This window comes from Ziziphus jujuba, chromosome 12 (genome assembly GCF_031755915.1).
Source record: "Ziziphus jujuba cultivar Dongzao chromosome 12, ASM3175591v1".
Classification (NCBI taxonomy): Eukaryota; Viridiplantae; Streptophyta; class Magnoliopsida; order Rosales; family Rhamnaceae; genus Ziziphus; species Ziziphus jujuba.
The window spans coordinates 19,544,403-19,687,367 of record NC_083390.1 but is presented as its reverse complement, the minus strand read 5'-3'; the positions used below and the strand labels follow the sequence as shown (position 1 = coordinate 19,687,367).

General features: G+C 31.7%; 14 protein-coding genes and 2 long non-coding RNA genes across 19 annotated transcripts in view; 10 read left to right on the top strand and 6 right to left on the bottom strand.

Annotated features, from left to right (window-relative positions):
• Nucleotides 1–1,870: 1,870 nt before the first annotated feature.
• LOC107429325 (uncharacterized) lies at nt 1,871–5,515 on the bottom strand. Its single transcript, XM_016039992.4, has 7 exons — nt 4,866–5,515; nt 4,341–4,604; nt 3,143–3,659; nt 2,842–3,041; nt 2,640–2,752; nt 2,401–2,541; nt 1,871–2,297 (listed from the first exon to the last, which is right to left on the bottom strand). Exons 1-7 carry the CDS (start codon nt 5,409–5,411, stop codon nt 2,216–2,218), a joined length of 1,863 nt encoding a protein of 620 aa, XP_015895478.3. The 5' UTR covers nt 5,412–5,515; the 3' UTR covers nt 1,871–2,215.
• A 967-nt stretch (nt 5,516–6,482) lies between these two features.
• LOC107429323 (protein C2-DOMAIN ABA-RELATED 7) lies at nt 6,483–8,783 on the bottom strand. Its single transcript, XM_016039990.4, has 4 exons — nt 8,640–8,783; nt 8,328–8,475; nt 7,218–7,313; nt 6,483–6,964 (listed from the first exon to the last, which is right to left on the bottom strand). Exons 1-4 carry the CDS (start codon nt 8,717–8,719, stop codon nt 6,656–6,658), a joined length of 633 nt encoding a protein of 210 aa, XP_015895476.4. The 5' UTR covers nt 8,720–8,783; the 3' UTR covers nt 6,483–6,655.
• Nucleotides 8,784–14,594: 5,811 nt separating this feature from the next.
• LOC107429341 (uncharacterized protein At4g22758) lies at nt 14,595–16,290 on the top strand. The gene is made up of 2 exons (XM_016040016.4): nt 14,595–15,632; nt 15,889–16,290. The coding sequence occupies exons 1-2, from the start codon at nt 15,401–15,403 to the stop codon at nt 16,074–16,076; spliced, it is 420 nt and encodes a 139-aa protein (XP_015895502.2). The 5' UTR covers nt 14,595–15,400; the 3' UTR covers nt 16,077–16,290.
• A 5,243-nt stretch (nt 16,291–21,533) lies between these two features.
• On the bottom strand, nt 21,534–22,327 carry LOC125418694 (uncharacterized). The gene is made up of 2 exons (XR_007237699.2): nt 22,079–22,327; nt 21,534–21,671 (listed from the first exon to the last, which is right to left on the bottom strand). It is a non-coding gene; the product is annotated as an uncharacterized LOC125418694 (long non-coding RNA).
• A 2,763-nt stretch (nt 22,328–25,090) lies between these two features.
• Nucleotides 25,091–29,856, bottom strand: LOC107429297 (DELLA protein GAIP-B). Its single transcript, XM_048462434.2, has one exon. The coding sequence runs from the start codon at nt 29,564–29,566 to the stop codon at nt 27,602–27,604; it is 1,965 nt and encodes a 654-aa protein (XP_048318391.1). The 5' UTR covers nt 29,567–29,856; the 3' UTR covers nt 25,091–27,601.
• A 9,165-nt stretch (nt 29,857–39,021) lies between these two features.
• LOC112493069 (uncharacterized) lies at nt 39,022–39,612 on the top strand. The gene is made up of 2 exons (XR_003057435.3): nt 39,022–39,100; nt 39,249–39,612. It is a non-coding gene; the product is annotated as an uncharacterized LOC112493069 (long non-coding RNA).
• A 28,428-nt stretch (nt 39,613–68,040) lies between these two features.
• LOC107429327 (protein BCCIP homolog) lies at nt 68,041–71,046 on the bottom strand. The gene is made up of 7 exons (XM_016039996.4): nt 70,757–71,046; nt 70,414–70,638; nt 69,741–69,950; nt 69,567–69,632; nt 69,328–69,417; nt 69,166–69,219; nt 68,041–68,353 (listed from the first exon to the last, which is right to left on the bottom strand). Exons 1-7 carry the CDS (start codon nt 70,958–70,960, stop codon nt 68,234–68,236), a joined length of 969 nt encoding a protein of 322 aa, XP_015895482.3. The 5' UTR covers nt 70,961–71,046; the 3' UTR covers nt 68,041–68,233.
• A 2,493-nt stretch (nt 71,047–73,539) lies between these two features.
• On the top strand, nt 73,540–78,482 carry LOC107429292 (uncharacterized). Its single transcript, XM_016039952.4, has 10 exons — nt 73,540–74,216; nt 74,357–74,494; nt 75,485–75,673; nt 76,321–76,458; nt 76,592–76,710; nt 76,803–76,935; nt 77,016–77,145; nt 77,255–77,334; nt 77,467–77,601; nt 77,837–78,482. The coding sequence occupies exons 1-10, from the start codon at nt 73,677–73,679 to the stop codon at nt 78,077–78,079; spliced, it is 1,845 nt and encodes a 614-aa protein (XP_015895438.3). The 5' UTR covers nt 73,540–73,676; the 3' UTR covers nt 78,080–78,482.
• Nucleotides 78,236–80,578, bottom strand: LOC107429293 (NAD(P)H-quinone oxidoreductase subunit L, chloroplastic). The gene is made up of 5 exons (XM_048462787.2): nt 80,373–80,578; nt 80,158–80,247; nt 79,944–80,051; nt 79,722–79,816; nt 78,236–79,482 (listed from the first exon to the last, which is right to left on the bottom strand). Exons 1-5 carry the CDS (start codon nt 80,496–80,498, stop codon nt 79,335–79,337), a joined length of 567 nt encoding a protein of 188 aa, XP_048318744.2. The 5' UTR covers nt 80,499–80,578; the 3' UTR covers nt 78,236–79,334.
• A 1,789-nt stretch (nt 80,579–82,367) lies between these two features.
• LOC107429296 (uncharacterized) lies at nt 82,368–88,665 on the top strand. The gene is made up of 9 exons (XM_016039959.4): nt 82,368–82,818; nt 83,846–84,187; nt 84,284–84,499; nt 84,727–85,373; nt 86,063–86,159; nt 86,258–86,311; nt 86,390–86,487; nt 86,604–86,794; nt 87,854–88,665. Exons 1-9 carry the CDS (start codon nt 82,567–82,569, stop codon nt 88,489–88,491), a joined length of 2,535 nt encoding a protein of 844 aa, XP_015895445.3. The 5' UTR covers nt 82,368–82,566; the 3' UTR covers nt 88,492–88,665.
• A 378-nt stretch (nt 88,666–89,043) lies between these two features.
• LOC107429285 (probable NAD(P)H dehydrogenase subunit CRR3, chloroplastic) lies at nt 89,044–91,007 on the top strand. Its single transcript, XM_016039944.4, has 3 exons — nt 89,044–89,391; nt 89,642–89,784; nt 90,560–91,007. Exons 1-3 carry the CDS (start codon nt 89,129–89,131, stop codon nt 90,682–90,684), a joined length of 531 nt encoding a protein of 176 aa, XP_015895430.1. The 5' UTR covers nt 89,044–89,128; the 3' UTR covers nt 90,685–91,007.
• Nucleotides 91,008–93,949: 2,942 nt separating this feature from the next.
• Nucleotides 93,950–100,582, top strand: LOC107429280 (putative clathrin assembly protein At2g01600). The gene is made up of 15 exons (XM_048462591.2): nt 93,950–94,363; nt 94,516–94,585; nt 94,717–94,814; nt 95,783–95,921; nt 96,040–96,167; nt 96,846–96,938; nt 97,081–97,131; nt 98,073–98,138; nt 98,241–98,306; nt 98,459–98,539; nt 98,652–98,732; nt 98,947–99,111; nt 99,241–99,322; nt 99,417–99,538; nt 100,031–100,582. Exons 1-15 carry the CDS (start codon nt 94,274–94,276, stop codon nt 100,388–100,390), a joined length of 1,692 nt encoding a protein of 563 aa, XP_048318548.2. The 5' UTR covers nt 93,950–94,273; the 3' UTR covers nt 100,391–100,582.
• Nucleotides 100,583–110,406: 9,824 nt separating this feature from the next.
• LOC107429295 (probable myosin-binding protein 4) lies at nt 110,407–115,272 on the top strand. 3 transcript variants are annotated; one of them, XM_016039957.4, is made up of 4 exons: nt 110,407–112,239; nt 112,391–112,573; nt 112,670–114,078; nt 114,882–115,272. In XM_016039957.4, exons 1-3 carry the CDS (start codon nt 110,709–110,711, stop codon nt 114,028–114,030), a joined length of 3,075 nt encoding a protein of 1,024 aa, XP_015895443.3. In that variant the 5' UTR covers nt 110,407–110,708; the 3' UTR covers nt 114,031–114,078; nt 114,882–115,272. The 3 variants fall into 3 exon arrangements, with proteins under 3 accessions (XP_015895443.3, XP_015895442.3, XP_048318348.2); XM_016039956.4 differs by lacking the exon at nt 114,882–115,272 and adding an exon at nt 114,190–114,843; XM_048462391.2 differs by lacking the exon at nt 114,882–115,272 and having other exon boundaries at nt 112,670–114,843.
• Nucleotides 115,273–125,462: 10,190 nt separating this feature from the next.
• On the top strand, nt 125,463–130,000 carry LOC107429294 (cysteine-rich receptor-like protein kinase 43). The gene is made up of 6 exons (XM_016039955.4): nt 125,463–125,726; nt 125,873–126,012; nt 126,807–127,017; nt 128,433–128,667; nt 128,767–128,917; nt 129,430–130,000. The coding sequence occupies exons 1-6, from the start codon at nt 125,663–125,665 to the stop codon at nt 129,823–129,825; spliced, it is 1,197 nt and encodes a 398-aa protein (XP_015895441.1). The 5' UTR covers nt 125,463–125,662; the 3' UTR covers nt 129,826–130,000.
• Nucleotides 130,001–131,310: 1,310 nt separating this feature from the next.
• On the top strand, nt 131,311–133,317 carry LOC107429283 (HMG-Y-related protein A). Its single transcript, XM_016039942.4, has 2 exons — nt 131,311–132,364; nt 132,497–133,317. The coding sequence occupies exons 1-2, from the start codon at nt 132,293–132,295 to the stop codon at nt 132,983–132,985; spliced, it is 561 nt and encodes a 186-aa protein (XP_015895428.1). The 5' UTR covers nt 131,311–132,292; the 3' UTR covers nt 132,986–133,317.
• A 4,375-nt stretch (nt 133,318–137,692) lies between these two features.
• The window catches only part of LOC107429289 (phosphoglucomutase, cytoplasmic), an 8,015-nt gene continuing 2,742 nt past the window's right edge, over nt 137,693–142,965 (top strand). Inside the window, exons 1-12 of one of the 2 annotated variants that reach the window (XM_060813551.1) lie at nt 137,693–137,852; nt 137,943–138,072; nt 139,142–139,223; nt 139,795–139,850; nt 140,119–140,232; nt 140,332–140,394; nt 140,980–141,096; nt 141,222–141,322; nt 141,614–141,673; nt 141,773–141,872; nt 142,006–142,163; nt 142,240–142,335. In XM_060813551.1, coding sequence (XP_060669534.1) covers nt 137,992–138,072; nt 139,142–139,223; nt 139,795–139,850; nt 140,119–140,232; nt 140,332–140,394; nt 140,980–141,096; nt 141,222–141,322; nt 141,614–141,673; nt 141,773–141,872; nt 142,006–142,163; nt 142,240–142,335 — 1,028 coding nt within the window. In that variant the 5' untranslated portion in view covers nt 137,693–137,852; nt 137,943–137,991. The remainder of the gene's footprint in view (nt 137,853–137,942; nt 138,073–139,141; nt 139,224–139,794; nt 139,851–140,118; nt 140,233–140,331; nt 140,395–140,979; nt 141,097–141,221; nt 141,323–141,613; nt 141,674–141,772; nt 141,873–142,005; nt 142,164–142,239; nt 142,336–142,965) is intronic. The other variant, XM_060813552.1, reaches the window with a different exon arrangement.

Here is a 142,965-nt window from a genome sequence, read left to right as displayed (position 1 = left end):
AGGCTATTTTTTTATAAGCTTATACTGTATTCCTATTCCCATAATATATGGTAAAAAAGTTCAACGAAAGTCAACAAGATTCTTTTTACATTTGTCTCTAATGTGATCATGATGCTTGCTTGATTGCCAAACAATTAGTCTTGAAGGGCAATAATTCCGTATTCATCTTCCTGCAACTATGATAATATGTAACAGAGTTCATAAAAAATTAACGATATATAATTTGTTTGCATTTATTCCTGGTGGAAACAAAACTCACTTTATTTTTCATAGCCAATGAAACCTGGTTCTATATATGACTGTATTAACACAGCATATTAGACCTTAATTATCAATTTTCACAGCTTGTTAACGTATACAAGCACTATCGCTTGCTAACTATGTAGCTAGATATGGAGAAAGCTATTGCCTAATAATCTACATACTTGGTTTCCAATTCCAAGCAGGCCATATACAGTATCCGATTCATACCTTGTACAAATAAAGGGTTAGTTTCTTAGTGTTTCTTTCTTCTAGTTACTTCATTGATGCAAAAGTTAGTGAATCTTACTGCTTTTTTTGTAACTAAGTTTGTGTTATTTATGTGGGTCATATGAATAACTTGGCAATAGCTTGCAAGTTGAGCTAAACCACTTTTTGTTATATCACAAGGTGGTCAGGCAAAGCAATCTAGCTTTTAAGACTTTTTCACAATGTCAATAATCCAGTCGTCGTGCTCATGCAGCACTGATTCAGAGCCACCAGAAATTCAGGACGATGAAGCTCCTGCACAAGCTCCAGACGCATGTCCTGCTATCACTTCACTTCCCGAAACCAATAACCCTCCAGCACAGCAAAATCCTAGCTGCAGCACCAACAGCAAACATGAAAACTGCAATCAACGAAAGCAGAAGAATGTGGAAACTCGAACCGGCTATAATGGAGTTGTAATCATCGAATGCAGTGATGACGATCAAGATATTCATGATATTTCAAACCAAACTGGGAATAGCATAGGCAACAGAAATGGAGTCATCGAGGTAAGAAATGGCAATCAGAAAGAGATCTATGACATCGAAAACCAGACTGGAAATAATGTTGGCAATAATAATGGAGTTGTCAAAATAGGCAATTTTCGCAGCGCATGAGCTTGTGTGTTGCACATCCATACACATAGCCTTCAGCAGTTCATGGAGATAAGATATAAATAATGAACTGTATTCTCAACCTTGTTGCAAATGCACTTCAATGTACTTTTGAAATATATACTAGTCTGTTTACTCTTTAATTAGAAAGACTTGGCATGATGAATTGCTTTCTTATTTGAAAAAGATATTCGCTTGGACAAAGAAACATTGGTCTTCCATGTTCCTCTTCCTTCAAATGCATTGCACAAAAATTGAGGAAAAAAAAAACAAAAAACAAAAAAAGGTGCTTAAAACTTCTCTGTTCTTCTTTTTTATATATTCCTATTGCAAAATAATAGCTTTGCCTTTAGATTCTATTTTTATTTTATTTTTTTATAGGGAATGGGGGAATTTGAAATCGGTAATTGCTCGTGGAAATAGTGGCATATTTCTCCTCCTCGAACCACACAAGATTGAAGATCTTGTCCAAGAAAGGCCTCACCGAACAGCATTTTTAGGCCTCAAATGCATGAATATCGAATTAATTATAGTGGATTTTAAACACTTATGAGCAATGATGGAAAAACACAACAGAGCATTTAAACAAATTTTAGATACGAAACGATAATCCATTAATTTAGAGATAGTTCATTCTATTATAATCCATTAACTTTGACATCTCAATGTTCATTAGATTTAGTTAGATGAAGTTTTTCCTTTAGGTGGGTTAAGTTTTTCACCAGAAATTATGCTTCTCAATCGGATGAATAACACATCTTTTATGAGAATCCACGAGGATTATATGTTAAAAGGAAACCATGAAAACCATGAAAATGCCGTAGTTCCAATCAGGACTCTAGCAGAGGAACTACCTGCCATAACTAAACTACTTCATTTTCTTCTTTCATTGTTTTCAATGGTATCTGAAACCTCGGAATATGGTATACAGTGGTTTCATTTTATTTTAATTACATCTCCTCAATGAGTAGGAAAATAAGTTTTATACGTGGCTGTACACTATACGTGGAATTCTATGAATTATATGAAATATGATAATCTATATCTACATGCATATAAAGGTTCATATCTACTCCCCATTGATTTGTAGTTCAGGCTAGTCGTCCACTTTTTCCATACTTATCGATCTGGCTAATGTCAAGAATTCTATCCACACCACTAGGCAATAGAAATCTGCATAAGTTTCAGAAGCACTTAGTTGATCATAAAAGAACACCAGTATTAATTCTATGAAATGCCAATTTGTCCAAGCAATTTTTGTGTCAGTATAACATACTTGTCCCTGAGAGCTCTTGTCATTGTTAGGCAACCGCCAGGCACAGATGACTGCATATTTACCGCTATATTTGGGTTGTGAATGCTCTGCCTGATGTGTACCCAACCATGTTGTCCGTGTTCCTCATCCGAAACCTTTGCTCTAAAATTACAGCTACATTAATTAATTTTTAACTACCAAATGACGAAAAACGTAGAATTTCATAAATTTCTTACAAAATTATGTTCTGGATTGCTTACCTATACATGTGAGCATCAATGGTAGCCGGGGTATCATCTAAATCAACAAGGCAGCCTTCACTCACCCAACAATCTCCACAGGTGTCCAGTTCCCACCCTTCAAGTTTCCCTTCCTACAGGCAAGTAAATGTGTCTTGTCTTTAAAAAACCCAAACTTTGTTCATTTGTTCAGAGGATCAATATGGTTCGACTATAAGCTTACCTCAACGTAGTTACGAAATGTTTCGATTGCCTCAACTCCTCTTGCCTTGGCATGTCTCGGTTCGGAGACTATGTTCATCCTTAGCTCAATAGATTCTATTGGTTCTTCAAGATCATTTATGAGGCTACCAATACCTTCATCTGATCCTGAAAGCTTCATCCTTACCATTTCAATGATGATTTTTACCACCATGTAAGCTCCTATAAAACAATCATACAAACACATTAAAAACATGAAGCCAAATTCCCAATACAAAAGGCTAATTAAAAATACATAAGGCTTTTTTAAATTTCTATAATACCATCATCAAGGAAATAATTCTCTTTGAGAGCACCATGCCCTGTTGTTTCCATCATGAGGGGAGCTTCAATGCCATTTTCATTCAGCTTGACACCTTTATCAATGACATTCCGATACCCAACACGATACAAGCAATGGTGACCTCCTCTGCTAGTGATGAATCTTGTGAGTGCCATACTAGTTCTAGCATCAGTGACAATAGTTGTTCCAGGGTGTTCCCTCAACACAATAGCAGACATAAGAGCAATGAGTTTATCACCATTAATGGGTTTTCCTTTGTTATCTACGACACCACTTCGATCAACGTCGGTATCAAAAACAATTCCGAGATCAGCAGAGTTTTCTAGCACGGCAGCTCTGGTGAGTGCCATGGCAGTTTTGTCCTCTGGGTTGGGAATGTGGTTGGGGAACATGCCATCTGGGTTGAGATGCAGAGACCCAAATGTGTCTGCTCCAAGCTTGTCTAAGACATCCCATGTGAAGAAGCCTCCAGATCCATTTCCAGCATTTACTACTATCTGCATCATTTCAGGGTCAATGTTGTTTATCATGCCATTGCAGGCTTCATTAATAGCACAGAGAATCTAATCGAGCTAAAAGTTTTATATACATGATATATTTTGGATTTACTCCATTATTTAAAAAAGCTTATGTTTTTGGTTTGTGTATATGATGACCTATTTAGGTGGACTCAATTAATCTCCCAAATGAAGTATTGGACCTGATGGAATAGGGGAATAACAAGATGATTTTGGGCCAAGGCTACTCTAACCCAAACATTTAACAGATGGAATTGGGTCACCATTTGAGGATGAAATTAGAGCATTTCTGTTTGGTTAGGCATGGTGAGTTAGGCCTCTCTCGGGCCAAGCCAGGACCCACTATCAGTTATTATTTATTATTATTATTATTATTTCGATATGAAGGGTTTGGAGAATTCAGATTCAGAACATTTGCTCCAAAAAATAATAGCTTTTTGAGATGTCCCCACAAAAACCTCACTATTCATTATTGAACAATGAAATATTAATGTTTTTACATAAATTCGTCCATTTTGTACAAAAAAACTGTAGTTTTGTCACTGTATCATTACCGCAAAGTTTTTCTCTCTCTAGATTGGAATCATTAAAAACTCTTATTATAAAGCTGTAGAGATTTTAGATAAGCAAAAGCAAAGATATATGTTTGGGAGGGGAAACCTGAAATCCTTGGAGAGGAGTATCATAATGTGATGGATGGTTGACCCTCTTCTTGATTATGTCCCGGAGGTGGTTTGCATAAGTGCTCATGAAATCAACTTTTGTTGGAAGAGCAGAGAGCATGGTTGACACTTTTGCAAGCCGGTTTGCATACTTTCTGGCTGCTTTATCACAAATCTCCTCCACATCCGGTGAAGTAAGTCCTCCTTTCTTAGTAAAAAATTTCAGACCATTTCTTGTATAGGGCAAGTGAGATGCTGTCATCTGCATCATAAACACATAACATTCTCAGTTCACTACTTCAATTTTATTAAATACATTATACTTAAAAGAGTTTGTATATGTAACAAGATTTTAATGAATTGGTTAACATAATTCTGTTCTACCAAACTTTTTTTTTTTTTTTACTTGAAAAGCTTATTAAAATTATCGAAACCAACATTAAAATTTTTGCAAGTTTTTAGTGCAAAAACAAGAAAGGAGAGCAAAGACAGAGGCGATTTTGGTCTTTATAACATGGTCTACCATAATAGAAGCATCATAGGCAAATGGAGGCAATATTGTGCTCATGAAACAAGCTGGTGTGGTTGCAAGTCCCATGTCAAAGGCCAAACAACCGGCACGAGCAAGACCAGCAAACACTGCTACACTCAAAGATGCTCCAGAAATCCGAGGGTCTTTGCCAAGGGATACCCTGACATTCTCCACAGGATGTCCTTTCTCCTTCTCCAAGCCATGGATAACCCACTCACCGAAACTCTCAGCGATAGCATCCACAGCAGGCGGTGTTAGATCAACCGTCCTGCCCTTTTCGCCTTTCAACGCCACCCCACGAACATCCGAACCATTCTGGAGTCTCCTGATTCTGTCCATATCTTCATCCACCACAACTTCATTGTACTTGGCAGTGCTTGAAGATTTTACAATGATGGTTTTAGATAAAGGAGATGAAAAGGAAGACAACTTTATTAAGTTGTTTAGGAATACTTTCGTAGTTGTGTTTGATGGGAAGCTCGGGTTTTGCGCATTGCTTTGCAGACTTATTGAAGAGGAAACTGAAGTGGAAGCCATAACTGGTTCTGTATAAGTTGGCGCCCTCTTGTTGATTCAAAAGCTTAAAGAGAAAGGATATTTTTTGGCCAAGCAAAAAGATAAGGTATCCCTATATAAATTAACCATAACCTTACAATTTTCAGTGTCTATAACACAGAAAAAGAGAAAAAAGAAGAAAATATCTCTGAAGAAACTTCCAAACGCTCAGATTTTTTTCTTGTTTTATCTAAGAAATGCCTCTCTTTGGGTCTCTAGTATGATAAGTGATATTTCTCTTCTGGAATAAGGAAGAATGGCATATTCAGATATTCTTTTGTGGTACTATAATACACAACTATATAAAGCATCCGGCAGCAAAATAATAAATGTTAATTACACAAACTCACTATAACCCATCCAGTTCCAATTTTCTAAACTATCTTATGACCGGTATTAGACCGCCTTAAGAAAGGTCAAGCATTATTCAGGCTTCGAATTGCCCTTTGTTTTCCCATGTTTCTTAAGGGCCAATATTAATAGCAGTACCAGAAGAATTGTAACTTGGAAAATGAATGTTTCTCACAATTAACATATCAATAAGAAACACAGAAAACATGGGGCAATTAGACCGAGTTCATAATTCATATTTAGACAGAACCCTGAAATATTTTTGACATTACATTTTTCCTTTACTGAAATCACCAGATAACTTGGTCTTTCCCCTAAAGATAACATATTGTGATTCTGGCAACTCTCCGAAAACGTTTCAAACTTAAGAGTTAAAACCTTAAACTGTTTCTTTTTCTTCTTTTCAGCAGCTGTTTTCGGATCTCCTTTTAGAATAGGGAAAGAAAATAACATTCCCTATACATCAGCAGGAAATTTCAGTTTGTCATTTTCCTCTGCAATTTCAGAACCTAAACATATTGAATAGTCCTCATTAACAATATTTATGGGCCCCTCGCACTGAGAGGAAGTGATAAAACAGCAGAAGTTGGAAAAACCATCATCTCAAAACTCGACTCTTTACATGGCTCTTTACGCGGCATAAAATTAGAGGTGATATTTAGCTCTGACATAAACCGCAAAATCTATAAAGCTCCACTGGCCTTACAAAAGTTATACATAATTTTTATTCAGAAAGTTCAACCAGATTTACAAAAAAGTCCACATAGATGATACCTACACGTTGGATGTACATATTACAACAGATCTGATACAGAAAACGCGTCAAACTTATTTCAAGCGCAAAGACAGTAAGCTTGTAAGCTAGAACTACATATTTAGACCATAGGGTCAACTCCTAGACCTTTACAACCTGGAAGATCAATCCACTCAAGCTGAAGCACAACTTCCCCACACTCCACATTTTTCAACCTGAGAGACATGTTTTGAACGATTTTGCCGTTGTTCCAGACACAACTGCTCTCATCAGCAAGGCAATTTGTCCTGTTCGGCTGAACCCTCTTCACTACACAGCCATTTGGGAGTTTTTCCAAACCCATTCTAAGACATTCGATTAAGGGTTTAATATCAATCTCTGCCTCACCCATCTTATCATCCACAGTTAATGTGTCTTTGTCGTACACTGTCTGCAGAAACAAGAAATTCAATGACATTATTAACAGTCAACTTGTCGCAAGCATATTTTCGATGCCATTTCATTCCTTATACCATTACCAATGGACATCAAGAAAATGGTGGTAGCAATGCTCAATCATCATATTCGCACTACAATGTTCTACTATGATAACAATTTGTCTGCACATATATTCCCCATAGCCTTCTAGTGATCAGCAATCCGTCTTATCATTAACATACAAGTAAAAGTCCAAAATTACTTACTAGAGTGATTGGAGTGTCAAGATCCGAAATAGAAAGAGTCAATTCGTCATTCCACTCTGGATTACAGTTTTTCTTTATCACACGAGACTTCAATCTCTGCATCAAAATATCAGAGAAAAGAAAAACATTAACAAGTAACAACCAAAAGTTTTTTTCAAAACCTCTAAACTAGAAACACAATGTAAGTTCTGTGCATATACAACTCCAAACCACAATACTGCTTGATCATTAAAATGGAAAGCAAAAAAAGTTATGGGAAAGATGGCCAAAAACCCAAATTATATGCTTTAGGAAAGGAAGGATATATTGCAGTTTTTCAGATTTTTATGTCATAACTATGAAGGGTATAAAAGAGTTCTGTTTTGAGTACTACATCAAACGCAACGGCAAGAAGTTTAGATTAGTATTTGTTTTCTTTTATCATTCTATTTGATAAGAATTCTTGACTAGATAGGAAAACAGAAACCTTTCCTGAACTCAACCTATAACCTTTGATAGAATTTTTAAATACTAAGTGAACCAGTTAATGATATGTATTATGTCCCTTATCTTAGAAAGTAACAGTTTTGAATTATTATAAAATCAGTTTTCAATCGTCCAAAAGTACCAATTGCCGTTCGTTCCCTCTGATTGATACTTCATGGGCAGTTTTTCTTTAACACGTAATGATTGAATCGAAACAGACAGTGCAAATTAGTTTAGTAAATTTCACAATCAGGAAAACAGAATTCCCCACATGGGTTTTCATTTCTGTAGGGGGGAAAAAAAAAAAAATTGAAAGAGCAACTCAACGTGCAGCTTTCAAATCCCACACAAATTAACCACTTCTCACACCATCAAACAAGCAACTATTTTCTCAAACCCATTTAATAGTTTTTAGACAGCTAAAAAGTAGTAAAAATAAGAAGAAAACAAGAAACAAAAAGCCCTGATTACAGAGCACAATTCACTAGAAGGAAAACCCAAAAACTACAAAACACAATTGGGTATTCATAACATGTAAACGGGATATAAAAAAAGAAAGTACAGCAAAACCACATAAAATAGTGCATGCAAAATTTCCCAAACAAAAACACTAATCATTTTCATCAATAATAAAGAAGCGTATACCTGATTACCCATGGTGATAACCACATAAGGGTCACTGCTTCGAGTATCACGAACTGCAAGATTGATACCCCTCTGCACACGAATCCTGAGAAGTCCCAGCGTATTTTCCATATGGCCAAAATTTTCCAAGAAAATTTCTGGGTTCAGCCTGGAAAAGAAAAAGAAAATTCTATCTAGCTAAGCTACAGAAATTTACCTTTAAAAATTGAGACTAATATTATGTATGTTTCAGAAACATTAATTGGAAAAACAGAACAAAGATACCAAGCGGGTCCCTCCAAAAGGAATCTCTTCAGAACTTAATTATCGTACCATTTAGAAAAATGATGGGTCACAATTTTTGCGGGCCTTTGTGTGGCACTGTGGTTCATCGATCTTCTCGCTCTACCCATGTTTTTCCCACGTGGTTGGGGTTTGTCTTTGCTTTTATTTTCCTTTCCATTTTCACTTTTTTTTTCTTTTTTTTTTTATTTATTTTTGTCTGTTTTTCATTAGTGGTTTGCAGGAACCAGTAATATTGAGTGAAATTCTTCTTTTTTTTTTTTTTTAGTCGCGAATTATTATGGGTTTTGACAGTTTGAATTGATGGTAGAACATGGTTTACAGTTGGTCCATCCACTTGTAACCCAAATCCTGTAATCAAACAAAATTAGATTCCTTTTCTTTGTTTCTATTTTCTTATATATATCAAATTTTCTTTGAGAGGAAGGAAAAACGAACGGCTTAAGTTTATTGAAACAATAAAAAATAGATTTCAATCCCAGCCAGCCAGAGTTTTCTAGGACAATAGATTGCTTTCATCAACATAGATATACAGATTTTTCTAGATATAATAAACAATACCCAGTTTCTGCTTAACCAATTGGAAAATATGTTTTATTAAAAATTTAAAAAAATAAAAACTGTGATTGTTGTAGTTACCAAATCAACAATTAAAATATATTTAAAATATCCAAAAAAAATTTTAAAATTTTTTATTTTTGCAATTTTTTTTATCTATTTAATTATATATTTAACAAATTCTAAATATCATAACTAACAATTAAAATAAATATATAAAAACCTATACATAACAAACGGCACCGAAAGGCTATGTTAAAAAATATTTTAAAAAAACAGGAGGTTTCAGAAATTTCAATGAAGCTGCTCAATCATCCTTTAGTGAGCTACATTAAATTAAGAATGATACACATAAATTTGAAAGGGAAGGATGGGTTTCACAGCCGATTTACCTCGAAAAAGTTGCTTCTCTTTCGAGGAAGCACCGAGAAAGCTACAATTTTTTTTTTTTTTCATATTATGATGTTGGAAAAAGTTGAACCTTGGCTATTTACTACGGTAACTTTTATACATTTCTTAAACACGTGAATGAAACACAAAAACCACTAAATTTTACTCGCAAATATATTATAATATATATTACATATTTCTTTATGTGATTATTTACTCCAAAAATATATATATTTTAGAAAACATTTCATCCCGATCTTTTAAGATTCACGGTAATTTCAATTTAGTTCTTTTCGATTTTAAAATTGTAACTATAATTTTTATAAGAATATAGATAAACTTATTTTAAAATGTATAAATAAAATAACCAAAAAAAAAGATATTTTTAATATTAAAAAAATTAAATTAAAATTAATACAAATTTTAAAAAGTTTAGATTAAATATTCCTTATATTTCATATTTCATAAGAATGGCATATAATTGCATGAATATTGAATTGTATTTGTTTAAATTTTTATTTTTATTACAGAAACCCACCATTATTATGCAGACAACCATCATCACCAACATGGATTTAATAATAATAAAAAAAAGGGGGTATTTTTTGACAGTGAGCATGTTATAGAAACATCAGTAAACTTCTATTTCTCTTGTCAAAACATTCTAAAACTTCCAATTTCCAAAAGAAACTACTTTAACTACTCACTGTCTTCGAATCTTTATATAACCATCTCAGTTCCCAATCGTCCGATGTGCATGTTTATGCTTTAAAAAATTGGGACCCACCAATTAAGTCCCACAATTTCCTATCCCAGTTCTGCAAATCCTGTTCAAATAATATCTAAGAAAATTCACAAAGAAAACATGAATGGCACATTCAATCCAAAAATGATGGGATTGAGATTGAATGAAAATAAAATACTCCTTGAAGATTGACAATATTGCTCCATCCACCGGCTAGCCTTACACTGTTAACCAAAAAAGCAGGCATACAAATCAAACAAAAAAGTATGCTGCTACTGAATCAGGCTATGGTAGCTAAGCCACTTTCCTAATTCATCATATCAATAAAATTCTGAGAGATTAAAAAAGGAGAAACTATACCAGAGAAATCATTTAAAAGATCCCAACGATCTGCTAAATGAGCTAATTTATTGTTATGTCTTGGGGTCCAGACAAAAAAAATAGAGCGAAAGAAGGGACAAAGTTCTAAAACCTTTTTGACAATTCCTGCAGTAGCCCAATGTCTGTTGTGGTTTCCTGTATCATTAAAGTTTTGAATAAAAGCTGTGGCATCGCTTTCACAGCAAAGATCGAGATGGCCATCTTCTAAAGCAAGAGAAATGGCTTCAAGATCGCCATCGTCAGGCTGATGATGCGGTCCAACAGTCCATCCCTTTCATGAGAGAAAATTAATTGTATTTAAGAGGTTGGTATATATTTCACTATTCTGAATATATTATTTTTCCCACATAAATTTGGGCTATATTAGGCTACATTAGATCCAATAGAACATCGTATAAAAGTGTGATTGCTATACATATATAGAAGTTATTTATCTTTTTAACTATGTTGTAATGTATTTCCCATACATTACTAGAAACATTGTATATGTCTCTATTTGAGAGATTGGAGTAGAGAGGAAAAAGAATGGAATTCATGTGAATGAAAGAGACTGTGATGAAGAATTAATTAATGCCCTCCCGATTGATAATATAAGCAAATATAGTACCTTTCCAAAGGATGATGACGATGATGGCAAATGTTACATAATTAATTAAGGGATCTCATGTGTGAATGAAGATTCTATGCCTACATCGATAATTTCTTTTTCACATAATCATTATAAATTATTCATAATTCAACTTTGCATATGCATCAGGATCACTAGCAAAGGACAACTTAATGTACGAAAATTATACTCAATAAAAATAATATCAAATTTGTTTGTATTCCATTAGCTAAACATGTGAATAAAGTCAAAGCAAAATTTATAAAGCCACTTGTAGTTGAAACTAAATTTGGAATTTAATGAAATGCTTTGGAGATCTCTGCTTGAGATCTCTGCTTGTTTGTTGCAAAATTAAATTATTGATCATCACAGAGAATTCTCTTCTTTGTGCTGCTAAACATCTGAGGGCATGTGCATTGTATGTGATCATTTTTTAAAAGGGGTATTTTCCATAATAATTGAGAGACTGATCAAGCACACCTTTTTTGTCTCCACTTTCTTTGGCTAAAATTTCAAAGTGTTTCTGCTCATATAATAAGGATTTCTTTTTTAAAAATTATTTTTACAGCTAATTTCTTGGTGCAAAATTAATTTGAACCAGTAGGCATTCAGGAAGTGTAGCTGGCAAATTAGTGTCCAGTGTATTATATCACACAAAGGTTATTAATTCAGGTAGGGAAGTTATATGGCGTACACGAAGGATCTAATATTATTTTGGGAATAAATTAAATTTAGGTATATCAAATAATAATTGCGCATCAAACTCATGGTCATTGAAATAAAATCAAATACATCTAAAATAGCTAGCTACCTTAAAAATATTCCACTCGATTCAAAGCACAAAAGTGAACGGTTACATGAGTAATATAGTATAGAAATCATTTATAATCCAGCAGTAACAAGTCATTTATGGTCCAACATATATTTAATAATTATTTTATAGAATCTATCTGTTTTGGTTTTGATGGTATATAAATAAGGTCGCTTCTAAAAGCATACAAGATGTGCGATTGTATAAAGTCTCACAAGGTCCCACAGTCATGAGGCACCATAGCTATATATATATATATATATATATATATTTATATTATATATATAGAGTGAGATTACGGATCTGTATTAAAGTCGATGTTTTTTAAAAGCATCGTTTTTACTATTACATACACACAGAAAAAACTCATTTTTTTTTTTAAAAAACATCGATTTTGATGCAAATCCGCATACGGACCGAATTATCCTCTATATATATGTATATATGTTTTTTTTATTTAAAAAGTTTTCTATAAAGTGTTTCTTTTGCCAAGATTAAAGGACATGATAAAATGATTTAAAATAATATAAATATTAAATATATATATATATATATATATATTTGAAAAGAATAAAGCATATTAATTAAGAATTTTTTTAAACCCAAATCACAATTAAATATGGTTGAATATGACTAAGAACAACTTATATAATAGCTATGTGAGAAATAAAAATAGATGACGATATATAAAAAAAACTTTTTGGAAGAGACATATATATATGTGTGTGTATAAATATATATATATATATATATAAAAGACAGTCTTTTAAGTGTTGTATATGGCACTTTGAATTTGAAGACCAATCCTGAATACAAAGTTATAAAATTATTCAATTTATGACGTCCCGCTATACCAATATAAAACGTAACTATTACATCTATTACTTTCTTCTTTTAGAGACATATTCTGACACGTAATTATAATTTAATTTCCTTAATTCTATCCCATGTAATTCCAAAACCCAAAAGCTCAACACTAGTGTTCATGATATGAAATGGGAAACTTGGTTAGCCTCTTCTTTTAGCTGACTCGACAAGACCCTCAAATTCAATGGTTAGCTTTAACTTAGGCTTGTATTCATATATCTTGAGTGGATATATAGCTTGATGACCAAACCAAATTGTAACATCTACACATATACATATATATATATATATATATATATATATTTGAAGACGAGGAAAAAAAAAAAAAAAAAAAAAGAGGGGGCTTTGACTAATTGACGACCCAGGTTATAAATTGATTTTAGTTAGGCAATGAGTATGCTACTTAGCAGTCAAGTCTAAGCCAGCTAAACAAAATTAATATGCTTAATGAACCTGTCTTGCCCACCAAGGCAAGTAGGTCTAATATTCGTCATGTTCTAAGGGGTGAAGATATATATAACAGCTTTATCGGCAAACACTTTATTATAGATTGGTATAATTCTTTTATTCTTTTTGGGTATCATTTTTATAACGTTCAGTGAACATGGGCTTACTACTGCATATCTTTCACCAATAATATATTATTTTATCAGTCAATAAATTAAATTTTATTCTATATTCTTCCAATTGGTTTATGCCTTACGTAATTTCTTGAAAGAAAGGAGAGCAAAGAATTCTGCTTTTCTTACAATATAAAAATAAGAGTTGACTTGTGTAAACCTTCAACCAGTAGACTCTAATTACCAATATTAACTAACATAATAAATATTTAAAAATGACAAATTGCTTGCAATTAGATTATAAAAAAACAACATGCTAGCAGGCGAGATGAGACGATGACAATCAAGATGATAACAGTGTATGTTTATTTACTTTATATTAGGGAGGTGGCCACTGCCAATTATGCCACTAAATTGAATTTAGAAAGTATTTTTCTAAATTATTAATAACATAAAAGAGCTGGGCCTAAGGGAAGAGCTCCTAAGACCCATATCTAAAATGAAATTGAAAACTAATTTGGTTTGTACCTTTCAAAGCTTTACTTAATAAGAATATCAGTTAAAATACGAGAGGTTCAGTTGTCATATAACTCTTTTTCAGTTTATAATTTAAAAAAAAAAAAGAAAAAAAAAAGTGGGTGGTTTAATTAGAATTATATAAGAATACGTGTTCTTTTTTTTTTTTTTTCACAAAAAGGAAAATAGATAGGGGGATTGACTCCGGTTCAAGGAATATTTAGACCGGGCGGTGAAAATTTGGTAGAGGGGACTGATTTTGATTGGGATATAGAAATTACAATCGGAATTGGTTTTTGGATAAAAAGGCTCTAAAAATTTTGAAGAACAAGAAGTCGGCGCAAACCAAAAAATTTACCCAACCGACTTTTTCATACCCCATTCAAACAAACACCATCAATTTTTATATAGTTATATACACAGCTTCCACTTCATCAAATATATATATTTATATATAATATATACAGCTTCCATAGCCCTTCCTTACCAGCAAATTCAAGTAAAAAAAAAAAAAAAAAAAAGAAAAAGAAAAAAGTAGAGAGAGAGAATATAGCCACTAAATCCCTCCAAACCCTAACCCTAATTAATCTCAATAACCGAATCTCCTAGAGATTTCAGTTTTACCAGTTGGGGTTTTATTTTTTAATAATATAATATAATATATTATAAATATACGCCGAACGCTTTCTTTCAGGTTCTACAAACAAATCCTCCCCAAACAAAATCCTTCCATTGCGCTCTCTCTCTCTCTCTCTCTCTCTTTTTATCTCTCTATATCTTTCTCTCTCTCTCTCTCTCTGTTTCTTCTTCCTCCATTGATCTCGAACCCACCGAGCGATTTGTTGCTTTTCTTTTCTCCTTTTTATTCTCTGATTCTTCTTCATCTTTTTGGAAAAAATAGAGATCGAAATCCCAGCTTGTTGTGAATGGTAGAAATCTTAAGCGGTGACCGTTTGATGCGCTCCCTTTCCCAATTGAAGGCGAGCGCTCTTCTTCCTGTTTCTGCTGCTTCGGCTTTCGCTTTCGGGTCTTGCAAAGAAGGCTGGTACTACCGCTGCATCGGCCTTGACCCGTGAGCCACCGGATTTCCCTGGGTTTTTGTATTTTTTTTCTTTTTTTTCTTTTAGCTTTTTCGTCGAACACCTCTTGCGCATCTTTCTCTTCCCTGCCGCCTTTTTTTGTTTCTTAAATTTTTAATCCCTGTTTCTTCCGGTTTCAATTTTTTTGTTGAATTTGTTGAATTGCTGATTCTTTCAGCCGAGAAAGGGATTTGGATTTTCGATCTTTTTGTTTGTTCTGCTTTGAATCTTTTCTGGGGGAAAAAAAAAAAAAAGGTAAACAAAAAAAAAAAGAAAGATGTTGTTGTCGAAGCATAAGAAGAATCAGAACGCGAAGGGCAACAGGCTCTTGATCAGCATCAATGTGCTGGGAAGCGCCGGTCCGATCCGCTTTGTCGTCAACGAAGAAGAGCTCGTCGCGACCGTCATTGATACCGCCTTGAAATCTTATGCGCGTGAAGGCCGCCTTCCCGTTCTCGGCTCTGATCTCAATGATTTCATGCTCTATTGCCCATATGTCGGAACAGATGGTAATCAAGCACGAAAACCCATCTCAATTTTTATTTTTTTCCCCAATTTTGAATTTTGCACCCTCTTTTTGATTTATACGAGCATTAATTTCGAAACCCATTATTGTTTTCTCCTTATATTGAAAGCCCAAAACCCAGATAAAGTTTGTACAAATATTATTGAAATTGGTGCTCAATTGGATTAGAGTATTAATGGTGGTTTTTCCTTTTTTTCTTTTTTTTTCTTTTTTTTTTTTATTTGGGGATTTCTGTGCAGCTCTGAGTCCGTTGGAGGCAATTGGTTCGCATGGAGCTCGCAATTTTATGCTGTGCAAGAAGCCACAACCTGAGAAATTGGAGAACAATGGAGGACCAACAGCAGGGGTGATTTCTCGCAAGGGAAGCGGTGGAAGCTGGAAGGCATGGATCAATAAGTCTCTTAACCTGAAGATTTCTTCTCATTGATTTAGATTTCTTTCATCAATGGTCCATGTATTTGTCCGGTTTTAATTTAAAGTTAATTTTTGTTCTTTGGAGTGCTTTTTTTTTAATTCTGGGTATTATCTTTGAACGAGTTTATCTCGGCTGCTCTGTTCTGATCTCTCAGTCGAAAGAACAAAATTCGAACTGCTTTTTTTGAGAAATAAATTTGAGTCTTATGAGTTTGCTCTGAAAATAAGTCCTGGTTGGTATGTTGTTTCCTTCTTTACGCTTTTTAAGGGCAATAATTTTCCTTCTTTAATTAATGGTTTAATTTTTCTCTGAATTCCTGCTTCGGGCAAATGAAATTATGAATTAAGCTTCTCAAATATGTTAATTTGGTGTTGAATTTGTGAAATTGTGGTTTGAGTTTTTTTCTTTTTTTTTTTTTTTTTAATGTTCAATTTTACATGCAACAAATTGGATTATATGGTAATGTGATGTGGACTATTTTATGGTAATGCGTTTTTCATGTGGAAAATTTGATTATATTTTTAGCAATCGGTAGACTATTGGTCAATTTCGTTGTGGTTGGGTGAGTCAAGCTGTGAGTTAAACGTTTGACTCAAACAAGTTGTATTTATTTATTCTTTCATTTTTTCCAAGCTAGTTATTTTTGACAATTTTGGGGCTGCTTATAATTTGGTTGGAAACTTTTTGCTCGTTGCTTTTTCAATTATCTTGAATAATGATTATCTGGGCTGGTAGGCTCCCCTCAAGAAAACTGTGAAAGTTCTTAACCAAAGGGCTTGGGAGACTCTAAATTATTTAAAGGTTAGGTCCAATGAGGTTCTTGCTTTTTCGAACCATGCCTTAAAAAAGTATTTAATTTTGATTTGTCAAATCTACAATTGAGATTCTTATATAAACCCAATTCGATTGAAGGTTTTTGAAGTAGAAAAGTAAAAATGATCTGCCTCAATTTTCCTGGTTGGAAGGTAGGAATATCGTTCATACCATGTAATGTTGGATTTTGATTTGTGAGTTTTGAAAATAATCGAACCTTTCAAAATCCGTTTTGTAGATTCAAGGGTTTTGGGCACCAATTATGGTATGAACATGTTTGTACTTTACCCCTGTAGTTTAGCATCAATGCTCATTTTCATCTTAATTATACCATGCTTAAAATGGAAAAATCAATTATACCCTGCTTAAAAAAAGAAAAATCTTCTTACAGTATATGTTTACTTCAATAGTTAAAAAAGTTAATAGCATAAAGGTTGTGGAGCATTATTTACAAGACGTTAGTGCTAATTCGATATTGCAGAGAGTAAAGACAAAGGAGGTTTAGAAAACAACGGCAGGCCATGAGGTTGAGTAAAGGGAATCTAATGGGAATTCACATTGGAAACCACTTTTTTTTTTAATGAAGATAATTGAAAATGACAATCAGTTATGATTTTGGCACCGGCCACACCTTTTTCCCACCACAACGTGAAACTTGGCATTGCTTTGGGGTATATTGCTGGAATATGCGGTTTACCAACCAAAAATTAGGAAATTACTGAAAATTTAGAATTTGTCAAGACAAATGATTAAAAATAGGAGTTGTCACATCTTATTTCAAAAAATATATATACGCCTAAGACGTTAGTTTAAGTAAAAAGGAAAAAATTAATTCTTTTATTACTTTTTCGAATTTAGATTCCTTTATGGATTAGTGTTCTTAGATAGAAATTTAGTTTATCAATTAAAATGGCCATTGGTAGGTTTGGAGTGCATTACATGGAAGCATACTAGTGAGTATGACCCCCCATCAATAATTGAGAAATTGACACCAAAAATAACTTTATTTAAAAATAAAAAATAAAAATGAGAGAGTTGGGTATTCTAAATCAAAGCGGTAGGTTGAGTATGTTGTAATGAGACATTGACAAGGCCTATTTTTAGGGGCATGTGAGAGGAAAAGGAGACTCAAGCTAGTTGATGTTTGTAGTGTGGATGTTTACAAACCTAGTTCCAATGGATTTTGATATGTTATTTAATTTATGTTTGTGAGGTTCCAAATTAACTTCTAAAAATGGTTAGAACTTGAAAACAAAGCCAGTTTGGTGTTGTTTCTATTTAAAAAAATAAAAAAAGAAAACTTCTAAACATCATTAGAAGTTATCCCAAATAAACCTTAGTAGCTACCATATAAAGAGTATTCTAGTTGGAAAGGCAACATCTTATAATATAATACTGAAATGAGTAATATTCAAAAACTTTGCATTGGTCTACTTCTTTTATTTTTATTTTTGTTTTTAATGTTTTCGATTGTCACCACTTAGTTACAATTTAATTGATAATGTTTTTAAATGAAATATCACATCAGAATCATTACAAATAGATTTTACTTTTTAACATCATTAATTTACATATCGTATTGTTTAGCATTAAAAAAATCACTCTAATGCTGGAGGATTTTCACCCATTGAACCTTAGATATTTATGACTAAATCGTTAAAAAAATAATATAAAAAAAAAAAAAAAAAAACATGGTTGGCAATTATAATTCAGGTAAGCAATTGGTATCCCAGAAAGCCAATCTTGTGTCTTCAAACGGGTGAGAGGCTTACCAACTTGCCCACTTGGATTATCCTAGCCGGCCCAAAAGTTTTTGACCCTCTAATTAGTGCCGCTTTCTCTCTTCTTTTCTTTTTCCTTTTCACATTGCTTTTCTGGCTATTATTTTCACTTTTTTGTAATGTTTCTTTTACATTTTGATAATCTTACTAGTCAAATATTGGTACTATACAATCATTCGGGTTTTATATATTCAGTTGCTATTTCTTCAAATTTTACTAACATTATGAATCAGAGATGTGGTATGTTTACCGCATCTTGATTTATCAGCAACATAACTATATATTTATATATTTGCCTTTTTAATTAATACAACTTTTTTTTTCCAAAAGAAAAAAAAAATGAAGAAGAAGAAGGGTTAGTTCATATTCAAAAAAATTAAATGAAAAAAAGAAACTCATTTGTAGGTGGGTCTCGTCATTTTCAATGAACGTTAAGTTTGAGTGACGTGGCTGAATTGGCACGTGTCTAACAATTTTTAGGCATTATTTAGAGAGAGAAGTAATTGTGCCAACAATATTTAGGTATTTATACAGAGAAATAATTTTTATTTTTATTATTATTATGACTTTAAAAAAAGAGGGAGAAGTATATCTTGAAACATCTATAAATATGTGTATGCCATGAGATATCAATCATTTTCCATCTGACATAACATTGAAACTCTTTTTAATCATACGTCTATTTCATACTATTATCGAAATACTACTTCTTTAAGATGACGCAAAAAAAAAAAAAATTATAATTATTATTTCTTTTTCTGCTAAGACTTTATTATAATTACCTCATTCTTACAAATTGTTCACAAGAAAGAAATTGGTCATAGATTTCATGTCCCACATAAGAGAATAAAAATTTGATTAAAATTTACCTACCTATGGAGCAGTTTAATGAAAATATTCACACTTTCTTATAACTTTAGTGATAAAAAAGAAAATAGTAATTAATTTTTTAAAATATTAATAATCACTTTCATTTATAAAAATTTGTCATATTTAAATGCTATAACATAAAATTGGAAATAAATAAAAACCATATAATAAATTAATAATTGCAATATTGAAGAGCCGTGGAAGAATAGACAAACTCATGTGTAGTACAAAATGTGGTACCACGACCGTGACAAAGATGTATGTGGTTCCCCACCCACGTGTCATATCTGTACGGCTACCACTGAATGATTCCCTCTTCTGCTTACGAATCTTTTCCCTATTTCCCTATTCTGCTTACTCTCACTCCTTGTGAATTTTCAACTCTAAACAGTAACTCCATTGATATCCATTTTGAATATTACATACAATTTTTTTTAATAATAATAATAATAATATCGACCGACAAACAAATAGTAAGCTCACTGTTTTCTTACATAATATGTTCGAATAATCCATTTTCAACATAAAAATAATATTAATAATAATAATATAATTCTACAGTAATTTGAAATTGGATAAGATATCAAAAACTCAATTTTCATTTTGGGATTCAAATTCATAATAATAATAACAATAATAATAATAATAAGAGTGCGAACATTTAATATAGTAAGTTTTCTAAGTCAGCAAAAGTGAAGTTGGCAACAAACATGTGGAAAATGAAGAGTATACAGAGGCCGATACACTAAAAAGCAATATTGGATCTGGTGCTTTACATGTAGAGAGGCTGGTGATATAAATGGGTTCTGTATAGAATCTTGATCTTCCACCCAGAAACCAAAGCAAAAATTTTGGTATTATTGCTGACATGGTTTTTGATACAGAGACTCTGTGCCTCTTTATATATATATATATATATATATGCTGTCCCTAAATGACTCATAAATAGAGATCAGATAGAAAGAACAAGGAAGGCTTCCCCCAATGTCAGAATTATTCATCACAAGATTCTCTTTATATCTACAACCAAAACTGATTTTTTTTTTTTTTTTTTAAATTATCTACCAAATCGAGCTCAAAATCTTGCATTAAATATCAGCAGTCAATGTCATATAAATTGTCCACGAACTACAAAACATAACAGTTTTTTTGGCTGTGAAAGCTTGGAGAACAACCCTGTTTCCATTTCGTTTGGAAAAAGAATTTCATTTTCTTTCTTTTTTTCCCCCACTTATAAATTCCAAACATAAGGCAACTCATTCACAATAATATTTAATATTTATAAGTGAGCTCTATGTATCTTAATTTACTTCCCTTTAGAAGTGAGAAATACGATATTTTCACTTCAATGTTAGTGATAAACCTAAGATTATTCTTTTTTTCCTTAGGGAATTTGAGGATGGAACTTCATTACTTGATTCTTGTACGTCTTTAATTGTGGTATAGAACAAAAATTTACACGTAACTTATTGTTTCCAAAATTATTAAACTTTAAGCATTTTTTTTTCCCCCCTACAAAATTTATGCCATAGCAACAAAACATACTCAGAAAAAAAGCCCAAAGGCTGAAAAACAGACATATATGTAATTAGACAATTAGACTAGAAAGGTGGTTGCATTTAGTGTATACTAACACAGGCAGAATTGCATTAATTCTTCTTAAGCCCATGAAGTTTGGGTTTTGGGCCAGAATTTATGGCGTTGAGGGTGGGGTCTACAATAGGACAGGATGTGTTTTAAGCGTTTCTTAGAGGGTGCTTCTTTTCACACGATTCAAAGTTCTTCTTGCACTGCATTTTACACAAAATGACCAAAAGCCCTTTTTCTTTTTTTCCAATTTTTTCTTCAAATTTTATTTTTTTCTTTATTTTTTTCATCTTTAACGCCAGCCAAAATCACTTTTAGGTTTCCATATGAGCAGCCACCACCATTTAAAAAAAAAAAGAAAAAAAAAAAGAAAAAGAAAAAGATTGCATACAAACAAAGGATTGGTGGAAAACACACATAGCAAAAAATTATGATTAATAAATATTCAGCTGTAGCTGGTGGCCGAAAACTCAATGGAGATTGCCGGAGATTTACAAACCGAACTTTGTTGCAGGGTGCTAGTGTTTAACGCAAGCCGCTGGCAATCCCTGTAAATCTTTGGTGAAGAGACCAAAGTTTAAAGGAAAAAACAAATCGCAAACTTTTAAAAGAAAAATGAAAAAATGAGGATGTTTTGTAATTTCACTTATAAACACATTGTGGGCATGAATTTTGAGTCATGTAAGAAGAAGCAGTCTTAAATGATCTTTTAACTCTCCCAACTTTCCTAGCTGTGCTCAACTTCTGATATACAATTGGGCCAATGCCCGATAATATGAAGGATAAAGATTAAACAGGCAAAGCTTTAATGATAATAATAATAATTAATAATTAAATAAAAATAAATAGATAAATAGATAAACAGGTATATTCAGTCTGTATTATGCATAAAAATCTTGATGACAAATAAATGTAAGTTAAAAATGGCATATATTATTGAAAAGTAGGTGAGGAAACCCTGACCTTGAAAGAATTATATTGGAGCTTTAAACTAGTTATAATGTAGTGTTGAATAGTGGGCACATCAAGACTTGTAATGCTTTAATCTTTTACCAACCGAATTGTCACGCCTTCTAATATCTTTAAGAACCTTGGGAATCATCCCTTATCTCAAATTAGTCAATTTCTCTATAGTTTTAATGGGAAAATTTACATATTAATGTGACTGATAACAAGAAACATCACCTTCAATATTAAAGTGGAATAGAATCCAATTTGATGTGTTATACATATGAAATCCATATTAACATTCAATGGATTGTAAGTAAGGTGGTGATGTTTTTAGCAATAACCACAATTGAAATAAGGAAATCACTTTCAAGAAAATAATTGTAAGTAATATATACTCTGACATATTTATGTAGCATATAAAAAGAAGGAAAAAGAAAGAAACAAATTTGTGGAAGTGGTAAAGCAAGGAAGATTTTGAACAAGACCAAGAGGCCAAAAAACTCATTGAAAGAGATATTATAAGATTGTGGTCCATCACCATGAGTATCCCACAAGGCATATACCCACTACTGGACCACAATTTTTTTTTTTTTTCCCCTAAAAAAAAGTCTGACCTACTAGTCTCAGTTGATAACAACCCAACCTCATGTCTATCCATTATTTATTATTATTATTATTATTCTTTATTCCAATTATAATATTCATTATTAAATACTATATCACACAGGATTAATAGAGGAACCTATGATTAGCTTCCTTGTAATGATTCTCAGTTTCCAATCTCCTTTACTTGTGCTTTTGGAATTTTGAACTTCTCACAATTTTTATTGTTATAAAATTAAATCCATGCAACTTTCAATCTCAATGAGAATTTAGCATGCACGTTTCGGTGAATAATTTAAGATAAGTTGACCAACAATTTCTTTTAAAGATTGGGTGGTTTTTTTTTATATATTTTAATATCAAAATTGGAGTATTCGAACTTAAAATGTTTGCTAGTTAGAGTAATTACAAATTAACTTTAAGGAGGGTCCATAGGAAAAATCTATATTTCCCCATCAATTTTTTTAAAATTTTTTTATCTTTTTTTATACTTGTAGTTAGATATGGATGGAATTCTAAATATGCTTATAGAATGAGATGAATTCTGTCCCTCCAAGGGTTTGTGTTCACTATTCCAACTTAACTATAAAAGTTGGTTAGGGTACCTTTTCTGTTTGTTCATAAAGTAATAATTCTAATTATAGTAGGGAGATTGCATTAGTTGGAAAAACACTTGTGGTTGTAAATTCAATGTCCAAATTCCACATTTGACTGAAAATAGTGGAAATTAACCCCAGTTCCATAATAAATCCAGTTTCAAACTTTCTAGCCTATTACATGATTTTCTAACCTTAATAGCTTGTGAGATTAAAGCTTTCCATAATAGGTTTAAAAATATATAATACAAAACTAATGTGTGTTTACTTGTAAGTAAAAAAAATTGCATTAAATGTTATTAGACCTACCATATAAGCTAAAATAAAATAAAATAAAATTAGAAAAATTCAACATTTTAATTTCTCTAAAATAATTTTTAAAAAATGCTTATTAACTGTTATCAAATATTTTAATTTTTTGAAAAAAAAACTTTTAACTATAAAAATAAAAAGTGCTTATGGAACAAAATATATATATATATATATATATATCAAAACAAATCCAAAATTTTGGTTTAGTAATATACCTTTCACACCCTTACTATGAGATATGATACCCATATCGTTGGTATCGAAACCTAATCAATAAACTGTTACTGTCGGAATTAACAAACTTACACCAACCATACCACGTTTCTACATGTATAGACCATATCGGTACGTATTAATATCATTGACTTGAAGATGGATCCACGTATAAGTTACGTTGCTATTAATTCCAATACGTAACAACAATTTATATATTTTACAATATACTTTGTTTGCATAAAATAATAACTAAAATTTGAAACTAATTAAAATACCACTCTCCTTTCGTCATGCATAACACTTTTCAATTACCATTTTATAAAGTTATAAATTCGATATATATTACAAAATTCGTTTATTTAATTCTCTATATCCATTGTCCTTGCCAATGCTCTTAGTGATAGGAAACTAGACAAACTGTTATTCAAACCTACATTAAATGAAAACTTAAGAAATATATGTATTTGAAATTGACAAAATTGGAAAATGATCATTCATATATAGATTTATATAATTAACGAAACGGCTAGCTGATTAGGCCAACAATATGGCAGATTGACCCTATAATATAGCCGAAGAAAAGAACCGATCAAGCATGGCCAATAATTAAAGTGGGCTTGAAAGCAAATGAGGAAATCAATATCAGATAGAATTTTCCGGGAAAATGAAAAATGGAAGGAAAAAACGTGGAGAATTGGGCAAGTAGCTTAGGGGGAGTTAAAGGATGGAAGCAAAGATGGTCAAAGTAGAGAAAGGCAGGAAATGAGACAGTATGTCATATTCAGGTCCCCGACATGCAAAAATACCATATGCTAGCAGTGCTCTCTCCATACCTCACACGAGTGTTTCTGATTCTGACTCTCTGTTTGCCTTTTTAATTAAACGCTCACTACTAAAACTCTCTTTTTTATCCCTATGCCCCCAAAAAAATTTAAAAAAAAAAAAAATCTCTTTTCCTTTCTTTCTCAATTATATCCATATAGAATGTTGGACTTTTTTAACTTTGAAAATTTTGCACCACTTTGATTTTCTACTGCCCTCTCTATCAACTAATTAACACAGATTTGACTCCCTCTCTCTCTCTCTCTCTCTCTCTCTCCCCCTTTCAATTCAACATAACTTCTCAAGCCCAAATTCTTCGGCTTTACCTATTTTACTTTGACTTGGCTTCCTTTATAGCTATAAACCCCACAAACCCATTACTTGAAAACAAACCCAAATCAAAAGTCTACCCATTATGCTTTTCTTTGTTATTTTTCACTCTCCCTTCTTTTAAACACCTTTATTACTATGAAAGCCTTTTTTTTTTCAGGGGATGATAGAGGAGGGAAAAAAAGGTAATGTAAGAATTTGGTTTTGTGGGGATTGAATTGGGTGGCTTGTGATGTGGATATCCAAGTTCGACTAGTGAGAATGGGAGCGGTGGGTCAGGCAATAATTTTTCAGACTTGTTCCAAGGTAGGAGCAAGTGGGTATTAAAGAATTCCATGGTCTTAATTTTGTTGGTGCATAAAACATAGTGTAACATGCATTATTTTTCATAATCCAATGCTTCAACTTATATATGTGTAGTTGAGCATTAGTTTTGATGAGGTAGCTAGTCCAATGCTTAAAGATTAACATGATGCTTTTTTTTTTTTTTTCTCACTCTTCAATTAAATGATAATTCCATGCTACTCTTCTATTATGTATTAAACAAGGTCGACTAATTGCCAAGATTATATGTCTTTGTTTAGTCTACTTTGCATGAGGTCTAGATGATTGGGCAATACCTAAAGCATCCACCTCAATTATCATGCTGCATTATGTTCCAATTTATATAAAAAATAATAAAAAAAAAAACTAAATCTTGCAATAATTGAATTATGAACATAATGTAGGTGGCCACCACCTTATTTACACACACACACACACACACACACATATATATATATATATATATATGTATACACATATGTATATTTATTTATTGATTCGTACCTTCCAAAAAAAACTTGCTGTTGATTATATATTTTTAAGTACCTGGCCCTATTAAGAAAGAATTCTGATAAATTGATCAATAATAATGCTGATTAATGCGCAAATGCGGCGTATTAAATACAGTTTGCATGGATCTATACCTATTTATCAGATAGCGATGATGACATCGTGCATGTTAGACTCAGTTTGTTGCTTAATTTACCCGAGCTACTAGCTATAACAATAAATGAACCTAGCATTTAAATCGTGCTCCACAACATATAATTAAATGCCATTAAAATCATGGATTCTTACCTTGCACTCACCTACAAATCACAAATTTATTAGCTTTTTTAATTTCTATGGCCCAAAAAAAGAAAAAGAAAAACACTTCATTTTGACCATAAGTGTCAAAACCTCCTTTTTCATGGGTTTACTTTAAAATTTTAAATTACTATCAATTTTATTTTGGTATATACTTTTAATCGCTCATTAATAAATTTGAAGATTTGAATTAGCAACATAGATGTATATAAATTATATGGTTTATTCGGATGGGTCTACAATTCGACATATCAGAGATAAGCCCAAAAAAAAAAAACAAGAAACTCAATCTTCAATGGTCATTGAATACATAAAATTAACCTGTTATAAAATTTTATTGTTATTAACCAATTGGGTCTTCAATTTGGGGGCGAAATTTTATACGCTCACAAAATTTTTTGACACCTTGTAAAATCATTAAATGCATAACAATTTTAGATTTTTTGTGCGTGCGCGTGTGTGTGTGTGTGTGTGTGAAAAATTCTTACTGTACAACATTTCGTGGAATGAACTGGAGAACGAAAAACAAGAAAGTAAAAGAACAGCTTTGGTTAAAAAAATATATATACATACATATAACAATCCAGAGCTAGAGAAAGAGTCAGAGAAAAAGTAATGTACATGAACATGACCATCATAATAAAGAAGTGGTAAAAATAATAATAAATAAAAGCGAAAGCTTGTTCCAGGAAAGTTGAGGGTATATCACAATAAAGAATTTGACATGAGTGAAGGCTTTTTCACTTTCTTATGATTGTGCCTCCCTGACATAAAAGAGGATTCTGTAATCTCTATTATTAGTTTTCTGGAAATTGGAAATGCAATTACTTCTCATCAATGAATTTTGAGTTGATGCTTCAATATATATTTATATATATATATATGTTACATCCTTTATTGTTTTTTTTTTCTTTTCTTTTCCATGTATTTTATTGTTTGTAGTAAAAGCATATTCGCATTTTTAGCAAAATTTCAGGTCCTCCTGAACCAAGACTAGATTTTCAGATTGGTAAAATAGGTTTTTCAATCCCAAATTTTCTACTTTGCCAACTCACTCCCATCATCATTACAAATATGACTAAAGCCATTTTGCTACTTCCCACTTTTACTTAATCACCAAACCAATCTTGGAAAAAGTTCTAATTTTTTTTTATTACCTAAAAAAGATATATAATTTATAGACATCAATGCACATTGAGCTTTTTTTTTTTTTTCTTTTTTTTCCACCCGGAAATTACAAAAGATTCCAACCCAAAAACAGAAAAAACCTAAAGAAAAATAACTAAAAATAAAATAAAATTAGAAACAAAAGAGAAAAGGGCAAAGAAAAGGTAGAAATTTTGAGACACAATAGAAAAATGGTGGGTCATTGTGGGTCTGAAAACCGAGTAAGAAACCCAGCTCACCTAAGCACATTAACAACCCCACCACCGCAGGGTTAGAAAAATTGAAAATGGGTATAGAGAGAGAGAGAGAGAGAGAGGGGGGGGGGAACGGGTTGACCCGACTCGTGAGCTTTTTCGACTCAGTGAGTTGTAACTGGTTTGGCGGCGAGTTGCCAAGCCGAAGTGGCAATGAGAGGACGAGTATGCCAACTCAGCATCAGACACCCATTGTTCTCTTCCACCCTGTACCCATCACCGCTGGCGAACAGCGCCAGCAACATGCTCGCTTGCTTGTACGCGTTGGACCCGAGACTCACCGACGAAAACCCGGCCGATCCCAACCGATTCCGCCACTGATTCAGCTTTTCATGTCGCTCCACTCGTTCAAGTCCTTCGCAGGCCACGATGTTCAAAATTTGCTTACCCAAATACACCTCCGACATGACCTTGTCCTGGTTGCTCACCGAGCCTTCCAATGAGTCGAACAGGGACGAGTAATAGTGCAGCGACTCGTTGAACCGGTCCAAAAAAACAGGTCCGTTATGGTTCGCTTCTTGTTCTACCATGGTCACGATCTCAGGCTTAATCTGCCTAACGACCGATAAGACCTTCTCGATCGCTCCGGGTCGAGCCAAGAGCTTATGCAACTCGAAGACCGAGTTGACAGCCACCGACTCAACCTCACTCGGTCTGAGTTCGAGCATGGAAGCGTCGAGATCAGCTAAGCTGTTGGCGACGAAGCCTCTGTATTCGAAAGCGACGTGAATGCTTTCGGCCAATTGGGCGAGCTTCCAACCCACTTCTTGAAGGTGATCGGAGTTGTCCGGAGCAGGAGGTCCGATTCCGGTTAACCGGAAAGCCGGTGGACCGCCGGGACGGAGAGCCAGAGCTTGCATAAGAGCCGGCCACTGCATACCTTGGTTCATGGAGAAATCGATAACGTGTACTCGGCTTTTGCCTTGGAAAGCTTCGAGAATGGCTTGGTTGGCGGTGAAATGAGCGAATTTGAGGTAAGGACAGGTTTCGTAGAAATGCATCTGAAGGATATCTGAGAAGGAATGGTCGAGAGGGTTTTCGGGATAAATCCTGTAGATTCTCCGAGCCAAAGCTTCGGCAAAATACATCGCCACTTTACGCATAGCACCCGCCTGAGACATCGCCAAGTAGCCGATCTGTTTCACCAGCGCTTCTGCAATGTTGAGATTGTTCTGCTGAACGGCTTCCGCGCAGGCCATCAGTGCGTGGACGAGTCGTACTCCGTTTTCCTGTGAGTCGACCAGGACAACCGGGCGAGTCGATGGAGAGTCGCCGTTGACGGTGGTGCTGTTGTTGTTATAAGTTGGCGGCAGCGATGGCGGCGGTGCGGCAATCGAAGATGACGTGGTGGTGGCGAAGAGTTCCGATGAGGTCGAACCTGATGAGGTTTTGAGGCGCTTGGTTTCTCTGGAAGAAGAAGACGAGGAATCGAGCTGTGTGGCGGTGGTGGTTTTTTGACCGTAAATGGCTTTTCCGGGAATAGCTTTGAGATCGTAATCGGAAGAGGAAGCATCTTCGAAAACACAAGTACTGCTGCTCTGGTTTCTCTGATTCCGATCTGGGAAATCAATGGAGGTGATGGTGGACGACTCTGCAGGAGCCAAGAACGACGAATCGTCGAGCGGCGGCTGAGGTGGTGGTGGTTGCAACTGTGGTTGTAGGGGTGGCACTGCCATTACCGAGTCGAAATTGGGAGGTGGATTCAGCTCCGTGAGCATGCTCTCCAACCACGTGGATAGATCGGAAGGGTTATAATGAACGGTTTCGTTTGCAAGATGAGAAAGACCATCACCACTACTACCCATAACTTCTTCAAGCTGTTCGAGCTTCTGAGCTACCTCAACCATGTCCGACGACTTCACTTTGTAACCCAAAACAGCCAAAAGCTCATCCATGCCACCATCTTGCTCCTCTTCCCACATCTTGCAAGCTTTTCCGGCTGCAACTCCGGTGGTATAATCGTATCCTCCACCACTTGGACTCGTACCCATAGAAGTATCTGACAGGGGAGGATTAAGATTTTGATGATGATGGTGATATAGAAGATGATTATGATGCTCTCTTTTCATTTTTTTCTTTTCTTTTTCCTCTCTTAATTCTGGAATTTTAGGATATGGATTTCAGGTATTTTCAATCTGGGTTTTGTTATTTTGGATTTGTTGTTGGTGGGTTTTTTTTTTTTTTTTTTTTTTTTTCGTTTTTCGGTTTCAGAAAACCAAAAGGTGAAGAAGAAGGAGCTAGGAATAGGTGAAGAGTCTGAACATTGGGGATTGGGGGGTTTTGCTTGGTTTTTCACTACCACTGCTACTTCATCATCAGAGAGCGAAAAATAATAACAATTTTGACCCCCCACTTTCTTTTTTTTCTGAAAATAAATAAATAAATTTTAATAAATTTTGTACTATAAAAATAAAAGGGTCCTTGCGATGGGCTCGACCTCCAATGAACTACCAGGCAAGCAACAACAACTACTACTACAGCTCAAACAGATAAAGATGAAATTTTATTTTTTATTTTTACCTTCTTTTTTATTTTTATTTTTTTTGTGGAATTTGATTTATGACAGAAAATAAGGTACAAAATGACCAATCTCATGGTTTTCTTATGATTTATTATGAAACCTGTCTTCTTCATTTGAATTTTTTTTAATTACTGTAAATTGATTCAGGGTTTAATCTGTTAAAAGCATATTATTTGCTTATATAGTAAGAGGATAAGATCAAAACCAACCATTAATAATAGCAACACCCATTTCACTTACCAAACAAAACAATCAGTTTTTTTCTTTTTTCTTTTTCTTTTTCCTTTTCTTTTTGGTTGCTTAATGTTTACTTTAGGGCAATTTTTTTTTTTTTCCCAAGTGATTTGGGATGACGATAATGGTAGAGTATTAAGGAATTTAGACATGCCATTTGAAATGCACGGGATTATAGATATATTATCATCAATGCATTCCACCAGATAATTTGCTTCCATAAATTGATATAATCCCAAATTAATAAATTAAAACAAGATGATTATATAGAAATATGATTTGATTGACAATATATTAGTTGGGGAGCACAGAATCTGAAATTTAGGACTATAAAAAGAAATTCTTATGCCTTAAAATTAAAGGTAGCCAAGTGTTTTTTTTTTTTTTTTTTTTTTTTGTGTACATTAGTTTTTCAAAGATAATTGGGCAGTAAAGTTCACCGTCTTCTAAATAAAAAGTTAAATTTCAGTCTCGCCACCTTCAATTTCATTAAAAAAAATTTTTTTTTAAAGTTTTGTTTAGTTTTCGCAATTTTTTTAACTTTGTTTTCATTTTTATATTTTTATATTATTTATTATATTTTTGGCTTAAAAGCAAGCGAGTTCACCTTCACTTGAGTCCTTCCTTTGACATGACACAATTGCAAATGGAAACACATACAAATACAATGCACAAAGGCATATAAAAGCATCAATTGAGTTGTGGGATCAAACCAAATTGGAAAAGTCTCGTTTCTCTTCAAAAGCATCTATTTTTATTCTTAAAATTTAAAATTTTAATACCTTTTTTTTTTTTGATAAAAAAAATTTTAATACCTATTATCCATGTCTAGGACAAAAAAAAAAAAAGTGAATTAAAAAATTGTTGAATTGTTGTCAGAAAACACAAAAGTTATGTTATGACTACGAGATGAAGACACCAATCAAGCTTTGATCAAATTAAAAATTAAAAAAACTTGTAAATAACAAAAATATTTATTACCGTAAAAAAATAATAACACCTAGGGGTAAAAAATTAAAAAGAAAAAAAAAATTTGACTGCAATTCCTTTATGGTGAAATTGGAGGCATTTACACGACTATCAAGCGCCTATACCTAGCGCGTAGAACAAACATCCTCCGTAATGATTAATCAAAATGTCAGGTCTGCCCCACATGAGGGAGACCAATTGACCAAAACGGCCCCGCCCTCAACGTCTGGCAGTGCTACCTTCCGTTACGAAAAACACATAAATTTCCCACATAAAACTTAACGGCGTTAAGATACAGCGTTTGCCTTGTAATCCTCAATGGTAAAAAATTTGGTCCTCGAGATTTTAAATATTACATGCACGTGATGTTGTTTTATTGGGCCACGTTTTCGTTTTTATTTTTTTAATTTTTTTTTTAACCCCCTCATGCATATGAAACAGGCAAAAGGCCCAAAAACTGAACTGACAAACTCACAAGTCCCAAGCGTTCTTCATGCACACGACTCTACCCCATCTGTCCTAGACCCCTTCTCAGCTTACTATTACCCTTCTGCTGCTAAGTACTAGCTGTAATGGACCCCACACACCATCTGATGCGGACACGTATTCAGATTCCTTTTTTTTTTTTTAAGTGGGGCTCTTTGAAAAAAAAAACCCGCCATTTGTGGGGCCCAGTCCCACATTGGAGGCCGTTGGTCTGTGCTATTTTTAGTACTCCCCAGAACCCTTTCAAGAAATTTTATACGGTATTTTAATAAATTTTTTTGATATGGATTAAAAATATAATAAAAAATAAAAATATGATTTCAAATTTTTTTTTTTAACCATATATTAACGATTTATTGAAAGAGCTTATAAAATTAGGTGGATCACGTGAATTTTTCTCCCCTTTCATTAGTGTTCCTTTACCGACACCTGTTTTCAATCTCAATTGTTTTTGTTTTCCTGTTTTTCTAAATTTTTTTTAAAAGAATCATTTTTTAAAAAACAAAAATCAGCACCGTGAAACAACCTTATCAAAAACAAAACACCCACAGAAAACTTTTATTTTTTTGAAATACATGTTGGTAATTTCAAGAGCTTATAATAATATTACCATTACTAAAAATAAGAGGTCCTATCTTTTGCATACTGTGCGTATCTTTTTTTATGCACAAAAATTGATGGCGGTCTAATTAAATTTTTGAAAATATAAATACAATATCTGGGTATGATAAAAATTAATTTGATATTGTTTAGATATTTATGTAAACTTAGATATTTATGTAAACTTTGTTCTTCTTCTTCTTCTTCTTCTTCTTCTTTTCTTCTTTTTTCAGTTTATAGATGAAGGATTAATTTGGTTGAATAAAGAAAAAAAAAATGCATTAGTCTTAGATATTACCCTTATTACAGTTTAAAAAGAAAAGGTTGACTAGATTTGAGTTTTGGCCAAAAAGTGGAAGAGAACTTCTAGAATACTTTGAAGGTTGGATAATGACCAATTGACAGGAAGAAGAATATCCAGTCAATTTTTCTCCATAAGATTCATTATAATTTAATTACTGCATTGAAATGAATAATATGGTTGTATAGCATTTATTTTTAAAAACAAAAATGTGGTTGTCAAGTGGGTCATTGTTTTACTGATAGATTGATGTTTGTGAAGCAAATATAAGGATTACGGGATTAAGGATTTTTTCTCTTATTAGCCAAAAAAAAAAAAAAATTATGATTAAAAATGAGAATGACATTTATTTATGCACAGTTTCACATTTAACATTTCTTATGTTCATTTACGAATCACCAACACATTTTTTTACTGTACTAAAAATTAACACCAAAATGTACGGTTTGCCAAAAATTCCACTTAACCAATAAAAAATTTTAAAAAATCAAAAAGCAATTAATTTCAAAGTATCACTTCAAGCTTTTTGCAGTGGCAGAAATGAAGATAAAAAGATCAAAGATTTTTTATAAGTTGGGTTTGGGAACTGAAGATTGCTTTTTATTATTATTATTTTTATTTTATACAAGCTGAAACTGCTTTTGAAAGAGTGCCATAGTTGCAAATTAACAGTGATTAAGAATTTACAAGTCGCAGCGGAGGACAACTGCTGCTTCAGTTAGCTTTTTCCCTTATCAGGGTGTGTACCTTTTTCTTTTTCCACTTACAAATCCAAGAAAGTTTCTTCAGGAGTATGACCGCTACCTTTCCACATTTGAAAAAGAAATATATATATATATATATATATAATATTAATAATAAAAACCCTAGAAATAATCAGAAATTTGGAAGAAAACAGACTGGGAAAGGGTTTAATTTAATTTAAATTTTTAATTGAAAATCATGAATATATATTTCATGCATCGGGTTATATGAAATCATCTATGAAAACATCTAATGAATATTAATTTCATGTTGGTTCAAAAGAAAATAAAAATAAAAAAAGAACTCAACCAGATTTTCTTTCATTTTTTTGTAATGACTCTTGCCAGCTTTTATTATTCCATTTGTACTAGAATAATTAATATCATGTTTAATATATTATCCCTTTTTTTGCATAAAGTTGTTCAGGTTGCTATTTTGAATTGCTTCTGTCAGCATTCCTTAATTTTTTATTATTGTTTTTCCTTTAACTAAAAAAGTCACAATTTTGGGGTATGCAACAAAAAATATAAAGTTCCCAAATTACACATAGATAATTGTTATCATACCGCTACACCCATGAGATTTGCTCTTATTTCAATGAAACTCCACTTTTAGTTTTGAAAACATCAATTATATTCTTATGAAATAATTAATTGTAAAAATCAATGAAAAATTCCAAGATAGATAATGGTTTTGAAACCATAAATATGGAAGAAAAATGATATTGACCAAAAGTACTATGGTATTTTTTTTAATTAATGTATAAACGTCTTAGGTTATGATTTTAATTTAATTACTTCATTAAATAATCAACTCATTAACTATCACTTTCAATGACAAACAGATACTATGCAAATGACATACACTAAAAGACTTGTCAAGCTCACTTTTTTCACCTTATGGCTTTAGGCAAAAAGCCATAAGCCAAAACCAAGAAGCATCAATTCAACCTTGAAATCAAATAAGATTGAAGTTTCTACCAAGTCCACCAATATCTTTGATAAATAAAACTCAGACTAAGCCCTACCATCTTTTCAAGTATTCTTGGTGATCTCCGCCCAAAAACTTTTTGTAGAATCCAAATATATTGCATTGGGAATCTTCCCATAGCCTCTTGTTGAACTAAGACTCTTGGTTTTAAAATTAAATATATATAAACTATAGCCCTACTGATTAAATCAATATTACAAATCACAAGCTATAAAAATACCCACGATCGGCTATATATAAATATTATTTAATGAAAACAAAAGCTGGTATTGGTGCATGATGGGTGTTGAAATATGATTAGAAAATTGTGATCTGTAATTGACTTAATAAAATAAATTAATATAAGTTTGATTCTATTTGATTACTGTTGCATGGAGACTTGCGCCGGCTGTATAGGAGATAAGATATAAATAGACAAGTGAATGCTACCAAACAATCATTAAAAAAAAAAAAAAAAGGAAAAACAATGAATAAAATAATAAAAAATAAAAAAAGATATTCAATGAAGTTCATTGATGTAAGTATATCTGCAAACAGTCCCATATTATGTTAGAATTATTTAGTACTATATAAAAAAGAAATACAGATCCAGTTTTGGATCAAACTAACATGGTTGGTGATGGATGGACTAGCATGTTAGCCTAGGTTGGCATCTTTTTCTTTTCCTTTTTTTTTTTCGCAATTTTGTTTATTTCATTCAAATTGGATCGTTTCAATGAATGTCTCACAAAACAAGAATAAAAATAAGGTGATTTTTTTTTTATTTTTTGGGTAAGAATAAATAAAGTGATTTAAAAGATTTTAAGTAATCTACTTTTTTAAGACCTTTTTTTTTTTTTTTTTTGGTTGGGGGGGGGGGGGGGGGGAATGAATTGAGTTTTGAAATCCTCCCTCAATGAGTTTCTTGAAACAAGATGGGAAATCCCATTGAAGAACTTAGATTATACTTATTTGATGATATTTAATCAGTTTAATGACAAAATCAAACCAATATTCAGTATTAGTTTCAATATGTTGATATATATATATATATATATATATTTATTTGCTGATTTGGTCACTTTTTCATTTCTAAATTGTACAAAATATGCTCCAATTTGCCAGAGTTTGCTGCTGAGCAGAGGAACAGAGGAAAAGAAGGAAATCACATGAGGTGGGTTAGAAAAGGTAGAGAATATTTGTGTAAGGAATCTGCATGCTAACTGCACTTAATTGGTTCATAAGTTTTAAAAAGACAATGTATTGTTTTATAATGACCAGGGAAACAAACAAAAGGGGTTAAATACAGAAATATATATATATATATATATATATATATATATATATATATATATATATATATGTATATATTGATCAGGAAATGAGAGATTCAAACTTGAGAATTCAATGATATTATATATATATAAAAACTAATATAGTTCCGCTAACCCAACCCATCTCTTTCAAAACATAAATGGTTCTGTGTAAAAGATTTCAAAATCTAATTGAACTGTATGAATCTGTAGGCAGGCAGAGTTTAAAAGACCGATATGTCTGGGAATTTTTATTTATTTTTTTATTTTTTGGGGTGGTGAATGTCAGCTCGAGGAATGGCAAAGAAGACCCACAATGACAATGGGGATAGTGGGTTAGATTGAGACCGCTTATGGACAACAACGATGATGACATACTTTGGTTAAATTGGTTGAATCTATATCCATTGAAGGCTTTGGGGTACAGACATTCACACCACAAAAATGGTTATATGTCTCCGACTGATAACTCTCTCTCCTGTTGGGGTTACACTTTTGGTGGTGTTCCTCTCTTGGTGGGTGAAATTGGGGATGTTAATTATATATATATATATATATTTATTCTTATGATGTCAAATCATATATATATATATATATATTGTGGAAAGAAAATTGAATTTCCATTTACCAAATTTAAAGCCTTAAGTTGTAAGAGAACCTGAATAGGATTTACCAAAAAAAAAAAAAACAAAAAAAACTAAAAAGAGAACCTGAATAGGTGTAATAATGCAAAAATCAAAAGTCTTAAAAGTACTTATTCTGTAACAGATAATAATAATTATTATAAAAAAAAAAGAAAAGAAGAAGAAGCCCCAGGGTACTGCTTATGTGGTGTTGGTCCACAATCATACGGGTACATATATCAAAGTTCAAAAAATATGTTTAAAAATGAAAATCAATTACCTATTTATATATATATATATATATATATGTGATTATGCAGAAAGAAGATCCACTTCCATTTTTGTTGGTGGAATTAGTAAGTTAGTACAGAGATTGAGCATGGTTCTTCTAGAGGGCGTTTCATTGCAAACATTGCCGCAATTTTTCAAATAATAGTTTGATCTCTAAATAATTTAATACCCAAATTACTATTTTAATAAAAAAAAAATCCAGCTCCCTTCATTTGACGTAACAAAAAATAAACATATATATATATATTATTGTTTTAATATTGCAAACCAATAAAATAAAAATAAAAATTCCAATTACCGTGCATAGAGGCGTTTGAATCGCACGCACCACTTATAAGCTGTGGGCATAACAGGCCAGCCTAGCGTTGAAGCATGGAAGTGAGAGTCTTGTTGTTCATGGTGTTCCATAGGCTGAAGACTTTTTAAAAAGTATTGAAACCACGCTCTATGTGATTGGTAGATCATCGTGTTGAACTGGTTTTGTGGTCTGTGATTGGCTTGAGATGATGGAGCATGTACAACTGCAAAAAAAGATTTTATTTATATTTTTCCCAAACCTCAAAAATACAATTGAAAGCGACCACATAATGAGCCAAAAAAGATGATCCAAAATCTTGGTCTTAACAAATATAAGTACATTAACATATAAGAGGCCATTAAGCTTTTACGAACCAACATAACTGTTCATTTTTAATGACATAATTCCATTCTGAGTTTCAATGTCAAAATCTGATGGACATTCTACTTCTAACCTTTTCTTTCAGGTAACCTTATTAATTTGTTGTAAGCAATTAAATAATAAGTTAGATTAATAAGTCTATGTTATTATTTATCTCTACATATAATTTGGTGATCAAATTTTCCTTTTTTTTTTTTTGGATAAATTGGAAAAGAAAGAGATTAGCATTTATAGAATCTGAAATTTTCAAGTTATTATTAAATATTATTGTCATTTGGATTGTGTTAAATAAAAAATATATTTGGTGTTTATAACATTACTTTTTTAATATTATAATTTTGTTTCACCTAACAAACTATTTATGAATATTATATTTACCATTTATTTTGGGTATAAATTTTTCTTTTTGCTTTCCTAGTTTCTTTTTATACAAAGAATATTTGTGGATTACGACCCAAGAAGGCTTGGGTTCAATAAGCATGAAAGAACCCTGTATGAAGGGTTTCTTATCCTTGTCATGATCAGTATTACTTTTTAGTTTCAAATAATTGCAGGTAAAATGTATTTCTTTTTTTTTCTTTTTTTTTTTCGATAACTATTTCTTTTTTTCAAAACCTTGATAATATAGATTCGGATATGGGTAAGTCGGAAAAAGTATATAACTTTTGGGTATGCAATGATTTTCAATGTAGCTCTTCTCAGAGAAAAGCTATATAAATTGTTTTATTACCCAAAAAAAGAAAAAAAAAAAGAAAAAGAAAAAGCAGCATAAATTGTGTTTTATCAGCTTTACTAACATAACGTAGTAGTCTTTCCTTGATTACCCATTTTTCACTTTCTTGAGTGGACATTTAACTTTCAAACCGTTAACAATTTTGCGGAATTTTAACCCCACTAGCATAGACTGGCATGCATATAAAAATTAATAAATGTATTAGATTTGGTAAGCATTTCACCACATTAGAAGGAAAAAAAAAAAAAAAAACTTTTTAGCCCCTAAAATTCTATGTGATCTTTAATTTATAGACCTAAAGTTGATATGTTCTTATGTGATAATTAAAATCTAAAAGATGGTCTAGATTTTGACCAGAATGGCCATATCCTGTCTAAGCGAGCCACATCGAGTGGCTAGAGAACCAAAACCCTATCTGGTCTGGCTGTATTATCTCACCCACAAAATGGGATCCATATGTTGAATTGATTGGACAACACTAGTAAAAGGCAGACCTTTCTTTCATCATTTTCCTGAGAAAGCAATGAACTTGAAGGTTTTTTTCTTTCCTTTTTTTTTTTTTTTTTTTTCACTCAAAGCAGATTAATAGAAGTTAGAAAGTTATAAAGGCTCAATGAATTCATTAATATCAAAAAAAAAAAAAAATCAATCAATTAATGCACTCCAAACATTATGGCATGCACATTGCAAAAATAATAATAATAATAATAATTATTATTATGTCATGCATATATATATATATATATATATATGTACATATATATATTCCCTCTATCTCTCAACTTAAATTCTCTGTCTCTTTTGGATAAAACCAAACTGTAGATGATCATAATTATTCAATTGGATTGTACATGGTAACCACCAGTTTGAGGATTTTTTTTCTTCCTTTCTTTTTCCAATTTGAATTGTAAGTATTGGAATTTCAATTACGTAACTATAGTTGCTCTACTTAATAAGGAAATGATCAGTTATAGATTGTGATCGATTTTTATGATAATGCATGAACCGCCCTCTTTTTTTTTTTAATTTTTATTTTATGTTTTCATTGCCTTTCTTTATAAATGAAAATGATAATCATCTGCTTCAATTTATCAACCAACCAATCTTTCGGCTTACTCAAAGATTTTTAACTTTTTTTAGGTAAAGCCCTTCCTCGCCACATCTTTCATTTTTACACAGGAAAACAAATTATCTTCTTTCTTTTTTTTTTTTTCTTTTTTAAATTTTGAATTTATTGGATTGATCTCATTACTTACTTTTTGTTCTGGATAATGAGTGATTTTATCAGGTTAACATGCTTTGCAGTATGTTTTGCGGTGGGAGTAAGAGTTGATCCAGACAACCTAACCAATTTCATCATGAAGGCTGTCTTACATGCATTGATCTAATTAAGTTTTAGATTCAACCGTGGTAAAGTTCAGCAGATTAGTGCGCATGTACATACGTGTTATATATATATATACATATATATAGACACACATGTATACATACATATATATGGCTATGTTGCAAAGTCTGCCGCTAAATGATGGACAATGTACATCCCATCAAATTCTAGTGGAGGATGCATATGTGTCATCAAAGTTTATGGTTGTCTATCAGTCCACCACTCAATGTATAACTTAATTATCTACAGCAGCAAAATTATCTCTCTCTCTCTCTCTCTCTCTCTCTCTCTCTATATATATATATATATATATATATATGACAGATGAAGGCTACGGATTTAAAAGGCGAGGGTGCATGAAAGATAATATAAGTATTTTCTTCTTCTAGTTACAACTTAGTCGTCCTAATTTTTAGCCAAAAAAAAAAAAAAAAACGTAGTCATCTTAATTAATTAATTACTTAACTATATCAATATAAAAGAAAACAAATTGAAAATCAAGAAATAATTTATCTATATATATACACAATGCATACGCAACCTGCAAATATGAATTAAAATGCTATTCTATCAAATATGTAATAGTAATAATAATAAAAAAGAAGCTGTCAACAGGATAAATGGAAATAGACTCAAAAGGATAAATTTTTATATTTGTTTGGCGATCATGCATGTACTAAAAGGACTGTCATTTGATTACAAGAACAAAAATTGTTGCATTGATTAATGATTTTGGTAGTACATGACCAGACTTGTAAATGGTTTGCCTTCTAAGGTACATTTTTCCACTGTATTAAAAAAAAAAAAGAAAAAAAAAGGTACATTTTTCCACAGCAAATTAAAGACGTCTTGGAAAAAAAATAATAATAATAATAAGCAATGCTTTCCAAAAACGTTTTTTTGCTTTACAATTACAATTAACTTCTAAGAAATAGATTGAGTGTTTTACCAAAAGGGGAGTTTGCAATAATTAGCTTCCTGATCCAAATTCAACAAAGTCTAACATTATAGGTCATATAACACGTTCCCAAATTTATCCTCAGTTGAATTATTTATAAACAATTCTAATACAAAAAATTCTTAAATCTCAAACTCTACACCTCAAATAGTCTTTCTTTTTTCATTTCGTTATTGTGTCGATAATCGAGTATCAAACCCATCTTAGGACAAACGACAAAGCTATGAAAATAAATATTTATTTTCATACATACATACATAGAAATATATAATCCTTTAACCTTGGGAAGCTCATACATATATAATATAATTAAATGAACCATGCGTTTTTTTGTTTTCCTTTTTATTCTGTTTATCTTTAGGTTCACATGAAGGAAGTAAACAGATGGTCCATAACATGTTGCTGAGCACATGGTTGTAGCTTTCCGAAATTCACTTCATTGACACATTATCTATTGAGGGGCCATGCAAATGGAAATTGTTTCAATTAATTAATTCCCTTGCCATGTGAATGATGTGTCCTATTTGCAACTTGCCTCTACCATTCTCTCTCTCTCTCTCTCTATATATATATATATATGTGACACGTGTACCATGTATGTATTATTTTGACTAATCATCCCGATCATATGAATGGTTTTATTCAATGGTGTGTAAATGGAAATTCTAAACATCTTATCACTAATCAATTATGTATATGAAATTCTTAACTTCTCATTATGTAGAATTAGATAGACTTAGTTGGGTCCACATGGAAAAAATTAATGGTAAAAATTATTATTTTTTAAATAATTTAAATTCGAATTTCTTTATTTTCAATACTAATATGTATACAGACTTTGTCAGAAAAAATAATAAGAAAACCATTGGTACGTTGAAATAATATTATTCACCTATACTTTTGTGCAGGCAAGAAACAAAGCCATAAATAGGAGAAATCAATGAAAATCTCAAAGGTCTCTTTGAGTTTTATGGGGGTCCCTATTTTTATGTCCAAGCATGGGTGTATCATCTATATATGTCAATTAAAGGCTACAGCTTTGCCCTAAGGGCATGTGAGAAGAGTTGGTAATGGTGGGCTCAAATCATTCATAGCCTTAACGAGCCCCACGTGTCGATGTTCTAATACATGTGATTATCGGACCCGTTTGCTCCAGCTCAATGTAATGGCTATATATATGGGTCAAAACAACAGTGACCCGCAAATGACTACATTTGAATATGATAAAGAAGAAGAAGAAGAAGAGGTGGTGGGGGCAAAACATGGGTTTTGATGGATGAAACCAAAAGAGAAAATGGGCAAAATAGGATTTCTCATCATGGATCTCACTTCAAGACCCCACATGTGTAATGGCTGTAAACATGCTCTCATCTGATGTGCACTTTTCCTATTAGAAGGATGATGTGGTGATTAGTTGGATTATACCTTGATTTGATTGAATGGTTAAAAAATTAACTTTATCTTATTAAATTTAATTAAGATTAACATTGTAATCATCTTCCACAAACAAAAAGGAAAATGATGTAAATATCAAGATTTCAAAATTTCAATTTAATAATGTTACGATTATTACGTTGTTTATCAACTGTACAGCAAAATGATGTGGAGTTTGCTTTTAATATCATCATCTTTTACAGGTTTACTAATGTATCGTTTATATAAAATTTCAACCAATTAAACTAATGACATTATGAAACCCCGTTTTACTATTTTACCATATCAATTGGTAAACAACTGGTTTCCGTAGCACTATTAATTTGTATTAAAAGAAGAAAGAAATCAAAATGGAAAATAACAAGGAACCAACGGGACTTGTTAGTTCCCGCGTCACATTCTACCCTGAATACAACAAAAACAATGGGCCAAATCCCGGGAGATTTGAAGGTGGTCAAGCAAGCTGAAAAGGCAAACCTAAATAAATGCTACACGAACAAATATTTTATTCTTCTGTGTTAACCAACAACAAAGACTACTTTGATATAAAAGAGCATATCAAAGACCTAACTTTAGAGGAATCACATATATGGTGAAAGTGTGTATAGTATGGCATACTAGAAGTAGACAGAGAAGTGACCATGATAAAAAAGCCATTTTGGAAAGATCCAAATCCCTACTTAGAAATTACTTTTGAAAACAAAAATCTAATGGTTGAGTGACCACAATTAATGTTCTGTTTTCAAATTTTTTTTTTTTAATTTTTTTTTTAAAAAAATAATCGAACAAAATTTTCAAGCTATCCCAGGAAGACTGGCCAATGGAGATGAGCTATGCTGCAAGAGTAAGACAAATTAAAGAACAAGTATATAGTGTTATATAGCTATGGCGCAATTTGGCTGCAACGTCCAACAAGGTGAGAGTGGAGTGTACAGTAGAAGATGGGTATAGAGCTTGGACGTTGTAATTAAATATATAAACACACCTTATTGTTCAGAATTTGTATATAAATTAAATTATTATTATATTCAAGAATTAGACTATATTCTAAATTAAAAAAGTTAAATAAGGTTAAATGTAAATAAACTGAGTACTAAAATTTTCAAACCCGACTCATATAATTTTAAAGATGTTTAAGTTCAATATGAGCTTGCAAAATTTGAAAATTCCTTATTTAAGAAAAATGAATTTAACTCTCCTGGATTGGGATGGGCATGGACTGAAATGGTTTGGTTTTAGACCAAAATACAATCTAATCCATATTATTCGGTTTACGTAATATAGAATTCAATCTAAACCATTGAAAGCTTCAAACTCAAACCAAACCAAATCATTTATGATCGATTTGGTTTGGATTGATTAATTAGTTTGAAACTTATGAATCTATTAATATATAATACAAATTTGGTGCGGATCATACGGTGGTGCCGAGTCTTGAAGAGTAGAGAATGAACTTGGTGGTGGACCTAGTGGTGGCGGCTGCAAGCATGTTTAGAGCTTCATATTCTCATTTGGAAATTGAGAATTGGAAAATATTAAAAAAATATTAAAAATTAAGGGATATGTTAAAAAAAATTAAAAATTAATATATAAGAATAAAAAGAAATATAAAAAATATATAATTTTTTAATTATATAATATATGCTTTGGATTAGATTAGGTTTATAGCTTCAACCCTAAACAAGTCCAATCCAAACAATTTTTGATATTTTTGAACCCATCCAATCTAATTTATATAAAAATTTAATCCAAACCACTAAAAATGAATTGGATTGGACAAATTAAGCGGGTTGAATTGTATTTTGTCCACCCCGATCATAAATCCAAGCCTAAAAAACTAAACTTCTATTATTATTATTATTATTATTATTATTTTTACACTATATATATAATACCAACTATTCACAAACTACTCATAAGCTATTTAAAATTTGTTCACATACTATATGAGCTTCAGTTATTATTTATAATTGACTTATTTTTTGGATGATCCAAGATCAAATGAGGTTAAACTAAACCAGTCTCAAGTTGATCCATTCCAACCTACTTACAAGCAAACTGATCGGGAGGATAATTTTTCAAAAATCTGATCAAACCAACTAAACCAAACCTATAAATTACTACATTATTTATCATTTTGAAGGTGGAAATTTATTAGTTTTACAATGACTTTTTCTATGGGACCTAATAATACTAGGAAAATGAGTCAATTTTGTCTACGCATTAAGTTAAAATTAAGATCTAGCGATACACACTTAGCGACGCTACGAAATAAATGCGTCTCAAACAATAAATAGACGAAGCATGCACACTTAGCGATACACACTTAGCGACTTTGAGGTTAATGGGTCAGTAAAAATGCAATAAATAGACGAAGCATTCGAAAAATATTGACGTCAAGAAGTCGCTAGAAACAATAACACACGACGCATCCATTAAGAGTCGCTGAATATTCAGCTAAACAGAGTCATCTTTAATAGCGTGCGTATATTTTATATGAATTGTATTGTTTAAATGATACACTAATGAAAAATATTAATCAATCTGATTTTCTTTCAACTTTAAAAACCAGTAAAAATATTTAAGAAAAATAACAGAGCTGGATTTTTATTTTTTTTCGTCTCTACATTATTGATATCCGGCGATGCATAACAAACTCTATGCGTCGCCTGTTAACTTATTAAATTTTTTTTTTTGGTTTGTTTTAAATATTAATCAGTTGATTTTCTTTCAACTTTAAATAATAAGTGAAAATATTTAAGCTGCATCACAGAGCTTTTTTTTTTTTTTTTTCTAAAATATATGTATCAGGCGACGCATAGGCATATTGTGCGTTGTCTGATGCCCCTTATATTTATTTATTTTCCGTTTTTATAAAATATTAATCAATCTGATTTTCTTTCAACTTTAAAAACGAATGAAAATATTTAAGAAAAATAACAAAGCTGGATTTTTATTTTTTTGGAACCCACATTATTGATATCAGGAGACACATAGCAAATTCTATGCGTCGCCTGTTAACTTATTAATTTTTAATTTTTTGGTTTTTTGTAAATATTAATAAGTTGATTTTCTTTCAACTTTAAATAACAAGTGAAAATATTTAAGCAGCATCAAAGAGCTTTCATTTTTTTTTTCAAAAATATTAGTATCAGGCGACGCATACGCATATTGTGGGTCGCCTAATGCCCTTATATTTATTTATTTTATTTTTCATAAAATATTAATCAATCTGATTTTTTTTCAACTTTAAAAACCAATAAAAATATTTTTTAAAAATAATAGAGCTGGATTTTTATTTTTTTGGTCCCCATATTATTGATATCAGGTGACGCATAATCAACACTATGTGTCGCCTGTTAACTTATTAAATTTTTTTTTTGAGTTTTTTGTAAATATAAATCAGTTGATTTTCTTTCAACTTTAAATAAAAAGAAAAAATATTTAAGCAACATCACAGGGCTTGTTTTAGTTTTTTATTTCAAAAATATTTGTATCAGTCAACGCATAGGCATATTGTGCGTCGCCTGATGCCCTTATATTTATTTATTTCATTTTTCATAAAATATTAATCAATCTGATTTTTTTTCAATTTTAAAAATTTGTGAAAATATTTAAGAAAAATAACAGAGCTGGATTTTTATTTTTTTGGTCCCCACATTATTGATATAAGACGACGCATAATCAACACTATGCGTCACCTGTTAACTTAGTAAATTTTTTTTTTTAGGTTTTTTGTAAATATTAATTAGTTGATTTTCTTTCAACTTTAAATAAATAGAAAAAATATTTAAGCAGCATTACAGAGCTTGTTTTAGTTTTTTATTTCAAAAATATTTGTATCAGGCGACGCATATGCATATCGTGCGTCGCCTGTTCACGTTCGATTTATTTATTTTTTTTTTCATAAAATATTAATCAATCTGATTTTTTTCAGCTCTAAAAACCAGTGAAAATATTTTTAAAAAAATAACACAGCCAGATTTTTATTTTTTTGGAACCCACATTATTGATATCCGACGATGCATAATCAACATTATGCGTTGCTTGTTAACTTATTAATTTTTTTTTTTGGTTTTTGTAAATATGAATCAGTTGATTTTTTTTCAACTTTAAATAACAAGTGAAAATATTTAAGCAGCATCACAGAGCTTCTTTTTTTTTTTTCCAAAAATATATGTATCAGGCGACGCATAGGCATATTGTGCGTCGCCTATGCGTCGCCTGATGCCCATATATTTATTTATTTTTCTTTTCATAAAATATTAATCAATTTAATTTTCTTTCAACTTTAAAAACCAGTAAAAATATTTAAGAAAAATAATCAACTCTATGCGTCGCCTGTTAATCAATTTGATATCAACTGACGCATAACCAACTCTATGCGTCGCCTGTTAACATATATATATATTTTTTTGTAAATATTAATCAATTGATTTTCTTTCAATTTTAAATAAAAAGAGAAAATATTTAAGCGGCTTCACAAAGCTAGTTTTTGTTTTTTTTTTTTTTTTAAATATTTGTATCAGGTGACGCATATGCATATTGTGCGTCACCTGTTCACCTTATATTTATTTATTTTCTTTTTTTATAAAATATTAATCAATCTGATTTTCTTTCAACTTTAAAAATCAGTAAAAATATTTAAGAAAAATAACAGAGCTGGATTGTTATTTTTTTGGTCCCCATATTATTGATATCAGGCGACGCATAACCAACTCTATGCGTCGCCTGTTAACATATTTTTTATTTTTTGTAAATATTAATCAATTGATTTTCTTTCAACTTTAAATAAAAAAAGGAAATATTCAAGCAGCTTTACAAAGCTTGTTTTTGTTTTTTTTTTCAAAAATATTTTTATCAGGCGATACATATGCATATTGTGCATTGCCTGTTCACTTTAAATTTATTTATTTTCCTTTTTCATAAAATATTAATTAATCTGATTTTTTTTCAACTTTAAATAACAAGTGAAAATATTTAAGCAGCATTAGAGAGCTTGATTTATTTTTTTTTTGGTACAAAATTGTGCGTCACCTGGTACCCTTTTATTTTATTGTTTTTTTATCTTTTATTTTTCTTAAAATATTAATCAATCTGTTTTACTTTCAACTTCAAATAACCACTAAAAATATTTAAGAAGCATAACTGTGTTGGTTTTTTTTTTTTTATTTGCATTATTTGTATAAGGCAACGCACAATCACATTGTGCGTCGCCTATTACAATTTTTTTTTTTGATTTTCTAAAAATATTAATCAATCTGTTTTACTTTCAACTTCACATAATCAGTTAAAATATTTAAGAAGCATAACTGTTATGGTTTTTGTTTTCTTTGCATTATTTGTATCAGGCGACGCATAAGCGTATTGTGCCTCGCCTGTTACCCTTTTATTTATTTTATTTTTTTTGGTTTTCTAAAAATATTAATCAATCTGTTTTACATTCAACTTCAAATAACTAGTTAAACTATTTAAGCACATAACTGTGATGATTTTTTTTTTGTTTTTTTTTACATTATTTCTATCAGGCAACGCTCAAGTGTATTGTGCATCACCTGTTCACCTTTTATTTTATTTTCATTTTTTTTGGATTTTCTAAAAATATTAATCAATCAGTTTTACTTTCTGCTTCAAATAACCATTTAAAATTTTTAAGCAGCGTAACTGTGCTCGTTCTTTTTTTTTTTTTTAATTTGTTTTGCAATATCATGCGACGCATAAGCATCTTGTCCATTTTGTGTTTCAACTCTTTTAATTATTTTTAATATTGTTTGAATTTTTGTAAAACTGGTATGTTTAAAACCAAAGTTCATGCAAAACAAATATTACCTTATGAGTGATTTTTACAAATTGGTATACGATATTTTATAAACAAAAGCTATTAACAAAAGCTAGCTATTTCAGTACCATGCATAGATATTCATTGGTTTGAGATACTTGTGATCATTGCTTTTGCCCATTCATCTCAAAATTCGTCGACATTTTCAGCTTGTAACCAAGTGATACCTTCATACTGAACATGAGAAACTTATGTTAATACATATACAAATAGTCATAAATATTAATTATTACATAATACAAATATGATGAAATCATTAAATTAATAATAATTTACCATTCCTCTTAAGTCCCGGGGAGGAACTTTGCATCTAATGATATCTCGCATTATCATCATAATATAGTAACCGCATTCCATACTCCTAGACTGCATCGGTGTCTAAATTTGCAAACAGTAAATTATGTGTAATATTAGATACAAATATATACAAGTATTTAAATTAACTAGCAACTAATAATGCTAAGTTTATATATAATAATTACCTTAGTATTTTGCCACGAAGTTTCTTTTTAGATGTCTTTCCTTGGTTCCATGCAATGAAGGAACTATATAGAAATATAAATATTATATAAGATTATATTGTAGCTTCAAAAGTACATATCCAATATAAGAACAAGTAATTAAAAAAATTAGAGTTATTAACTTACTCGTCGATCAAAGTTTTTAGATCCTTATCAATTATATTCTTATGAGTCTTCAAAGAATCAAAAAACCATGCTACTGCTTTGTATAAATCAACAACACATAGCATCCAATGATTCCTAAAAACACCAATAAATATTTTAGTTAATATAATATTTTTTGAAATTAATATTTTCACAACATAATTCAATTAAAACTAACACAATATTACCTTGCACAGTAGGGAAAGAACCATAGTTGATTATTTCTTGTATCTTGCCATCTACTCAATATATTTATCATCCATTCATGAGGGTTTGGATGACCAGCCGAAGCAATAATATCCGAATGAACAAAACAATAATTCCCTTCGAAGGAGCCCGTCAATCCTAAGACTGGGCAAAACTCGACTAGGACCGACCAACCCGCCCGAACCGAACTATTTGGGTCGGTTTGGGTTGGTTTTTAAGTGTTAATCGGGTCGGTTCGGTTACAGATGGATTGGATCCGTGGTTTTCGGTTCGGGTTACGGGTGGGTAGAAAATTTACCCAACCCAAACCGAACCGACCCATACCAATCGTCTCTTGTCTCTTTCATTTCCACCTCTCCAGGAATTTGATGCTTGAAAATTAAAAAGAAAATCTCTTGCTCTCTGCCAGTCTGCCTTCAGGAAATCTCTTGCTCTTTGCCAGTCTGCCTTCATCTCTCCTCTCTTTCCACCTCTCCAGGAATTGGATGCTTGAAAATTAAAAAGGAAATTTCTTGCTCTCTGCCAGTCTGCCTTCGTCTCTCGTCTCTTTCCACCTCTCCAGGAACTTTTCTAAGGTTAGCCATTTCTCATCTCAGATTGTATTATTGCTTCTCTCTCTCTCTCTGTGGCACCGTCGGGCATCGAAAACTAATCGGACAGCTTCTCTGTTAGGGTTTTGTTTTCATGCTTTTTTTTCTCATTTGTTTCTCTCTCTTTCTCGCAGATCTAGCCAGTGGTATTTGAAGAGAAGGGTACCATTCGAGCTTCAATTGTAGTTTCTTAACATCACTGTGAGTTTCTCTCTCTCTCTCTCTCTAAAAACCCCTAATTTTATTTCTTTTTGTGAAGCATTTGTATTGCAAAATCAATTTTTTTTTCAGTTTGTAAAGTAGGCATTCGGTGATTTTATTTTTCAATCTTTGTGTCTTTGTGTGTTTTGTAATAAAAGTGCGAGATTCTGGAAATGGAAATGTGCGGTTGTGACTGTTTGGTTGCTTAGAATTTCGGATGATGAAAAGAAATATCTTTTTTTTTATTATTATATATTAGGATTTTTCTGCCCCTGATTCTTTCACAGTCATACAATTACCAAATATTTGTTTTTCTTGTGCCTTAGTCTAGTCTGGGGTGATTTGATTTCTTAGATTAAGCATATTATGTTTCTTTAACCTTAAGATATTGGACTTCCATGTGCATAAATTTTGTATTAATGTCTCGCAAATCAATTAAATTGGCATACTTTCTAGCTGATTTTCTGTTAACCTATATGAGCACTGTTCGATTAATGAGTCTTATGTATCATTTCAATTTCAATTTTGGGCAAAATGATTATATGACACCTGCCTACACAATCAATCCGTGGACGTCTATACAGTTCAACAAATCATTAAACATTTGTTTAGATTATATGTATATATATGCTGTTTTCTATTTAGTAGGGAAAGAAAAGACATAAAAAGTTTTATATTTCTTTCTTTTAAAGTAAATATGTAAGGGAAATTTAGATATAAAATGGTTTGCACATGTTTTTTGCAGAGAGGAACAACTTCATTTGTTGATTTTCTTCCTTACTTGGGTTCTAAATAAGAAAATGGCTAATTGGCTATCATTTAAATTTTGATTTTTGCTCTTTGATTACATTCATTGGTAATTAACTAATTGAATATGAGGAAAGATTAAAATATATATATATATATATATATGCATTGTGAGAACTTTCTCCTTTAATTTCATATGAATTCATTTTAGATTTTAATTATTTGTATAATTATCCAGATTTACAACATAGGTTGGTTTGTTAGCTAACTGAGCTACTCACTGTTGGTCTCAACTAGAAAGCATCCTAAGAGGAACAAGAAGGATAGGATTCCAAGTTCCGTTTGATTTTGGTGGTTGAGAAATTTGGAGGTAAGTTATTAGACTTTTTTCTCATTATTTTTGCATCAATTTGTGAAATTTGAAGTTCATTAGAAGTGGGAAGGTGAAAATTAGTTTTGGAAAGTGTAGTGAAGCTTAGGTTGTGAAATTGTTTGCTGTGAAGTTTGGAGATTGTGAAGTGAAATTTGTGTTATTTGATTTCTATGAAGTTATTATGAACAATGTGTGAATCTCATATTGATTGCATCCACAACATCAAAACATCAAACCATTAAATGTGTCATCGGATATGCATCTAAAAACCCTTCACATTTTTCTTCTATTTGATATGGACTTTACTCCTAAATCTTTTAAAACTGATCCTAAATTTATTTTTCATTTTTTCTGTTTTTTTCGATTGAAGGATTTGATTCTAATGTGTCAACAGATTTTTTTTCTTTTTTTTTTTTTCCCTTTTTGAGTAAACCGATAACCAAAAAAAAAAAAAACAGCAAGCACCTTAATGTAGTAAATTAAGTAAAACTAATTCTTTTCACATGGATGTGCATGAAATCTTATTATACTTTTTGTTTTCTTGTTTGTTTTTATATGTTTTTCAATACATTTTTTTGTTTTTAATAGGTTATAGATGGATGAGGGCCACAATGATTTGTATGATATTAATGAATTGGAAGAATATCTAAATGAATCAGAGAAAGCTGAGTCTCAACCTTCAAATCGGATAAATCTTATAAGACACAAAAGAGAAAACCTTCTAGGGCTCCATCTGGGTTTGGGAACATTTTGAAAAAATTCCAGATAGTGATCCAAGTAATCCTAGATGCAAATGTAAATATTGTGGGGTAGATTATGCATGTGATACTAAGAGGTGTGGAACAGACTAGTACGTTACGGAATCATTTGATGAACCAATGCAAGAAATAACCTAATAGGACAGTGGAGAAAAGCCAACAAGTTCTTTCTTTCGATAGTAGTACTAATAATTTGGTGTATACAAGTACACCATTTAGTAAAGAGGCATGTATGCTTGCATGTGCTCAAATGATCATCATAGACGAGTTGCCATTTAGCCATGTTGAAGGGGAAGGGTTTAGAAAGTTTTGTAATACTTTTAACCCTAAGTATGAACCTCCATCTCGTAGAACAATTTCTAGAGATGTGTTTCAATTGTACTTAGGTGAGAAATTTTTTTTGAAAAGTGTGTTTTCATTGAGGAAGCAAAGGGTTTGTCTTACGACAGATACATGGACTTCCATTCAAAATAACAATTATATGACTCTTACCGCTCATTTCATTGATGATGATTGGAAGTTGCATAAGAGAATTATAAATTTTTGTATTGTCCAAAATCACAAGGGTGAGACAATTGGCAAGGTTATAGAAAATTGTTTAATTGAATGGGGTATTGAAAGGGTTTTCACAATAACGGTTGATAATGCTTCTTCAAATGATGTGGCTATTAATTTTGTGAACAAAAGATTAGATTATTGGAAAGGAAATGTTTTGGATGGTAAGTTTTTGCATGTTCATTGTGCTGCATATATTGTAAATTTGATTGTGACATTTGGATTAAGGGAAATTCATGATAGTATTGCTGGAATTCGTAATGCTATTAGATATGTTCGATCATAGCCTTCAAGGTTAACCAAATTTAAAGAATGTGTAGAAAAAGAGAAGATGGAATTTAGAGAAACCGTGGTTTTGGATGTGTCTACTAGGTGGAATTCTACCTATTTGATGTTGAATTCGGCTTTGAAGTATCAAAAAGCTTTTGATAGGATGGTAGATGGTGATGGTTTTTTTCTTGGATATTTTAAGGAGGATGAAGTTGGAAGGAAGAGAGCTGGGCCACCTTAAAGTAAAGACTGGGATAGTGCAAGGGTTTTTGTGAAATTTCTTGCTACTTTTTATGAGATTACCTTAAAATTTAGTGCCTCTTTGACTGTTACTTCTAATATATGTTTTCATGAATTGAGTTTGATGTATAATGCACTTGTTGAATGGAGTAATAGTCAAAACCATTTGATGGCCGATATGGCAAAGAAAATGTTGACAAAGTTCGAGAAATATTGGGGTTCACTTGGAAATGTCAACAAGTTGTTACTTATTGCCGTTGTGCTTGATCCACAATATAAGCTAGAATATGTATCATATCTTTTTGAGGATGCTTATGAAAGTGGTATGGTTGAATCTTTGACTAAGGATGTGAAAGATACTTTATATAATCTTTATGACTTTTATAAAGAAGTTGATTCTATGGATGAGAGTTCTAAAGTGTCTAATCCTAATGATAATCAATCAATACAAGCACAACAAAGTGGGATGATGGTAGATTCAATGGATGATGGAAGTATAGATGATCATCGGCGTTTGAAAGAATCACAATTTAAAAAAAGAAAAATGGAGAAAAATGTATTGGAAATAAAGAACGAGGTTGATAAATTTTTGTTTGATCCATGTGAGGATGTGGAGAGTGAGAAATTTGATATTTTGGCTTGGTGGAAAAATAATTGCACAAAATATCGAATTTTATCTCAAATTGCAAGAGATGTATATGCCATTCCAGTTTCTACAGTAGCATCTGAATCTGCATTTAGTACCGGAGGAGGTATTCTTGATGCATTTCGAAGTTCATTGGATCCAAAGATGGTGGAGGCTTTGATTTGTTCACAAAATTGGTTGAAATCAAATCCTATGAGATATGATTATAGAGTTGAAGTACCAATTGAGGATGTTGCATATTATGATTCTATTGAATCAGGTACGATTTTTTTTTAATTATTTGTAATTTTATTTTTATCATGTTTTTTAGAGCTTTTTAAATTTTTTTAGTAATATTTACAACGTCTTTTTAGTATTTATTGATTAATTTAATATTATATTTTAATTTGTTTAGGAGCAACTTGTGTTACAAAACAAAATCTACCTCCATCTAATTGCTCTATGATTGCTTGGTAAGTTTGTTGTTAATTCCAATTATTTTTTAAATTAGATAATATTTTAGTAATATACTAAATTGCACTTAAGTTTATTGATTGCTAGTTACATTTAATATTTAATGTGTAATTTTAATGCTTGTTGAAGGATGAATGGAATATGGCTTTGTATGGCATATTGTGATAATGGGATTGTGGTTGATGGTGGTTGCTCGTGGAATGAAGTGTGTGGAAGAAGACTATTTAAAATAATTTTTATTTTTATGTATTGTTAGTTTATTAAATTCTAAGTTAATTTTGAAGTTTAAGATATCAAATATGGTTGTATTCTATTTTATAACTAATATTGGTTGTAAACTTGTTGGAGAATTTATTTGTTGTTGTATGATGTATTTGTATAATTAGGTGATAGCTATAAACTTGTATTGTAGTTGTATAGTTTTATGTTGTATTATTTCACATGTTTGATGTTTAATAGTTAGTTTATTTAGTATTTTTACTTAGGTGAATGTATGTTAAAATTATTTAAGTTAGATAATAGTTTGAAAAAGATATTTAATTTAAAATATAATGCATGAATAATAATATAATTAAAGATTGATAATTAAAAAGGTCTAAAAAAGATTTTAAACAATTTTGGCTCAATGTATCAAAATTCATATCTCAAAATAGTAAAAATAAAAAACTTTGGGCCGAAACCCATCATGAGGTCCAAACCGGCCCAAACCAAAAATAAAAAAATTTGGGCTGAAAGTGAAGCTCATCATGAGGTCCAAACCGGCCTAAACCAAAAATAAAAAAATTTGGGCCGAAGCCCGTCATAAAGCCCAAACCGTGAACCCAACCCAAACCAAACAATGATCATTCGGTTCGGTTCGGTTCGGGTTGAATGTGACGGTCGGTTCAGTTCGGTTTTGTACCCAACCCAAACCGAACCGGTCGGTTCGGTTTAAAAAAGTCCACAAAACCGAACCGAACCGAACCGAGCCCACCCCTAGTCAATCCCTCACATAAATACCTACATAATCCGATTACAAGTAATTATAGTGTTTATAATTAATTAAATTGAAGAATTAGTTATAAACACATCCAAATTTAGGTTACCTTATGTAGAACAAGATGCATTCGGAAGATAATTCTTGCATGTAATAAAAATCGTTTATATCACTCCTCGTTATGCCCAACTGTTGTTCTTCCCCAAAGATCTCTTTTTTCATATTAAAAAACCATAAATGATCGCTATCGACATCCTTAATCCGATGTAGCAACTCTTGGATCGTTGGGGTAACGACTAAGGGATCAACATTATCATCTTGATCATTCTCAACGTTTGACCTGTTCGAACTTCCCTACAAATATCAACAAACAATATTTAAAGTAGAACAAAAACGAAATTATTTTAAACTTCATTATTATATACAAAAACAAAATTATTTTAAACTTCATTATTATATACAAAAACGAAATTATTTTAAACTTCATTATTATATATAGCTGCATCGAACAATACCTCCTCAGATGGTAAGATAACAAGATCTCTTGGCCATGCAACAAATGCACCTTGAGCATCACCGACACGTATGATGTCAAATGACGGAATAGGCAAAGATGCAAACCCATCAATAACATCATCAATAGTGACCTTATAATTTATGCACCTAGCTTCACACCATGGCACATATCCGTTGGCAGTGAAGGTACCAAAGTGCCACGTGCTACTATATGGCCAACATTACCTTGTGGAAGATTGCATTTTACATCCTACAAAGATTAAAAAATAATAATAATAATATATGTTCACATGACAATATTCCTTCAACTTAAAGACTCGATCCTATGACCTCATGGCGGTAGGTAGGGCTCTTCAACCATGGGAGCTATATAGATAATAATAACCCACTTAAACATATATATATATATATATATATATAATGAAATAATTACTGATGAACATCTCATCGGTGATGGATAGATTGGAGGAGCATCAACCCTAGATGTGGATTAGGTCCCATGAGCAGCAACATCATCGACTTGGGTCCCAGGAGCATCAACATCATCGGATGGGGGGGTCCCTTGAGCAACAACATTATCGACTTGGGTCCCAAGAGCAGCAACATCATCGGCTGGATGAGTGAGTGACGGAATGTCAATACCACATGCCGATATGAGCGCATCAACTTGGGCAGCGCTGTTGCTGCTTGAATTTCTAACGATCGGCACCAGACCTTTGAGCAGCATCTCATAGACTGCATTGTTTCCACTTCCCTCCGACTTAGTCTTTTTTTGTGAACTTGGCTTAGGAGTATGGAAAAAGTTAGTCACCGTGTATCCTTTGCCTCGACCCCTAAGCCTACCTCCATACTCCTCTTTTCCCAAAGCTTGTGTGAGGATATCCGCTGGAGGTGAAGGCTGAATTTCTCCTTCTGTTGCCTTCTTCTTTAAGTCATTCTACAATATATTTTTTAAATGATTAAATATATCAGTTTATATAATAATGAATTAAATAATAATATATGCAATAAATATTCATAAAAAAATACAATGCTCACAATTTTTTCCGCTACATGTTCAGTTTCTTCCTTTGCATATTTTCCATCCTTCCCCATACGTGCCAGTATCCATAGGTCATCTCGGTTTATATAATCTTCGGTGCATTTTTCAAGTTGCTTCAAAAGGTTACAAATATATTAATTTTAATAATGCAAGTGAGTAACAATGAGAAAATTAATATGGTTAAATGTAAATAAAAATAAATTGCATACAATGGCTCTTTCTAATCTCGCGTAGCCCATTGCACCCATCCTATGCGGATACTTGTTTAATTGCCATTTTTCCAAATATTTGTGACTTAATGCCTACAAAAGTTATAAACATACATATTAGAAAACCCAAATAATTTAAGTCACCATAACAAATTTTAATTTTTATATAAATAATGACAGTGCAATTTAATACAACATTAACGTACATTAAATAAAACTATACCTAGAATTTATCCGACAACCTTTGTTGTAAAAAATCATCCCACACCTCTTGGCTTATGAATTCATACATTGAGGGTCGATGCTTCAAATTTTTGGGTGTGTCAATATATGATCGAACAAAATATCTATATAAGTAATTCTTGAATTTTCTCCATTTGTCACAACAATCTTTTAAAGTTACCTTCCTAAAAACTATCATCTTTACCCGTATATTGCTGCAAAATTAAAAAATATATATTTAGTAACATTGATTGACAAGTAAATGCGGTAAGTTAGAAATGCAAGTAAAATGCATACAAGCTAGAAATGCAAAAAAGGAATTATAAAATCTTCATCAATCAAATATGAATCATAATAAACAATATTGCATTCCGTACCTTTATAGATGCCCATAGGTTATCTTTTAACCTATCTGACACATCTCTCCAACTAGGTATATTAATTGGTATTGTGCTCCTAGCCAACAAGCCCTCCAAATTGTTTAGTCGAACGGCTTCAGAGTTAATAGCAACTCCAACCTCATTATATTGAGGTTCCAAGCTTTTGTTTCCCGCCAAATACTTCCTAAGGCCTTTTATCGTTGTAGCCCCTTGTTTTCTACGCCTTGGGGATAATGTATTCGGTCTTTCCATATTACTGGATGGTGATCCAGTGCCATCCCCATCCGAGAGGACATGTTCATTAAAAAGATCCATAATTCTACATACAAAAAACATAAACACAAATTAATATTACTAACAACATGAACATAGGGTGTAGTATAATTAATAAACCATTAATAACAATAATAAACGATAAATTCATGTAATTTATTTACCAAGTGATGCAGTAATAGTATCTTCTCTTAAGATCTATCCCCTTTAACAGTCATTAACATTTTCAAACACAAAAGGCAAACTAAATCACTAATGGATTCTGAAACGTACAAACGACGTCGTTTTAAGACCCGCAACGATACCGTTGACATTTCCCACGCAATTTATAATGGCTATATCTTGAATTTAAACATATAAACACATCATACAAATATTAGCATATCATTTTGCTTTACATACAATCGAACCCCACTCAATAAATATAGCTATTTTTCAAAAAAAAATTTAGCTAACCCATTGTCGACGACAAGACATGATTTTGACAACATAAAACCCCACCAAAATAACAGTAACGAACAAAAATTTTTAAAAAAAAAAAGAAAAAAGCAAACCAGCAAATAGAATATTTTTTTAAGCAACACATACACCACCGAACCCCAAAACGGATGAAAAACAGCACATCTTTACAAATCCAGCAATCAAGAGGAACTTCAAGCCACCACAGCAGGCGACGGTGACGGCACGGCAGAAACCCAGCAACCCAATCCCGGCGACGAGACGGCAAAAATCCTAGCCACCCAACCCCACGACGGCGAAGTACACGACCCACCCAACCCGGCCACGGCAAAAGGATGAAGTGCTTCCAACCCAACCACTGGCAAGAAGAAGAAGCAGAGGAAGAAGGAACTTTGAAATTTAGGAAAGAAACCCACAAAATCCTTCAAACCCTTGAAAGAAACATGAATGCCTAACGAGAGAGTGATCCTTCAAAATCTTCTCATTCTTCCTAGATTGCTTTTAACACTCAAGTATCCATATTTGGGGTTAAATGTTGAAAAGAAAGCCCATCGAAAAATGTGCCATTTTATTTTTAATATTTCCTGAATATTGGGGAATAAAAATGGTTATTAAGAACATTTTAGGGGCAAATAAAAATATTTAAAGACACAAACAAAAGAAAAAATCAAAATACAAAAGAAAAAAAAAGAAATTAGAACGGGTGACTCATAAAGAAGAAACTGCATCGCCTATCAAAAATTAAAAAGCATATAAATTTTAAGTGTTTTGAAAGTTTAAATAGAAAATAAAGTATACTTGAAAGAAAATCAGATTGATTAAAAAAAAAAAAAAACTTATTTATGTTGTTTAAATATTTTCACTGGTGATTTGATGCTAAAAAAAATCAGATTGATTGGGAAAAAAAAAATTTGCTAACAAGCGACGTGGAAATATGATTATGCGTCGCCTATTAAAAATATGTAAAAAAAAAATTAATTTTTGTTGTTTAAATATTTTTACTAATGATTTGATGCTGAAAGAAAATCAGATTGATTAATCAAAAAGGGAACAAAAAAAAAAAACAAAATAAATTGCTAACAAGTGACGCGTAACTATGGTTATGCATCGCCTGTTACCATGCTTTTGTACCAAAAAAAAAAAGTTCAATTAATAAGTTGCTTAAATATTTTCACTGGATATTTAATGTTGAAAAGAAAATCAAATTGATTTAAGAAAAAAACCAAACAAAAAAAAATATTTGCTAACAGGCGACGCGGAAATATTATTCTGTGTCGTCTATTACCAATAATTAAAAATAAAAAAAAAACCACTCATTTATGTTGTTTAAATATTTTCACTGTTGATTTGATACTGAAAGAAAATCAGATTGATTAAACAAAAAAAGCACAAAAAATGTTCAGTTAATAAATTGCTTAAATATTTACACTGGATATTTGATGTTGAAAGAAAATCAGATTTATTGAAAAAAAAATATTTGCTAACAGGCGACGCGGGAATATTATTATACGTCGCCTATTACCAATATTTAAAAAAAAAAAAACACTCATTTATGTTGTTTAAATATTTTCAGCTGAAAGAAAATAAGATTGATTAAACAAAAACAGCACCCAAAAAAAAATAAAATTTGTTAACAAGCGATGTGTAGCTATGGTTATGCGTCACCTGTTATCATGCTTTTGTATCAAAAAAAAAAATTCAGTTAATAAGTTGCTTAAATATTTTCATAGGATATTTGATGTTGTAAAGAAAATCAGATTGATTTAAAAAAAAAACCAAAAAAAAAAAATTTGCTAACAGTCGACGTTGGAAATATGATTATGCGTAACCTATTAAAAACATATAAAAAAAATTTTGTTGTTTAAATATTTTCACTGATGATTTGATATTAAAAGAAAATCAGATTGATTAATCAAAAAGAGCACCAAAGAAAAAAAAATTGCTAACAAGAGACGCATAACTCTATGGTTATGCATCGCTTGTTACCATGCTTTTGTAAATAAAAAAAAACAAAAATGTTTAGTAAATAGGTTGCTTAAATATTTTCACTGGATATTTGATGTTGAAAGAAAATCAGATTGATTGAAAAAAATATATATTTGTTAACAGGCGACGCGGGAATATTATTATACGTCGCCTATTACCAATATTTAAAAAAAAAAAACAAAAAAAAAACACTCATTTATGTTATTTAAATATTTTCAGCTGAAAAAAAATAAGATTGATTAAACAAAAAAAACACCAAAACAAATATTGTTAACAAGTGATGCGTAGCTATGGTTATGAGTCGCCTGTTACCATGCTCTTGTACTAAAAAAAAAAGTTCATTTAATAAGTTGCTTCAATATTTTCATAGGATATTTGATGTTGTAAAGAAAATTAGATTGATTTAAAAAAAAAATTGCTAACAGGCGACGCGAAAATATGATTATGCGTCACCTATTAAAAATATGTAAAAAAAAAAATAATTTTTGTTGTTTAAATATTTTCACTGGTAATTTGATGCTGAAAGAAAATCAGATTAATTAATCAAAAAGAACACCAAAAAAAAAAAACAAAATAAATTGCTAACAAGCAACGCATAACTATGATTATGAGTCGCGTGTTACCATGCTTTTGTAAAAAACAAAAAAAAAAAAAAAGAAGTTCAGTTAATAAATTGCTTATATATTTTCACATGATATTTCATGTTCTAAAGAAAATCAAATTGATTTTAAAAAAAAAACAAAAAAAAAACATTTGTTAACAGGTGATGCGGAAATATGATTATGCGTCGCCTATTAAAAAAATTAAAAAAAAACTAATTTATGTTATTTAAATATTTTTACTGGTGATTTGATGGTGAAAGAAAATCAGATTGAGTAAAAAAAAAGAGCACCCAAAAAAAAAAGTTTTGGTAACAAGCGACGCATAACTATGTAAAAAAAAAAAAAGTTCAGTTAATAAGTTGCTTAAATATTTTCACTGGATTTTGATGTTGAAAGAAAATCAGATTGATTGAAAAAAAAAACCAAAAAAAAAAAATATATATATATATATATATATTTGCTAACAGACGACGTGGAAATATTATTATATGTCCCCTATTGTCCTTTCGAAAGGGTCGCCTTAAATTATCTGGCAACCCATGTATCATTTAATGCGTCGCTTATTATTTCAAAAAAAGAAACAAATGTAATCTATTATTTTATTTGAGTTCAAATAAACTATCATTGATAGCCAAAAACATGAAAGTTCAACTCGTTGAACATACTTACGTTGAGCAATTGGACTATGGGTCCTTGCTTGAGATCAATTTACAATTGTTATATACTATTCGTGAAATGTGTTTTTGTGTTTGTGTATACACATATATGTGAATAATTGAACAGAGCATTGATAAAACTGTTTTATGTTTTTAGATCAATTGAATTGATGTTCATTGGAATGCTATATAAATATTTGTAGTTGTAATTTAAAAAAAAAAACTAAAATTAAAAAATAAATTTTAAATACTATTGGATAAGGCGACCCTTTTATATGTAACTGTGTCGCCTGTTTATTTTAATGAGTCGCTAGTTCATCTAGTTTTTTAAACAAAAAATTACAATTTTAGAGTTATTGCCAAAAGTTTAAGAAGGAAATAAACAATACTTGGAGAAACTATCGGCGATGGATTTGGCATGGTGAGTCATGTGCTGATGGTATTGGACCATCTTCTCATTTTGGGAATATTAATGTAGAATATAATGAAAATAATAGTGGTAGTAAGGAAGACATGGCTTTCAATAACTTAGAAATAACCCGTGCTGCATTAGAAACTTTTGATAATGATCCTAATGAATTTGCTACCTTATTGGAGGATGCAAAGAAACCTTTGTACCCAAGTTGTACCAAATTTACCAAGTTGTTGGTTTTGGTTAAATTGTACAACTTAAAGGTAAGATATAGATATTCTGATAAGAGTTTTGATGTACTGTTGCAATTTTTATCTGAGATGTTACCAAATGACAATGTGTACATCCATGTACAATGTTAAGAAGACTTTGAGTGCTTTGGGAATGGAGTACATCAAAATTCATGCATGTCCTAAAAGTTGTATTTTGTTTAGGAAGGAATATGTGGACTTTAATGAATGTCTTAAATGTGGATTTGCTAGATGGAAAATTGATAAGAATGGAGTTGTTAGCAATATTCCAAATAAAGTTTTATGGTACTTTCCTATTATTCCGCGTTTTAAACGAATGTTTCGTAATGTTGAAACGGCTAAGAATTTGACATGGCATACCAATGGGAGAAATGTTAACACAGGGGAAATGCAACACCCTGAGGATTCTCCATCTTGGAAGTTAGTTGTTCGTTTATGGCCAAACTTTGCATCCGAAGATAGGAATTTGAGACTTGGGACCACGGCCAACAGAGTTAATCCACATAATATGTTGAGTAGTAGGTATAGTTGTTGGCCTGTGATGACGGTCGTGTATAATCTTCCTCCTTGGTTGTGTATGAAGCAGAAATTTATAATGTTAAGTCTTCTAATTTCTGGACCGAAGCAACCCGGAAATCAAATTGATGTATACATGGAGTCGTTAGTTGAAGACCTGTAGTGGTTGTGGAATGAGGGTGTTACATTCTTTGATGCTTACCGTCAAGAGAAATTCACTTTGAAAGCAATGTTGCTATGGACAATAAATGATTTCTTAGCTTATTATAACTTGTTTGGTCATGCGGTGAAGGGATATTATGCTTGTCCAATTTGCAGTGAAAATACTTTTGCTACAAGGCTAAAGCATGGAAAAAAATGAGTTTTACCGGGCATAGAATATTTCTTCCTTCAAATCATCACTATAGAAGGCAAAAGAAGGCTTTCAATGGATTTCAAGAATTTGGAGTGCCTCCAAAACCATTGACTGGAGAAGAAATCTTAGATAAGCTTAATGTAATGAGTTTTGGTAACTCAAACGAGAGGAAAAGGACTGTTGATTCTGAAGAATGTTGGAAGAGGAAGTCCATTTTTTTTGAATTGGAATATTGGAAATTTCTCCATGTGCGACATAATTTAGATGTCATGCATATTGAGAAAAATGTTTGTGAGAGTATATATAGTACATTGCTCAATATTCCTGATAAGACGAAGGACGGAGTTAATGCTCGATTAGATTTATAAGAAATGGGTTTGCGGAAAGACTTGGCTCCTAAGCCGCAAGGAAATCAAACTTTCCTACCACCGGTTTGCTATACATTATCAAAGCATGAGAAGAAATTGTTTTGTAAGTGTTCAGCGGACTTAAAGGTTCCAGATGGTTATTCTTCAAACTTTAGGAATCTTGTTTTAATGGAGGATTTAAAGATGGTAGGATTGAAATCTCATGATTGTCATACATTGATGCAACAACTCTTGCCTCTTGCAATTCGTGCAATCCTTCGTAAACATGTGAGACATGCAATTGTAAGACTTTGTTTTTTCTTCAATGCAATTTGCAAGAAGTCTATCATTGTTGCTGAATTGGACAAAATTCAAAATTATCTTGTTACAACTTTGTACCTTCTAGAGAAATTCTTTCCACCATCATTTTTTGATGTAATGGTTCATCTAACTGTACATTTGGTTCGAGAGGTAAAATTATGTGGACCAATACATTTTAGGTGGATGTACCCGTTTAAGAGGTACATGAAAGTATTGAAAAGTTATGTTCGAAATAACAATTGCCAGAAGGTTGTATTGCTGAGGGTTACATATGTGAAGAAGTGATTCAGTTTTTTAGTGAATTTCAGAGAGGGTTAGATGCAGTTGGAAACCCAATTGGTAGATATCAAAAGTTAAATGATAAGAATGATGTTGGTACCCCCATTAAAGGTGGAAAAAATCAATCAATTGATCAACAACTTTAGGAGCAAGTCCATAGATGCGTACTTTCGAATACACCAAAAGTGGAACTGTATGTCAGGTGCGTATGTACATGTTAATGTATAAATTAGTTGATATTTTTAATATATATATATATATATATCAACATGTATAATTTAGTTGATATTTTGAATATATTAATGTGCATCAATAAGTTGATATGTTGGATATTTTTTTTTAATTACAACAACTTTTATTTATTTTAGTATTCATTTTGAACTCTTGAAGTCAAGCAAAAAAAATCGAGAAAAAAAAAGCAAAATGTTTTCCAGACGAACACAAACGTACATTTATGTACTAGTTACGTGAAGAGATATGGGAAAGTTAAATATTCAATATATAACATCATTGTTTTAGCTTTAACTTTTCATTTTTTTTTCAATTGACTAGATTGCACAGGAGCGAAGTCAACCTAATCACACAGTTTCTGAAACATTAAGATGGTTAGCCCATGGTCTGCAATGGGTGGTAACAAACATGAAGGATATGTCATTAGAGAGGTTAGATTCAACACTTTAAATATGGATAATAAAAGGGTCACCCAGAATAGTGGTGTCAAAGTTATTGCCAAAAGTGAGCATTTTGCTAGTGCTAAGGATAATAACCCAATTTTAGTTGAGATGGCATACTATGGCATCATAAGAGAGATTTGGGACGTCGATTACACTATGTTTCAAATTCCAATGTTCAAGTGTGATTGGGTTGACAGCAGTGGTGTGAAAGTTGATGAGATGGGGTTTACATGTGTTAACTTTAGTAAAATTGGATATAAATCTGACCCATTCATCATGGCTTCACAAGCTCAACAAATATTTTATGTTGAATATCAACTTGATTCGAGATGGTCTGTTATTTTAACTCCACCGCGACATTTTACTTTTGTTGAAGAAGATGTTCTTGGCGATACTATGATGGCTCACAATCCATTTGCCATAGAATTGCCAAGTGTTGATGAAAATGATCATGAGGATAAATGTGAGAGTGACTATGTTCGTAATGACTGTGAGTAGATATAGATAAACAATATTTTCTAAATAAATTGGTACGTATATTTATTAACTTATGTTTTAAGTAATATTAGTTTATTCATTAATTTTTTTTTTATATGTTTTCCACTTTTAATTAGGAGAAATGTGCCACGCCAAATCTTAATAAGGTAATATTCATTAAATTTTCATTTACCAAATTACAAATTTATTAATGATTAAGTTTTTATTAATTTATTTTGCATAAGTGTTAATAAATTTTTTTATTTTTCCATATGTAGTATCAGGGTGTAATATCGTCAACACGAGGATGTCAACTTCCATCTCAATAAGTATGCATATGTAAAAATATATCAATGAGATGATATTTAATTATATTGATAATTGTTTTGTTATGAACAAGTATTTATTTTAAATTTTTGTATTCTAATTATTTTGGATGAAACTAGTTTGGATTTTTTTTGTATTTTAATTACTTTTATATTTTAAATATTTTAATAAATTTTTAAAATTAAAAAAAAAACTAAATTTAAAAAAAAAAAAAAAAGAAATGGCAACGCATTAAAATATTAACAAGTTGCCTAAAATATATAATGACATATAGTAAGATAATTTTGGCGACTCATAAATTTTGCGATTCTATACAAAATATCGCTAAAAGAATTTTTTTTCCATTTTAGCGACATAAATATCTAGCGACACTTAACGAAAACGTCGCTAATAAATTTTTAACGTCTTTTTCGTAAAGTGTCGCTAAATGTATGAGTCACTTTAAGTTAATTGTTGAATGTGTCGCTAAATGAGAAACTATGTTGCTAAAAATATAAAAATATGTGACTCTTATAATTTGTTGCTAAACCATGGATGCGTCGCTAAATGGGAGACACTAAAAAAGAGTCGCTAAAAATATATGGGTCGCTAATAAGGAGACTCACATAATTCGTCGCTAAAACATCAAGCGTCGCTAAATAGGTGACAAAATAATGCGTCGCTAAAAATACATGAGTCACTATTCTAAATCAATGTTTAGCGACTTAAATATTTAGCGACGTTTTATGAACAAGTCGCTAAAACATTTTTAGCGACAATTTATTAAAGTGTCGCTATGTTATGCGTCGCTATAAGTTCATTGTTATATGCTTCGCTAAACATTAACTTTGCGTTGCTAAAAAGTGTGAATAATCGACTGTTATTATATTTCGCTTGTTGTGTTAGGTATGTAGCGACAGGAGATTTGGCGACTTCGTCGAATGCATTGCTATTTATTTAGTGCGACGCAGTACTTGCGTCGTGTATCAGCTCGATTATAGTAGTGAAGACTAGCTAGCAAGACTTTATGGGTTAATATGTTTGTAGATTGGTTTTCCTGCCAAATGTCACGTTTCGTGCAAAAGGGAAGAAATCTTTTAAGTTTAGCCAGAAGGTTCTACACTTTCCATGACTAATGTAGATAGGAATCTCTCTAGAATAATCATTATAAATATCTAGTAGAATACTCTAAAACCTCATTTAGATGTAAGCCATGTGTAGATATCTAGAACATTGTATTCTTGTAATACGTACGTGCCAAGCCTTCTATATAAAAGGTTGGACTTTCATTTGTAACATATCCAAGTATTCTCCACATTCTCTCAAGCTTTCCTATTTCCTACTCTATTATCTTTAGCTTCCGCATTGTGTTGGTTTGTGGACAAGGCTTACTTAGTAAAGGAGGTGCTAAGTGCCGCATGGGAGTGTTGAAAAAGTTAGGCCGATGACAAAAAGCTAGCTAAGCCAACCAAATAAAAAGGCAAAGGCTAATACAAAAATCTATAAAGATCTGTTATTGATCTTCAATTTGATTACATTTTCTCCAATTCAATACAAGAGTTTTCAATATTCTCATGTCTCAATTAAATGTCTCAAAAGAATGAATATCCTATAATGAGACTTCCACATCTACAAGATTAAAAATCTTTTTTTATTTAATTTTATAAAACATGTTTATGTTGAATTTACAAAATAGAAGAGATATTGATATATTTTTATTTAGATAAGTGTAAGCTATTGGTAAACTAATTGCACGAGGAAGTCAAGGGCTCAAAGACGACAGCTTCCATTCATAAAGTGCTGGCCAAGGTTTTCAACAAATTTTAAAAATTTCACAAATCCTACAAGTAGAGATCATGTAATATTGTTGCCTATAATAGGAGATGCCCACAACAGGAAAGTAATTAACCCATACCTTATATTTGGAATATGGAATCCACAAAGAAAAAAAAAAAAAAAAAAAAAAAAAAAAAAAAAAAAAAGAGGCAAGAGAAAAAAAAAATGCTCACATCTATCAATGGTTAAAAAAAAATTAAAAAAAAAAAGAAAAGAAAAAGGTTCTTCTTCTTCGATTATAATTATTTAATATAATTATAGAAGATTATTTATAGCTATTAAATAATTATATATATATTTTATTATTTTTATTTAAAAAATGATTTTGAAATAAAATTTTACGTTTAAAGAAACTTTACAATATAACAAATTCTTAAATCCTTAAGTATATGGTCACTTTGGCAATATTTATATTTTTTTTAACCACATAGCATAACAATATATTAAGACATAAATATTAAAAAAAAAATTTTATTAATGATTGTCTTTTTTTAATATGACAAAAGAAAATTAACAATAAACAAAACCATTAAACGTGGTTTAAACTCCAAAAATAGTTACAACATTGGTTCAAGGATAAATACATAAGTAGCACTTTTACATATTGACTATTATAGAAGATTTTCAAGCAGATTCACCTAAAAAGAGCAAATGAATCTGGTCTACATAAATGCCATTATCAGAGTCCCAGAATCACAATTTGCAGAACTCTCAAAACCACTAATGGATTAAATACAGGCCGAAACATTTATAGCTTTTCTTCTACATTTGATTTATCAGGAAAATGTCGGACAATTTTTTATTTTTTATCCCTCAAATTTTCTCAAATTTTTAGTTAATCCGAATAAAAGATATAAATAAATGGATGAAGCATGGACAAGGCCATCTCCGTAGAACCCAATGGGCCTTTCTTTCTTCTTCTTTTTTTTTTTTTTTCTCCTCCTGAGGAAAGGGATGCGAGTGAATGATTTTATCAGCGTCACTAGGGTTTTTTCTTTCATCTTTTTTTTTTATTATTATTATTTTTTAATTAAGCCCTCTAGGGTTCTATTTGAATAGTTTGTAACCAATAAGAACATATAAAATATTTTAAAAATAAAAAGAAAAAAGAAAGGAGAAGATGATGGGCAAACTTTTTATTTTAAGGGTGAGAGAGAGGAGTATAACAAATTGATTGTGAAATCTTCCCCAAAAAAAAAAAAAAAAAAATCATCAAATTTAATCCTTCTTAAAACTAGATTGCCTAGATTGCTTGGAAAATAATGTTTAGCAGGAAAGATTGCCAAGAAGAAAGAAATCAATAATAGCATAAGGGTGAAGAAAAAATATATATATTTTAATATATAGGTTATACTAATATTTCATGCCCAAAAACTTTTTTTTATTTTTAGAATAAAAACTAAAATTATAGTATAAAATAGATCAAGAGATTTGAGTTTGCCAAAGCTACCGTACAACCATGTGTCAAGTACTTATCACTCTAAAAAATAAAAAAAAATAAAAAATAAAAAAAAAGCTGTCACGTAAAAGTGTTAATGGAACAGTGGTCCTTGTTGGGCCAATCTCTGTCTTACCAACCTAGATTCGAGCCCAGTTGTGGACCCAAAAAATAAGAAAATGTTGATCGACCAATATATTGTTTCTTTGGGGATTCTGCAAGTGAATCATAGCTCTGTATGAGGACCATATTTGTTTTTCTTTATGGTATCAAAACTTGGCACAGCCAACCACAAATATCCGGAGACTTTAACAGAATTCAAAGCTTTGGGAGATACATATATATATATATATATTATGTTTACCGAAAGCATAAAATGCAGATGATGGAAATGCAGTTGCACCATATTCTAACACCTTAGGATTGATTTTCTATCAGAGACTCATCTACTATTAAAGATCTCAACTCTTGTTGAAATGCAGAAATCTTGTCTGCTTCAACAGCCATTACTAACCCCATTGGCTGGTAGTTCCTTAGCTACAAAAGCGATTAAAAAAATATATATATATCAGTATTTGCAAAGGCTATGAACCAAATAACTAGAACAAATGTACGTGGAATTTCTGAAAAAGCAGTTCTCAGAAGAGCTACTATAATTAAAAGAATAAATTTCATATCCATAGTTCTCAGATGAAAAATAAAATAAGATAAAACAATTGTGAAGCATTACTGCAGTGAATACTGTTTCATCAGGATAATATTACGAAGTAAACCCCTTATGCATATATAATGGAACTTTAAAACTGATACTCCTAAAATTTTCAAGCAAGAAAAAAAAAAAAAAAAAAAAATGATGGAGGAGAGGTGACTTGCTGGAGGAGAGGTGACTTGCTGACATTTATAAGCATTCATACCCATTGAATCCCAGAAAGTTCCCAGCAAAATTTTTATACCTCTACTTGATAATTTGTCATTAAAAACATGAAACATATACAAAACAAAATAGTGAGAAGGAGAGGAGAGTTTTTAGGCCGAAAATGTTCTTGATAAAAATTCTACTTAGAACTTATTGTCCAAACAATCCTATTTTATGAATTTTGAATATTGGTGTGTGCAAGTGGGAACAATTTCCTTTTTATTTTAACCATCTGTTTATTCTTTACATCAGTTCTTTTCTTAACCATCACCACTGACCCAGGAAACAGCAGAAAATATCTCAAGAGTTCTAAAATTTTCCTCTCATCTCAATGCGTAAAGCAACATAGAAAAACAGAGTAGCATAACGATTTTTTTATTCAATTAGACAGAATCCAAATATAAATCATGCAACTGACAGGACTACTACTTACCTCATGGTTAACCTGCTGAGTTTGCAAAGGAAAATCGAAGGACCACAAGCTTAACTGAAATGCATTAAGTAAACAATTAGCAAATAAGATGACCCAAAAATAGACAATTAATAAATAAATAAGATGTCACATATATTACATATATATTATAAGGATCAAGACCTTGTGAAAAATTTCATCTTCTGGCTTTGTATATATTGTTGCCTCATCGTAGTCACTTTTATGCCTCTTTTTCTCATTTAAGTTTTTGCGCTGTAATTTTTGCACCAAAAAACAGATGATAAATGATAACAATAATAACAACAACAATGGATTAAGAGATTGCTGAAGTCTTTCAAGCCTAGTCTAGATCATAAATTCTAACAAACGTACAAAATGCGTGAAGGATGGTAAGAGAGTACCTTGTAAATTTTACTGACAACGATATAAAACTTAAAGCGGAAGGAATTCCGAAGCTCCTCTGTGGGCTTCAGGACAAAACAACAAAATGTAATAAGTACAGGTGGTTGTTTTCAGCAAGTGAAGAAAAAAAATATACCTATAAGCTCACCCATATCATCTTATTCTCATCTAACCTCATCTTCTGTAGCCCAGGAGACTTCTTTAAAGAGACCATCATAAATAGGTGGGAAGAGCTGGGGAGGCAGATTCATCACACGCTGAGAGACCAAGAGACCAACACTATGTGCTTTCTCTCCCAAAAGTGATCTCAACTTATCTATAACATCCTTCTCCTTACAAACTCTAAGAAGATATTCCTTGAGCTCCTGGATGCATTTATTATCCTGGTACAGACACAAATCCAAAACCTTTTATCAGTCCAACGAATTCAATTCCCATCCAACCATTATCGCTTAAGAACATGATACTAATGAGCTAGCACACGCTGTAAAACCCGCAAGTGTACAACTTCAAAATATAATCAAGGATGGAAAACAGAGGTATGACCATTCATGAACTGCTTGGGGGAGAGGAAATTGGGATTAATTAATAAACAAACCAAATCAAATAAAAGGAAACAATGGAGGGAATTAGGGAATGACAATCTTTGTTGAGTTAATTCTGAGTTGAGTTCGGTTTCACTAGTCCCTTTTCGTTTTACTGGTGGCAGCATATTTTTCCCATCCAATGTTGCTGAAATTGAAACCGGGCTAGCTATTTAGCCAACACCGTAACAATGGCTACACAAACATTGAAAGAAAGACATTGCAGCATGATTTCTCAGAATTTGAAGGGCAAGTTGCTTACCTTGTACCTGCCCAAGTTAAGGGCAGAAACAACAGAGAAAATCCCATTATCTTCGTCATCCTCTAGTTTAACAACAGAACCTACCGTGGTCTGCCCCAGTATCAAATCCACAAAACCACTCAAATCCCATGATTTATTGTCAAGGTAGGTCTGAAGCAACGTCTTTATTCCATGAAAATCCTCAGGTTTTGGATCAAAGAACAAAAAATCTGCTCGTACTTCACCCTTCTCGAAAATAAAAAATAAAAATATTCAAACTTTAACATTGAATTTCTCAAAGCCAAACAAAATCATAAAAACCCACTACAGAAAATCAAAAAAAATAATGCAAATTTCTGCTCACATTGGACTGTTCCTCATCAGAAGAATCAGAAGACTCGGCCTGTTGTTGGAATTTGACATCCATAGTGTTGTCGTGGAAATTGGAGCGACGCCTTTGGCGGTTGAACATGTTATTGGTATTTGTGAGCGAAGCAATTAGACGAGCAAATGACGAAAAAGTCAGCGGCTGATAGGTTGGGCGGCGCCTTATAGGCCTCCGTGCCATCTTCGTAAAATCTCTGCAATTTCCGCCGGAGAAGGAAGGAAATAAAGCAATGGAAGCGGTGGGAAAAACCTAGACCTAAAATCGTTTAAAACGGTACGTTTTGGTCCTGTCTTTGAAAACCTGATTTAAAAATACGCACCGTTTCAATTTACGCCTGTGTAAATAGAATAATGTAATGCAAGTTTTTGCACTTGTAGGAAAATATTAATGCGGTATTTTTTTTTTTCTATTTTTTTTATAATATTATCAACTTAATTTGTAACATATCACCGGTTTTTTTTTTTTTAGTGTTTTAGTAATTATTTATTCATATTAACCATATATGATAAAAATATAGATGTTAGAAAATTTATTTTATTGTCTGGGTAAGCTCAATGTAATGTTCAAATATAATAATGGTACACGACACTCTCATTCCTTCAATTTATTTGTCCAAAAAATTAAAAAAAAATCACCTTCTGATGTCATGTATCATCTATTAACATTATATTATTGAAGTAAATCACATTATGTTAATAATGGTTGTTTGTGTCAATAATCAATATGTTAACATTTTTTGTATTTAATTTAATTTAATAATTTTTTAAATATAATCATCTATCCCTTTCAACTTCAAATGCCAAATCAAATAATTATCAATACCTGAGTTATAAAAAAGTTTAAAAATTGTTATGAAATTATCATAAATGTATTAGAATGCTCACCATATTTCAGTTATTATCTATAACTACTACAACTACTTGTAATTATCTTTTTGTTTCTCAATATTAACATTTGTAAATAATTTTTGTTTCCAACATTACTTCTACTTGTAATTGTCTTTTTTTCCAACATTACTTGTAGTTATCTAAATCATATTCAATGATTCAATCGTTCTATATCATGTAGTATAAAATAATAACAGAAGTAATAAATGTAATATAAAATGATACAAGAACCATAATAGTTTGGATATTTTAATTTTTTCTAATATATTATGCATGTTATTATGGACATATATTTTTTTGGCAACACTAAAATTATCATTCATGAAAAAGCTATCACTAACAAATTCAGTTTAGAATTGATTTAATTAAGATATTAATAGAGTCTTTATTGATTTACAATTGATTTAATTAAGATTTTGATAGAGTTTTTATTTAATTCGATTGGTTTATTAGAATATTAATAGAGTCTCTATTTAAATGCATACTACTACGGCATAGATGGATAAAAAATTATTATAAGAGATTGGTTTTTTAGCTAGTTAAAAACCATAATGGAATTTTTAAAAAGTTGTGATACATTTAATATGAACATAGAGGTTCCATTTAGTGTTTTGACCGAGGCTTTGCAGAGACAAAATAATACTGATGATAAATATGTTATTTAATTATCCAAACTTTTTTTTTTATTAATTTTAATTATCCAAACATATCCATAAAAAAGAAAAAAATTGAAGTTTTTTTGTTACATCAAAATGCCTGTAAATTTTGCCATTGAATGTTTTTTTTTTATTGGAAGGATGTAATTCATTCTTATATGCCTAGTTTAGAATTATCTACATAATTAATACATATATTTGAAAAAAAAAACCTTGTTAAGTTCTAATAATAAAGCATATCAAATTGTACACTTGTCAATGCATTATTAATATATTATTATTACTTAATATGTTTATATAATTTAAATATAAATAAATAATTTTATATAGATAATTGAATAATAATAAAAAAAAACCAAATAGGAATTACTATACAATCATTCAATAAACATTTTATTATTTTTAATATTGTTGAGAAAAATTTTAAAATAACACATAAATAAATACGACAAAAAAGATTAGCTTTAATAATTAAATATTTTTATTTGTATTATGAATATACGAGTTCGAATTATAAAAAAAAAATTTAAATAAATTATAATCTAGATAAATTATTAAAAAAATACATAAATAAATACAATTTTTTCACGCTTGGAAAATGAACGATAAATAGTTACTATTAATAAATAGAACGTTAAAAATAAAAAAAATAAATAAATAAATAAAAGGAAATGCTTTTATAAATGGAAGCAAAGTAAAAATTTTACAATTGGATTCCGAATCTGACGTGGCAAATGGAATTTAATTCTGCGACAGAATAAAAAATGATTCGGGAATTGCGAGTGTGTGGCAACTTCTCACATGCGAATTATTTTTTTGTCCTTATAAAAGCTTTTCTTCAAATTCGGCCTACCATTTTCCCAACCACCAAACTCACCCACCAACCAATCTTGTCACTTTATACACACGCAGTGCCATCCTTATACACCTCCAATTTTTCCTCACCGTCCGTTTAAAAGAAAAAGAGAAAAGAAACATTTTGCTAATTGCTATTTTGTTTTGTTTTTATCGCCTGTCCGCTGTCTCAATTTCCATACAGAGATCGGCTCCTGTACGATGTGGTCCCAACTGATGGTTAACGATCATACCGTATATCCATAGTGGGACCTACAAGAGTTCATCTGATGGCAGTTTCGTAATAACGATCAAAACCGGAGGTCAAATTGATTAAGTCAACGCCATAAATTTCATTCCCGAGACATCGTGTTGATTTTCCATACCCTTTTTCCTCGTTTCGGTTTTGTTTTTTTTCCCCATTTTCTTTCACCTATCGCCTTTTATTTTCTCTCCGTAGAAAGTGAGAGAAAATTTTTATTGAGCTTAAAAAAAAATAAAAAAAAAAGAAGCAAAATTATGGAGGAAAAGCATGTAGCTTTCGAATCGAACACCAACGAGGAGCAAGAAAACAACAACAACAACAATCCCACAATCGCTCACGGGAACAGTAACGGAAGCAGTGGTGGTGGTGACCATGGATGGCAGAAGGTGACGTATGCAAAGCGTCAGAGGAAAATCAAACCCTCTGCGACTTCATCAGATTCCGTTTCGAATCGCAATAAACTTGTCGGAAATGGTGCCGTCGACGGCGCAGATAACGTTTTCCGATCGCTGGAACAGCAATCTGAGGACCGACGCCGGAGAATTCTCGAAGCTCAGAGGACCGCCGCCGCCAATGACGTCGCTTCCGCTGTTAGTGCTGCGGTCAGATCGAAGCACCGGTCGGATTATGATGACGACGAGGATAGCGAGACGGAAGCCGTTGTAGAGAATGGGAAGGTCGAGGAGGAGAAGAAGGTGAAACAGAAGAAGCCGAAGAAACCTAAGGTTACGGTGGCTGAGGCGGCGGCGAAGATCGATGCGAACGATCTCTCGGCCTTTCTCGTTGATATATCGGTCAGTTAAACTGCAATTTTGCTTCTTAATCTGCTTTGATCTGTTAATTTTTTCCAGAGGAATTCAATTTCATTTTCTCTTTTCATTTTTTTTTATTTTATTAATTATTATTATTATTTTTTAAAATTTGTTATGGATAGACATCGTACGAATCGCAACAAGATATACAGCTGATGCGGTTCGCCGATTATTTCGGCCGAGCATTCTCGGCGGTGAGCGCTGCTCAGTTTCCTTGGGTGAAGATGTTTAGGGAGTCATCAGTGGCCAAGATTGCGGATGTGAGTTGGAGATTTTTTTATTTATTTATTTTTGAATTTGATAATTACAGAATGGATTTTTATTTATTTTTTCTTTTTTCAACTGAAAACGAAACGATAACTTTGGATTTATCAAATAAGTCAAGCACAATGTTTTTGACTTGCCCAAAAAAATTTAAAACTTTACGATATGTGAATTAGAATTTTTGCTGTCTTTCTGAATATCCCTGAAATTCACTTTTATACGATAGAAATGAGAGTTTACATTATCATCATTTGCTTATCGGTTTTCATTGCTTTAATTCCGTTTTTCATTTCGTCATTAAAGCCTATCATAGATATGAATTTTGATACTTTGAAAGTAAAGAACTACTGCTACCAATTTTTTGTTTTTGGAGCTGGGTGGGCTTTTCTCTGGTTCAATCTTAATTTGGTATGGTATTTGTGCTTCGAAGTTCCTTGACATTGTTTTGGGTATCGTAATCCTTATGATAAGCCTTCATTCCAATAAAATTTCTTTAATAGAAAGTGATTCAATACAGAAATTCCTTTTGTGACTTTTGAGGTAGGCATGCATGGCTTAGAATGCTATGCCCTGATGTTGCATGGGTAAGCAAGAGTGTAGGTGCATATATTAAAAGTACATTGTTTTGGAACAGTTATTCCGGGCAGGGATGTGGCATTCTGCTATTGTTACTCCTAGATGGTTCATTTTTTGATACTTATATTCCTGTCTTGTCTATCTTTGAATGTACAGTGCAAATTTGGTGCTTATTCCATCTCCGCATATTGCACAGGGGCAGGAATGTGGCATTCTGATATTGTTACTCTTAGATGATTCGTTTTTTGATACTTCTATTCCTGTCTTGTCTATCTTTGAATGGCTGGTGCCAATTTGGTGTTTATTCGATCTACATATATAATATATTGCTCATGATGACTATGGGTCCTTGGTTATGATTATATTCTTTGTAATTTTGGTAACCTAACCAGTGTGTATTCTTTCCACAGATCCCTCTGTCCCATATATCTGATGCTGTTTATAAGACTGCAGTTGACTGGGTCAACCGGCACTCCCTTGAGGCACTTGTATCTTTTGTATTATGGTGTTTAGAAAGCATACTCACTGACCTTTCAAGCCAGCAAGCTAGTGCCAAAGGCTCTAAAAAGGGTGTACAACATGTGTCATCAAAATCTCAGGTAATTATGAAATGCAACATGCTTTTCTTTGAAAAGAATCAGATTAAACACTTTCACATTGTCTGTCCATTTTAAGGTTGTTTGTGCATTATTTTAATACAAAATACTCTTGACTAAAAAGGAGAAAAAAAAAAAATTCAATCATTAACAAATTCAATGTAAGATTTTGGAAAATATTCAAACATGTCAAATCTTAAAGTAAGAAAAAATTGTTATTTGATGGATTGCTTCTGTTTTTTGCTTCATAGAGTAATCAATTTTAGTATGTATGTTTTCCTTTTTCTTCTACAAATCAGGAGTTAGTTACCTTCTATTCCCTTGTTATGTTAAAATCCATTATATCAAAATATGATTTTTACTTTCTAGTTCACTACATAGCCTTATGTAATTTGGGTTTTTTATGTGGTCTCTTTATCCATGTAGCATATATACGAGATTTTTACTGCGTTGTATTCTGGATTCAGAATGCTAAAGTCGACTGCCATGTTTTGAAATCCTTGTTTTCTTCTAACGAGGCTTGGCTGTTGAACTTTTCTGCAGTTTTTATTTTTTAATGTTTGTTTAAAACTTTCCTGTAACCTTGATTTGCTTAGTAGATGCTAGAACTGTTCTAGTCTGATGTTAAATTGACTTTTCTGGGAATACAGGTTGCAATGTTTGTTGTAATAGCAATGGTGTTGCGAAGAAAACCTGATGTCTTAGCTCATTTAGTGCCAACATTGAGAGAAGATTCAAAGTATCAAGGACAAGATAAGCTTCCAGTTATTGTGTGGATGGTAGTTCAGGTGAGTGATTAACAAGATATTATCAAAGCTATTAGGGGACCCTTATTCAGGACAAAGATAGACACAAGTTACGTTTCGTTTCGTCCCCCTCATTATACTTTTTTTAACTCAGTTATAAACTTTTTTTCTGTAGGCCTCTCAGGGAGATTTGGCTGTAGGATTGTATGCATGGTCACGCAATCTCTTGCCTTTGGTCAGTGGTAAAGGTAGCAATCCTCAGTCCAGAGATCTGGTTTTACAGCTAGTTGAGAGGTAATAAAGCATAGCCAGTTAATTTATATTCACATATGTATTGATGCGTTGAACTCTTCAAACTGTATGAAACGCTTCTTATTTGGTTGCAGGATTTTGTCAGCCCCAAAAGCGCGCACCATTTTGGTAAATGGTGCTGTCAGGAAGGGGGAGCGTTTGGTGCCACCACCTGCATTTGAGACACTAGTTCGAGCCACCTTCCCCGCATCTTCAGCCAGAGTAAAGGTGCATTTGCAGTATATGTTTATAAAAGTATGACATATTTATTTATTTTCTTTCTTATAAAAATATGTTGCTTCATATAGGCTACAGAGAGGTTTGAGGTCGTATATCCCACCCTAAAAGAGGTGGCTCTGGCTGGCTCCCTAGGAAGCAAAGCAATGAAACAAGTTTCACAGCAGATACTAAGTTTTGCTATTAAAGCAGCTGGTGAAAGTATGCCACCTTCAGTTCTCTTTCATTTAATATTGTATTTTCTTGTCTGTGAATCAGGAAAATTATATGTTTTAAATTTGGAGCTTGATTATGTAGCTGTTTCTTACAGGCATTCCTGAGTTAGCCAATGAAGCATCTGAAATTTTTATTTGGTGCTTGACCCAAAATGCTGATTGTTACAAGCAGTGGGTGAGCTACTATAATGCCTGCACGTCGCATTTCTTCAACATTTTCTTGTGTCATTTTGTCTATATGGTAACACCATGTGATATTATAGCCTGTGCTTATTCCTCATTTGTTCCTATGTCAAAATGTGAGCAGGACAAGATTTATCAGAACAACCTAGAAGCAAGTGTATCTGTTCTGAAGAAGCTTACTGAGCAATGGAAAGACCTATCAGGAAAACTGACCCCTGTTGATCCCTTGAGGGAAACATTGAAGAGTTTTAGGCACAAGGTACCCCTCTCTTTTGTTTTGATATTCTCTACATACTGTCGCTCCTGAGATATGATAAATATAAAGTACCATCAAACTATTGGCCTATATCCTACATATGCAACCTATGACAGAATCATTTGTCTTAATAATCTAATCGAACCCGATGATATATCTATTTATCTTGAAAACTTCATTTGATTTAAGTGCTTTGGTGAATTTTATATTCTATTGAATGGAACTCTTGCCTCTGTAGAATGAGAGGGCATTAGCTGGTGGGGCTGATTCTGCTGCTGCTGCTCAACAAGCACTCCTCAAGGATGCAGACAAGTATTGCAAAGGGCTATTGGGAAAGGTATCGCGTGGAAATGGGTGCTTGAAAAGCATGGCTTTTGTTATCGTTGCTCTGGGTGTTGGTGCTGCTGTCTTGTCGCCAAACATGGAGTCTTGGGATTTTAAGAAACTGTCTGTGGCGTTCAGTACTCTGAAGTCATTTTGAAGCAGTGATTTTAACCATATATATTAGGAGAGACACCAGTGAGCGTTGCAAGGTATCGGTTTGTTTCTCTTGCAGTTTCTAGCAGGGGCAGAGTTAGAACCTATTTTGCCCCCTCTAATAAGGTTTGGCAGAGAGAACGAGAAGTTGTTTTATACCTTCCCCCCCCCCCCCCCCCCCCCCTTAAATTTTAGTGCTTAATCCAGCTTGAAGGTTTTCATTACGTTTCGAGCCGTTTAGGACTTTTTTTTAAAATTTTTTAATTGTTTCTGTACTTTTTGATCTCTTTTCGAAGTCCCTTAAGTTATTCACCTTCACATCTACACTACCCGGTAAAACATAAAAGAGATCGATACAATTGTAGTTGTGGGATTAGTATTTAAATCCAAAAGGAATGTTATGATAATTGGTGTTATTTTATTTTTTGTTTAATTAATTAACATTTTTTTTTTCGTTTTTGTCTTTTTGCATTATTTTGGGCCTTTTGGTTTGACTAGGTATTTAAATATATAGTTAGTTTTGCCATGGTAGGTTGGCATGCTGTATTTGTAGAAATCATGCATTTCGCCATGAGAGAAGCTGCAGTACATTTAATGTTCACACCTCATGTGCCCTAGAGAGAGGGTGTTTACATCTGCCTACAGAACCTTTTTTAAATTTCATCGGTTGTGGTGAGATGTAAAACGCTTCCATAAAATAAGCGGATTAGCCCATTATAATAAAATTGGTATTTAAATAAATAATATTTATATATAATATGGTTTTTGGTACTTTGGAAGCCTATTGATTCAGTTGTTATTGGAAACTTCAATAAGAACTAGGTAAACCCTTTTTTTTTTTTTTTTTCCAATGGTTATTTTCTATTTCCGCCCTTCTTTTTTTTTTTTGGGTCTGGATCTCTAAATTAATGAGAATAACTTCGCAAAATAAAAAATAAAAAAATCAATAAAAATATAGAACAGGTAATAAATTCATCACTCACGTAGTTTCAGCCGCGATACAAAGATGGTGTATATAATTTTTTTTTTCTTTTTTCCCTCCTTTTTGGCTTCGAGATAATAATTACAAATAAAAAAATAAAAAATTATACGGTGATAATTGATTGAATTCTTTTGTCATTTACATGCACTAAATGCTAAAATAGTACTTAATATATACCAGCAGAACCACTGTGGGAAAGGCAAAATTTGCATTTCTTTGGAGGCACTTGGAGTAGGAAGCCTTGTATTATTTATTTATTTATTTATTTTTCAGCTTTTCATGAATAATCTTCAGGTTTGGCAAATGGGAACTTCAAAAATGCATTTTTAATCTGTGAAGGATCTTCTGGCTTAGACCAAGGATACTTCATGGATGGATCACGTGGGAATTTCCTGAAGTTCAGAAATGGTGCCCAAAGCAATACACTGCACAAAAGGGACACAAAAAAATAATTCAATGATTTTCACATTTACCCTACAAAACTACTAAATTGAAATTTCTCAAAGTATATTTTCAATTTCTAATTTTAAAACTAAAAGTTCAAACTTTAATGTAATTGATTTATGATAATACACTATACTAATCGATTCAATTCTAATAAATTAGCAAAAAACAAAAATATTGTAGGAATTTATAAGAAACCCAAGAAAGAAATGGCACTAACCCTGGAAAGAATAGGAAGACAAACATGAATTGAAAATACATCTCCAACAGATTCCTCTTGTACCATCTTATTCGCAGCCAGTTCATGACAATTGGCTACAAGGTGAACACAGTATGCTTGATCAAATTTCACAATCATGAGTTCAGAAATTTCTCCCCAAAAAAAAAAAAAAAAAAAAAAAAAAAAAAAAAAAAAAAAAAATGAGAATAAAAATCAACTTACAGGCACAACTAGGAAGTAAAAGAAAGCAACAATTCCTAATTGTATCAAAACCCATGTCAAATCTGCCTCATAATTAACCCCGGTAACAGCAAATGCAGGCTGCTCAACCTGACAAATAACAATTCCCTTTAAACTTCATCACCCACAAAAACACATTACCAGAATTCTAAAAATGATAGACTGATTAAAAAAAAAAAAAACACTGCCTTCTTACAGTTGCCAAAACTGTTCCAACATGAATTGCCAAACTTGCTTTCTTTACGTGGAAATACTCCAATGGATTCTGAATGACATGTTCCAATTTCTGCAACAAAATGGGTTTTGGAAATTAACATTTCAATTATTATATACAGCAAAAAAAAAAAAAAGGGGAAAAAAAGAAAGAATCAAAAAGTGAAAAATAAAAATAGAATAAAAAAAAAAGTTTACCTTTTTGCTGTGATTGGTAATATTGCAGTCCCTGTGTTTAGAAGTAATAAAGAGAGAAGCCCTTTGAATAGGACGAGATAGAGAAGGCAGAGCCTTGGGGATTTGAAAGCTAATTGAGCAGCTCATTGTAGAGCTTTTCGGTGTGTGTTTTTTCTTATCTTTATGGGTTCAGATTCATGGCAGAAAATGTGAGGACTTTTCTTGGAGATGAAAAGTTCAATGTCTGGTCTGGGTTTTAAGAGGTGGGGTCCAGTCTCTATGTTGTGGGACCAGTCCAATACCATTCTCACCACCACAGTGCTGGCCTGTGTTTAAGGCAATCTGCTACGCGTTGAACCCTGCTCTATTCACAAATTACATAATTTGGTAAAAAAAAATTAGGGAGGCTATCCTTAGTGAAATGATATTAGTATTTTGATAAAACAATAGTTTGAAACCTTTTTATTTTTATTTTTGTGGATATTAAAGTGGGATGATTTGAATTCCTATCATCATAAAAAAAATAATATTCATTACCACTAGATAGATCTTGTAGAGAAATAGTTTGAAACCTTAATTTTTCTCGTTTTAAGTTTAAGGGAAAAAAAAAAAAGTTGTTCCAATCAAAATTTCATTATTATTATATTGGAGGACACCAACATTGTCAACGGATAATCTGGAAGCTATTCGGGTTCAATTTCATGGATTATCGATTGGATATGATAAGGTTTTTCAAATCGGTAAGGATATTTATCTTTGTCTTTTAAAAAATAATGCATTGTTTTATTTATTTCCATTTTATTATAAAATGTATAAAAATATATTTTTTCAACCATAAAACTTTCTTCTTTTTTTTTTTAATATTTTTAGTTTCCGGATTGAGACATTCAATTTAAAATTTCATTTTGATATAGGAAAATAGAAAGAAAATGGGAAATAAAAAGAAACATGTTAGCAACATGCAGAAATGGTTTAACGCTTTACATCTCCAAACTTACATAGATAAAAAAAGACAGCATTGAATTATTCTTAGTCTTGCTCTGCATGTGTTATTTACCTTCTTGTAACACTTGGTTTTTTGGGGTAGAAATCTACTACAACCATTTTGTATAGAAATCTTCAACAACCATTTTGTATGTGCTTACAAGAGTTCTAGAGAGATATAAACAATAACTTTTCAAAATCATTAAACTAGGAATAATTTACTTGTTAAAAAAAATAAAACTAGAAATAATTTATAAAATTTTAACCCCGTTTCCATTTTCCAAATATCCAATCCAAAATTACAAACTTATTTGCTACATTCCCATATTTTATTTTAATATATATATATATATATATATATATATATGTTTGGGTTGAGAGAATCCCATCCTTGCTCTCATGTTATTTCAACCGCAAGATTATATGATAAATGCAAAATTTATTTATTTTTTTAAGTGCAATACACCTAAATAATTCTTATATTCAAGGGGAATAAAATTAAAGGTTAAGTATACTTTTGGTCCTTTTCAGTTAAAAAAAAAAAAAAAAATTATACTTGCGGTCCATTTAGTTTGACTTCAATTTCAATTGAGCGCTTCAAGATTTAATTTTTTTTTTTAATTATGTACTTTAATTTTTATTTTTATTTCAATTTAAATTTTTATTTTTATTTTTTCAATTGATATGCTTAACTTTAATTTGATTTCATTTTCGACATTCTATATTTAATCTCTATGGTTGAAAATTTTATTTATTTTTTACTATTTTAAATTAATAAATTTTCTAGATTTATAATAAAACATTTATTTTAAACAAAATTTTCATTAAATTTTATCCTTATTAAAAGAAAAAAAAAAAAAAGACTCAACTTGAGAATATGAATTGAAAAAAATTAGAATAAAATGAAAATAAAAGTACCTAATTGAAAATTTTTAAACTTAGAAAACTCAATTAAAATTAAGAGCAAAATAGAGGGCTAAAAAAAAAAAAGTTGACTTATTTTTCTTATGTCCTTGTAGTCTTCGAAATTTGTGAAAATGAAATGAAACAAGGTTTATCATCTCTTGATGAAGATACCAGAGAAGTGGGTAAAACTCCATTGCTGTCTCTTACTTCTTGCAGGAAAAAATGAGCGTCTGAACATAAACCCAAACCGGGAAACAAGCGCTGTTTAGCTTTCAGGGGCACAAAAGAACTCTTTTCTTCAAAATTTGATAATTTTCCATTGGAAATGCTGGCCTTCGCAGTCTCAGCACCCTTCAGTTTCAAGCTTCCTCGTGTCTTTCAACTCAGCCCCCATAACACCACAATACCCGAAAGAAGAAGACCAACTGTGTTTTCTTACAAAACCCATCAACATATTCTTCTTCCTCATCATTACAAACTCAAACCCCGATTACTTTCTGACCGTTCTGTCTTGACAAGGCTAAGTAATGATGGTAGTGGTGCGATTGATGCCACACCACCATGGTCTTCACCCCCCGTAAGTTGTTAATTGCTTTGCTTCTTATATGGGTGTTTTGGCCCCTTTTTAAAATTTTCTTGTTTACTTCCTAATGATTTTTCAGTATTGTTTGCTGTTGTTCAAACAAAAAATAAAAAATTGGGTTCATTTGCTTGATGATTGCCCATGTGAAGGAATTTGAATTTGTGTACTGAACTTGGAATGGAAAATTTTGAAATGGAGTGGAACTGTGGAATAACTAGTATTTAAACCTTTTGGCGTTTTTTACGATTTTATTGTTGTTTGGTTCGCTTTCATGCTTGCGTCAAGTCTAAAAGGAATCTTGTTTTGAGTTATGATTGCACTGTTAGGAATACCACTTGGGTGTTTAACTTCAAAAGTAGAAACTTGTTTATATATATATATATATATATATATATTATAAGGCTGGCAAAAGAAACTTCAAAGTCTTCGCTGGAAATAGAATTGTTTAGGAGAAAGTCATTTATGCATTTTTGGATGACCATGCTTGAAGCTTGTTTAAAGCAAATGTTTTTGAGACTCTTTTTGATTCTATGAAATTATTATGGACTCATCTTAAGCACTCTATGATATATGATAGCCTTATTCTGTCTTTTCATTGAACTAGTTGACATGGGAAATTAGCCGCTTATTTTAACTCATTACTTGCAGTGTATGTATCATAAATGCCAATGCAGATAAAGGTAGATTTAGTTTGTTGCTAATGTTTAACTTGGGGATGCTCCCAAGTATATGATAATGTATTGGGTTCTTACATTTTTGCTCACCTTGTCCATATATTGCTTTCCTATACTAAAATTAAAATACTTAAATTGCTCTTTTGGCAATGGTGACTAGAAAATTTTCAAATCTTTCAGTGCTTCTATTTCTTCCCTGACCTTCGGTAAATGTCTCATGGACCATGACAACAATTTTCATTATTTTATCACCAATTACGTTTTATAACTTGACATATTCCTTGGACAAAGATAATTGTTTTCCTGAAAAGGCCGCATGATCACACTTCTTGCCACTATGCTTTCAGGATGTTGAAGAGAGTTCTCCAGGTATTGGTGATGGTTACGTTTCCTTATTTGTTCGGATGCTTGGGCTGGACAATGATCCCCTTGACAGAGAACAGGCAATTGTGGCTTTATGGAAATACTCACTTGGAGGAAAGAAGTATGTTGATACCATAATGCAATTTCCTGGCTGCATAAATCTCACCGTAAACCTACTTCGATCAGAGTCAAGTTCAACATGCGAAGCAGCTGCTGGTCTTCTACGGTCAATATCTATGGTTAACATATACAAAGATTTGGTAGCCGAAAGTGGAGCAATTCAAGAGTTCGCTGGCTTGCTTAATCAACATTCTTTGACTCCTGAGGTATAGGATGGTTATCTAAATTCTTATCATTTGATTTTTGCTTCTCATATTTCTTGATCTAGAAAGGTGGGTTATAATCTAATAAAATTTCTTCAGGTGAAGGAGCAAAGTATATGTACTTTGTGGAACTTGTCATCAGATGAGAAGCTTAGAGTGAAAATTGCGAACACTGACATTCTACCGATACTTATTAAATGTCTGGATGATGAGGATATAAAGGTGAAGGAAGCTGCGGGAGGGGTTTTAGCAAATTTTGCATTGAGCCAGGCTAATCACAATATTTTGGTTGAAGCAGGTGTTATACCAAAATTGGTGAGACTTTCTTCTACCTTATTCATAGAATGTTTTAGTAACAGATCACTGGGCAAATAATTTGTTGGATTCACATGTCAATGCTATTTGATATAATAGATGGCTTAGTATTGTATTATATAGGGGTTAAATAATTCAATTTCAACAGGATGACTAGAAGCATCCTACTTTCTGATTTTTATAGTTTTTATATTGTTTGAATTGATTACCTTGGTTATTTGCTGTAGGCAAAGTTCTTAAAGCCTGATGGTGAAGGATCTAAAACAATTAGAAAGGAGGCAAGAAATGTGTTGTTGGAACTATCCAAGGATGAATATTTTAGAATTCTTATCATAGAGGAAGGTCTGGTTCCTGTCCCTATAATTGGTGCTGCTGCTTATAAGTCCTTCAAACCCGGATTGCATTCTTGGCCTAGTTTACCGGATGGTACAGAAATTGAACGGACTTCTAATACTCCCTCGAGGTTTGGTGCCTCTGAATTACTCCTTGGATTAAATGTTGATGAGAAGAATGTAGACATTGATGAAGCCAAGATGAATGCAATAGTTGGAAGGACACAGCAACAATTTCTTGCTCGTATTGGGGCCATTGATATAGAAGATGTAAAAAAAGTTCCTAAGCTGTCAAGTGGTCAGCCACTTACAATTTTGCCATGGATGGATGGCGTGGCTCGTCTGGTTTTAATTCTTGAACTTGAAAATGAGTCAGCCATATTAAGAGCTGTAGAATCAATTGCAGATGCATCTATTAATGAACAAATGCGGATGGCATTCAAAGAAGCTGGAGCAATTAAGCATTTAATTCGGCTGTTAGGCACTGATGATTATGCTGTCAAATTGGCTGTAACTCATGCTTTGGAGAAATTGTCTGTCAGGTATCCCTTTATCTTCCATTTTTCAAGTCTATTGTGCCACAGAAGAGTTGCAAGCTAAATATGGTTTATTTATAATGAAGAAATAAAATAGAAAATTCTGCTGAAAACTAAATGGACAGGCAGAAAAGACATTCATGTATGGCAAAAAGAATGGACGAACTCTACCCTATTATCAATTAGTGTAGTTCAGGAGTTGATGTGAGTATAACACCCCCTCTTCTTTTTGATGGGGTGAGAGTGGGCACAGTTACAGGCTTCGGAAACAGACGTAAGTTGGGGTGTGCTTCTCCAGTTTGTATGTTCAATTTTATGCTATTATTGTTTGTAAGTACCTGACACGCATCCATCTGTGATCTCACCATTTCGGTTCCTCTTGCCTGAAGCATGGTCACTGGAATAGATACCTGCCAAACATGTTAGTGATGTTAGCTTGATTTGTCCATTATTATATATGTGCATTTGATACCATGTTGGCATCAACATGTCTCCAAGAACTGGGAGGACATGCTAGAAAAGCTTGTTCCCTGGCAGCTACTAATCCTCAAAGTGCCCTGAACTCCGGAATCAATCACTATCTTCCTTAAAATGTCTTTTTTTAAGGATGGAAAATTTCTAGATTTTAAATGTCCATCTAAGTGCTGAATCAAAAAGTATGTGGCAATAATTTTTTTCTTTCTTTCTCAATGCAGCAATGTCATTTGCCAGGTTATTGAAGCTGAAGGAGTTATAGATCCTTTGATTGATATTCTGAAGCACCCAGAGATCTCTGAAAAATTGATGGAAAAGGTAATCTTCTAATCATGCTATTTTCTCTTTACCAATATTAATTTGGCAAATGATTCTCATTTGAATTCATCACCACATGAATCATTGTTTTGATGCAGACCTTGGATATACTTGCTCGGATCTTAGACCCTAGTACAGAAATGAAGTCAAAGGTTAGTCAGTTGTCTCTTGTCACTTGTTACGAAAGCTGGTAACCATCAATTGACTTACTAAGAGTAGATTGATTCCAGTTTTATGATGGACCAGTAAATGGATCGAAAAAGAGATTGGATGCAGCAAGAACATCTGATGTTTCCATGGGGATAGATGTATCAAAAACAAATACTAGGTTTGTTCAGCTTGTTTTCCCCCATATTCTTTTTGGTCTTGTTTACTAGGGCAATCATTTTGGTGTTAGCAAACTCTCATGGTAAAAGTTGGAATTGCTATCTATTCATTTTATAGGAAATCTTTGCTCGAGTCTGCAGTCATTTCTCGCCTTGTTGAGATTTTAAAGACTTCATCCCCAAATTTACAGAGAAAAGCTTCGTCCATCCTTGAGTTTATAATAATTATTGACCCAAGCATGGACACTGTCACTTCAGTGGATATTGCATCTGGTTTGGATGCTGTTTTCCAGCAAAAAGTTCTGAAAGGTACAGAGAACAATTTCTTTACCATTAAGACTTAGGTTTATAAAATGTGTTTCCATCTAATCCAATTTTAAATGATTCCACTTACAATCGTTCTCTTAATAATCTTGCAATTTGTTGCAAGAAAAGTAGACGATGTGAACTAAGATAAGGATACAAAATGGATATTTAATGCTTATTTACTAAGTTAATTGATTTTCCAACTATTATTAATCAATGAACCGCTATTCTGATATAGTTACTTCCCTTGCCAATCATGTTTGTCATGTATCTTATCTTGGACAAGTAAAAAATTTTAAAAAAAAGAAAAAAAAAAGAAAAAAAAATACTGTTTGCAGTTTCTCTTGATTATTTAATCTTCGCTATGATATTAATGTCTTTGTTATCTAATAGACTCATAGAAGCAATCCCTTTGCCCATCTTCTGGAAACAATTTTAAAATTTTTATTATTTGTTCTTTTTGTAAATGTGTTTCTTTTAAACATTAGTCAATAATATAATTGTCAAATATTATGTTGTCCTTCAGAACTTCATAAGTTAACTAAATTTTGTAATAATGCATTCGAACAACCTTCTATACTGGTTTCTGTTTTATGTCTCTTCATCTTCTGCTTCTTCCAGAAGAATAGCTTTAAAGTTCTTAATTTCAGTATATTTTTTCGTTCAAAAGCTCCTAGTGACTTTGGATGACAGCAATAGGATTTATCTGTATGATTAATAGGTATTGGAAGTAATTTTACCTTATTAAATTCTTAAAAAGTAGATTTAAAATTTCGCATTTTTAGTTTTGTTTTGTACATAGGTGCCGAATATTTTTATTTTTCAAATTAATTATAAAGGAACAGAGTTAAAGTAAGTCCACTAGTGCAACTTGCAAGTACCTCGAAACAAGTGTTTGATACTAATGAATCTTTTCAAATTTCATTCAGCGTAGAGATTTATTTAATGATTGTAAATCAGCTGAAAAGTGAATGATAAAAAGAGAGATAGAGAGAGAATGATAAAAAGCTGAATTTTCCTTCTTGTACTTAAGAATATTAACATGCTTAAAATGCTTAGCAGACATGGAACCCGTTCTAGAGGATGAGAATCCAGAAGAATATATACTTGAAATAGAAGAAGCTGGACTTGCAATCTCTGCAGCTTCCCGTTTGCTTACAAAACTGCTTGATTCTGAGCAGTTCTACCACAAGATAGATTCCACTCATTTCTCTACTTTGCTGCGTAACATCCTCAAGTCTAGTATTCCCCTGCAGAACAAAGATTGGATCGCTGCGTGCTTAGTTAAACTTGGCTCTCTTTCTGGTTCGAAACTAACTTTGGAGGACCCAATCAACATGGAGGTAACTCTCTACGAGACAATACCAAGACTTTTGGAGCAAATAAAAACATCTTTCTCTCTGGATGCAAAGGAAGCTGCTGTTGTAGAACTAAACAGAATAATTTCCGAAGGGGTGGTTGATGCAACTCGAGCGGTTGCTTCCGAGGGAGGAATATTTCCTTTGGTGAAACTTATCGAAGAAGGCAGTGAGAGAGCTGTTGAAGCTAGCTTGTCAATACTATATAATCTGAGCATGGACAGTGAGAATCATTTGGCAATTGTAGCCGCAGGTGCTGTGCCAGTACTGAAGAGGATTGTTCTGGCGCAGAGACCACATTGGACACTAGCTCTTCATTTGCTTAGGACTTTACCTACGTGATGAAAAACCAGCACAAATGCTTAATGGTTTTTCTGAGAAAATGTAAAAATTTAGGTTTTTGTCTTCTATATGTCATAGAAAACCCATGATTTTTGATACATTGAAGAGGTGAGCATGATATCATTGTAAAAATGTTTTACCTCGTGGTAATAAGATCAGTGAAATTCTACTCAACTGTGTGAAGTTTATGTTCAGATGTCTATAAATATATATATATATATATATATATATATATATATATATATTTATAGCAAAATTAGAGGTTGGTGAAGCGTATTTTATTTACCATTCTTCTTGATCTAGCAAGTAAAAAGAATGTGCATTGTTGACAAAGACTTATGATTCGTATTAACCGAGGACCAGGAGACTTACTAGCAGAGCAAGTAAGCTTAGGTAGCGGAAAAGCTAAGGTTAAAAAAAAAAACCAATAACGCATGCAAAATGTAAATGGGCCGTATGTGACATAAAAGATATTTTGTTGGATATTTTTGGCTTTTGGCTTTTTGCTTTTGATTTGTTAGTTGGTACCATTATTGGTCTTCTGGTCAGCATAGAATATAATAGAATAGTAGAGGGTGTATAAGAAGAAGAAGATAATAAAAACACTGTTGCAGTGTTCTCAGAGGCAGAGACCACCATGTCTTGCTTGTGTTCCTGCTTCTACACCACCACCACCACCCCCAGAAATATGGCTATTATTATTGCTTCTCTTCCTGACAACGCCAAATCCAATCACTCTCCGCCACCTGTCCAAACCCATCATTCCCTCAAACCCACCACCACAATTCTTCCAAGCAAGACCATGGAGAAGAAGAAGAAGCCACAGAAGCCGAGGCAACCCTCTGTTATAGAGATTGAACGAGCAACCGGCGCCGGAAGGTTCCGCGACACCGACTCCAGGCATGAAAAACAAAGACAACCCTTTTCATGTTCCTCTCTGAATGTTTGAATTCCTAGTTCACATTGTAATTTCCCACTTCTGAAAAGTTTCAATTTTTGACATCTACTATGACTATCTGAAAATGGGCGTCTACTAATTTTTTGTTACGGAATAATGAGTTTTGTTTGTTTATTTATTTATATTTTATTTTTATTATGATTTTTTTATGTGTGTGTGTGTGTGTGTTTCTGAATTTCATGAACTATTCAGGGAATTGGAAGAGCTAAAGGATGCCAAATTCGACATGTCGCTGATGAACTTTCCTGGGAAATTTGAAGGGCCATTGGAGAAGAAGCTTCGTGAGACAGGAGAGTTTATGGCCAATCAAAGCGAGAGAGGGTTTCGTTCTTCCAGTAAATTACTTCTCCAACTTGGCTTTATGTTATAATACTCTTGTTGTTATATCTACACCATAGGATATTAGTGAAGTTTCAAGAATTCAAACACCATTCTTTTTGTACCAGTTTGCTTAGACATGGTTTTGTTTAAAGGACCTTTAGCTTGCTCGAAAGGATACCTAATCCACGTACAACAGAGACATAGCGGAGAGAAACCAAATTTTTATAGATAAAGAAAAGAAAATGCAAGAAACCAAACTTTTCTAGACAAAGAAAAGAAAATCCAACAATCTAATGGAATGGAAGTCCAAATGCACCTAATGAGAGAAACAAGTGTGAAGCGTTATTTGGCCATTTCTTGGCCAGAAAAAAAAAGGTTAAAAGCATCTCCAAAAACTATGAACATTGTGCCCCAAAGTCCCTAAATAATGAGTACAAGACCAAAGCCGCCGCGCAACGCAAAGTACAACAAAAAGGAGATTAAAGTCCAACTTTCGGTGCCACTTACACTGACACCACTACTTCTTTAAATTGTAGCTCTTCTAAATTTTATACCATTAGCCAAAACTATTTAAGGAAGAGTGACAAATCCCATTATTAAAGAAAGTTGTTCTATGTGGAAAACTACAATCCTATATTTCCAATATTCTAATTATTATAGGAATATTATTGCATAATTAGTAAATCTATAATTTTATTTGTGCCATTTTTTCTCAACTCCTGTGGAACTTTTGAACTTGAGCTCTTTTGTTTTGACCCCCATTTCTTGGGCTGGTTTACTAATTTGCAGGCAAAAAAATTCTGATTTTCGCGTTCAAGTGGATGCTTCCAGTGTGGACTCTGTTAGTTCTGGTTGCCTCTGGAGCCATCAAGCTACCATTCAGTTCCCCATTTCTGGATCAACTAATTATGTGAACTTAGTGACAATTTCAGATTATACTACTAAACATCTATTCAAGGCCATTCAGGCTTTTTGCAGAATGTTATCCATTGGAATTTCCAATGCAGAAAATTCACTGATCCTGATGCTTTGTCACACTGATCTGCATTACCAGTTTTCCTAGTCTTACCCAGTGTACAGGATGATATAATATTATTACGTAACTCTCAATTTGGTTCTTTTGGCATATTTATTGGTTGCCATATCGTCCTTGTTCTACCTTCATGCTTTGGAGATTTAAAAGAGATATTTCTGTAACTTTTCAATTATAATGCATGTGGATTGGGTTAATGATGAATTAATTGATTTGTTTGCAATGTCCTAACTACTAATAACTATTATTAGGTAATTTAGCTCCAGTGTCAATTGTAAAGGTCCGATTTTCTCCCTTACGTTCATAAAGGAAAAAAGAGTAGTCAGATCGGGTGGTATTATATTAAATCTAGAAAAGAACCATTAATTATGCTGCAAAATGTCCAAAAAATATTTATGCAAGGTTTTTTTACATTATTATTATTTTTTTAATAATAAAGGCGGAGTATTTCAAACTTTGGATCATTGATAGGAGAAAAATAGTAGTTTTGCAGTTAGATTGTTTGTCAAAGGCATGTGCAAAATTCCAATACAAAAGCATTATTCTAGATTGGACCAAGCATCACAAGAGGTCTATCTGGGTGTATGTTTTTAATAAATGTTTCTCTTTGAAAACAAACTTTGTGTGAAGAACATTTACCACCAAAAAAAAACTATAAAAAAAAAAAAAAAAAAAAACTTGTTTGAAGAACATAAGCCAAACAGAAGAAAACAAAAGGGGAAAAAAAAAAAAAAAAGATAAAAAAATTTAAGGGAATGGAAGAAATTGAAGCTTCCACATATTTCAACAAGAAAACAAACCCTTTGTCTGGAACCATTTAACAAGGAGTCAATTCCTTGCATATTCCAAAATACCCATATTTCATATTCTTCTTCATTAGCCTAACATTTCTTCATTTGAGACATTCATTTTGCCAACCACATACCAAATCCGGTACCAAATTTAGAGGCACAATTTAAATTTAATTATTCAATATTATGTAAGAGAGGTCAACCTCCAGCTGCACCTCCATTTTGAAAGTCAAACTTGGTCTTTATTGCATATCTTATTAGGCTCTCATTTGGACAGTCTGTTCTTTGAAAATTGGCCTCTTTGACCTTGTTTGTTTTACGATTTGCTCAAATGGCTTGATTGGCGGATTACCTACATACACTCTTGGTCAAGCTTTTTTAATTTTTTCTTTAAATTTTTTGTTCAACCAATTCTAGAAGGACCTAAATATGATAATAAATGGTTTTTTTTTTTAAATCTTATTATTCAAAGCCAGCCTAGTGTCATATGGCACACCACCAAAGATAGATAAAATAAAAAATGTTTCATGCTGCACGTGCACCTCTTCATCCTTATTTTCATATTTTATTTTTATTTTTTATTCATGTATTTACGTATTGGTTTGCTTACAGTAATGGTACTTCTTGGATAAAGAAACTACCACAAGGAAATAAAAAACTGGAAATTCATTAATTTATAGAATTAATGACAATTGTGTTCTGAACCAGTGTGATTGAATTTTAACCAATTTAGTGGTAAATTGACCCTCTCTGAAGTTTAGCATATAGGAGAATGATGATATTTTAAATTTATATTTGTATTTGAAAAAAAAAAAAAAGAGAAATACATGCTTTGCAAGCTACAATTTGTTATAATTCTCTGGCTGACGAAAATATAACAACAACTATCATAATAATAAAGTGTATAATCCTAAAAAGCATTTGAAAGTGTTCATTAGTTTGACTACTACAAAATCTACATTGTTTTTGGGGAAAAAAATAGTTTGACTAGGCATTATTAATATCTTATTCATTCTAGCAATATATATATATATATATATATACCTTATTCATTAGCTTATATTATTATCTTTTTTTTTTCTCCACTATTTTTTATAGAGTTTTTATCTATGAAGTATTTTATAGTAAATCTTAAATATAATTTCTGTTTTCATCCATATCATTTTAGATGGTATATAAGATCTTAATTGTTTATTCAATCTTGTAATTATAAATGAGAAAAATACCAACATTAAAATTGTAATGTCATTTATTAAATTACATTTTTTTATTTTATTTTTTTGTATTTTTAGTTTTTTGTTCTTTTTAATCCCTACAAGGGAATCATGTGATAACTTTTTTTCTTTCCCAGAAACCAAAACGTCTCCCATACTTCTGTCTTATCCCAATTCTATGAAATATTGAATAACTATTTCACATATATAGTACTATTACCTGTTTTTCAGTCTATTTTAAATTTTACAGATATCTAATATGTACATACATATATATATATATATATATATATATATATATAGAGGTCTTATTTGACAAAGTTTACACGTTAATCACTGAGTTTTTGTTTTTTGATATTCACCTTAATCACTATGTTATAATACATTATTAGCATATTGTTTTCTTCTTCTTGGATAGGATATAGTTTTCCTTTTTTTTTATTATTATTATTATTATTATTTTTTTTGATAGAGTTTAGCTTTCCTTCTTACTTATTTTTAAAATTGTCAAAATATATAAATTTAAAGCTGTTTTCTTCTTTTTTTTGTTTTAAATATTAATTTCGCAGACTCTTTGCGTGCCAGTACCTAAAAGACAGTCTAGCAGTTCTTCCCTTTAAAGTCTTTTTATGAAAAAAAGACGCTGGAACTATAATAAGTTATATACAAATATTACCATAATACCAAAAAATAAAAATAAAAACCATAAATTAATACATAAGTTATTCATATCCTGTTATTTTTTATATAATAAATAACTAAAAATTATTAATTTTATTTTATTCACATATTATTTAACTAATTTTATGTAGTTGGATTCTTTATTATATTATTAATTTTTACGATAAATATTAGAAATAAAAAGAAGTAATATATTAAAATAATAATAATAATAATAAAAGATGCTTTACTTAAATAAGTGGGAAAAGCTGGTACCTGACTTTATAATAATGTGAAAAAAATAATGATGACACATACTCAGGTAGGGGCCGCCAAAAGCCACCGAGGATAACCGAAAAACCAAAAAAAAAACAAATATATATATATATATATATATTTTATCAAAATATATATATATATATATATATATATATATATATATATATATATATATATATATATATATATATAAATAAAAAATAAAACCAAAAAAATAGAAAAAAAGAAAAAAAAGAAAAAAAGGAAGAAAAATCGAATAACAAACGGGCATCAGAAATTCACCATCTCGACCAGACGTCGAGGAGACCCAAAATCTCTCTCTCACACTCCTTTGCAGGCTGTAAATCCCCAATTCTTTTTCCCACCAATATTGAAAACCCTTCTCTCTGTGTGTGTATTTGTGTCTCTGAGCAAGCGAGAGAGAATCAAGCTTTCAAGCCCACGTATTATCTGTTTTATATTGGATTAATTCGAGAGAGAGAGAGAGAGAGAGCGATCTAAGCGGTGAAGGAGGAGGTGCTTACAAATGGGCACGCTTCAGACTTGGAGGAAAGCTTATGGTGCTCTCAAGGACTCCACCAAAGTCGGTCTCGCACACGTCAACAGCGATTATGCGGTAAGAATTTTTTTTTTTCTTTTTTTGGTTGAGGATTAGGATGTTTAATTAGCAAATTTTGATTTTTTTTTTAATAATTGTATGAAGGAAATTAAATCCTTTTTATGGATCTGATTTTTATTTTTATTTATTTACCCTGAATTTTTGTATAGGATTTAGATGTTGCCATAGTCAAAGCTACTAACCACGTCGAGTGCCCCCCCAAAGAAAGACATCTAAGAAGTATGTGTTTTTATTTATTTTTTATTTCTTAGATCCATTTTTATTTTCTGGGTCGCTGAATTTTGGGGTGGAATATGTGAAAGTTTTGATTTTTTTTTTCTTTTTTTGTTTTTGTTTTTTTGGGGTTGCAGAAATCCTGATTGCCACATCGGCAATTCGTCCCAGAGCAGATGTTGCTTATTGCATTCATGCGCTTTCCAGAAGATTAGCCAAGACTCATAATTGGACGGTAAGCTAATATCTTTTTATGGGTTTATCAAAGTTCTAATTTTTTTTTTTTTTTTGGGATCTTTTATCAAAGTTGGTAATGATGGTAATTTGAACTTTTGCTTGGAATTTAGTTGGAAATTGGAATGTGCTTAATATTGTGAGTTGGGTTATCCATAGCTTAATCTAATTCTGTGTATGGTTTTATGAAGTTTCTTTGAGGTTAAACTGGTTTATTTATTTATTTATTTTTTTAATTGTCGCTTTGTAAGGATAGACTCACATATAATGCACACATATTTTACTTTTAAGAATTCATGCTTTTACTGGCTATCATTAGTGAAACCCCTTCTCCTTAACAGTTGTTGGATTGATTTTGCAACTTTTCTTTAGCTTAATAAGGATATGGAGACGTTCTTTAACAAGCTATTCAATTATACTGTTTTGCTACTGAATATTTCTTAAATACGAAACCTTTTTGAGCATTTGGTTTATCTAAAATTTACTGTCTACAAAAATTGTTCACATTTCTTACCTTATGGGGGGTCCTAGGCATCTAGCATTGTGGTAAGGTGGACGGTAGTTGAAGTGGTGTCTTCAGTTCACGCGTTAGTGACAATACTAAAAAATAAATTGAAAATATTGTTTAGTTTTCTAAAATTTTAATCTACCTTTCATATCTATGTTTTTGCTAATCTAGCCTACAAACTTTAACATGTAAATTGGTCTCTAGGTTCTATCTCAACTATCATCTAGTTCTTGTTCCTATACAATTAAATTTGTTGTGAAAAGATAAAGATAAATATTGGGAATTGTGTGATGGTCCTTTTTCATACAATCTATATCTATGTATGAAACTCCCCGTACCAACGGTGATGAAACACACTATAACATAAACAGCATAGTGCAATATATCTCATATATGTCTTTGTATTTATTCAGGTTGTTTTCTCTAGGATATCTTACATGTATTTAATTCTTGTTTAACAGGTTGCTTTGAAAACACTAATAGTTATCCATAGGACATTGAGGGAGGGTGATCCTACTTTCAGAGAAGAACTCCTAAATTACTCACAGAGAGCACGCATTCTTCAACTTTCCAATTTCAAAGATGATTCAAGTCCTATTGGTTAGTTTCAACATGCTAATCTCTTTAATTTATTTTTTTTCACCTCTTTAAAGGTGATGTAATTGAAATGATTGAGTAGTTTTGATTTTTGATCATCTTATTATGTCCCTTTTTTCAGCTTGGGATTGCTCTGGGTGGGTGCGTACTTATGCATTGTTTTTGGAGGAACGACTCGAATGTTTTAGGGTCCTGAAGTATGACATTGAAGCTGAACGTTTACCAAGGCCTGCCCAAGGGCAGGATAAGGTAAAAAAAAAGTCAATGTTTACACTGTTCCTGTAAAATAGAAAAACTGAGAAGCAACGTTTTACATTAACCATTTGGTCCCGCTATGATGTGGGGTTGAGAGGGGATCTGAAAATGGTTACAGCTTACACCCTTACACATTTTTGCCTAAAGTGGTCTATTTATGATTTATTGTAGCCCTCAGCCATCTTGTAAATTTTTTTGCATGCTCATTTACTCTTTATTGTTCACAGCTAAGTGCTTAAGTTGTTCTTGTTCTTTATCTTCTTGTTCTTTGGTATTTCATGGTTGGAAAGACATTCATGGACCTTTGAAAGTCTACAGTGTTAGATTTTGGTGATTAAGGTTAATTTTCTTTTTTCTATATTAATGCCAACGAAACTTTATGATCAAAATAATATGGGAAAGGAGCAGAAGATTCTTTGTGGAATGTTTTCTTTGAAATAGCTGTTGATCATTATTTATTGGAAATATTTCTCTTCTCATTTCCTAAGTTAATGATAGTCTTTATCAGTTGGGGAGTATCAGTTGGAAAAAAGATATTAAATTTCAATTTAGTTTTCTAGATGTGAATTATCAGCTCTGTTTGAAGTATTTTAGAGTTTTTTAAATTGCTGAGAAATAAGGATTCGAATTTTCTTTTTCTTTTTTTTTTTTTTTTGGGTTTTTCATTTGCAGGGTTACAGTAGAACCAGGGAATTGGACAGTGAAGAACTGTTGGAGCAGTTGCCTGCGCTGCAGCAGCTGCTCTATCGTCTTATTGGTTGTCGGGTAATTTTTTTTGGGGTTATTGGATCGCCTTTTTTTTTTTTTCACCTAGACACTGCATGTGTATATATATATATGTATATAATTGTAGGTGTTGTATCCATATTTGTGGAAAAGTAATTAATCTTGCATTGCGATCTTACAGCCTGAGGGAGCAGCTGTTGGCAATTATGTTATACAGTATGCCCTGGCTCTGGTATGTATCACATTTTTATTTTTATCTACCTTTCATATTTATAATTTGTTTTCTTAAATTACAATTTAGAGTAGCAATATTTTTCTTCTTTGAAAATATGACAACTATATGATGTACATACTTGGTTTGATAAAATCTTGTTTTACTTGTTGTAAGGTAAGGATGAAAGTGTTGGTAGTGAAGGATATAACATTGATCCAAATTTATGGAAATAGCAACTGGTATATCATTATCGGTAAAAACCAATAAAAACAAAAGATAATGAAGTTCAACTGATATATTGACGCTTTTATCCTTAAGTGCATGCTAACAAGATTTTATAATACTTGAAACTAATATAATGAATAAAAAGGTTTATAAAAAAGCTATCTACAAACAGTTCACAGGTGTTATTAATGAATTATTGTTCCCTGAGTTTTTGGATGTGCAAGATCCAAACGCCCCATAAATTCGCACTTTTTTTTAGGCCGTCTGAAGTCCTGCAACTGTCTGAAATCCTGTTCACCGAACCCTTTTATGTTTGTGCTATTGACCTTTTGTGTGGATTATGATGATAAAGATATTCACTTCTTCCTCATGCAGCCATCTGTGACTCATATCTCACCCATGAATTAGCAAAACATTTACAGATGGAATGCAAATTTGACAATATGATGATTAGCTGCAAAAAAACTCTTTTAACAGAATTATGCAACTAATATTTGGATTGCCAACTCTTTTTTCCCCCCCTCTAAATCTGAAGTATTGTTAATCATTTGGTCGTTCCTTCTTTTTATTTGTCTTGTATCTTCAATTCTGTGTGTGGGGCACATGTGTGATATTTATTAATTTAAAGAAAGAATCTGTGACATGAAGTCATCCTGTCTGTTGTCCTGTCCAATGCAAAGGGCAACAAAACTTTATTCAAATTTTTTCTTCTGTTGATTTCTGAATCTTTTCAGGTACTGAAAGAGAGCTTTAAAATTTATTGTGCTATCAATGATGGAATAATCAATCTTGTTGATAAGGTAAATCAGTTTTATTGTTTGTAAAAGGATCATTGAATTTTAGTAATGCTATATCTTTTTGCTTTGAATTTGCTTTCTATAAGCAATATGATTTCATTGCAGTTTTTTGAGATGCCAAGACATGAAGCTGTCAAAGCCCTTGATGTCTACAAACGAGCTGGCCAGCAGGTGATGATGTGGAACTAAACGCTCACTTTTTCGGTGTATTCTTTAAGCTATTTCGCATGCTGCCGTGTAGTCATTTCTATTTAAGCATAAAAGATCTAGGATTAAGATGTTCACTAAGGATGCTGTTAATAAACCTTGGACCTCTACTGCAGGCAGCAAGCCTCTCAGATTTCTATGAAATTTGCAAAGGATTGGAACTTGCCAGAAACTTCCAGTTTCCTATTTTAAGAGAGGTAAGTACATTGAAATAGTTTATTATTTTGATCTTATATATATATATTTGTTTTCTCTTTGCTTAATTGTCTGTATTTGTGCAAATTAACTACTTTGTCAATACTCATCCAGCCCCCACAATCATTTCTTAATACAATGGAAGAGTATATAAGAGAGGCACCACGTGTTGTTTCCGTTCCAAGTGAGCCACTGGTCAGTCTCTATCTCTCTTACACTCACACTTGCTATTTCTTTTTGTTGGAGAAAGTATAATTTTTTACCTGATATCATTTCAATTTTTTTACATTTGCTGCTGTAAATTTAGTTTCTATACTAATTCTCAAGTGTTTCACCCAAAAAAAAAAAAAAAAAAATGCTGCAATTATTATTGGTGGAAGTAGCTTAACATGTGGGTTGTAATGAACAGCTTCAGTTGACATACAAACCAGAAGAAGAGATTAGTGAAGAAACAAAGTTACCCAGTGATGAACCTGAGCAACTACCACCAGATGTTGTGTCTAATGTTGAAACTGAAACACCTCCTCCTCCTCCACCTCCCCCTCAAAGCATCCTGGACACTGGAGATTTACTGGTATATTGTCAGATTTAAGCCACATGTTTTCAATTTTGGCTTTTTCCAAATATACTTCGTTCCTTCTGTTGTTCATCTTTTTATCCAGCCCCTCCTCACCCTTGGCAAATTTCCCTTTTGCGGTTTCAGGGATTAAATCATGTTACTGCTGATGTATCTGCAATTGAGGAAAGAAATGCTTTGGCTTTAGCCATAGTACCAACTGAACCTGGTAATATTGCATTTCCTCTTTTATGTCTTCACTTTCCCGATTATGCACAATTTTATATCATGGTGGCTTGGTGATTAATGTTGTATATTTGCAGGTGTTGCTCCAACATTTAATTCTAGTGCTTTTGAAGCAAAAGATTTTGATCCTACTGGATGGGAGCTAGCTCTAGTCTCCACTCCAAGTACCAATATTTCAGCACCAACTGATAGGCAATTGGTAGGTCCTTTATTGTTTTCTAAGTTTAATTTGTGATTGTTGTTATGGGTATATTCTGTGGCCATTGTACCAAGAAATACATGAGTAGCACTTGACTGCCATAAGCATGCATATCAAGTACGAGGATGATATAATTACCCAAAAAAGAAAAAAAGTACCAAGGATGATATTCCGAGATGCTGTGGTGGAGGAATCCAAATTGATAAATATAAAAGGAACCCTATCTGAGGAGGATTGAAATCGTCAGTTAGCAAAATGAAAATTAGATAATACTGAAAGCAAGCTGAGAATGCTTTTATAGTTGAAAGTTTCAATCTGATTTGTTTAGCATCGTGAACTTGCATTTGGAAGGAACTTGTGCTCACGGTAAATTGAGTTTCTTTAAAATGAGATAAACCCACAACTGATTATGCTTTGATATCTGTGGGTGAACATGAGTTGTTTTCACACAACTTGAATTATCTCATCATTTGTCTTTACATACGATTTCAGGCTGGTGGTTTGGACTCGCTTACTCTAACCAGCCTGTATGATGAAGGAGCATATAGAGCTTCCCAGCAGCCTGTTTATGGAGCACCAGCCCCGAATCCATTTGAGGTACACGATCCGTTTGCTTTATCAAACACCATTGCTTCTCCACCTGGAGTTCAAATGGCAGCAATGGCTCAGCAACAGTCCAATCCCTTTGGTCCTTACCAACCTACTTACCAGCCATTGCCTCAGCCGCAGCAGCATTTGATAATGGGGCCAACAAATCCTTTTGGTGATGCTGGATTTGCAGCTTTTCCCGCACCAAATCATGTGCCTCAACCACATCCCAACAACCCGTTTGGAAGCACCGGTATGCTGTAATGACAAAATGTTTGAGAAGTGTAATGTAGGCGCGGTGAAATTGGTTTTGGTGTATTTGGAAGTGCTGAGTATAGAAGGGTGGGTTTTGGTATTTTGGTCTACGTGATCATGGTTTTTGGGCAATAACAATGCTTGGTGTAAAAGTCAGCAATGAATAGTTAATAGTTAAATACGATTCATAATCCTTGCATATTTTTTGGCTCTCTCTCTAGGTGGTAGAAGGCATTAACATTATTCTTCATGCGACCAGGCATTCTTTCGTTCCTTACGAAATCCCTATGGGCTTGAAGATGTGTTTGTGCATGTGATGTTCAATTTTTAATTTTTTCTCAACGTACATAAATTCATCTGTAAGTTTAACTATGACAGTGACATACAGTTTCACCAAAAAAAAGAGAATGACAGTAACATACAGAAAATTTGGCTTGGCTTGAAAGTAGAAATGTTCTCTTACAACTCCAGATGATGTCATTAATACATTATCTATGTCTCATTCGGAAATTTTCAGTATTCTATTGCTCAATTGTGATTACTGTTATTTATTCCCACTTTTTTTAAAATTTCATCTTTTTGGATGAGATTGGGTATCACAGTTTCTAAAAAGAGGTCCATAAATTTTTTTTTTTTCTACGTAAGAATAAATAATTGATCTTTGGGAGTGAGAATACTATGCTATTTACCAAAAAATAAATAAATTAATAAATAAAATTAATAAGAATACTAGGCTCCAATAGTATGAGAATGTTACTGGTATAAACTTTGGAAGAAAAAAGAATAAAGCAACCAAATGGAAAGTATCACCTACTCGTTGATAGAACGCTACCACTCTCTCCTCGTACAATTAAAAATCTTAGCTAAGTTCTGAATCTTTTGCTGGAGCTTTTCCAAAGCTGTACATCTAAGGATCCCTACTACTTATTAAGCTTTGTGATAGTGTTTCCAAAGTTATTAAGAACAATATTCCTATTCACCTTTTTTTTTTTCCTTTTTTCCTTTTTTTTTTTTTTTATTTCGTGTGAAATTTATATTGTTCGAATACATCTTTTCAATTCCTTTTACAAAACAGATTATGCAACTTAACCAAAAATTAAACCATGGGTTTTGGTCCTTTTGGAAAAACCTTGCAAAAATTTACAATAAAAAAATCATATTTATTTGGTCAAATTTCCATGAGAGATTGCTGAAAGATTCATTGGTTCTTATTTTCCTTTGCAAAAGGGTCCCAAGTGGGCACCGTCCTTTGGTAAGAGTTATGTCACAGGAGACCCAAATTCAATAAAATAGTAACGAAAAAAAAAAAAAGTTTGATGTCAAAAAAGAGCAACAGCATCAACATGGGACTGCTTGAATTTTGTTTTAAAAGCCAAGCACTTAGAGAGAAGTATCTTGTAAGGAATTCTATGTTACCTATGAACTAATGAATCCAACAATGAGTGAACATATCTTATGACCTCTTCAACTTGGAATTGCTCCTTTCTCTTTTTGCCTTTTGGACTTTGCCTTCACCTATTGTTTTCATTTTCCCTTTTCCTTTGAATTTCTTTTCTTGATTTCACAAACTGACCACCTTCATGTTTGGGGTAGGTCTATGTACGCTCTGCGTAAGAAAGTTAAAAATAAAAAATAAAAAATAATTCTAAAGCTAATTCGACACGTGCTAAACTTCACATTGGTCTTTAGCTAATTTAGTCCGAGTTCTGAAATTCATTGTCAAATTTACGTAGTTCTTGTTGTATTGTTTGACACTGTAAATCCTTTGCATATAACCTTTTTATTTTTATTTAGTTATTTATTTATTTATTTTTTAAAAGCTAGTTCGTGCGCTGAATCTTCACCACTTGTGTTCGACAATATATATATTTCATTGAATTTTTCTACTGTTTTTGTCTATGAATGATCAACCTTAATTTTGTATGTAGGGCTTTTAGATGTTTAGGAAAAGGCTAATTATAATCAAAGATAGATCATTTACCATTTATAATAAAAACCCCTACATATTTTTTTTTCATTGTCAGCTGGTTCATAAAACCTAAAGAGCCTTTAGTGTAGTACTAGCAAGTACGCACTCATTTTCAATTTTAACACGCACCTTCTGCTTTAGATCCATATCAAAAAAGAAATTTTCTTTTTCTGTGAAAAAAAAAAAAAAAAAAAAGAAGAAGAAGAAGAAGAAGAAATTTTCTTTTCATTTTTTAACATGTCAGAGAAACATTAGGAGAATGAAAGTACTCACTCATTTTCAATTTTAACATGCACCTTCTGCTTTATATTCATATCAAAAAAGAAATTTTCTTTTCTGTGAAAAAAAAAAAAAAAAAAAGAAGAAGAAATTTTCTTTTCATTTTTTAAAATGTCAGAGAAACATTACGACAGTGAAATCAAAAACGAATCTTTATATGATATTTTGATAGATATATAAATATTCCAACAGTGAAGGCTCAAATAGCTTTTGGTTCTTTAGCATGAGAATGAAAGATATCGGAGATCGTACCCTGATGATGATGGTTTTAAGGACTCACTCTCATATTCAAAAGCCTCATATCTTGCTGCTGTGTTTCTTAAATTATTATCAGCCTTATACATGCTTTTGCCTCCCCATTAATGATGCTTACCGTGCCTGCATGATTAACATTTTATTGCATGTGTTTTCATTCTAATAAATCAGGACAATAGAATTTATTAATCATTCTCAATACGTTTCCTATAAGCTCAAAACTCTCTCATATAAGCCGTGATTTTTAGTATTTTGAAGCGAATAATGAAACATTAGGGGGTTCCATGAGGGATACAGGACGATTATTGGACTGAATTATTTTAGATATTTGTTGTTCCGTTCAATACAATATAATCTAATCCAGTATCACAAAGGTACTCTATGATTGTTCATTCTTCTTGTTCCCTTTAATTCATAGAGAAATGGGTAAGAAAAAGTGATGGGACGGTATAATAGTTTATGGGGAGGGGGACAAAACAAGGTTGAGTTATGCAAAAAATGTGGAGGGTGTAGGCTAAGCGTGAGCGTGTTTTGGAGAGTCCTTGAAAAAGGCCAATAAATTGAATGAGGAAGAGAGGCAAAAAAGCAAGAGGAAAGAAAAGCAAAAGAGAAAAATGAGGAAATGAGGGAAGCTCTTTGTCCCCACTTCTTCAAACGCTCTCAAATCACCATCATTACATTAACATCACCCTCTATTCCCTATTTTCTCCCACAGACATTACTTTTTTATTTGGTGAATCTCTTACTTGCTGCTCCTTTTCTTTTGCATACTTTTCTTTTTACATTTTCTTTTTTGCCTTCAATTTGTTTATTACAAGTAGTGGCATCCCATTATTTATTACACAGCTGGTTTTTACATTAATTTATTTGGTTGCATATGTTGTTAATCATATAGAATCCTAAGTCTTGCTGCAAAGCTAAAACTTATGATTTCCCAGAACCGTACCAATCTTAGGCTGTCAAACAAGGATTGATGGATAGAAAAAGTTTAGAATCTTGCAAATAATCTAAGAATTAAGATTATATATATATATATATATAATATACATCGACATTTTTTGATCAGGACTTCCCATTATCCACCATGCATGTAGATTTTCATTGCACTGGACTTTGAAAGGTTCTTGAAGCAGCTAGATATCTTGTTAATTTTCACCATTTCAATTGCTTGCCATGGTGCTTTTCTACATGAAAAATTAAAAAAGAAAAAAAGAAAAAAAGAAAAAAAGTCTCCCATTTTCCCCTAGAGAATAAGGTTTGGTATTATACCGTTATCCTACACAACTCATCTCGGGTATATACAATATATAAATATATTATAGGTATATACAATATATAAATATATTACAAATAGAAAGTATATACCTAATCTATGTTTTTTCTTTTTTCTTTTTTTTTCCCTTTTTTTTCTTTTCTGGTGAAGATACCTAGCTGTGGTTTCACATTCAATAAGAAAATACCATATAAATGAAAGCTAAACCTATATTTATGAATGTGGCTGCCTTTTGGTTCTCCTAATTAATAAAATGTTGTTAATATAAAGTTTCTTTTAGTTACCGAATGTGTTATATACACTCAATATCTCATCATAACTTTTTTTTGGCAAAATTATTAGGATTTTTATTATTAGTTATTAAATTGACTTAAAAAGTTAAGATTTAAAAATATCTTTATGATCTAAATGAGTTAAGTAATATATTAAAATCCTAAAAAAACAAGATGAATCTTATGTTAAATTCCAAAAAGAATTTTAAATTTTAACATTTGAATTAATTCAAAAACTAAAAAGTTAAGTTTTCATGGAAAAACTATTAAGATGTCATGATAGAAGAATTATACATAATATATATCTAGTTAAGTCCAAATGAAATCTTTAATATGGAAATTAACATGAGATTATTCTTTTTTAGCCTTTGTATCGCATTAAGGGTGGAATTTTAAAATTATATTTTTTAATCATCGAGTCTTACTTTTTCTAAATAAAGTTTTAATACGTCACTAAACTCATATTTGATCACTTTTTGAATTTTAAATCATAACATTTAATGTGATCTAATAATCAAAATAAACTTTAATTTAATAAAACAAAATAAATTTTATTTAAAATTAACTATATAATATATATGAGAGGGTTCCTGTATAAAGGAATTTGACAAATCATCGTAAACCTCATCCAATAACTAAAATGATTTGTCCAAAAAATTTATCAAAATTATTTGTCCAACAAACTGTCCCTCTATATATATATATATGTATATTATATGTTCTTTAAAACTGCATTTCGCATATAATAGTTGCTTAAACAAAATAATTAGTTTATTTCGGTCATTTCAAATAAAATTTCAAACGAACCATATGGATTAGGAGGTATTAAATCGAACAGTAGAGAGAGAGAGAACAAACACACACACGCACACACATCTAAATAAAATGTTATAAAATGTTTAAGGAAAGTGTCATGTCTCATAAGCATGAATCTTTTTTTTTTTTTTTAATGATTGTGGAAAGCATTTGTACCTGATAAAATTATCACGAAATATTTCTACAAAGTTTTACTACCCATGCTTACCTACCATAAAATAAATAAATTTATAAGATATGTGGTTATTTAATTAATTTATATTAAAGTAAAAAAATCTAATAGGAGAATGAGAGAGAAAAATAGTACATTATACATCAATCCTAAAACAAAGCTAGTATCATAGACATGTGCCATGTTTTCAATCCACGTACCATATGTGAATTGCAGCCAAATTCTGCCCATCTTGTGTAGGACCAATCCCTTTGGGCATCACATACTTCTTTGTCCAAACTTGCATTTTTGTCATTTTTTAGTTCATTTTTTGAAGGACCACATCTCTCTCTCTCTCTCTCTCTCTCTTTATTTTTTTATTTTTATTTTTATCAATATATATTATTTCTCTTTTGGGGAGATTAATTAATATCCAACACCAAAAAAAAAAACTTATTTTTGGCAAACGTAAAGGTTGATGCAGTTGATCATGTAGACCTTGACGATTTTGTTGATGTATTTATTGATATTCAAGTCGAAAGATTTGGACACTTCACCTATCATCCAAGCTTATCCCAAATATAATATGATTTGATGCTTTTTCCCGATACCCAATTGGAAATTGGAAAAATACGATACCCCTTTTTGGGGTCGCATTCACTAATTTGACAATTCCTTCACTAGAGTCTCTAACATCTTAAATCCCTTGTTAACTACAAAACCCTTAGGAAAAAAAAAAAGTGAGTGTCCCAATTTCAATGGATCTGACCCATATGAGCCACGACCCTTATAAGCTCACTGAAAACTTAATCCAAGCTTAAAATAAGGTTTTTGAGAGTAATGAGTATAAATTGGAAATAGGGGGTCCATATATTAGTATTGATTATTGTACAAGATTAAGCAAAATACTTTGTCAATCATGTTGGTTGATGTCTTTGTAACCACGCAAGTCATGTAGATGATCATGCCCAAGGGACCCCATTGAATAAAGTTAGGGTGGTACCCTGTGTTGTTAGTCCTCAATTTTGAAATTTTCAATCTAAAATGGTGGGCTAATGTGGCACTTGGCACATAATTTCAGACCACAGAGGATATTGGGGCCTATTGAGTACAGAATTTAATTATTAATTTAACTAATCTTTGCTTTGAGTTATAGATTTTTAAACAATGTTCTAGATCATATGTTTTGGACATTGATTCGAAGGCCTTTGAATTCAAAATTTTTTAAACAATAAAAGTATTGTATTTGTTCAGCTCCTTTTTCTGTGCATTGGAAATTTGCTTTTTTACGAAGCATTTATATTATTTGTTCCTTTTGGTCAAAAAAATAGAAGAAAAAGAAAAAAAAAAAATCAAAGTATGGGAGATTGATAAAGGCAAAGGCACACTTGTAATCAAGTTTCCAAACAAAAGTTGCTTCAAAGAAACATGTTTTACCTTTAAATTTCTGTATTTTTTCACGATCTAAACAGATATTATCTTTACATTGTGCTGTTAATTTCACTTCTTTTAATTTTGCCTAATTCTCTATATTGTTTCCACTTGTCCACTTTGTATTGTACTCTTGTAAACTTTTTTCCCCTCTTTCCTCCTCATCAAAATAAGACCATTTATATTATTTTTGGTCAGAATATAGAGAATAAACCACGAAAATCTTTCATACACAAACAGAAAAACAGAAATATGTTTATTTTTTATCATCACTAGTAATAACCAATATAGCATTTTTTCTAGCAAAAAAAGGCAAACACAGTTAACTTACAGCTAACGAAGAAAAGCGAGTTAATTTTATATAACTTTGCTTTAAAAAAATCATTTTAATATGCCAAGTAAAGCATAATACCAAACTTAATTCTCAATTTGCCAATTAAGCATAGAAAAATAACCACAAAAAAAAAAAAAAACCATCTTTAATTTGGTTTAATAGATTCAACTTAGAGAGAGAATCTACAAAATTATGAGTAGTAGGGCAAATGATGAAACATTGTGAAGTCATGACTAAAAGCAAAAGCAATTAGGAGGGGTAAAGCACAAAAGTAAGATTCCTGATCTCAAAAAGATTGAAAAATGAAAGATATACATATAATTCATGTATATATGTAAATATATTTAAATTTTCGAAGTACATGGTTTTTGATACTATATTTGATAATTATAAATTGCTACCAAACTACAGAGAAAGTATTGCCCTAATAATTATAAGATTCCAGAAAAATCTAAATTAAGGGTGGCTGTTGTCGGTGTATGACGGTGCAGCCCTAATTCTGTCTACCCTCATTCCTATTGGATGTACCAACCAAAATAACATCATTTCTCATGCTTTAATTGTCTTTCTCCAAACTAAATTTGGAAATAATACAAAAGAAAAAAAAAAAAAAACAAAATTAAAAAGAATAGTTTTATTTGTCACGCATCTTTACAAAATTCATCAATTTAGCTTCTTATTTTATATCCATTACAGTTTATTTCAATCCAATGAATTATACTAATACTACCAAAGGAAATTAATTAATATACTTTCCTTAGCTGAAAATAACAATTATGTTAATTTTTTTTAAAAAGAAAATTCTGAACTGAAAAAGAAAACGAGGAATAGTTTCTTGTTTCGGTTCTTTATGACTCTGGAAACAAGAGGTAACTTCTGAAACAAAAAACTAATAAAAGAAACCATTTTGAGAAAACATTTTTCTATAACCTAGTTGTGAATGTAAACAAAAGGAACACAGAATTTACCTGGAATGTGGAAGTGAAAGTGTGACATGGTAGATGGAAAAGAGGTTAATGGCATTGGTAGAATTATTACACTTATTAAAGCAAATGTGGGGGCATAGCCAGGTATGCTAGTGCTGGCCCTCAACATTCACAAACATGTAATTGATTGCTTTAGATATTAACCAAAAATTTCCAACCCCCCGTTCATATGAAATTTGATTTTTTTTTCTTTTTTTTCTTTTTTTCTTTTTTTTGGTGGAAATTTGAAAGTCACCAAACTCTGCAGCCAAATCTTCTGTCTCCACCTCTGATTAAAACTTTTTTACTCTTGACCTAGAAAAGGGTCATAAAGTCAGCCTCTTTTTATTATTCAATATTACTCAATTATGCTTCTGTTATTATATATATATATATATATATCATATAGTCCAATCTCTACTGGGATATTATCTAAATAATATATTTTTTATGGAATAGTTCAATTAGCAAATGCTGTTTTTTCACCTCCACATCAGAAGTAAAAAGAAAAAATGCCCCAAAAATAATAGGAGCGGTGAGAACCAGTAGAGCATACATATAATGAATTTAGAGTTTATTTGGTTAATTATAAAATATTTATTTGTTACATTTTATTATATTATATCATTTTTATGACATGATTTGAGGAAAAAAATTACAATTTGATTTGAAACCAAGTTAGAATAAAGTAATATTTATAACATATTATATGAAGATTTTACATTTTGAGAATATATATTTAAGACATCAATTTTCATTCTGTTTTCTATTTTGTGTCTTATGTAGAACATTGTGGTTTCCCTTATTAATCTGTCACACGTCAAGTTAAGTTGGTAAGTCATAAATTTTCCTAAAATACAAAGATGAAAAATAAAAAGATTCTTTACATTTTTTTATTTTTTATTTTTTGTTTTTTTTGGGGTGGTAAAGGAATCTATACACTTCATGCCAAAAGTTATGTGAACAAATATAACTAGTTCTAAATCTTTGGGCACTTAAAAACTTGTTTTCAAATTATATACCAAGCCAGGAAGGCTTTTTCTTAATCTTGAAGTAGTTTTCCAAAAAATATAGTAAAATGAGAAGAAAATACAAAGTTTCTCCTATGGGAATTGAAAACAACAGAAAAGCTTGATAAGAAATAGACTTGCAAAATGAAGTTGAGCATCAGCATCCAAAGATGGGTCCCACACCTTACTTTGAGAGTGGTCCACCGACTCATTGGTGTGGTTGATGGGCCACCCCAATTTGCTGCCAGAAGTACGAACTACTGTATAGAAATTGGAAGTTGGCAGGGAATGACTTAGGTAGCCGTTTTGATACGAAGATTACTTTGATTATCACCTCTCATGGTAAGGGTTTAGTTAACCCCAATTACCAATTAATACACACCCACACACACACACACATATTATATTATATATTACATATAAAATTAGGCTCACTTCATTAATACACATGTATATTATAATATATTATATATTATATTAGACTTGATAGTTTTACAACCAAATTTTCAATTTTTTTTACTTATTATTAAATTATTTTCAAAATTAAAACTTTAAAATTAATTAATAACTATGCATGACTTGATGAAATATGGATTTTTAAATTTTGGATATTAAAAAAATGTAATAATTAATAAAGAAAATTTTGGTTGTAAAATAATTATATTCACTTGACATGAACATAATCAATTACATATGTATATATATATAATCAATATTTTATTAAATTAGACCTATAAAATTAAATATAAAAGAACATATAATAGATGTATAATATTAAGAGTTCAACCTATAAAAAATGATATTTATACATAATATATTAAAAATTAAACAAAATAAATAAATAAGCAGCTACAGAATGTGCTTAGAAAAAAAAAAAAAAAACTGGAATTCATAGGTTAACCACAAGTAAACAACACATGGATTAATAAATAACAATCAAATAACACTTTCTTATTTTATTAGTTATTTTCTTTCAAGCAAACGATGCTCATTTTCTGAAAAGTCCTATTTATTTACTAACAAATCTACCGTAATAAATGATAATAATCTAAGCATTAAAATGCAACTGGTTGCTAATAAAATGCATATAATGCCACTGGGGTAGTATATTGATGATTTGGAAACAAATTATACTTTTTAGAAACATTCTTTAATTTTCTTTGACTCCACTGCAAAATAATATTGTTTTTTTATTTTTTTATTTTTTTATTTTTTTTGTTTTTTGTTTCTTTTTTCGATCGGAGTCTTCTTTGGTTGGCATTCCACTGCAAAAACCGCCTTTCTCAGTCTAAAATAAATTCACTTCCTCATCTACTTCTCAAACTCTCTCTCTCTCTCCTCTCTTTCTCTCTCTCACTCTCTGTTTTATAGTTTTGCTCTGATCTTTCAGTCTCAATCTCATAAACAGTTTCTCAATTCTCTTAAAAAAAAAAAAAATTCTCTGGGTTTGTAGTATTTTGTTTATATCATAATCTTCTTCTGTAATTCTTTTCTTTTCTTTTCTTTTCTTTTTTCATTTCTCTTCCTGTACATACTTGAGAAAGAAGACAGAGCATCTATCATCGATCATCAATGGCTGCCAACAAATTCGCAACCATGCTTCACAGAAACACCAACAAGATCACTCTAATCCTCGTCTACGCTATCCTCGAATGGATTCTCATCATTCTTCTACTCCTCAACTCTCTGTTTTCCTTTCTAATCGTCAAATTTGCAGATTACTTCGGTCTTAAACGGCCCTGTTTATGGTGTTCCAGACTCGATCACATATTCGAACCAGGAAAATCTCAGAATTTCCATAGAGATCTTCTCTGTGAAGCTCATGCATCTGAGATTTCCAATCTGGGTTACTGTCAGAATCATCGGAAACTCGCGGAATCTCAGGATATGTGCGAGGACTGCTCGTCCTCTTCGCAGGTGCCGGAATGTCAAGAATGGTCGAGAAAGTTCGCTTTCTTTCCATGGATGAAACAGATTGGTATGATTCAGGAAAAGGGTGTTGATGATGGTGAAAAAGGAGTCATCGAAAATGGGGAGGAGGAAAATTCGAGCTGTTCTTGCTGCGGTGTTATATTGAACAGCAAGAAATTTTACCCTCCTTGTATTCTGATTAAACCTTCTTGGGATGTTTTGGATTATACCCAGAAAGAGAATTTGATTCTGGAATCTGGGATTGATGCTCATACAGATGAAGTTGATCACTCAGATCATAGCAGATCAGAATTCGTGACCGATCATCAAGATGATGATGAACAGGGTATTGAAGATGAAAGCAGAAACCTGTTGGTTGAAGGGTTAGAGGCAGAGAGAGAGGCCAAGGCAGAGGAGGCCGAGGCAGAGGCTATTTGGGAATTTAGTTGCAGAGAAATTGTGGCTGAAGAAGATGATGAGAAAGTGAGCATGGTTATGGAAAAAGAGAAAGAACAAGTACCCATTGAAGAGGAAAAGTTGGAACAAGTACCCATTGAAGAGGAAAAGTTGGATATTTCTATGGTTTTTGATCATCAACCTCGTGAGCAGACTATGATACATGTCGGTAGCGGCGAAGACTCAACCTCGAAAACTCCTCCTCCTACTCCTCATCAACATTTGGAGTTCTTTATTGGCCGTGATGATTGTACATTGATTCCAATTGGATTGGTGAAGTCATCCACCACCACAGCCAAGAAGAAGCAAACCCACCATAAATATAAGGTGGAAGAATCAGAGAATTCTGGTAATCTAGATCTTATTTTGGACTTCGATATGAGTGTCAAGAAAGGAGCTGAACCAGTTGGAGAGAATTGGCGTAGTTCAGGAAGAGAAAGAGTAGCGTTTGTTTCATCTGATAAAGGTAAGGACATGACCGATTTCGCGGTGTTTGAATCAATGGATTTCAGCAAGAATGGTAGATTTTCAGTCATTCATGAAGAAGATGAAGAAGGAGAAGAAGATGATGATGAACAAGAAGAAGAAGGAGATTTAGCCGCAAAGGAATTTCAACGAGTTGCTATCACTCAAGCAACTCAAACCCCATCTGAGAACGGTGATGATGATGATAAAGAAATTGGTCAAGAATTCACAGCAATGGAACAAGGAGGACTTGATTCAGAATTCCTTCAAGGTACATTTCTATATTTTGCTTCAGTTTTCATTTGTGCTCTGTTTCAATTTCTGTTCTGTTCTAATTTTGCTTTGTATTTGAGCATTTGATTAACAAATGGTTTATGTTTTTCCTTTTTTTCTATTTTGTTTTATTTTACTAATATTTGCAGCTTTTGAGGATGATTCTAATGTGAGAAATGATGAAACTGATGCTGAGATCTCGATAGGGACAGAGATTCCTGATCAGGAACCAATCGACGAGATTCAAACTCGAGAACACGAGCCCTCATATTCCTGTGGACAAGATGAGCCTGCCACTAGTTCCATCAACTTGCATGTTGATGACAATCTTGGTAAGCACAAAAACTTTTATATCCTAACACAATTCTCGTGTTGAATTTTAAAGTATTTTAGTCTGATCTTTTTTTAATTTCTGGTTTTTATATTAGACTCTAAGCAAGCTGAGGATGAATTCGTAGAATTCAAGACCTTATCTGTCGAGACGAGTAGGAAAGACATAAACAATCATTTAGCAATGTATTCAGAAACTGAAGAAGAGAAAATCCCTGATACACCGACTTCTATAGACAGTCTCCACATGTTGCACAAGAAGTTGTTTTTGCTAGAGAGAAGAGAATCAGCAACAGAAGACTCATTGGATGGAAGCGTGATGAGTGATATCGATGGTGGCGATGGAGTTCTTACAGTCGAGAAGTTAAAATCAGCATTGAGAACCGAAAGGAAGACGTTGAATGCATTGTATGCAGAATTGGAAGAAGAGAGAAGTGCTTCAGCGGTTGCAGCCAACCAGACAATGGCAATGATAAATAGGCTGCAGGAAGAAAAAGCAGCAATGCAAATGGAAGCCTTGCAGTACCAGAGAATGATGGAAGAGCAATCTGAATACGACCAAGAAGCCTTGCAGCTTCTGAATGAGCTCATGATCAAGAGGGAGAAAGAGAAGCAAGAACTCGAAAGGGAGCTCGAATTTTATCGAAGGAGGGTTCAGGATTACGAAGCAAAGGAAAAGATGATGTTGAAGAGGTTGAAAGAGAGTAGCTCAAGAAGTTGTAGCAATGCTGAAGATAGTGATGGTGTATCGGTTGATTTGAATCATGAAGCTAAGGAAGAAGATAGTTTGCTTGGTCATGAAGAAATTAGCAACCAACACACACCTGCCGATGCAGTTCTATACCTCGAGGAATCGTTGGCTAACTTTGAGGAAGAGAGGCTATCAATTCTTGATCAGCTGCGAGTGTTGGAAGAGAAGCTTTTCACTCTGTCCGATGACGATGAACAACAACAGCATTTTGAAGATATAAAACCAATTGGGGATGTTTATCATGAGAATGGGAATGGTTACCATGAAAGTTTTGATCATGGCAGTAAAACAGCAAATGGGAATGCAAACGGTCAGTCTAAGGAAATGAATGGAAAACATCATCAGGAAAGTAGATTCATGGCTTCAAAAGCAAAGAGACTTCTTCCTCTTTTTGATGCCATTGAAGCAGAAAATGAAGATGAAGTTTCGAATGGAAACGGTAAAGATTTTGATTATGTTGCTTTACATAACTCCTCAATCATCGAATTCGAACCGGACGACAAGAAGTTTTCTATTGAGGAAGAAGTAGATCATGTCTATGAAAGACTACAAGCATTGGAAGCAGATAGAGAATTTCTTAAGCATTGCATAAGTTCATTGAGGAAAGGAGATAAGGGAGTAGAGCTTCTTCAAGAGATTTTGCAACATCTTCGAGATCTGAGAAATGTGGAACTCAGGGTGAAGAATATGGGAGATGGTGTCCTGTAATGTGTTTTGAAGCTTTAACCATTGCCATATACCAAAAGAAGTTGATAGGTAATCAATCTGCTATGCCCTTTTTTTTTTATCTCCATGGTGCTACTAAATATTGCCTAAATGGCATGTCATTTGTTAATTGAGTTCTTGTCCTTAATTGGAAAAATGCAGATTGATGCATAAAAGAGTTGGTCAAAAAATTAGGAAAAACACCAAAACTAATGGCGTTTTTTCAAATCATATAAAAGGCTCAACAAATTTCATCAAAGTTCAAATGGGAAGTCCCTGGATGGAGAGGGAGGATCCTGGAATAGTCTCTTTTGGTGGTCATGGTGGACTACAAATTCTAGTCTGCCTCTTTTTTCTTTTTTTATGGTTTTGGTGTCCAAGTAAAGCCCAAATATTTGTGGGTTTGTGCCCATAACCACCTTTTAAGGGAAAGGGGGATGATGAGCTTGTGTGTATGGTAGGGTAATAAGGTAAAAGCCACCCTATTATTTGTATGTTCTTTGAGGAAAAAGGCTTGGCTTGCAAAGCTGGAGAGATCCAACAAAGATTCCAGTGCCAGGTCTATAGCATTAGTTTAATAGAGACCGTTGTAGAAGTAGACAACTTTTTTTCTTTTTTGGGTCATTTTTTTATTTTTATTTTTGGGTAATGGGGAAGAAGAAAATAGGGGTAAATAACCCCTTTTTTCTGTTATTTCTCCAATCTTTTGCATCATATGGGGTTTGTTTACTATTTTGAGGGGGAAAATAGTCGAGTTACTTGTATACTACATGTATCCATTTTGTAAGTATATAAAGTGAGTGTTTGTTTATGTTTTTTCTTGGAGTCTATACCTTATTCTTTTCTTTTGACAGGCATGGATGTCTGGATGACAAATATTTAAATTGATAACATAGTAAGAAATGCAGAAGACTGCTTTCAAAATTGGATTTTACTTTAAGCATAAAAAAACAACAACTCCTTGATAGGTACAAATCAACATATATATATATATATATATATCAATTATTATATATAAATATTATAATTGATGAAAAAACAAAAGTTGGCAGCTGGTTTTTAACAGCTAAGGCATGAGGACTATGATTGAGGAAGCATGCAACTGCAAACCCTGCCCAATTCAATCGACAAAATGATTCAATGGCAGAGCCAGAGTTGTCCCCTAATCTAATGCAATCATCATGATTTTTCTTCGATCTGGGATGTTAATAATGATATAGTTTATATTATATATTATATTTTTAAGAGTAGGTTGTGTTTGTATTTTCGTCCCTTTTTTTTTTTCATTTAGAATCTAAATAATGGATGTAGATATGTAGGTGTCTAAAAAATGTTTTACTTTCTGTAACAATTACTTTTCGCCTATCAAAAACTGTTTGTTTTTTAATATGAGTGGATATTTAAACTGAATCTTGACTAATAAATAAGAAAGTTAACATGTCAAAGACAATTAAATGAACAAAAAATAATAATAATAATAATAATAATAAAGAATAATTAACAGCAATTTTCCTCCGTGCCAAACACTCTGTCTGCTTCTATGCCCAGTCTTGGCTGACTCACAACCCCAATGAACCAGGACCAACAAGAAAACAAAAAATTAAAAACCATGCATGACATTGTCTTTTATATAATCTTGCATTTACTTTTTCATTTAGTTTTCTTATGTCATTATAACTCAACCCAAAGACAAATGGAAGAAGCTTCGTCTATTCCCTAAAAAGAAGAGGAAGAAGCGTCCTCATTCTGTCTAATTTTATTACATTTTTCAGGTTGGTTCACTAGCTTATTTCTTTAATTATTTTTCTTTGGAACACTAACATGTACGTACATACATACATTCACAGTTTTGATATGAATGATTGTCGTTCAAATTAAGACGGGCGGCTAATGGCCTATTAGCACTTACAAATAGATAAATGCTCATTATAATCTTTATCTATTAGCGATTAGATATCCATCATCATTTCGACTATTACATTTATCATAGTAACATGTGGGTGTGTGGTCTGTGATTATTGAATTCAGCCACTTACAAATAAACAGATATCCATTATAATCTTCATCTCTTAACGGTTAAATATCCATCGTAACTTGATTAACCTGATTACTACATTCATCATAGTAACATTTCGTAAATACATGTGTGTGTGTGCGCGCGCGCGAGCACGCCAGAAACTTTGTTAATTGTTTTCACACAGAAAAGAAGAAGGAATAAAAGAATTCACACACATACCTCCATGAGATTAGGGACATCAAAAATGAAATCATTTTCATGCATCATTGTTTCCCACGTGGATGATCACTGTATTTAGATTATTTATTTAAGAGTGAATGTCGGCCGCCAAAAAGAAAAATTATATTTTTGTGGAGAGGATACTAATTAAGTTGTATTAATCATTATATATACATAAAACATGGTTTTGTTATGATACATCAAATATACTTTCGGCGGATTTGCTCGTTATGTTGTCATGTTTTTATTTAGGCTATATATATATATAATACAAACACACACACACACACACACAAACCTAGTTGTTTGTGACTCAAAATATTATGTAAATATGATTCCCATGTTGTTATTGTTCTCTACGCTGCTTTCAGAAAACATATAGTCTACATATATTTATATATATGTCATCAACCAATAAATGGAATACAAGTAGTAGCTAGTAATGTTAAAAAATGCTTTAGATATATAATTAATTAGAGTTATCTTTCTTTCTTTTTTCAACATATAGAAGGGGAAAAAAATGGTTTTTTGGATGGTAATAATTGCTTCTAAGTTCAAGCCCCCCAAAGTTGAATTTGTAATGTAATCTTATTCATATTAGATACCAATCACTTGAACACTACAAATGTTCTTGATTATTATCCCCAACTCACGTTCTCGCCGCTTAGCAATCACCTTCTAATATATTTAATCTGTTATCGTTTTCTATATTTTATATTTTTCATTTGCTCATAATTATTGTTATATCAAAAGTATTCTAATTGCACTAACAAAATCTTTTTATACAATCCCATTCATTATTTAAATTACTAAAATATGCTTAAATTTTTATTTTATTTTTTATCAAATTTGTCCCCATGCTTGCATCATTTTTCGTGCATATTTTGCAAAGCCTTGTCTTTTTCCTGTTGCCTTTTGCCTCATGGTTTTTGGCTTCTCCATGATCATTGTTAATAACATAAATGAGGCAAGTTAAAGTTAGGCCCGCCCAACTATCCTAAAAATCATCCAAAGCCAAAAAACCAAAAACATCAAAGAGAAAAACAAAGTCACAGCAAAATCCCAAAGATCCGGATCAAAATCCATAAACATAATGAATCTCTAAAAAAAGCGAAAATTCTAAATTCAAGTTTCATTTTTTTTATTACAAAGGGATCTCTCTTTACTTGCCCGACTTTTACAAATTGATCAGTTCTTCTTCCACTTTTTTCATGGGAAATGCTTCGCCATTTCAGAATCTTAACTCAAGCATATCATGAGGCTTGCAAACAGAAATGGCTAATGGTTATGGTGAATGAGGGTGAATCTGTAATTAAAAAATATGTTATAAATTTTTAAGTAAAAAGAAAATCAAAGAAAATGGATTTTTGAAAAATTAACTTTAAGAATGTACTATAATTAAAACAGAAAATCTGTGGCTCAGAGAGATCACTGGAGATGGAGGGGGTCGAGGAGAACGGGAGAAGAGGAAGGAAAAGGAGAAAAAAACATAAGAAGGATATTTTGGATAATTAAAATTTATGGAACTGTATAGAATTTAAATGAAATTGAAAAAAAAAATCTCTCATATATCATATACGATGTGTTTTGTTGATTTATGTTATATAAGATGTGTTTTTTAATTGATTTATGTTAATTACATTTATTTTTTTCAAAGTCTACTAATCTATAATTAGCTTATATTCATATATTAATTAATAAAATATTTGGCACACATGAAATTTGATATATATATTATTATTTTAATATACTTATTTGATATTTTTAGCATTATTCAAATTCACACTTGTATTTAGATACCTATCTTAGATTCTACTTTGTGAATGGAATCTTTTGTTTCCTTTAATTTAAAATATATTATAATCTCTATGATAATTAAAAAAAAAAAAACAAAAAAACAAAAAACAAAACAAAACTCCAAACTTGTGTCTGTAGACTTGGATATTTACTTATATTTAATTACATTATTTTTTTTTTTAAGTTCACTCATTTATAAATAAAATATATTAATATGTTAATTAATAAAATATTAACACCACATTTAATATATATATTTTTTATAGTAAATTTATTCGATATCTCTAGTCTTATTTAAAATTAGATGTTGAATTTGACTAAACTTGTGAAATTATCCTCCTTTTTAATTTACAATATATTATAATTTCTATTAAAAAAATTTTAAACTTGTATTCATAGACTTGGTTAATAGTAAAAACATTGACAATGGCTCTAATAGTAAAATCCTTTAAGATTCTCAATTTGATTATACCGGATAAAAGTCTCCGCCTTTTTAGTTTAGAATAAACTATAATACCTGACAAGTTAAAATAAAAATAAATAAAAAAACTCCAAACTTTATAGTATGTACCTGTGACTGCGTGCATGTTTGCGTGGTAGCCAGCCATAGTCTCTTTCCCTTTTAGAGAAAAAAGTGAAGAAAAAGAGTGAAAATTTATTTAAAACCTCAGGAAATATATATATATATATATATATATATATATATGTATAAGGCACAGTATTAAAAGAAATGAACGTGCTTGGTGACCACCAAAATAATTATTCTCTCTTTGAAGCATAAAAAATTAATTAGAAATATTTTCATAAAAACACTTTAAACTATATTGATGTTTGCACTTTTACATTTCAAACATTTTTTTCTTAGCATGTTGCATCCTAACTAGATGATACTTTGCACAGTTGGTACCTCTTGATTTTTATTTTTTTTAATTTTTTCCCGTTGAAATATCTAGCATAATAAACACGTGCTAGTCACGTGAACTTAATAAAAGGGTAAGTATGTTCTTTGTGAAATTTTAGAATGGTTAATGGAAGAAGCAGCAAGGATTCCAAATAGCCGAAAAACATCAATTAACCAATCAACCAAGAATCAAGTACCCATATTTAAAATCAAATTCATCCAAGATCTAATTTTTACCAAACCCATAAAAATTCAAAAACTAACACCCAAATCCAAAAGCAGGCAAAGCTTTCAAAACCAATTTGGTGACACTAAATTGACCATGATAATGAGCAACTAGGTTGTACTTGGAAGACCCAGAAGAGTTGGAACCCAAGAACGACCAAATCGTAACGCAACCCCATGATCAATCCCTAAACATTGTGTGGACAATATTTGTGTTCCTTTTGTGAGTCCATCGTCTGACCATGCAACCAAGTGAAAATACTCATTCTCATTTGCATGTATTCCTAGCTCACCTTATTCTCACTCCCTGACTATAAGACATATATATTTATGCTTTGACTCATTGGTATTAGATTCAACTCTTCTATGCGGCCCCAATTTTTCCCTCATGGCCTTTTCTCTTGTCAACAAATATTCATCATCTAATTCCCATTATTAGGATATCGGCTTGTCTTTAGCTTTCTCATTAATGGTTGGGGGAGTTGATAAAGCTATAGTGGTTAATTTCCATGTGCAAGCTTTTTTTTTTTTTTTTCCTCAAATTATTAAAATAACCCAAAAAATAAAAAATAAAAAATAATTATATGAAAACCAGAGAAAGATAGAGAGAAAATAGATTAGGAATTTTTTAGCGTATATGGAGGATCTTAATATTATCCTATTTATTTATGCCAATTCATACACATAATAAATACGGGCACAAAGAGGTACCCAGCAAGAAGAAGTGGCCATGAAGAGGAGAAGAAGGTTGCATACACAAAAGACTTCTTTACCCTTTAGTCATGTGAGTGTCACATGTTGGGATATAAGATACCAAAAAAAATAAAATAAAATAAAAATAAAGGTGTAAAATGCATATCCCACATAATATAGGTTGTATTCATGATAATATTTCAATTAATTATTCTTTCTTTGTATCAATGATTAATTTAAAAACCATCAAAATTGAATTCAGCATTGATTTTCTAATTCTGTCTACATTTACTGTATATTTTCAACTTCTTCTTCAAAGATAAGACAAATTCGTATTATTAGAATTTTGAATATTAATATTAAGAGAGACTTCAAGACTTTTCATTCCAAATAGGGGAAATAATTGATGTGACTACTTAATGGTTCTGTTTATTATTTTAAAAGGCTTTTTTTTTTTTTTTTTGGTCTCTCTCGCATGAAGTATATTATTTTTGAAGTTTGTTTGAATTGAACAAGTCCATTTTCTTATTACCCCCCAAAAAAAAAAAAAAAAAAAAGTCCATTTTATTTTGATGAAGAAAATGGATAACAAAGGGTAGAACCTTATAACCCAGTCACAAAACATTGGATATTCGTATAACTATCATTTAAAGCAGTACCTATAAGTTTACCACTACTATTTAAAAGTCCGTTTAAAATAATTATGTAAGAATCACTTCACTTTTCGGAAATGACATTTTAAAAATCACGTTGAATATCATTAGCATCACCAACTAAATTATTTTACAGAAATAGAATTACCAAAAAAAAAAAAAAACATTTTCATATATATCTTCTTTTTCTTTTTCTTTTTCTTTTTTTTTTATCATTGGATGCATAATTTTATTTTTTTCTATCTTTCAAATATTTTAATCTTTTTAATTTATCCAATTTAAAGGTTCATACTTATATTGAAACATCATTTATTGTCTATCAAAATTATTTTTCATAGCTATAATTGCTCCCCAAAAATTAATTTCTCTCTCTCTCTCTTAATTAAGTTAAATTGCTCTCTCTCTCTCTCTCTTATTTTTGTTGAAAAGTTTTGTCGGAAAAGTCTTCCCCTATATATATAATTAAAATAAAAACCTTGAACATTGATCATCTCTAATAGCCTCAGAGAAGTGGCAACCGTGTTTACCATTTCTTTGTCTCACATGGTCAGCGACTCGTTCAAACTTGTAAAGTTGCACTCATATTTTATTAATTTCATTGGCACACTCCTTTGGGAGATTCGCATATAGTTTATTTATAATTTGTTTTTTTTTTTTTTTTTTGGGTGAAACATTCAAAATGGCGTTTGTATACTTTTGCTAAATGGCCACGAAAGAATTAGTCCGAGTATTTATCATGTATATATATATACATACATATATATATATATATATATCAAAATTGTCATACTGTTGATTAATCGTCTATATTTATTATTGATGATGAATTCTACTATTTATGATTATGATTATAATCACCCTTTGCGAATGAAATGTATGGTGAATTTATTAATACTAATTCGATATATTAAATTATAATTAATTATGGTGAATTTATTAATACTAATTCGATATATTAAATTATAATTAATTTTTTTATATTAAAAATTTAGTTTGGAAAATTCGATTCTTATAAAATAGCTAATTAAATTACTAAATAGTATATGAATTACAGACAATAACAAACAATGTTATTATTTGATATTTAAAATTTGATAGTGTTAAACAATTAATCAACCTAAATATTTATCATATATATATATATATATATCAAAATTGTCATACTCGTTATTAATAGTCTATACTTATCATTTGACAATGAATTTTGCTATTTATGATTATTGTCATAATCATCATTTGCCAGTGAAATTTAGATTGATTTTGTTAATACTAATTTATTACATTTAATTATGATTAATTTTTTATATTAAAAATCTAGTTAGGAAAAATAAAGTTTTTTCAAAATAGCTAAGTAAATTACTAAATAATGTATAAATTATATTAGTAATTGATCAGCACTAATGATAAATAATATTTGCTAAATATAATTTAGTATTTTTACTAGTTAGAATGTTAGGAATATTAAATTTTGAATATTAAATAATGTTTTAGTCCTTTATTGAGTTCATTTACTACAACTTTAGTTTACGTTTTTTGCCAATCAATAATCAATAACAAACAACTTTATTATTTGATATTTAAAATTTGGTAATCTTACCAATATTCTTTTTAGGAATATCAAAATTAATTAACAATACCTATAAAATATTCCCATCATCAAAATATTATCAGATTCTTATAAATTTATAATACTTTTATAATAAAAAAGATTTTCTTTATATGTATATATTTGTTTGTGATAATTTTATATTTATATATATTTTAATAGATTTCTAAAGATTAATAATAGTTTTTGTCTTTTAAAGTATATGTTAAATAAAATTAACTAGCTTGATATGTCATTCATATATGATTAAGTCCGATTTCTTTACGAGCCAATATGATTCATCAAAATAATTTTTATCAAAATATTTTTTAAACAATAAACCACCATGTTAAAACAAATTTAAATAGATATTTACAGCAAAAAAACAACAAGCTCTTTCAATATTTGTACGAAGTCCATTTTTTGCATTTCTTATACATTGAAAAATACTTTAATGGTGGCTGTTGAGCATATGCCCATCATAGCAAAAGCAGAGCAGTTGATGGTAAAGCTTAATTGTACAGTTTCCCTTGAGTGTTCACATGAAAGTGATGGCCCATTTGCTAGTGCCTGATGTCAAATACCAGACTCGAAACCTAGTTGGAAAAAGAACCTAAAATTATTCATTGTGTCTGGCTTTTAGATTTCAGATCAAACATTGTCACTTTCACCGTACAGAAACGTCGTTGTTGGACTAGCCGTCGCGGAAAAAAACCTCCACTAAAAGTCTCATCCCAACGCAGCTGGCAATGGGTTTTTTTTTTTTTTTTTTTCCGTGTGAATACCAGGTCTCCGACAAAACCGAAAACAAATCGGGAAAAAATGTAAAAGAAATTTGATTCCCTCAGGGTTTTGTAATTCCAATTTTAATATTATTTTGGTCATAAATCTTTTATAGTTTTAATTTTTTTTTTTTGATGCTTTAAGATTTTATTGGAGGTTAAGTGCTCAAGAATTTTATTTAGAGTTTTGTCCTTGCCATTAATGTTTTCGAAATTAATTTATTGTAGATGATGGATTAACATAGAGACAAAATTAGGCAACAAAAATATTAAATTTTAAGTTTCCAAAAAATATCTTTCTCTTTGCCCTTCGTTTTGGTTCGTCTACCTAACCAATCAACAACGAAGAAAGCAACTTCATGACGTGTACTTAATTATCTCTTAGTAAAGAAACCACAGAGAAAAGGCAAGTATTGATTGATATAGTCTACTTTTGAATTTCATTTGGGTAAATGGTTGGATTGCAGTTGGCAGTTACGTGTAATTTTGCAATGAAAATGACTGTCATTTTTTTATTTAATTTTTAATTGTCTTTTTTTTTTTTAAAATAATCATATAAAATGAAAATTTTAATTGTATATATATATATATATGTATTCAATTGTTATCAATTATCATGTCATTGATAAGCAATCGTGATAATTACATTCTTTATTTTTTTACTCGTATAATAAAATGAATATATTGTTGTTCTGACATCTTAATTGATAATAATTATTAGTATTAATCGTGCCAATTCTCACATTCTATTTGCAATATGTTCTCAATAGTGCTTTTATTTGCAGACCAAATTTATTTGTTGTCAAAGTTTTTTGGTGTTCAATTTTGTTTGAAAAATGAAAGTCTATATGCCTAGAAGCCTATAAATAGATACTAGATTTTTTTATTATTAAAGATTACAATCTCAAAGAAAATTAGGTACTCCAAAAAGATTAGCAACTCCAAAAGAGAGATGTTGAAAAAAGAAAATTATTGTATTAATTTTTGGAGAAAAATATTAATACATTGTTTCTTTCCCTCAAAGAATCCCAACATGTATCAATGGGAATTGAAGGTTCTCTAGTAAAATTATCTTTTCAATGGTTGGTAATCTATTTTACCAAGGAAATATGGGCCCGTGGAAAGTATCTTTCAACGGGAGGAATAGTTTAGTGAAAATTTCAATTGCATAAAATAGGTGGTATTTTCAAATCCCCTAAGAATGTAAATAAATATGTTTATTTATTCCAATATTATTCTTATGTTTAAATAACATAAAATTTATATTACATCTTAACCCATATTTCTCTGATACATTCTTAGCATTTTTAAAAACATTGACACTTCCAGATCCCAGGTTCTATGTTTAACACCTGGTGTTTAAAATTTCCCCCTCCCCAATTTATTTGAATAAATAAGTAAATTTTCTTTTTCCAATATTCTTATATATATATATATATGCAGGTAAAACAGAGGAACAAAAGCCTATAGATTTCTCATCAAGTGTTTCTTTTTCTTTTCCTATACATTTTTCGATCAACATCTTATAGTTAATACCATCTATATTATCAACTTATCACATCTAATATTCTTTTCTACTATATATATATATATATATATTTGCTTTCACTACCTAATTTAAGAAAGAGAAAAAAATGATTAGAAAGAAAAACAAAACAATTTGTTATGGTTTTTGGAATCTCCATTGTTTTTACATAAATATTTTTTAAATTTCTTTAGTAGGTGCTCGATTTAAAAAACTAAAAAGCAAATAACTATAGTGTCACCAGTACTTTTCATCAAAGAAAGATATTGTTTTGTATGAAATGGTGCGCAAATAAAATGTTTTTGCTAGTGTAAGTATACCTACCACCAAGAATTTTGATTTAAAAAAACCACAGTATTTGGGTGCAGTTTTATCATTCTCTAACTTTTCTAAACTTTTGCAGTTATCAATCTCACCACTATAATAATGGAAATGGAAAAACTTGTTCTGGATACATTAAAGTAAGTTCGTACGTAATAAAATAAAAAGCTTTAAAATTGTACTTTTCCAATCCCTCCAATGTGAGCACGATTGCTAATGGGATGCAAAAATTCAATCATGTAGAAAAAAATTTCAAAAAATATACAATATAGAGAGAAAAGCTCAAGAGGCATGCAAATTGCAATGACCAAACTTGTAAGTACGGCGGCTATAAAGGAAGTTTCTAATTGCAAAATACAAAAAAAAAAAAAGTCATAAGGAAAATGTGCACGTTTGTTTGCTAATCAAGAAAACGCTTAACTTTATATATATATATATATGTATATACACTGAAGGCAAATTACTTACCATCTTGACTACGAACAGTAGCTTTATACATAGTTAAGCTAAGGACAAAATTTCACCATTAATATTTAAATTATTTTATCCAAAAATTAAATTAAATTTAAAGCAACAGAGAAAAGCAGCTACTATATAAATATGTATATATATAAATATAATATATATTTGTTTGACTTTTCTTTAATAATAAAAATAAAACTTCCCAGTTGGTCAATATGAAGTCATTGGTCAACACGCTCAAATCCGTTTGCAGATGTGTACGTCTTTTAGTTTTTGATGAAAGAGATAAACCTCTGAGATAATATGGTCACCAAAATGAAAAATATTATTAATAATAAAAACAATCATCTTCATTTGTTTTCTTTTTCTCCAATAGTTAAGCCCATAAAAATCCCTCTTTTTATTTTTTATTTTTCCCTCTTTCATGGGTCGTTTCTAGATAGTTTCAGAAAATTATGACCAAATCGAAGAGTTTCCTTCAGAATCTCATCAAACCCTTCAAATTCAATTCAAGCAAAGGTAAGAAACAAAACCCAATTTTTTGTTTGTTTGAAAGGAAACAAAAAACCAATTTTGTTTATGCTCAAGAACTTTGTTTATTGATCTGTGTTCCTTTTTTTTTTTTTTTTTTTTTTTTTTTTGGGGGGGGGGCGATGTATGGTCAGAGGGACAAAGTGAAGAGGACCTTGAAAAGATAGCTGCACAAGAGCAAAAGCTTTTCGCTTTTGAGACTTTGGTTGCAGCTACCAAGGATTTCCACCCCGGTAACAAGTTAGGTGAAGGTGGTTTTGGACCAGTTTTTAAGGTAAAGATCTGGGTTTGAATGGTTTTACTTCTGTTGTACGGTTGCTGAGAAATTTTTGGAGATTTGGGCTGCATTTTTCCAAGTTTTACTGAATTTCATGTTCAGGAATCGATTTAGGTACTGTATTTCGTGTTCAGGAATCGATTTCGTGTTCAGGAACCACAAAACTCTGCAAAATGTTCAATCCTTGCCCTCAATTTGGTTTCTAATTTTTACAAACTATGAATTAGTACGAATGGAAACAAAATTTAGTGTAGTGTGAGGGAAACTCAAATACGAAAAATTGTTGTGAATATAGATTAAAAGCAGTCTCTAGAAATGAAATCTGCAGTTTCTATTGGGTTTGTGGGGGAAAAAAAAGGCACAAATTTAGTCACTGGAATTGGTCATAGAGTTATGTGCAGGATGTTGTCATCTGGGAACTTCATTTTGTCATTTGCTTGCCACTTGTAGTTTTTATTTAATAATTATGGTTGTAGAAAGCTTATAGTAACTATTCAATGAGGAAAAGATTACTAATAATGCACCGTCCATGCATTTCTTTCTCTTCCTTAGGAAGGCTGGAGCTCAGAGAAAGCTAATATAAGTGATTGCTATTTCTAGATTTTACTTTGCAATTCTGTTGTGCATGTCTCCCTGAACATAGTTTTACACTTTCAGTAGTCAAATGTTCTGCAAATATTGCTGTTTGTTTAGCCAGAACCCTTTTTTCTCTAGGGCCAGAGTTTCTGTTTTCTGGGTAACCCCTCTGGGCGTTTGAAAAGTCCTCTGACTTTTGGGATGTTCCTTTCTAGGGAAAATTGAATGATGGGAGAGAGATTGCAGTCAAGAAGCTATCACAAAGTTCAAATCAAGGGAGGAAAGAGTTTATGAATGAGGCCAAGTTGCTGGCACGAGTGCAACACAGGAACGTCGTCAATTTGTTAGGATATTGTGTACATGGTGTAGAGAAGCTACTCGTTTATGAATACGTTGCCAACGAGAGCCTTGACAAGCTTCTCTTCAGTAAGTATTGGTTCTACCTTATTATCTTCAGTTGCACATTTTTAGAAGCAGGTTTTCATTAACTGATATAAGCACTTTGAAAGGGCAGGTTTTTGACTGAAGCAAATCTTATGTCGGTATTTCTATGCTGAAAAAGCTCATTTACTATCCATTTTACTGCAATTTGAAGTCCAAAAATTGAAAGCTAAATACTGCATTTGAGTCGAAGTGGGATCTTCCAGATGTTTGATTTGCTAAAAAAGTTGTCTTATAAAACACTAGTTCTATGCTATATCTTTTTCCTTAGCCCAGATTGATGTTAATTTTAGCTACGGAGCAACTGGGATTTCAAAAATATTGGAATCTTTGAATTTAACAAATCTTGCCTAAGTGTTTTTTTTTTTTTTTTTTTTTTTTTTTTTTTTTTTTTTGTGGTACAACCAATCAATTCTTAGAGTCTATGGTGGTGAATTTCAGGGCATATGATGGAAATATAATCTGGTTTTACTTGCAGATGTTCTACTGATATAGATATATAGTTAGAAATAGGGCAATAAAAACAACATAAGCATGAATGAATTTTGGATAAAGATATGCTTACATTTTACAAACTGTTTTCCTGGACGTTAAATGATTGATTTTCTGTAGAAACCAAAAATGAGCATAAATTTTACTAGCATCTTTTATTTCAAGAACATTCAAAATGAGATGAGTCTATTATATACATGATTTATTTATGGTTTCAGAAAATGCTTACTTTGCGATTTATAGATAATTCTTTGTGCATCAAAAATTTTCACATATATTACTTATAAAGCTGAAGCCTTTTCTTGAGATTAATAGGATTGCTACATGACCACTTCAAAATTCCATATAATATGGAGGGCTAATTTCATATTAAGTGGTAAGATTCAAGTCAATGGCCAGTTCTTCTTTTTTCTATTTATATCAAAAATGGATTTATCTGTTCAATTTATAGAGGAAGAAAACATTGATTTTGGACATGTTGCTTGAGATTGATTTCTTAATGCATTGATTGTGCTACAGTTGTGGGCCATGGCCCCCTCAAAACTTTTTTTCTTCTTCCACATTTATAAGGATGGCTGTTGGAACCTTGACTTCTATATAACTGTTGAGGGCTCTTTCAAGCCACGAAGTTTCTGGGATATGTAGCCATACTAACTAGGTCATAGAATATCTCTGCCAGCTCATAGTAGAAACAAATCAAAGCCATGTGTATTAAGCCAAAAAAAAAAAAAAAAAAAATCAAACCCATGTGTCTATTTGTAATATAAATATATATATATATATATATATGTTATGTTGACATGGTGGTTATGATGCTAAATCCCATTATATGTATATATATATATATATATATATATATATAGGAATTGGACTTCTTAGTTGTTCTGATAGTGATTTTCTTGAAACAGAGTCCAATAGACGTGAGGAGCTTGATTGGAAACGGAGGTATGATATAATATGTGGAGTTGCTCGTGGTTTACTTTACCTTCATGAAGACTCACACAATTGTATCATCCACCGTGATATCAAGGCCAGCAATATTTTACTTGATGATAAATGGGTCCCCAAGATTGCTGATTTTGGCATGGCCCGACTCTTCCCCGAAGATCAAACACACGTCAATACACGGGTAGCCGGTACCAAGTATGTCATCTTGTGTCTACTTGTAGAGAAACTGATCGAAATCCATCTTATACGTTTTATCTAAAGATAGAAAATTTTCCTCTTTGATGCTTGAAACAGTGGATATATGGCTCCTGAGTACGTCATGCATGGACATTTATCGGTAAAGGCAGATGTATTTAGCTTTGGAGTTCTTGTTCTAGAGCTGATCAGCGGTCAAAGGAATTCAACATTCAATTTAAGCCTTGATGCACAGAATCTACTTGATTGGGTAAGATTATCATCCAAAAACTCTGTACCGAAATTAAAGGTGGACAAATGAAAAGTCCTTTGGTGGGCCTCACCTTGAATTGGGTTGGTTTGCTTTTTTCATGTCATAGTTATAAAAGTTCCAGCCTTTTAGTTTGCACTTACCGGCAGACTGCAAGCCAAAGCCCAAGTCCATTCCACATTGATTATAACTCGTCTGGAAAAGTGACTTTGTCCTTGTGGACAATTCCTGGAGGAATTGACAAAAGGGAAGACTTTCCGTACCTTGGAAATTTTTAGAAAAAATAAATCTTGGAATGATTTTCCATCTAGGTGTCAGATTTATGGTTGACCATCCAATTTTGGGAAACTTGGTCAACTAACGAAAACTCTATTAGAGAAATGGTAAACAGTAGAAAACCAAGTCAGATTGAGAAACTATTTGTTTGTTTATTTGTGGTTAAATATTAAAAAGAAGAATTAGACCATATCAAATTTTGATTGCTATATTTTGGGGGGGTGTTGTTGATGCAGTCATACAAGCTATACAAGAAAGGCAAGAGCTTGGATGTTATGGATCCTACGTTAGCTTCATCGGCAGTGACAGAACAAGTAGCCATGTGTATTCAAATAGGGTTGCTATGCACACAAGGTGATCCGCACCTGCGACCCACCATGCATCGTGTGGTGGTGATTTTATCCAAGAAACCGAGCAATCTAGAAGAGCCGACGAGACCTGGTGTTCCCGGTTCAAGATACAGAAGATGTCGCAGACCTGCTGCACTATCTTCCACTGCTGGAACTTCACTTGGATCAAATTCTAGTGCATCGGATTCAAGTTCTATTACTAATAATACCAATAGTGTAACTGCTACCTCTACAGTAAGTCCAAGAGATGATCCTCGAGGCAAACGTCCGATGCATAGCTAGAGTTTCGTCCTATAGGAAAATTTTTGCTATTCTTTTTTTCTTTTTTGTATCATATAATACTGCATTATTTGTTTAATATTATGTAACTGGTTATGGCTGAAAGGGGGTAAAGAATGCCAGAATATGATTGAGATGCAATCGATTTGGATAAATATAAGAGAATGGCTTGTGGAGATATGCTTGCATTTTTAATTTTCATTCCGTCTCAGGTTCATTTAGACCAAGAGATCTCTCATCAAGGTAACAGGAACAAGCCTCCTTTAAAGAAATTCTGAGCAAGCCTTCCAATATGAACCGTGGAAAAGTAACAGAGAAACCACTGAAAATCTATGCTGCTGCTTGTGCAAGGATCAACCTGAGTGGCCAACTCAATACATTTTAGGGTTACTAAATGGGATTCCGAATTTCCGACAATGATATGATGGCAGATCGCAACTTACTACGGTAGAACATAACTTATGGCAGAGAACTTGTGCATATGATCCGCCCCAAATACACCAGATGTTTAGCTAAATGGGAGTTCTCTTCTAACTCTTTAAATATGGTTTTCTTCTATCTTGTTCCTCAAGTTATGCAACTTTAACCTACTATTAACTCTACTTGAACGGTTTTGCCACTTAGTTATCATGGTTTACATCTGATATATATCACCATCAAGACCGGCCAAACCATCTACTGACAAGTTAACCCTTATTAATATATGGAAGGATGGAGAATCCTGCTATCTTAATTTCAAAACCTCCAATTAATCTTTAAGACATAATTTCATTTGTATGTTTAGGCACAGTATGACATAAAGTCCGTAAATTTTATCCCATTAGAAAAATAAATAAATAAATAAAATCTCATATATATAAATATGTACTATGGTATCAAAATTACAAAGCTTTCTTGCATCCTTCATTGATAGAATATAATCTTTATATACTAAATTTGAATTAAACTCTACAATTTAACGAAACAAACAATGGATAAATATCATTACCACATGAATTAATAAATTAAGAAGACATTAATTTTGGGCAAAACAAAAGATCTAGAATAATATATATATGCATTATTAAGTTTTTTTTTTTTCTTTTTTAGTTTGACAAAATTAAACTAAACTGTAAAATGTACACAGAGTGTTCTATCACATTGTAATAAAAAGAAAAAATAACAAATACACCAAGACAAAAAGGAAACAAAGAGAAAGTGCATAAATAGGCACGTGAGGCTACAAAGGGAGCGTGAATGAGTGGGTGATGGTTGTCCAATTTGTAAAATCGCTATTGTAAATATCTAACTGTAACTATATGGATAATCCATATGTCTATCCGTTTGGACAGAAGAAAACGGGAAAACCTTTGACAAGACCATACCAGTCAAAACACTTTGTTCTAGTGAGTCAGGTTTCTAATCACCGCGAAATAAAAATTAAAATTATTTTTTTTAATTATATATATATATATAAAAACCAAGCAGAAAGAACATCGTTCTCTATTTTCTGATTTATTATAGAATCACGGTGTACGGTGTTAGCTAAGTATCAAAAGCTTTAAATTTTGCAGCAGAATTAGGAGGCTGAGATTGTCTACTTGGTGGACTACGATTATTCTGTTTCACAAAGTCAACGCTAATTTACCGTCTCTCACCCCAGATTTCGGTTTTTACTTCTACGTGGCAAAGATGTTGGTCCTGGGGAACACATCCTCCTCACACGTACATGATCGTACCCTCTCTCTCTCTCTCTGTGTTTGGGAAATACATAAACCCAAAAGCGGGTCCCACTTTCCGCACTTGGATGCTGGATCTGGGTCTCCCTGAATATCACCACAGTGAGTGAGGGAGTGAGATCGCTGGAGCTATTGATGTCATGTCCATATTTTACTGGCTAAGATCGTTTTGATTTTCAGAAATCTTCGACCAAAGTCTGACTTTTCCATCTGCTTTATCCAATAATATTTTGACACGGATAGGGTGCACGGAACTGAGAGGACTGCTGAACGTCAACTAACAAAAGGGGTAGAGTTCCGAAACGCCTATGGGGATGCAAAAGATGGGAAAAATTCAAAATGAGGGGCAATTTCGTAACTTGAGATGACACAATGTTCAAAATACCAAATTGAGTCCCATCCACGTCATCGATCCGTGTGATGTTGAAATAGATAAAGGACAGCCATCCGATCGTCACGCCAATTCGCAATCCCCAACCGTTGGATTGTCCTGGCTACGGGGATTTCATCTTCTTCCTTCCTTTTTTTTTTTGTTTTTTTTTTTTTATTTTTTTTTTTATCCCTTCGATCCGATCCAGAAGAAAACCCACTTTTAAAAACCTCCTCACCCCTTTACCCTCTCTCTCTGTGCGTCCACTTCCCACCAAACCAAACAGTGCCCCCCCTCTCTCTCTCTCTCTCTCTCTAAAAAAAACACACACACTCTCACATACACACTCACTTTCTCTCTCTTAAAAAACAAACAAACTTCCATGGCTACCGAAAACTCAAATAACCCTCCTCCACCTCCTCCACCTGCTCCTTCTCTCCCTCAGTACCCAGAGGTACCCACTAAAGTTTTCGTCCATTTTCCTGCACTTTCCACTTTGAGTTTTGCATATGAGAATTTGCTTAATTTTCAGCTGGGTTTTTTGTTGATTTTTTTTTTTTTGTTTTTTTGTTTTTTTCTTTTGCAGATGATTATGACGGCCATAGAGTCCCTGAACGACAAGAACGGCTCTAACAAGTCGGCCATTTCGAAGCACATAGAGTCCACCTACGGAGATCTACCGGCAGCTCACACGACTCTGCTCACTCACCACCTCAACAGGATGAAGCAGAACGGAGAGCTGGTTCTGGTCAAGAACAACTACATGAAACCCGACCCAAATGCCCCACCCAAGAGAGGTCGCGGCCGTCCACCAAAACCCAAGGTTCCACTTCCTCCGGGAACTGTACTGTCACCGCCGAGGCCACGTGGCCGTCCTCCAAAGCCCATAGATCCTTTCGCTCCTACATCGATTGCAAAGAAGAAGACCTCTTCCTCCTCAGGGTCCGGAAGGCCACGTGGACGCCCACCGAAGAAAGTCAAGACATCGAGTCCAGCTGCGGCTCCGGATGGCGTGCCGAGAGGTAGAGGAAGGCCGCCGAAGGTTAAGCCGGCGGTGGCTCCGGTGGGATGTTGATTCTTAGGCTTTCAGAGAAACTACGACCGAGAGAGAGAGAGAGAGAGAAAGAGAGCGTTAGGCTTGTTTTTTAGGTGTATTAGTTTTCTACTAATTTAATGTTTTAGCTTTATCTTTATCCTTATCCTTTTTATTTTTTTTTTCTTTCTTTTTATTTTTCTTTTTATTTTTCTTTTTATTTTTTTTTTAATTGGGGTTTTAAAAATTTAGTTTGTCTATTATGTGGTTGGGTGTTGTAACTTGTAATGTGGGTGGTGGGTTGGAGGTTCTCCATTTATGTTGACTGTAATTGCAATGTAAATTGTTCAGCGGCTGTTTAGGCTTTTTTCTTATTTTTGCCTTTTTTCTCTCTCTAATAACCCAGAAAAAAAAGTTAAAACGAGACTGATTCTGATTACTTTATCCCACTTTGCTTTATTTTGTTTTTTGCTTTTTTAAAATTTACTTCAATTTGACACTTTTTAAGTCAGTTGGGTTTTGAGGAATTAGAATTTTTTTTAGTATTATTATTTTTTTCACTTTGTTTGGGTTGGTCTTTTTAGGAACAGCTTGCTTGGTGGATTTGAGTTAAAATTAAACGGTAAAAAGTAGATGAAAGTGCTTTAAGCGCCTTTTTTTTTTTTTTTTTGTTTAAATGTTTTAGATAAGCTTTTTGTTTCCTGAATTTATCATGTGGAAAGCTTTACAGGTACTAATAATGTGCAAATTTTATAACCATGCTTTTTGGTATGGATGGCATGCTTGTAATTTTAGCTTAACTCATATTTGAATAGACCAATAGTAGCGGCTTTACAGGTTCTGTATGACAGCTTTTAATTAAAGAAGTAAAGTAAAACAAAATTAAAATTAGAGATCTCAGCAATGAGCAATCTTCTCTAATTTTTCTTTTGTTTTTGTTTAAATCAGTTTTAGCAATTTTACAAGGACAATGTTATAGAAGCTCTTCCCATAGCAAAAACTTATATATAATCATTGTTACGTGTAATAGATATATGGTGGACTACTCATAAAAGGCCTTCAATACATATTTTACAGGGTTTGTATTTTATTTTATCATTATATGACACTGTTCATGATTCTAAATTATTGAATTTGTATGGTACATAATTAATAAAATTAATTAGAAATGACATGGTACTCATTGTTGCACACAAGTTTTTCTCCCTCCATGGAAGGTCTTGCGTTATATTATTAATTAAACTCTCATGAGTAACTTTTCTTGTCTGTGTGCACAGGCATGTGGCTTTTTTTATTATTATTATTTATTAATGCGGTATATGAGGATTTCAACTTTAATATTATTGTTTACATATAGACACTGCATCGTTCAGAATGATTAACTGCATTTTAAGGTCTTCTATCAATTTTTTTCCCCTTAAGTTATATAATAGACCATAGATTTCCAATTACAAATTCAATTTGTTGTGAATAATAGAAGATGTATGTAACCCCAAAAAAAAAAAAAAAAAATTGTACAAGTCATATGAAGGATCTGTTATGAAAAACTAAGCAAAATATGGGTTCAGAATTGCAATTTAATAAGAAATAGTTTCTAGCTATATTCCACTAGCTGATTGATAACTACTAGTCCTTTAGATTTATTATTTTATAGATATATAACCTTAGTTGAAAATGATAAACCTGTCTTAAATCACGAAAATTCATGAATATATGTATAAATATATATATATATATATATATATAGTGATGCTCATAAACAACTTCAACTGCAAGCAATAATAATGATAATAATAACAACTACAAGCAATTAAAACCCTCCAAAAAAAAGCAATTAAACTGTATTATGATTTTTCATATATACACAAAGAAGTTAAAAACACGTGAAAGCAAATGTTCAGACTATGTAAAAAAAATAAAATGAAGAAGGGTAAATGTACACAATTTATTTTATCAAAACATGTTAATTTTCTTAATGAGTTATCATATAAATTAATTTAAATGCAGAGTATAGATTGGCAATAAAATGCATAGTATATGTAATTCAAATTCAATACTCATGTGGAGTATTTGAAAGCTTGGCCAATGTTTAGCCATTGAAATCATTTGACCAAGATTGGGTGAAATCCTCTCCTGTATTTGTTTTTTGTTTTTTTAAGTTTTTCTCCTTTAGATTAGAATACATAATACTATCTTACAAAATATATATATATATATATATACACACACACACACACACATAATACACAGGTGGAGCTTATTATCTGCTACGACCGACCTAGAAATAACATCTATATATATGGCCATGTGGTGGGTATAAAGTAAACATAGTTTTATCTACCCAAAAAAAAAAATGTAAACAATTTATTTTTTATTTTTTATGTTTTTATATATATATGGCTTCCATAAACCTTTATTATCTTGATCATAAAATTTAACAGAGTTTAAGACTTTGATTATTCTGCGCATGACTAAAAGGTTAAAGATTTAAAGGTTCTCCCTCTACTTTTTTCTTTTTCCTTTTCTGTTTTGACGAGTTAAATTCTATTTTCACCGTATAAGCTAGAAGTATAGTATATTGGGATAAGTTTTTCCGAGTGAAAGTGTAAAAGCTACCCAAAGTAGTATATACCACGTGCACTGTCGCTCTATGATTGGCCGCTCAAGCAGTGTAACGCTTCTTGATGATGAGGTGGTTGCAGAACAGGAACATTTTCGGTGCATAAAAATCACAATTCCTTTCCATGGCCTGTCTTCGTGTCACTTCCATTGCCTCACCACGTGATTGGTATCCCAATTTTGATTTGTTTGTGTTTTTAACCCTTTAATCCCAAGTCCAAGTTGAGGGAATTTTCATTTTAATTTTTGTGTTAAACAGCTTTGTTCATGTATTAAAATAATTTATTTCATTTTTTGAAAACATCAAATTGCTTTTCCAATAATTAATTCTTTTTTTATTTTCGAAACTATATTAGGTAAAGAAAAAAGTTAAATATTTGTTGTAACATGATTAAAGACTGCTCTTTTATTTTTAAAATTATACATTCAATTGTTTAATTTTTCATTTTATTTCAATAGACCCCAAGAGTCCATCCACAACTGACTTTTTTTTAATATTATTTTTATTAGAAGTATGACAATTGACAAAGAAAAGGAAAATTGTACTTTCTTCTTCCTTTTTTATTTTTATTTTTAGTTTTAAAAATATTGTTACATTTGGTGACAAAGCTCCTCAATAATTTGGTGTATTGAGTAAAAGTTTTCTGCCCTGGAGATGAGGATTGTGGCAGATTCGCAATTGCATATTTAGAATCCATAACTTTATAATAGATTCGTGCTTTCTTAGACATATGTAAGATTCTTTGAATTTTTTTTCTTTCATTGTCATCATATTAGGTATAAGTAAGAATAAAGCATTTGAAATTAACTACCAAATATTATTGGTAGTAACACAATTATCCAACAAAAACAACTTAATGAAATTGTTTTATTGTCAATCATAAGTTTTTAAATGAAATTCATACAAATAAGATTCATCTTAGTTAATATATTATTTATATCTATATATAAGAACTTGTAAATTCAAAAATACAAATGAAAAAAATTATTTAAGTATATATAAATAATAGCACTTTTTAAAAACAAAAATTACTTGTATATTAGAACAATAATTGTCATTGCCAAACACACAAAAATACTAAAATATAATAAAATTTGACTTTCAATTTTAGAGCACTGTAAATTTTAAACTTACGATTGTCACTATCATGTTTTTATGTTATTGGCATTTAATTTCCTTTTTATAAATGTGTGTGTTTTTTTAATTTTTTATGAGTTTTACTATTTATCAAATGATGATCACTATTGAACTATTACTGATATAACTGATTGAATTTAATTATATATTAATTTTTATTTTAAAAATATAATTTAAGAACATAAATTGTTTTAAGACAACCATTTATATATTAAATGGTATATGGATCCGACAGTTAATGATCATATTTAAGAACAAATAATTATATATATATATATATATATATATATATATATTTAAAAGTTTCCATAAAAAATAAGAAAGAAGAAGTGATATTACTGACAATATTTTGTATTTTATTAAAGAATATGCTTGATATATATTGTTTGATTTGTTTTAATATTAGTGGTGATTCAAAATGGTCTCCCAATCACAGTAACAATTTTGAACTTTTTTTGTTTTTAAGAAAACAATATCAAACTTAGAAAGACAAAACCATGGTTCTTAAAATATTTCCTCATAATCGACGTCATTTTCTAGAGCGGATTCAAACAATCCAATGAAATAAAAAATTTGATTTTATTTTATTTCATAAAAATAAATATTCTTTGACGTTAATAAGAATAAAAAAATACTATCTAAACTTTTCATAGAAATGAAAAGAAATCCGATACATTAATCATTCTATTGAACATTCATGATTTTTTTTAGCTAACGAATTAAATTTATTTATTCGTTTGGATGCAAAGAATTTCAGGTAGGATTCTGAGTAAAGTAATTTCATTTTATTTTATTTTATTTCAAAAAAGAAGATCCGAGAAGAAACAAAGGCAAAGCAGAAGAGAAGCGTGGGAATCGCTCTCAAGTGTTCGTTGGGTGTCAGTTTCGCTCAAAAACTGCCGTTAAAAAATCATCGGAAGGACAAAATGTCAAAAGCCCAAAAAACCAAAAAAAAAAAAAAAAAAAAAAAAAAAAACCAATACGTGGAGAGAAGGCGTTTAAAAATGCTTATCGCATAAACTCAATCTCATTCTTTGTAATATTCTCCCACCTCATTTTCTTTTCCTTTCTTTCCTTTAAAAGTCCTTCAATACTCTCAATTCCTTCCTCGCTCTCTTTTGAAAAAAAACAAGGACACTCGTCTTCTTCAAGGTTGGCCACCTTTTCCTCGACCTCCAATAATCCACTCGTCATTTGGCTCTCTCTTTTTATTTATTTAATTTGTTGGCTCTCATTTCTCAGTTTAGGTACTGTAGGAGTGAAGAAAAAGAAAAAGAAAAAAAAGAAAAAAATGGTGGTTTTCAAGGTTTCCAAGGTTGATACCAAGCCTTTCGATGGCCAAAAGCCTGGCACTTCTGGTCTTCGCAAGAAGGTTTCTATTCCTCTTCTCTCTTTCAATTTATTGTTCAATCTGTCCAGCTTCTTCTGTTAATTTATCGAATTTCGTAGCTGGATCTATTGCGTTTGTTCATTTTCGCAATTATTTTTTTGGATTGAATTTTGTCGAAATTGGATTATTGATGTTTGTGCTGTTAGTGGATCGCTGTATCGTAATCAAATTGTTTCTTTCTGATCTATACTGGATCTGATCGTTTCGTTTCGCGGCGACTTCTGATCTCGGATTTAGTGTAATTAGTTGCTCGATGAATTGTTTCTTACTTATTAGCACTGGGAACAGTTACTCTTAAGTGGTTTGTGATCAGCGAGGTTTAATTAGTTTTTAGTTGGAAATTGATTTTGGTTTTACCTCGATTAGATAGCATTCAATCCTCAAGGTGAAATAAAAATAAAAATAAAATAAAGATATCGTATTTTTGTTCATTTTGTATGATACGAATACTCTGAGTCATTATAGCAATGCATTATATATTTAAAAAAAGAATTCATATTATATTTTCGGACGGTAAATAATGATTGATTGATCATCTTAAAATCAAATTGCACGGTCTGGTTCTGCAGTAGATGGGATTTTTGTGTAGTAGTGTAGTTTTTATTTCTTATCAGATCTAGGTGTTATTTCTGTCATATATAAACAGCTTAATCAATGTTAGTTCTATATATTTTAGTTAAATGACTTTGGTTGCTTATTAACCTATGCTTGTATACCTAAATAGTCTAATTGTGTACTATAATTTTGAATTGTCAATCTCACAACTCAAAAAACAGCACAGATGTTCTGTTTGGCAAGATGGTTTGATCAACATGGTATTGGTTCATTTTCTTAATACTAAGGCAATAGGACTTATTGCTTCCTTACTTTGAGCACATTTAATGAAATTGGTATTCTTGATTCTAAGTTTTCATTATGTCATCAAACACTATGAATGAAGAGTTTTGATCATGGAAATCTATGCCTTTTTCTTGCTTGGTAATTCACCTGAGATTGCTATTGTTTCTGTTTCATTTTATATAATAATTATGTGGTGACGGGTCTTTTTCAGGTTAAAGTTTTCACTCAACCAAATTACTTGCACAATTTTGTTCAATCAACATTCAATGCCCTTTCAGCAGATAAAGTTAGAGGTGGGATGCTATCCATGTTCTTTCTAGTATTTATTTATTTATTTATTTTTAGTAGTGATTTTCATTTCTATTATTTCAGAATATAGTTAGGTTTGGTAAGGTGTGTTGGGGCTAAGTTGCTAACCTTGGGTGACTTGAGGTTGGTAGTGCCTTACTTCTTGACTAGCCTTATTTTACAAATTCAGATGCACCTCAAACACTCAAGAAATGGAAACCTTATTATTATTGTTTTTTTTGGGGAAAACATATTATGCTGGTTCAGCTTTCAAAAAACTCATTCAAACTATTTTTTTTGGGTTGTCTTCGTCTGCCTGATATGGAGTAATCTAACAATTTAGGTAATAACACAATTTTTATGAGAATACATTTACAAAGTTTTAAAGTCTTAAAAAATCATACTGGATATGTAGTTGACTTCTCTATTTTATTATTGATGCTTTCATTAAAAAAAATAAAAATAAAATTCTTGGTTTAGTTTATGGATCTGTTTAATTTATATCTCTTTCTACTTATCAACTGGATTTGTGTTCCTTTAGTGTCTTCTTCTAATTTTTGTTATACATTTGTGTAGGAGCCACACTTGTTGTATCTGGTGATGGCCGTTACTATTCAAAGGATGCTATTCAGGTAATTCATGTTCTACATTGTTTCTAATAGACACAAATCATAAACAACTCCTTCAACTTTTGCTTTTACTGGCAATTCTGCTTAACCAAGTTGTAATCTACGGTGGCTTAGAATTACTGGAGTACTTGTTTCTTTCTAAAATCCTAATTTAATCATTAAAGAGAGTGGTGGAGGAAACAGGGTTACCGCTTATAATTCATATCATTTGCAGAGTATGGTTTGTGATAAAAATGAAATATATTAACTTTGTATAAGTTTTGAATTGCAGATCATAACTAAGATGTCTGCAGCCAATGGAGTAAGACGTATTTGGGTTGGTCAAAATGGTTTGCTGTCAACACCTGCTGTGTCAGCTGTTATACGTGAAAGAGTTGGAGCTGATGTAAGTTGTATTATCTCAACGATCAAGTCCTTTCACTGCCTCTCCCTTTTCATATTATGAAACTGGTTTATAAATTCATATTTTTGAACTTCATATCAGGGATCCAAGGCGACAGGCGCTTTTATATTGACAGCAAGTCACAATCCAGGCGGTCCTCATGAGGTACAAGATATTTGTTAGTTCTTCTTCTGTTTCTTTTTCCTCTTAATATGTTATAGATTGATATCCATTTCAATGTTTGGAATCACAGAACTGACAATGGAAAGCCACTTCACTAATAGGTTTTGTGGCTGCATGTATATAAACACAGTTATTGCTTCCTTGGTATTCTTCTTTACAGTTAGTGATAATGAATTTTTAAGATATGCAGTTCTCTCTGTCTAAGGGAATTCCTTTTAACATTTTTCTAGTTGAATAATTATAAAATAATCTATATGCAATATAAGATTTGCTGGATAGTTATAAAATACGCTTAACTATGATTTGATCAAATTGAATTAACTGCATGATTGGCAATCAAAAGATCTATTTTCAAATATATGTCAACTGTGGCAGTGTTTCCATGGGTTAGCTAGTACAAGTTGTTCCCATGAATCAGAATATACTTATGGGAAAGGAAAGATATGAAAAATATCAGTTTATGTTGAACAAGGAGAAACACATGTTAAATATGCTGTCTGAACAAGGAAATAGCGCACAGATATTGATTTGTTAATGGTTAGCTTTTGTTGTCTTTATCTATTGTAGGATTTTGGGATTAAATACAACATGGAAAATGGTGGACCTGCTCCAGAGGCCATCACAGACAAGATCTATGAGAACACAAAAACAATAAAGGAGTACTTAATTGCAGATCTACCTGATGTATTGCTTCCATCCTAACAACCATCGTCTGTTGTTTATTCTGTTTTTTAAATGGCTTCAAGAGTGCTGTGTTTCTAGTTTCATGAAATCTATTCTTTCGTTGCAATTTTCAATTTATATGCCAGGTAGATATCACCACACCAGGTGTAACAAACTTTACGGGCCCTGAAGGACAATTTGATGTTGAGGTTTTTGATTCAGCAAGTGATTATCTGAAACTGATGAAGTAAGCTTTCCCTACAGGATCGTTTTTACATACTTTGACTCTTATAGAGTGAAGTTATTCTGCTGCAACAACTCTAAGGGCTGCTATATAGTGCTTTTTGGGGGCGTTGTATACTTGCACTTGTTGATTGTATGCTGCAAAGTTTATTAGATGATGTTTCTTTCCTTTGCTATTGGATTTATGTACTCTTACGTCAAAGTTAATTATTATCTATCTCATTAACATGGTATTCATGATGTTTTCAAGGAGTTCAATTTTCTTTCTTTTTGTTAACCAGTCTAATATTTGCAGGTCAATTTTCGATTTTGAATCTATCCGGAAGCTGCTGTCATCTCCTAAATTCTCATTCTGGTATTGAGATAGCTTCCTTTTGCATTTTACTGGAAAATTCACTCAGGCACATACAGAATTCATTACATGCTGTGACCTATCTGTGTTGTGATGTTAAAGCTATGATGCACTGCATGGAGTTGGTGGGGCTTATGCAAAATGCATTTTTGTAGAAGAGCTTGGTGCACAAGAAAGCTCTTTACTGAACTGCACACCCAAGGTTTTGTGAAGTTTTATACTTTCATTTTTTTTGTGTTTTTTTGGGTTTGATATCAACATTTAGCCTGCAGTCTCTTGTTCCCTAATGATTCACACATGGTATGCATTTATTTATGATGACCTCATCCAAACAGGAGGATTTCGGAGGAGGACACCCAGATCCCAATCTGACTTATGCCAAAGAGTTGGTTGCTCGAATGGGATTGGGAAAATCAGGCACTCAAGATGAGCCCCCAGAATTTGGTGCTGCTTCTGATGGTGATGCAGATCGTAACATGATCCTTGGGAAAAGGTATTATTCGTGTAAGTGGAATAATTCTTGTCTATGAGGCTATGGCTTCAATTTTTAACTTCTCATGCATAATCAGGTTTTTTGTTACTCCATCGGATTCTGTTGCCATAATTGCTGCAAATGCAGTTGATGCCATCCCATACTTCTCTGCCGGTTTGAAGGGAGTTGCCAGGTTCTCCTCTCCTCTCCTCTCCTCTCTCTGTGCGGATGAAGCCAAGTGTATAAAAGCTTGGTTTTTTAAGATTTGGAAAAATAAATTTTGATATGTGAAATTTATAATATGCCCTCTAACATGGGCTTGCATGTCTAAGGAGCATTTATTTTACTTAAATAAATAGGTATCCTCATTGCGTCACTCAGGACTTAAGGTATTATAATCTTTTTAGCATGTTCAAGATCCATCTTTTTGCTATATATGGTATTGTTGGTGATTAGCATATAACTACATCAACTTTCATTTTGTAGTCAGTTTGTACAAAAATTGTGAAACCTCAGTGACGTAGGACGGGTGGGAAGGGAAAGAAAACTGAGGACCGGGTGGGAAGGGAAAGAAAACTGAAAATTAAAAGATAGGTTCTAGCATCACACCAGAACAATTTTTAGGAATCACTCCTAAAACCCCTAAGCATCACAGTTTGGTTTGCCAGAGAAATAACTCTCATAAAAACATTTGTATTATTAATCAACTACTGAAAATAGTTACAAAAATCCCTATTTATAATAAAATCACCTAATAACATTTGGAAACTAAAATAATAAGAAACTAGTTAAATTAGGAAACCAAATAATAAACCTAAAGGAA

Coding starts and splice junctions, on each gene's coding strand:
- LOC107429325 (XM_016039992.4), bottom strand. CDS start 5,411: ATGGCTTCCACTTCAGTTTCCTCTTCAATAAGTCTGCAAAGCAATGCG. Junction 3,660..4,340: donor CTCCTCTCCAAGGATTTCAG/GTTTCCCCTCCC, acceptor GAAATGATGCAG/ATAGTAGTAAATGCTGGAAA. Junction 2,298..2,400: donor ACAAGAGCTCTCAGGGACAA/GTATGTTATACT, acceptor AAACTTATGCAG/ATTTCTATTGCCTAGTGGTG.
- LOC107429327 (XM_016039996.4), bottom strand. CDS start 70,960: ATGGCACGGAGGCCTATAAGGCGCCGCCCAACCTATCAGCCGCTGACT. Junction 70,639..70,756: donor CTGATGAGGAACAGTCCAAT/GTGAGCAGAAAT, acceptor ATTTTCGAGAAG/GGTGAAGTACGAGCAGATTT. Junction 69,633..69,740: donor CCTGGGCTACAGAAGATGAG/GTTAGATGAGAA, acceptor TTTGTCCTGAAG/CCCACAGAGGAGCTTCGGAA.
- LOC107429292 (XM_016039952.4), top strand. CDS start 73,677: ATGGAGGAAAAGCATGTAGCTTTCGAATCGAACACCAACGAGGAGCAA. Junction 76,459..76,591: donor TTGTGTGGATGGTAGTTCAG/GTGAGTGATTAA, acceptor TTTTTTCTGTAG/GCCTCTCAGGGAGATTTGGC. Junction 76,936..77,015: donor CATCTTCAGCCAGAGTAAAG/GTGCATTTGCAG, acceptor TGCTTCATATAG/GCTACAGAGAGGTTTGAGGT.
- LOC107429294 (XM_016039955.4), top strand. CDS start 125,663: ATGACCAAATCGAAGAGTTTCCTTCAGAATCTCATCAAACCCTTCAAA. Junction 125,727..125,872: donor CAAATTCAATTCAAGCAAAG/GTAAGAAACAAA, acceptor ATGTATGGTCAG/AGGGACAAAGTGAAGAGGAC. Junction 126,013..126,806: donor GTTTTGGACCAGTTTTTAAG/GTAAAGATCTGG, acceptor GTTCCTTTCTAG/GGAAAATTGAATGATGGGAG.
- LOC107429341 (XM_016040016.4), top strand. CDS start 15,401: ATGTTGTTGTCGAAGCATAAGAAGAATCAGAACGCGAAGGGCAACAGG. Junction 15,633..15,888: donor CCCATATGTCGGAACAGATG/GTAATCAAGCAC, acceptor ATTTCTGTGCAG/CTCTGAGTCCGTTGGAGGCA.
- LOC107429283 (XM_016039942.4), top strand. CDS start 132,293: ATGGCTACCGAAAACTCAAATAACCCTCCTCCACCTCCTCCACCTGCT. Junction 132,365..132,496: donor CTCTCCCTCAGTACCCAGAG/GTACCCACTAAA, acceptor TTTCTTTTGCAG/ATGATTATGACGGCCATAGA.
- LOC107429296 (XM_016039959.4), top strand. CDS start 82,567: ATGCTGGCCTTCGCAGTCTCAGCACCCTTCAGTTTCAAGCTTCCTCGT. Junction 84,500..84,726: donor CAGGTGTTATACCAAAATTG/GTGAGACTTTCT, acceptor TATTTGCTGTAG/GCAAAGTTCTTAAAGCCTGA. Junction 86,160..86,257: donor CTGAAAAATTGATGGAAAAG/GTAATCTTCTAA, acceptor GTTTTGATGCAG/ACCTTGGATATACTTGCTCG.
- LOC107429280 (XM_048462591.2), top strand. CDS start 94,274: ATGGGCACGCTTCAGACTTGGAGGAAAGCTTATGGTGCTCTCAAGGAC. Junction 94,586..94,716: donor CAAAGAAAGACATCTAAGAA/GTATGTGTTTTT, acceptor TTGGGGTTGCAG/AAATCCTGATTGCCACATCG. Junction 98,139..98,240: donor TAATCAATCTTGTTGATAAG/GTAAATCAGTTT, acceptor ATTTCATTGCAG/TTTTTTGAGATGCCAAGACA.
- LOC107429323 (XM_016039990.4), bottom strand. CDS start 8,719: ATGGGTAGAGCGAGAAGATCGATGAACCACAGTGCCACACAAAGGCCC. Junction 7,314..8,327: donor TTATCACCATGGGTAATCAG/GTATACGCTTCT, acceptor ATTTTGATGCAG/AGATTGAAGTCTCGTGTGAT. Junction 6,965..7,217: donor TTGACACTCCAATCACTCTA/GTAAGTAATTTT, acceptor TTGTTTCTGCAG/ACAGTGTACGACAAAGACAC.
- LOC107429297 (XM_048462434.2), bottom strand. CDS start 29,566: ATGAAAAGAGAGCATCATAATCATCTTCTATATCACCATCATCATCAA.
- LOC107429293 (XM_048462787.2), bottom strand. CDS start 80,498: ATGAGCTGCTCAATTAGCTTTCAAATCCCCAAGGCTCTGCCTTCTCTA. Junction 80,248..80,372: donor TTACCAATCACAGCAAAAAG/GTAAACTTTTTT, acceptor ATTTTGTTGCAG/AAATTGGAACATGTCATTCA. Junction 80,052..80,157: donor TTGGAACAGTTTTGGCAACT/GTAAGAAGGCAG, acceptor GTTATTTGTCAG/GTTGAGCAGCCTGCATTTGC.
- LOC107429295 (XM_016039957.4), top strand. CDS start 110,709: ATGGCTGCCAACAAATTCGCAACCATGCTTCACAGAAACACCAACAAG. Junction 112,240..112,390: donor TGATTCAGAATTCCTTCAAG/GTACATTTCTAT, acceptor TAATATTTGCAG/CTTTTGAGGATGATTCTAAT. Junction 112,574..112,669: donor GCATGTTGATGACAATCTTG/GTAAGCACAAAA, acceptor TTTTTATATTAG/ACTCTAAGCAAGCTGAGGAT.
- LOC107429285 (XM_016039944.4), top strand. CDS start 89,129: ATGTCTTGCTTGTGTTCCTGCTTCTACACCACCACCACCACCCCCAGA. Junction 89,392..89,641: donor TTCCGCGACACCGACTCCAG/GCATGAAAAACA, acceptor TGAACTATTCAG/GGAATTGGAAGAGCTAAAGG. Junction 89,785..90,559: donor GAGAGGGTTTCGTTCTTCCA/GTAAATTACTTC, acceptor ACTAATTTGCAG/GCAAAAAAATTCTGATTTTC.